The 144,179-nt window shown below is 37.6% G+C and overlaps 2 protein-coding genes across 6 annotated transcripts; both read left to right on the top strand.

The window, feature by feature from the left end:
* Positions 1-3,761: 3,761 nt before the first annotated feature.
* Positions 3,762-119,648, top strand: LOC134853083 (conserved oligomeric Golgi complex subunit 3-like). 3 transcript variants are annotated; one of them, XR_010164316.1, is made up of 13 exons: positions 3,762-3,780; positions 107,638-107,976; positions 108,338-108,485; positions 110,086-110,288; positions 111,777-111,966; positions 112,378-112,568; positions 112,909-113,055; positions 114,763-114,937; positions 115,610-115,846; positions 116,974-117,117; positions 117,442-117,620; positions 118,375-119,191; positions 119,377-119,648. XR_010164316.1 is itself a non-coding variant. In XM_063869019.1 (12 exons), exons 2-12 carry the CDS (start codon positions 107,647-107,649, stop codon positions 119,107-119,109), a joined length of 2,679 nt encoding a protein of 892 aa, XP_063725089.1. In that variant the 5' UTR covers positions 3,762-3,780; positions 107,638-107,646; the 3' UTR covers positions 119,110-119,648. The 3 variants fall into 3 exon arrangements, 2 of the variants coding, with proteins under 2 accessions (XP_063725089.1, XP_063725087.1); XM_063869019.1 differs by having other exon boundaries at positions 118,375-119,648; XM_063869017.1 differs by lacking the exons at positions 107,638-107,976; positions 108,338-108,485; positions 110,086-110,288; ... (7 more) ...; positions 118,375-119,191; positions 119,377-119,648 and adding exons at positions 94,888-95,220; positions 104,517-107,416 and having other exon boundaries at positions 3,766-3,780.
* On the top strand, positions 16,967-48,658 carry LOC134853084 (UDP-GalNAc:beta-1,3-N-acetylgalactosaminyltransferase 1-like). Of its 3 annotated transcripts, XM_063869022.1 has the most exons (6): positions 16,967-17,126; positions 17,189-17,459; positions 42,124-42,250; positions 42,476-42,638; positions 46,839-47,356; positions 48,145-48,658. In XM_063869022.1, exons 2-6 carry the CDS (start codon positions 17,434-17,436, stop codon positions 48,376-48,378), a joined length of 1,068 nt encoding a protein of 355 aa, XP_063725092.1. In that variant the 5' UTR covers positions 16,967-17,126; positions 17,189-17,433; the 3' UTR covers positions 48,379-48,658. The 3 variants fall into 3 exon arrangements, with proteins under 3 accessions (XP_063725092.1, XP_063725091.1, XP_063725090.1); XM_063869021.1 differs by lacking the exon at positions 16,967-17,126 and having other exon boundaries at positions 17,182-17,459; XM_063869020.1 differs by lacking the exons at positions 16,967-17,126; positions 17,189-17,459 and adding an exon at positions 41,154-41,401.
* Positions 119,649-144,179: the final 24,531 nt, after the last annotated feature.

The raw sequence follows: 144,179 nt of genomic DNA on the forward strand, positions 1-144,179 counted from the left end.
GTTGTATGCTATCGGCCGTTTTATCGTTTCGTTCACAAAAATCTGAAACCTCTTAGTTTTGGAAAATTGACCAAATTAGCTTCAAACAACTTCAAGTCAAACTTTTTTTCTATTTTCTAATTTTTAATACCAAAAGCGTTGTTGTACTTCACTTTTTTCTACGGTTGCCTACATCTGACTGTTTTTCCTATGTAGTTTAGAATAAGCATATTTCATGTTCACTAATCTGTTTGATGTACCCGAGGTGCGTTACACGATTGTAATCATTGAAGTTTCAATTACACTACTGGACGAAATTAAACGCAAATTTACATTTAACTCTTAAAAGTGGCTTTTCTTAAGGTCCATTTCGGTTAAATTTTTTCAGAAATTCTCCAATATTTTTTATCGACTTGCTGCAAATGATCGAAGTCACACTCTCTGAACGTTTCATTTTTTAACTTGAATCACTTACCAGCTTTTTGCAGGTCTGAAAAGGCAGTTGTCAGCATTTTTCCCAATGTTGTGAAGTTATATGAAACAACAGCGCTTGGGAAATTTATCACACTGAACCGTGAAAATTACTCGTATAAAAAGTTTCACATCGCTTGATCAGTTATTACTACTCCGCTTATTCAAAAAAAAGTGTTCACTCCCATAGAAACCTCAAGACAAATTGTGAAAACTGGCATTTTCAGACATGGAAAAAACTGCTAAGTGCTTCAAATCAAAATTTAAAACTTACGGGTGTAATTTAGATCATTTTTAGCAGGTCGATGTAACATTTTCGGTAGAATTCTGAATGAATTTTGTCCAGAATGGATCCTAAAAAAGGCATTTTGGAGAGTATAAACCGAAATTTGCGTTTAATTTTGTCCACAGGTGTATTAGGGAAACGTAAAACGTTAATATAACTTCGAAAATTACTACACTTTTGGCACACTTGATCTGGATGGAATGAATATATCTGGGACCATGGATTCCGAAAAGTTAATTGGACCAATCAAAAATTTAGTGCACCAATCAATCAAATGTAGTTGAGCACCTAGACCACCCGGGTTGACCAAAAATGCTTGTCATACAACTCTCAGAAATGGAAAAATCTTTTCATACAATTTCATACAATTCCATGCGTACAGAAAATTGTATGAAAACTCTTAATGAACATTTTCCCATATATGGAAATTGTATAATAGGTGTTTTATCCATAAACCAAAAAGTTGTTTTTGTTTCTAAATTTATTTTCTGAAATTTTTTGGGTTGTGTTTGCAACCGAACACAAGTGACAAAGACGTTGGTTACTCAAAGCACCAAAAGTTGGACGGTCTTATTTTTACAATGCATAAAAAACGACCTGAATTGTCTTCCAGATGTCTTTCACAAATGATATAACAAAAGTAACAAACTTTTAATTTTTGGCAAAACTTTTCAGTAATCATTATTTTAAATTTTTGAATTTTCAAGTTATCAGACATTGATCAAGGCATACATAAACACGCCATAAAAAAGATATAGGAATTTTCAGCGTTTTTGAAAAAAAAATTAAGTGAAAAGAAAAAAAGCCAATATTATTGTACCCAGAACTACGTTATGCACACAAAAAATTAAATTTTGCATGCAAAAACAATTTTTTTCGAAAAATGTCTTTTTGCGTACAAAATTCGATTTGCGGTTAAAAAAAAACAAAAAGTTTTTTGGGGCAAATTTTCAAAACTACTTGGGTCTCTATCAAAAAATGCCAGTCTTACCATTTCCAAAAATGGAAATTGTATGGAAAGCAATTTTTTCAAAAAACAAATTTTAAATCAGCTTTTTTTGTCATCAGCCTGTTCAATTGTTCTCAAAAAGCCGCAACAATGGTTTAATTTTTTTTCTACTGTTTTTCGAAAATGTATGAAAATTGTATGACAAGAATTTTCTCCATACACTTAATGTATGGATTTGTATGATAATGTTTTTTGTTGTATGGAATTGTATGATAAGCATTTTCGGTGTATGGGGGTCAACCCGGGCAATTAATTGTGAAGCTAAATTTAGTGAAGCTAAAATTCAATCCTATCCACGAACACAAACTATTATGTTTCTCAGTTAAGTTACCGTAAATTACTAAAACTGTCTGTCAAACAGAACAAAAAATCATGCGGTGATGCTGACAGCTAACTCCTCCTCCCAGAAAAATGCGTCATATTAGTTGCTGCTATTCTGCAAATATGAGTCGTGATGTTTTGGTCGCGCCACCTCCGCTTCGGTCGCGATAGTCGCGACGGATCATCATGGTAGCAAGAGTCTGAAAAGGCCAGGTTGGGCATGCCTAATTTTGGTCTGGAAATTCTGGACATGCCAAAATTTTATCGCTAAAGTTTGGACATGAGTCTGGAATTTCGACTTGTTTGTCAATTCATCCGAGGAAACCGTGTTTCACCGATTCAAATAATCCTCGGAATGTAAATACATGGAAAAGTACAATTTTAAAGAAAGTGCACAGCCAGAGAGAGTTGGATGTCAAGCCAGCCAGGTTGAGAAAAGTAACTTCGGCACAGATTAAACCCGAGTTAAATGTTTCATTCGACCAGAATGACCTGATATTCATATTACCAACGAATTTTAACTGGAGCAGTTTTGGTCTGTTGATTTTCACGATTGACGGTCTTATTTGCCAAAATAGGCCAACGCCGAGGGGTCAAGTGGGACAGAGAGGGTTATTTCCAAGTTTTTGATTTAGGCGTGCATGACAAGTATTAATTTTAATTTTCGCGACAAATGAAAAAACGAAAATCAGATGGAAGGTTTCCGCTAATCAGAATGATACATGTGATAGGTATAGCAGACGAGAAAAAATACAGTCGTCAATATTCGAAGAAGAGCGCTCCGAGTTGTAATGATTGTTCAGCTACAGTCGTTACAGAGCAGGTCCCACGAATCAGAAAGGCACAAGGGAGAAATTGCTACCCTTCCTGGTTTAGAAGAAGACATCTCTTCATCCGGATTAAGAACCCGGAGGTAATCTATCGCAATTAAAAACTTAATTTAAAATAATTTTTAGCTTCCTGGAATGTCCTGAACTGAAGTAAATTAACACCGAGCTCATTTTCAGCTTATGAGAAGCTAAACGTTGAGGTCTCAAACTTAGGTCTCAAAATGAGACCGTCCCCACATTTAGGTCTCAAAACACCCAAAATTCGCGAACGCCGTTAAAAAAAGTGTCAGAACAGTCCGTACAGTTACTTTTTATTAGACAGTGGAACTTTGATCCATTTCAGATTGTTCAACCTAAAAATCTCCTTATCTCAACATAACAATTATAAAACACACTCAAGAAAACTAAATTGGGTACTGACATACCAGCACACTCGAGAATTGGAGTAACTAAGTTTACTAGCGACTCTAGCATAAATGTAATAACTTGAGAAGTTAGCTATTAATAAATTCCAACAAAGGAAATGAGTTTTCACTTGAGAACTAAAGTTTTGGGCTGGACCATTGGGAGACCTCGGTTGTCCACCTTTCCACCGAAGGTTCACTCTGGTCCACTTCGAATCAATATACTCTTCTTTCGTAATCGTATGGTCTCCTATTTCAGGATAGGACAGCTCTACTCTCGTGCTGCTTTTTTCGACCACTTTCCCGCGATTGTAATTCGGTTGTTCTGATCTTGCATTTCTGAAATTTGTAGTTGTCGCGAGAAAATTGAGCATGACAGGCTCGATTCGAATTTTTGAAAAATTACATTTCACCCCAAAATTACGTTGTTCATATTGCTTGAGGTCAAACTTCCTAATTGTTGTGATAAACTTATTAAATAGTTTCAAATTTGATATGGCACGCAACAAGCGTCTTGCAAGTGCAAGTAATTCAATGTGCGGGTCCTGCAGCAGAAAAATCAAGGACAAAGAGGAACAAGCAATCCAATGCGACAAATGCGACAATTGGCTACACCAAAAATGTACTGATGTCCCGCTGGAGGCCCTCAACCTATTCGATGTTGTGAAAGGAATCAAATGGTTTTGTGACCATTGTCTTAACCCCGTAAAACAACTGATGGCCAGAAACGAGTCCATGGATGAGGCCGTTGGAATCATTAAGGCAACCATATCAGAACTGAAGGAGGATCTCAATAAAGCTAAGTATAATTCTACGTCACTAATAACTTCCAACCCAACGCCAGCACCCAACGAAAATAATTTAGAAATTAGAGTAAATGGAATAAAGGAATATACACGGAAGAAAGACGCAAATGGCAAAGATATAATTGCAACTCAAGACGAAATTTTGTCTCATCATTCATATGAAATTGAAAAAGTGCTTAACCACCTAGGGGAAGAAACAAACTGTATCGCCGACTTAAAACGTCTGGGAAAATTTGACAAAGACAAAAAACGCCCTCGTACTATTTTACTGCGACTGAACAATACCTGGACTGCGAGAAAACTTCTAGCGAAAGCAAAGCAGCTGAAAACCTTCGAGGGAGCATCAAAAGTGTTTATATCTAAAAGTTTGAATAAAGAGGAACAAGAAATAGAAAATAAATTATTGATGAAAAGAAGAGAATTGATTAACGACGGAACAACCACAAAAGATATGTTCGCATAATAGGACTGAAATTACATGTCAATGGACACGAAACCAAAATTGATTGACTATCAAGTACTACGGAAGATTAAGATGTATTATGTTTCAATATCAGAAGTATATACCTTCTTCAGCGTAGAGTGGAGCTTTCATCATTTCTTGCCTCGCAGAACTACAACATTATTCTAATATCAGAAACTTGGCTTACCGATGAACAGGAAGATAGCGAAATTTTTCTGCCGTCTTATCAACTATTTAGATCTGATAGAAAAGCTCCTAAAGGTCAGACAAAGCACGGAGGCGTTATGATTGGAATTATGCACTCATTTCATTGTCAAAAAATATCACTACCTGAAGAAAGCCAAGGTGCTGCTGTAGGGTGCATAGTAAATTTTCAGAACAGAAAAATATTAATTGTTAGCTTCTACAATCCACGGCAAACCAGCCACTATCACCTTAACGATGAAATGATCAAATTAATTTTTAAAGAAATTGAAACATTGATGTCACAGGTTGATGCAACAATAATCTACGGCAATTTCAACTTGGATATCGACTGGAACATCAGAAGTAGCGAAAATTGCGAATCTCAGAGTTTCCTTGATGTAGTTGATCACCTTGAACTAGAACAACATATAGATTTCCCAACAGCTGCTACGGGTACTTTAGATCTCTTATTCTCAAAAGGTGAACTGAATCTCGTCTCAACGAAAGTCAAACCCTTATCCATTTCAAGCATGTCAAACCATTTTCCAATTACAGCAAAGTTTGAAATTCGAAAAGTAAACAATGTTTTCCGATCATACCACAATGAGTCGAAAATGTTCAGCTACTGTAAAGCCGATTTTAAAGCCTTAAATGCGGATATAATAGACAACCCTTTTCAAAGCTTCTGTTGGTCTGGTATAAATGGTTGAACATCAAAATCGAACGCCATGTCCCTACTCGAACAAGGCATCGAGCCAGACTCGCGCCATGGATTACCCAATCCACATCCAATATCATCATGAAATTGAACACCACTAAGAAAAAGTACCCAGCTCTGCACAACCGTGTTTTATCTCTACAAAAAGAATGCGATTTTGCCGTTGAACAAGACCAAATTAACTTTGAATCAGAGCTATCTGATTCTAGATCAACTGATAAGCTTTTCAAATTTTACCGTACATTTAAGTCGTCCAGAATACCATCAAAACTTATTTATGGTAGCAAAGAAGCTCAATCAAATGCCGAAAAAGTGGAACTTTTTGCCGATTTCTTTGACGATAATTTCTCAAAACCCTCCGATCCTCCAAGTCTTGGTGAGCCTCAAAACTTATCAACCACGAAATTAGATGATTTTGATATCTCGGAGCAACGCATACAAAACATCTGCAGAACTCTGGACTGTACAAAAGCAAGTGGCCCAGATAAAGTACCCGCAATTCTTTATAAGAACTGCTCAAAAAACATCGCTAAATCGCTAAATGTTCTTTTCTATAAGATCAAACAAACCTGCATTTTCCCCAGCTATTGGAAATGCGCGATCGTTAACCCGACTCATAAGAAATCGTGTAAATATATGGTGGAAAACTACAGACCGGTTTCGTTACTTGCAATCGTATCTAAAATTCTTGAGCGATGTATGTTCCTCGACATCTACGAATTTTTCGAGCCGCTCATCTCCAATCAGCAATACGGTTTCCGCAAAGGACGATCATGTTTAGTTCAAATGATTGTTTATCTGAACAAGGTCTATAAAGCAATCAATGATGGAAAATCTGTAGAAGTTGTGTACACAGATTACGAAAAGGCATTTGACAGAGTAGACCATCAATTATGGCTGCGCAAAATTCAAGATATCGGTATAAGTGGGAAATTGCTCAAACTACTCCGCTCGTATCTTACCAAACGTACCCACAAAATAAGGGTAGAAAATCAATTATCCACAGAAAGATTATTAAACAGTGGTGTCCCACAAGGGTCAATATTAGCAAGCATCTTATTTCTTATCTACATAAATGACATACCATCGCAATGTAAATTCTCTACACCTCTCATATGCGCCGATGATGTCAAATTCATTAACATCAATCAACAGAGCAACATTTTTCAAACTGATCTAGACAGAGTATTCAAATGGAGTTCATCTCACAAACAAACGCTGCATGTTGGTAAATGCTCTTACATGAGCTTTACAGGTGAATGCAACCAAATGACTTTCAATAATATTGCAATACCGGAAGTTGAAGTACAGAAAGATCTTGGGTTATTAGTCTCGCGGATTATGAAATGGAATGAAACTATAAGCAATAATATATCCAAAGCCCTTAAGACCTTTTATATGCTGAAACGAAACACTCCAAAGGGACTACCAATGCGAGTGAAACTTAATATATTTAAATCGATGATTTTACAAGTGCTGTTATATGGGTCAAGTTGCTGGGCAGCAAGCATTAAAATGCTCAGATTGATCGAAAAAGTGCAAGAGAAAGCACTGACATGGGTAAATGGCCGGAACGACTACGTAACAAATCTGATGCAATGCAACATTTTACCGCTGACCTTGTATATGCAATTATTGGATCTACTATTTATGTCCAAGATGTTGAATGGTTACTATAAAATTGATGCCACAGAGTATTTTTTTTTAAAGGAATTCGACAGAGCCACCCGGTTATCAGAGAAACCTTTTTTCGAACTGCCGAAAATAAAGAAATCTATCTACCAACAGGAGTTTTGGCTCAGAACCTGCAAACTTGTGAACATCTTACCAAATTCAATCGACTACTCCAACCATCAGGGACTCAAACCACGACTACTGAAGCACTTCTGGAATTACTTCATGACAAACTATAGATACAACGATATTTCGACATGGAAACTTGCATGACGCTGAAACTTAAGGGTGGAAACACCCAAGCTCTAATAGGTGAATCCATAATAATAATAATAATAATAATAATAATAATATATGACCGACTGGCACAACTGTAACCTCGGTTACTATGATACTTTTGACCTTCTGATTACTTGCATGGTCACCCCTTAGCTTGTGCCGTACCGTACCTTAGCGATTTTTTTTATATGGCTTATATTTTGTATCGCAAGTGGAGCCAAGCTCAAGCGAAAAAAGTTCAAGCGAAATTGATGTTGAATTTTATTCAGATTTTTGTTAGTGCTGTCTGAAAACTGGTATTTTAAACTGAAATAATGGAAATTGTTTTATCTAAAAATGAGGGAGTAGCCGGAAAAGCGGAAGGAAAAGAAGAACACGTTGAACAATTTAAAGTCAATAGTGATGTGAACGGCGAAGAAAGTTTTTTTGAACACCAAGAGCCAGAATCTGAGTTCGGGTTTACAGAGTTTATTAAAACAAAAAAAGACACACAAAAGTATAACCTTAGCGACATTCCGACAAATGTATTGACCGAGATTTGTCAATTATTAGTGAAAAGATCGGAAGACCTTGTTCACCTGGCTCTAAAAGATGTACTATCTCTTCGAGCAGTTAGTAGAAGTTTATACGAATCAGTGAACAGTAGCCATATTTTTCTCAGGCTTCATTTTGCTACTTTTCCCAGTTGGAAGCGGTTTCCGAAATTCCATAAGCTCAGAAATTTTCTGCGCATAATCCGAGACGATACAAACTGGAAATTTGACGAGGTCAACTTGGATTTGCGAACTTACGACAAGAGTGAAAAAAGTGCCAAGCTGCTTGCATCTTTTTTCAAGGAGTTTTCGATTATAATACAGCCAACTATTCGACGTTTCAAGCTGAATCTGTTTGAAAAGTATATGCCTTCTGTTATCACTTTACTAAGTGCTTTGAATCTATGCATTTTGAATGATCATACAGACTATTATTTAGATACTAAATTGATAGAATCGGGAGATTTTATCAAAACATTTTTGAAACCGGAATGAGTAACAAGGCTAGACTTGCAGAACTGTCCAAATGGGAGAAGCTTAGTTGAGGTAATGGAGACTTTCATAAGTATAACTGAGCTTAGAGCTAAAAACCTCGACTTAATGAGGCTCGTTATAAGAAAGGATTTCACTCGTGAAGATATGCTTGCAGTTCGTAGTGGAGAAATAGCATCTCAAGATGAAAGGGTCGATTACACGAACTTGAAACCATTTTTGAGCGTCACTAAACTGTATTTGGCTGATTTGCAAGATGAGTTTTACCGCCATATCGATGCCAACAAAATTGCTAAAGTTATTAAAGCTTTATTTCCCAATTTGGTGCACCTTGGGATTAAGAAACTTCAAGGCAACGATTTTGGTGGACGAGAGGATTTTGAAGTCACCTCGATTCCAAACTGGCTTTCAACTTCTTGCGAAGTCGTGAGTACTGACCATTCGAATATGGGATTGTTCGCTCCTTGTACGCATTTGAAGTACATGGAAATAACTTCCAATTCGCCTGTAGACGAGCTACTACCGTTCTCGCTTCTGCTGAAATTTGAGTTTTCACTACACGTGCTTAGTATGCAAGCAAGTCAATCGAGAGATCCCCTAGTTGCAGCGTGTATCGCTCTGCAAAAATTGATTCAGCTTCTTCAATACCAATCCGAATTGCAAGTAGTAAGAATCAACAGTGGTGTGTCAATGCAGTCTGACAAGCAACTGGAAAGAGAATTCGTCGAAAAGTCAGAGCGAATTTTGAGGAGTGTCCAACCCTTCCTAAAGTCGCACATGGTTAAAGTTGCGATAATAGAAGATTTGGTTGTGATCTTGAAACCGTCGTTGGATATGGAAACGAGGGATTTAATTCGTCAATTGGACGAGAAACATGATTTCGGAATAATGACTCTTTCAGAAAATCGAAGTTCCGAGTTGAAATTAAAACCAGCCGATTATACCCTGCAGTAGAAAAGTAGTAGAGTATTGATGCTGTCAAGAAGTCAGATTTAGTTGATATCATTCAAAACGAGATTAGCGAACTCAGTTAAAACACACTTTGTTTTTGTTCCGGTTTATTTGATTTCTGTTAAATTATCAAAAATGAGTGTTAAGTCATCCGTTTTCGGCAAATGATTATACGTTTTATCTTTATTATTGCTTATTTCTTTCATTAACAATTTTGCAATTGAATTTTATCTGATCGTTTTTATTTTTGAGAGAAATCGTGAGCTGAGAGAATTCAATGAATACCACAAAAATTTGAATTTGGAGTTTCTTCGGAGTTTGTTTCTTTCACTTGTGAGAGGAAGTTTACTTTTAATCGCGAATTAGACTTTTTCCTCGTAAACAACTCTTCTTACAAGTCTGTAAGAAATATATGCAGATACTTTTCGTGCAGGCTGTCAAGCTAAGTTTCTTGAAGATTCAAATAAAAGTATTGAGTTCTGTTTTGGTAATAATTAAGAGTAATGAACGTAGTGTTATATAGATTCTTATAAAGACTCTTATATATGTCTTGCTGATTTTTTTTGTTTTTTTTCTTCAGGAAAAGTCTTAAAAGTATCTAATGACTACAGATGTGCATTCATATATATTGATGCATTTATGAATGCACTTAGGTATATATGCACATTTTGAGTTCAATTAAAATTCGTCGCTGAAAGTGACGTAAATAGCACTAGCCTAATACGAAGGTGGAAATGGCGCGAAAAACGTGGTTGATTTCTAGTTTCGAAAGTAGAATTTAGTTTTCAGATTTCCATCGGAATAAAAAATTTACCTATAGATCCAGTTTTCTCTAGTTGGGTTCATGTTATCAAAAAAGCGCCAATGATTATTTGTTCTACAAATTCAAAGAGCTTAAAGGGCATCTATTTTTTTTCTTTGAAATTGGAAAGTTGAGATTTTTTCAAGAAAGTCAGTGTTTTTTATTTATTTGCGTTCATTACTCTTTTCCAATCTTCGATTGAATATGTTAAATTTTTTAAAGTTAATTTAATCATAAATGTCGAAGCTTCCGCAAATTCGTGGTTTTCGTCTTAGTTTAGGCCGGCTTATTTTCTGTTTTTTGTTTTAAATGCCATGAGGCTTATCTGGTATGGTTTTGATTTTGATTTAAAATGATTTTACCTTAATTACCCTTTTGATTAGCAAGGGAAGTGAAACAAACCGGGTAGTAGACTTTTCAAAGATTGGACGAAATGATAAACCTATCAACTCTTCAAACAAACCATTGATTTACTAGCTTGCAATAGTGGTTTGGGTCACGTAAAGAGTTCTAGCAATGTAAACTTTTCGATGCAATAGTTTTTGGCATTGGAGGTTGGTCGGCCTTAATTTTGTCGGCTTTCCCTAATGTTTTTTTCTCTAAAATCGTTGATATAATATGAGAAAAATTGAACCCCTGCAAGAAACTTTTGAATTACACTTTTCAAACCTTTTTTTTAAATTATTTGGTTGTGCAATCGGCTGTATTCATTACGTTTTTTCTTTTGCAGGTAATTTAGTTGTGAGTTTTTTGTTTAATTTTTGTGTATCAAAATTTTCGTCAACAGCTGATAATTTTTTTTTGTTTTTATTGCTTTCTAGCTTGAGTTATTTGGGCAGGTAGCCGTTTGATTTGATGTGCTAGGATTATGCAAACATGAAGTGCTATTAATCCTTTCTGAAAGGGATTAATAGCACTTTGTTTTGAAATGACTTCTTGAGTTTTTTTGTTTTGAAATGACTTCTTGAGTTGATTGGTGCTACTTTTCCCAAAATAATGGTTGTAATGTAATTCAACAATTTTGCATGACTATAAACAGTCGTAAATCATAATTTACTTTTTTTTCAATTTTTGCATCGCAAGCGGTGCGAAGCTCTGCTTTATCTGTGTAGAAATCTGAGAATGCTTTTTAAAGCGTTCTTATACTTCACAATAAAATCTTTTTTATAGTTAAATCTCATTTTTAGTTACGAAGTTCTCCTAACAACTCTCCAAATTGGAAAATAAAACAATGACAACAATTTTTGCTACAAATGTGACTCATTTCAATTTCTAGAAATTAAGCCATAATATGCCTGTCTGATTGTTACCTAATTTCGCAAATCTAAGCATTGTGTTTCTTGATGGTTGATAATTTGATAAAGTTTTATTGGCTAATTTAGCTTTCATTTCCCTTGAGTTAACTGGCGTTGCGTGAATTAATTGGAGCAGAGTTTTTCCAGGTGAACAACTTGCCCAACAGGATCAATTAATCATTCTTCGGCACGCTTGGCCTAGAGGTAACTTGGGTTCCGTTTGAAAAAAAATCGTCGGCCAAATTATCTTATTGCTTTTTTTTGGCTTAGTTGCCACAGCGTGAACTTTTCCAGTAATTTGGACAATCTTCTTGGACATTTTTATATTTTTTACTACTTCTTAGTTCATTTAGGTTGTACTTAATTTTTTCTATTATATGTATTGAAAAAATACTTTTTTTCGGATATGTGCTTTTTGTACTAATTTCTATAGGATGCTTTAACGTGTTTTTTTTTCAATGCATTATGCACAACCTGATACGCTTTACAATCAATTGCTTGGGTCTCTGTAATTTTTGTTTGGAACAGCTACTGTTTGATGAAAACAAGTTTTATGAAAATCGTTTTTTTTTTCAAATGATTCAGTTTGTCAAGAAAACCTTTCCTGTCGATTTTAGAAAAAAATTGTCTTAAATGGAATGATTATCGAGTCTTCTGTCTGCTTGCATAATCGCCTTATCTTTTTCTACCTTACCCCTTTTCCTACAGCCTTCAAAAAATTGTGTTGGAAGAATTTTTGACCCAGTTTTGGAAATTTTTTATTTTCTGGAAAACAACCCTCACAAATCTAAGATCCTTGGCCCAGTCGAAAGCGAGGGTTGTGAGAATCTCCCCTGAATAAGCGCCCGGCGGCAAAAATTTTTTTACTCGAACTTCCGATACTTTGACTGCTTTTTGAAACTGTCTTGTCTCAAAAACAACTCTCCCAAATCAGAGATTTTAGGTTCAATCGAAAGGGCGGGACTCCCAAGTGGATAGAACTTGTTGGGAGAAGCTCCTTTGCGTAAACGGCTTTGCCCAATTTTTTTACACAAAAAGTTAGGCTCCTCGGAAAAATCAAATGTTTGATTTTTTGTAGCCTTTTATTGACATTTTGTCTTGTCTCAAAAACTACTCTCAAAAATCCGAGATTTTAGGTTCATTCGATCGAATGAGCGGATTGTGGGAAAATATACCTACATTTTTTTTCGCAAAAGTTTATGGCTCTCGGAAAAAAATTTCTTTATCGTTTGACCTTTCTCAAAATGTCTTCCCAAACCTCAGATGTTGGGTTCAATAGAAAAAACGGGATAAGTGAAGGCCCCCTGCATAAACACGCGAAAACCCTCTAACATTTTTCATAAGCTTTTTTGCAACTTTTTTCTTCGAAAACTAACCTGCCAATTCTCAGAATAAGTGGCTTCGCAGTCACGGATTCGATCAAAAGAACAGATTACCGGAAAAGTCTACTACGCTGTCCAATTTCATTTTGAGTTAATTTTTAAGAACGGACAATAGGTTTATTCCTTACAACAGCAGTTAATCTCTAATTTTAGTAGAAACATTTAAGGTTATGCATTTTTGAAAATTTCGAAAATAAAGATTTTCATATCGCATCAATGAAACATTCTAAAAATATCAAACGGACCTTACGCTCGGCTACTATCTTCTAGTAGCCTACTGTAAGGGATTCTAGTGATGGGACGTGGCTGAGTGGGGCAAGGCACTCGTCTATCAACACGAGTATCGAGCGTTCGAATCCCACTTCGGTCACGGTTGGAGGGGGCGCAGTGTCATCCGCCTCTTCAAAGTGAGACCGGCTACCGCGAAATGGATGACATCCCACCTCCCTTTACGGATGTCTTTCTGATAATATCTCCTTGTTTAAATTATGTTTTTCTTTGTAGTTGCTGTTGCGCAGCACTCATGCATTCTCTGAGTGTTTTCAGTTTGTGGTTGTTCTGTTTTTACGGTTCTTAGAACATTCGAAATCTAATAATACAAAAGTTTTTTTTTGTTCTTGGATACAGAGATCGTGTTACGCTTCAGTTCTGATGGCTGAGAAAAACTCCCGAAATATTAAAGGTACTGTCCCTGTTTGAAACGTGTGAACGGTAGTTAAAGGGAAAATCTATTGAGTATAATCCAGTGCTGATTACGCTTTCCCAACCAATAGAGCAAAACTAGTTTTTTCTGGTGGTGTTTTTTTTTCAAAGTGGCTGGTCGGCATAGTTCAAATAGTGATGAACTTTAGAATTTTACCAGAATAAATACGGAGCAATTTGTTTTTGTGAAAATAAAACCCAAATATTTAACCCGTAGTTCTTTCATTTGTCTAGCATGAAATATATAGTCAATTGTTGAGCAAAATACAGCAAAATCAGCCTTGTATGTAGCTCAACAAAGTTATACGAAGAATATAATTTCCAACAATTGCGCAAAAGTTTTTTCGTTTTATTTAAAACGGTGATTTATTTAGTAATTATGTAATTTTTAGTCTGTTCGTTATCATGTTTGTGATTTAAAACTTTTTTTAAAGCTTGAAGCATATACACTTCTTAGAAATTGTTTGGCTACATGAGCAGCTGATTTTGATGACATTTGCAATAAGCAAGGATTACTAATTTTACAGCCTGGTACTATTTTTTTTTGCGGTAAATAGCTTTGTTCATGAGATGACTGAAATTGATGGTCATCTCCTTCTGTACTTTCTTAAACTAACAGACAAATTTTGAGCAAGTCTGGTTTGTATTTGAACGTTTTACTCAAAATAAGTTTTTTGTGCGTTGGCTGTGAATTTACCAACTCCGATTTCGCTACATCATTTTTTTTTGATTTTTTCTCATCTATCGGCTAAAAAGTTTCCGCCTTATAATATATCGTCTAAGCGCTCTATTTTTGATGAGCAAGGAGCGTTTTGGTCTTAATGTTTTGATCTTAATGTTTTGAGGGTACTTGAAAACTTTTTTCAATACAACTTTTTTTGGCTCAAGCGTGTCTGCTCCAGAATTGTCGGCTCCTTTGCTACCGGCATGTGCATGACAATTCAACATTCGATTGTTTTACTTAGCATGTTTCGTTTGAAAAGAATTTTGTTCAAGACGGAGTCAAAGCAAGGATGTTGAATTTTTTCGATCATTTTTTCGATATTTTTCCCAATTTGTCTCGGTTAGTTGGTACTGCTGTTTGTGTTGCATCGAAAGTGTTGCAAATCTTGGCTTCGTCTCAGTGTTTAATTTTTATCGACAATTGACCCGATAGTTCGGCTGAATTCTTAAGTGACTAAAAAGAGCCAAATTGGTCCATTTCGGGGGTGAATATTCATGTCTGAATTTCGCAAAAGAAAACCCATAGCAACCTTGTTCCCATCATTTTTTGTCTATTGTCAACCCTCTTTGAAAAAACTTGTTCTTTGTTTCAATTTTGTTATTTTTATTTAGATAATTTAAATCAGCATCCCCTATTCATGAAAGGCTCTTAACGGTATACAAATTTTATCTAGACAATATAAACCAGCTATTTTTTTTAACCAAATATTGGAAATAAAAATGTTAACAAATCTAATACATTTTACTGCTCAACCAAAAGATATTCTACATGCAAATGATCTGCAATTGGCTATACTTAGAAGTTAACAAGTAGTAATTTGATTTATTTTGTTAAGAAAACTCTTTAAAAATACATAATGTTGAGAGAAATTAGATTCCAAATGAAGTAATAGATATCTAATGCTTCATTTAAACATTTCCTGAAGAATTTTTGGACCAAAATTTACTTAGTAAATTAAGTTTTTTCTCGTCAGAAACAAAAAAGATTTTGTTTGATACGGTTTTTTCCAGTTCGGCTCAGTCTACCAAATGTTTCTTCAACTTATTTGTCCATTTATACATTATCTTCTGAGCCCTGTTTATCTTCACGATTGCATCAAATATCGCTGTGTTGGTACATGTTTTGGAAGCTCTTTTTACGTTCAACGATCTATTTGAAGCACCCTAGGTGCGAGTCATGGGCTAGTCTACCTAAATTGTCGCGCATAAAGCGACCACCATGGCATAGTTCCTTCTCTCTGTTGACAAGTTAGGGGAAAAATCGACCATGTTTATTCCGGGGAAAACAAAACAGCCTTATTTTTAATAGGAACTTTTATTACGCTTTTTTTTGACAAGCTTTGCAGAAGAACTAGTTTTACAAATTTTGTGTCATCGATAAAGTCTAAGGAAATATTTGTAGTTAAATACATTAATTGTTCATGTTTTACATTATAAATGTGTTTTTTTTTGGAAATTAAGTTTATATTAAGAGGTCTGGTAGTTATATCTTGGAAACGAAGTAAGGGCGCCTATAGCATTTTCCGGGAGTGATTTTAATCAAATTCTCATATTGAGTATTAGTTTAAATGGCAAGCTCAACATTCTTTTTCATTTCACCTATTTGACTGTCAAATTAAAGTATGTGAAGTTCTATCAATTAAACAACTTTGTCGTTAACATAGGAAAATTACTGGCCCACTTTTCATCTCAGAACAAATGTTTACATTCATTGTTCAACTTCATTGTTTAAACCTCCGAAAACACCATTATTCATTACAAGAGTTGACGTCCAATTCCATTGAATCCAAGCTTCACTTTTGCAAGATTAGTCGAGCGATGGTCGAAATGTCAATTTTGAACAAAGCTTATAACCTAAAGAGCTTTTTTGATCAATTTTGCTTGAAACGCAGTTTTATTTTTGTTTTACTGTAAATTCATTTTGCAATTTTGTTTGGTGTTATCAATTTTTTGAGAACTTAATTGACTGTTGTTTTAAGCTCATTATCAGGGAGCTAGAAAAAAGTAAATACTTTTTTCCTTTTTTTCTACTTTATTCGCTCGTAATTGAATAATAAAAACAGCAAAAACATAATTTTGCGTTAAATTTCCCAAAAAACAGCAAAATTTAAAAAAAGAGCCATATACTGGAGTTTGTGATGAAAAAATTCAACCAAATTCATTCAAGCGCGTACAAAATCCTGAAAAATGGAAACAAAAATAGAAAATACAAATAAAAAACGTGCAAAAGTCTTGTTTTATGCATTTATAAGTCAAAGTTGAGCGTTTTTGTACTTACTTCTTTTAAAACTTTTTTCGGCTCCCTGCTCTTTATAGTCGATCACAATTTTTGTTACCGTTTCTGCACATCTTGATTGGAAATAGTTTATCAACAAAAATTAATCCCGAGTAAATTGAAACGTGAGTGGTAGTTGCAGGAAATGGTTGCTGTTTTTTTGAAAAATGCTACGTAAAATGCATTTTTTGTAGATTTTGATCCAATTTGTGGCCCGAAAAAAAGCAAATTGATTGAGAACAACCAATATATCTGTTTCTTTAGTACACTATCTGTTGTATTTCATTTCATTTTCTTATTTGGTCGTATTTAAATAATTTCTAATTTATGGCATGCTTGGTTGCTTTCGTTAAGCACCTGCTAAGGATTGAATTATTCAACCGATTCAAAAACCATCAAACAACACTGAAATATTCGTACTGATCAACTATTAGGACTATTTATAACTAACTAACAAACAGTCTTTTTCATTTTTATAACAATGCCTGAAAGGGAAGACTGAAGTTTTGCCAAAGGCTGTATTAAATTTCCGTTGATAGATCAAAGTAAGTTATTTTTACAACGGGGTGAAAGTCTAGTCTTCGATTAAAGTCTGAAACCACTGAAGTTATAAAGTAATACCCTAAACTTTATCTAAACTATAACGAATTGAAAAACAGCCAACCACTTAGAGCCCCTGAATGTCGCAATATTTCATTTACCTTCATGTGAATCTTTTATGAATTGAAAAAAATAACAACTGCCTTTTGAACCCCTGAATGTCGCAATATTTCATTTACCCTATTCTTTACAACACAATTCTTTTACGAATAGAAAAACTGCAACTGCCTTTTGAAACGCTAAAACCGCAACATGAGGATTTCGAACACAAAAGTAGGGTAAGTTTTTCTAGTTAATGCAATTCTAAGTTTCACTTAAAACTACTTTTACACAAGAGAGAGAGAGAGAGAGAGAGAGAGAGAGAGAGAGAGAAAAGGACCACGATACGAGAACCGCTGTTGTGTCAAAGCTTAGTAACTGCGTGAATTCTTGGGTAGTGTTCTGCGCTGGGTATAATTTTCCCCGTCCGTCAACGAGCATCAATTTTGGTTGGTCTCGAACCACAAACCATTCGAATTAGAGGCGGATACTTGAATCATTCCGCATTGCTCTTCAAAAGTTAATAAATGCACTCGTTGAATTTTGTTTAAATTAGTCCAAAAGTGTTGGAAGATATCGTGGAAAACAAAATAAAAATCAAACGCGACATTTTGATAACAATTTAAAACAATAAAAGATCCACCAAATTTTTGGTGATTCTGCAAAAGTTATTGATACTACAAATTTTACAAATAGTTGGTGATAAAAAATTGAACAAACTAAATTTTTTCGCAGTTGAAGTTACCGAAAGGGCACTGATTTGGAAAAAAAATGCATCTGATGATCATGAAATTTACTACAAAAACAAACATTCAAATCAATAACGTTCCATGAAATTTTTTTAGTAATAACATTTTTTTTAAAGTTTAACCCTGCCTTAAGTGAAAACTACTTTTATTTCTTAGCAGAAATATTGAAGAAATTTATCTCCCTGGTAAACGTTAAAATGTCATAACTGTTTCAAATTTTGAGAATGCGTGGGGAATTTGAATGCGTTAACAAAAGAAAACATTTTTGGTGTCTATCAATCATTAAATAGTTTGAAAGAATCAAAAAAAAAAATTTATTGCTGATAACAATTAATAACAATGAAAAAATTTGGCTCCAAAAACAGCATGATGTTGACGCTACCTAAAATTAGGTTGAAAATGAAAATTAAAGCTTAGACAAGAAAGTTTTGTTACATGCTATTGGGTTTTACTTTTCAAAATTGTTTGATAGGTTGTTTTCTTTTTTTGCAATTTTTTTTCTAATGATTAAGGGAGACCAGTCTTTGATATTTGGAGCCATATTTACGCTTGCGATTAGCAAGTGTCAAACAACCGGAATATTGACAACTAGTTTTTGGGTTCACAGCTAGTTTAACAGAATCACTTGAATCATTTTAACTTTGGTTCATGTGAAATCAATTATCGGATGTTAAAGGTTCGATTTATTTTCAGCTTTTTGAAAGCTTTTTTGCACAACTTCTATTGATGCTGGCATTTTTTTCAATAATTTTTTGTCCTATTTTTCAAATTTTTTCTCCTGTTTTTGACAAAGAAAAAACTGTTTTTTGAAGGTTTTTTTTCAAATTTTTATTTGTTGGTTCAATTGCCGATAATCATACTCATACATTTTTGTATCGCTTCGCCTCTGTATAAAATTTAAAAAATACAGTTTGCTAAGTTGATTTACATGAAATCATGAAAAAAGTTTTCTACTTAAAGTTTTGCAAAAACTTCATTTCATGAGAAGATGAGACGTTTGACCGATTTAATTTTCCAATGCATCAATGCTAGCCTTTAAACAACCTAAATTGGCATTTTTGCAACAGTTTTTTTACAGAGCAAAAAGAATTAGCTGCGTCAAAGCATTAAAAACACTTACATGTTGAAAAAAAGCACGATAGGTTCAGGTAACCTATGGATTTTTTTTTACAAAATCTGACATAACCAAGAAAAAGAAAGGTTCAGTTCTGAAAGTAGATCTGAACTAATTTTTATAAGATCTGAAATAATCCAGAAAACCAAAGTTATAAATCTGAAATTAGATCTGAAATAACCCATTCTTAAAATAACCAAGAGTTATTTTAACAAATAACAACCCTTTTCAGAAATGATTTTTAGATCTGAAACAAACTATTTCCATTTCAAATCTGAATTAGAATGTTTGCTACGTATAGGTTACAAAATGTGTATGTTTTTCAAGTTTCTCAGAAAAGTCAGGAAAATCAGCAAAAGTTGTTTTATGTTGTGTTGAATCGCATAAAACGTTCATCCTTTCTTTCAAAGTTTGGAACGATAACTGTGTGTTCACGTAAATTTTGAAGTAGGAAATTTTAAACATTTGGTTCCTTTAAGTATCCTTGTAGTAAAAGGGCGAATTTCTTTACTAGTAAAAAAACTCGCAAATACTCAACCACTGCATGGCCTCTTTTTAAATCCGCATTTTTACTTAGGGGGGGGGGGGGCGGGGATCAACCATATGGTGAATTAGGTTGTAATTTTTTTTTGCAAAAGTGGTCTTAATAATGGGCAAGATATTTTATTGGCTGGATAATCAGTCCGATTGTCTAGCCTTTTTTCTAGTAGTCTAAAAGTTTCAGATTTTTGTTAATTGCTACCATTTCATTGAAGGAATGACAAAGAAATCTGGGAGGAGATAGTTTTTTCACGCAGAATCAGGTATATTAAGTAAACTTCCGATGAGGCGTAGCTAAATATCATATTGAAAATCTTTCAGTCTTGATGTAGTTTCCGAAAAAATATTTCTCACAGGAGATACTGCGAGCGTAATGTTATACGGTTTGTCCGTTTTTCTTAGCGAAAATTTCCCAATTTGTTACGAGTTTAGATTTATTGGAATAATCGTACCTGAACTAAGTTTTTTTACCGCTATGAAGGTACTAATGGTTTGAGCTCAAAAAAATATATAGCTGCTATAGTTTTTTATTGGGTATTAGATGTTTCAGAATTGCTGCTTTGAAATGCTCGCGCTTTTTTAACGTATCTGATTCTCAAAGTGTAAGGACAATTTAGCTGAGCGCGGCAAATCAAGGCAAATTTCGTCTCAATAGAGTATTGATTTCAAAGTAGTCATTTCAAAAAAGTTGTTTTTATTTAAAAATATCATTCTGTCTTTTCTTGATTTTATTTGCTGTTTGTTAGAGGTGTTTTTGCAGGTTTTTTGCTTGTGTTTGCGAAGTGTATTTGAACCATTGTGTAAAAAACTCGTCTCAGTTTCGGGAAAAAAATCATCTGATTATTTCCGTTTTTCAGACTAACTTACCTCGTGGCAAAGAAAGAGAAATATGATTTTACTACAAAACAATACTTTTTGAACCCTCGCCGTTTATCAAGCAAAGACTGCCGTCGTTAGAACATTCTGTGGTACCGCTTCCACAAATTTCAAAATTATTTTGGCCATGGTTTCTTTTTTTTTGCAAAACTAAGGGTTTTGTGAACAACTGCGCCATTTCTCCAAAAAAAAGTGTTTGGTTGAAATTAGTGTATCTATACCCGGATCTACTTAACAAGTAAGAAGACCAACTGAAAACTGTTAAACATAGTCTGTGGATAGCAAGCATACAGATCTAAGAGCAGAATAGATTCCGAAATTCGAGACTTGAGCTGCATCTTCTATGAATGTTTGTGTGTTGGTGTGCTTGATAGAAACCTTATGTAGCAGTCACTGGTCAATTTTCTTCTTATCTTGCAAGGTGTCAAAATGGCCTCAGATTTAAATGTTATGTTGCATGTTTGCATGTGTTTGATAAGAATTTGTCTATTGACGCATGGTATGGTCTTCATGACTTAAACCTATGAACTTAAATCTATACCTATAGATCTTCCCTGTGGATTATTCACGTTCATTTCATTGATCTACCTCAATACTTATATGATATTATGATATTGCAGAAAAATTATTTCGGAAGATTTTTCAAGATTGTCAACTGTATAGATTAGGTCTATTAGTACTACTAAAGAATCTCCACCCCTGTAAATAAAAACAGTTAAATCACACTAGAGCGTTATTTATAAATTCGATTTTTGCTGCATTTTGATTGGTCGAAAATCCGCTGCAAGTAACCTTCTTAACAATCGCCCCTTTCTTGAGGGGGGGGGGGAAGATTGTTTAGTAGATCCCCATACCCTACTTGAGAAAAATAATTTATTGTCCAAGTTATCCATGTTGGCGTTTGAAGATCCTTGAAGCTCTCAAACTTAACTCCTGCGTTCTTGAGTTATAACCGATGTGGTTAACTCATAGAGTAATTTCGGATAGGGTACACCGTCTGCTCGTCACGCTATCTTATTTTCGGCCGGATAGATTCGTGCAACTTCTTAGTCTAATACCGATCCTTATCTTACTCTTATACTTATCTAGTCTCAGGTTGTTTAACTAGTCTCTGCTAGGCTCAATAGATCTAGGGTATACTGGTTTATTGCGGCTGCTGAAGTCTTCTTGGAGAGTCAACTAATTTCTAAGTTAAATTCAAATCTCTCTGGTGCTGAAATTACAAGTAATTTCAGCACTTACAAATAAGTGGATTGTTAGTCAGATGGATCATGATTGGTTAATATTAAATACTTTACATTGGTAAAATATCTAATTTATCCAATCATAAAATATAGTTTAGATCAGGTTCCACCCATCCGGGTTTTACAGAGTTTTTTAGAATAGTTTTTCTGCAATTTGAAGGATGGATGATGGACGTTGGTATTTGGCGAACATCATATTTCTTTTCCGGTTTCCCTTGTTAGAGAAGTTCCAGGACGCTGGAATTAGGGACATCAAACGTTGTGTCTTCTTGTGACAACGACTGTGTTTCCGCAACAAACTCAAATCTGATTTCAGAATGGTTGGCTATGTCAGGTTTTTCTGTTTCATGTAGAGAACTTCTTGTGTTTGACCTTGTCTGGGAATGGCGTGGAGATTGTGCATGGAGGGGATGCCTGGTTACTCGGATCTGTACGTATACTTGAACATCGAGGTGGTCATTGGTCTAGTTCAATGAAGTCCTTTTCTGCGAAGTCAAGTCGTACTCTAAATCCTTTGAGTTGTGATTGTGAGCGGCTTATCGATTGTGGTTGGCCATTCTTTTTCGAGTGTAGTGGGGTCGTTTTGTCTTTGGATGTTCGTCCTTGGCGTTGTATGCTGATCTATATATTGCATAATATAATTTACATTTTATAAAACTTTTATTAGTTTAATGTTTTTTAATAATGATTTTGGTTAGTTGTTTTCACAAAAGCTTTTTGTTTTAGTTCGGTTATTTTGAAGAGTTACTCACCCTTGAGTAGCTCTTATTAAAAATAGGAGTGTGGTCACAAAGCGTGGATGTAGCACGGTGGGTTAGGCCGGCTATAGAGCATGCCAAGGACGTCCTCTTCTGGTGGGTTAGGCCAGGAGTGGGAGTATAATTGCATGCGGTGTTTGTGAGAGGTCCTGTTATGTGATAACGTTTTATGTTGGGTTTGTTGTGGTTTTTCTTATGTTTTGTTGGTTGTGTCCTTTTTTCAAAAATCAAATTGTTTTTGGATGGGTTTGTCTTTCGACTTTTTTGTGTTTTATTATTTCTTTCTTAGACTTTATAATAGTCTTCAAAAGAATAAAATATCCAGTTTTAAACTGGGTTAATCCAGTTTGGGTACCGTTGGTTTCCTTTTCTTAGTCATGCTGTTATTCTATGATTTGTGGTGTTTAGTAAGCTGCGTTGGTTAGTGTTGTTTAGTATATAATTCCTTTCCAACCGGGTTAAAGGAAAGTTTGAAACGTGTTATCTTGTGTTAGAGTTGTTGAGTTGTTGAGTGTGAAAGCTTGAAACTGAAATTCATTATTTTAAACAATTCTTCGTGGGCGAGCTGTGCGAGTGTGGATAGAATTTTTGTGCGAATGAATGGAAATATCAAAAGGTTAGTACTGCATTTTCGTTTTATCAATTTATTACATAGAAATTCAAATTTACTGCTAGTTGTTGGGGAAAATTAAGTTACAAATTTTCATCATTATTAGATTTACTGCTTGTGGGGAAAAAATTTATAAATTAAATTACTGCATTGGTATTATTTTTATTTAATTGTTTGGTGCAAAAAATTAATAGAGTTTTAAACAGTTTGAAGAAGTTTTCTATTTTTTATTTTTCGTTTGTGAATTTTTCAGATGATCGTTGGATGAAGGCTAAAATTCTAAAGAAGACATGGATAAAGAATGGTTAGTTTCTAATTTTAATTTAATTAGTTAATTATATGTATAATTCATACTTACCTGTTAGTCGTCGGGGAAGAAACCGTGGGGAAAGATGTCGTAGATGAGGTCGGAGGTTGTTAGTAATTTTGCTAAGATGCGGATGATATTTTTAGTTTGAAGCGGTGGCCAAAGCAATTGAAGTGCTTTAATGGTTGTTAGTTCTTCTGTGCCAACTGCGAACTCATAAGGTGTGTTTTGGATGAGATTATATAATTTGTGATTGAATTTAGTGTTGTGGATGAATTCTAATATGGGGATTTCTATAGGTTGAACAAATTCGTCTGGGATAAGGAAGGGTCGGGATTCTTCTGCGTTAAAGGTCTTCGTGATGGGACAAAAAATATACATTTGTGTTATGGGGTCGTAATTTCGAAGAATACCATGAAGGTTAGTATCTTTAATGCAATATGTGAAGTTAAGAAAGAATGGTGAGGTGTATTTGGAATTGATGAATTGAAAACGGTGGTGTGGTTGTCTGGAGGGAGTGTGTAGGTCGAAGTGATTTTGTATAAAACGATAATATGTATATGTGTGAGTTTGTTTAGTGCGTAACATAATATCGTGTGAGCAGTGCAAATCTCGTTCATGTGGTGCAAGGAAATGAAAGGTTAGTGAAAATAATTGAAAGCGTTCTTTAAAACTTTCGTAGGCTTGTGTGTCTGTTAGTGCTTCTGAAATGATGTGATCAAATTTGCGATCAAAGATGTTGAGTGTAAATACATATGGTGTTTTAATGAAAAATTTTTCTGTGATTTGTGGGTTAGCGAAGCGATCATCGTCTAAAAATTGATCTTGGTTAGTTCGGATGATGTTATGATCATAATATTCTAGCGTATATTCGTTAGCTCGGGGTGCAGTGTATGTTTTTAGTGACTTTTTATATCCGATGTAAGTAAATTGTCTAGGTGTTAGTGGTGTAGTGAGTCGATATAGCATGTCTTTATTTCGTTCTATATCGATGTGAGTGTTAGATAAAGGTAGGCAAAGGGGATTAGTAAAATGATAATATGAGGTCCAAGGAAGGGTAGGCATTAAAACGTGTTCGTCTACAACACTACGTGTATCGTTAGTGTCGTGAGGGGTGTTTAAGGTATATTGTGGAAATGAGGGTAAGGTGATAGCTAAAAATTCTTTCGTGTTAGTGTGATTTGGATGATTTATATATTCACGGGCTGTTCCTGGTTTTGCTGGGAAAGGATGGTTTGGGAACTTTCTTTTAAAAGTGCGATAAGCTCAATTAGTGCTGAGTGAAGATTCAGTAGATGTGGATGATGGTGCTAATGATTCGGTATAAACTGAAGAGGGTGTAGGGGTAGGTGGGTTGGATGAATCTATTGTGGATGAAATTTGGTTTATAGTGGGGGTGTCAAGGTGGTAGGGTTGTTGTTGTAGGGTAATAAAATTATCTAGTTCTGGGGAGATTTGGGGGGTATCTGAAGAATTGGATGATTGGTCTGAATGAAGTGAAGAGTAGGTTGGAGTGACTTGGGAAGCATAAGAGGGTGTAGAATTGGTTGGGACAGGGGTATTTGGTAGTATTGGTTGAAAAGGGGGTTGGGAAAGAATTGAGGGGTTGGTGTGAAAATGATTGGATGGAAATGGTTCAGAGTCGGCAAATTCATCGGGGGTTTCAATATTCGGGTTATTGAGTTGTGAAGTGGTGTATAAAACTGAGATTTGTGAATTAGTATCTGAATTCATGCCTGATGTTACATTAATGGTTGGAAAATCGGGTGGCGGGAAAGCAAAAAGTGGAATTATTGTAATTGGAGTGGTGAGGTTGGTTGGGTGGGAATTTGAGCGGTGTAGGGATCCAAGTTGTCGGCTCATCGTGGGCTAAAAAAATTATTATTTTGAGACTGAAAAGCGGTGGTATGGGGTTGTTCTATAATTTGTTCATAAGTATTTTCATCTTGTGAATGGTGTGTCCTTATATGTTGGATGGGACTTTGTGATATGGTTGGTCTGAAGTTTGGATTATGTGTTATTGCTAAATTTCGAAAATTTCGTGGGACTAGTGATAATGGATGGTTATGTGGTAGGGGTGGTAACTGTGGTGCTGTAGGCGTTGTGTCTACATTGTTATGTTCTTCGTCGTATGTGTTCTGTCTTGTTGCTATTTTTGTGTTGTATTCTTTTATTTGTGCGTCTAAAAGAATTTTGTTTATTGATGTAGAAAAAATTCCGAAAAATCCTGCAAATAGTATGCGTGCTACACTTGCTTGTCTGTTTACTTGTGTGTGTATAGCACATGTGTTGTAGATTCCTTGTAAGAGTGAAAAAAGAAATCCTATAAAGTTAAACATTGCGTATAAAATAGTTAATTTTTCTAAGATGTAATAGGGCCATCCTAGAAAATCAAGAATTTCATTTTTGAGTGTAACAAAGCTAAAAATATTAATAGGTGATATATCTTGGGGACGGTATTTTTCACCGTTTAGATATATATAATCTTTAATGTCTTTAAAATATCCGCTATAGTCTTGCGTATAGATGTCTGCAAATCCTGCGTTTTCGGCAAGTTTGCGTAAGTTTTGGTCAATTGATTGTCTTTGTATAGTGTCCATTTGTGTTAATAATTCTTGGAATTGTTGTGTTCTAATGTGTTGTTGTATATCGGATTTTGAATATATTCCTATTGATTGTAAGTCGATATTTGGGTTTCGAGCGATAGCTCTAATGCTTTCAGGTGAAAATTTTTTGAGTGATTGCATTAATGTGGGATATGGGGTAAGAAGGTAATATTTATCTTCATCAGGGTTTAGTTGTACTACATTGTGGCTATTTTCTGATCCACATGGGACTGCGGTATCCCAGAAATAGGTTCGTCTTGAAAGTGTGTCAACGAAGTGTACTTTATTCTTATAAAAGATAGGGATTCTTTTATAGCATCGTTTATCTTCAAAAACATATAGTGGTGATACTTTTTTGGTACAGGTATAAAACCATAAAATGTTTCCTTCATAGTCTAAAAAATTTGATCTATTTCCTGATAATAAATATCCTGCGTAGGGTATTTTTAATACTGCTAGTGCAAGTGATTGTAATATTTGTGTTCTTTCTAATTCGCATAATTGGTGAAGTGTTTCTAATTCAGAGAGTGACATTTCTTGAAAAATTCGGCTAATTGTGTAGTCTAATTTCATATCTAAGTGAATATCATAGTGGATATTACCGAAATATGTACTATTCATTAGTGATAGTTCTTGTAAACGTGTGCTTTGATCGTCTTGGGGCTTTAGATGTCCACCAGGTTGACCTGTATTTTTTGAAAATTAACTGGTATATATGATGTTCCTTCATTTGGAGGATGACTTGTGGCGTATGGGTCGACTTTTACTTTTCCAGTGGTCATGTCGAATCCTTTTTCGTATTCAACTAGTATTTCGGAGTATTGTGTTTTGTGAAGTGGGTTTTTATATTTACATGCAAGTTCTGTTTCTTGATATACTTGAAAACGTGTTAATTTATTTTCTATATTGTGAATGTTTCTAAAATAAGAACTTATTTTTCGTAATGGATTTACTTGTTCATATGGTATTGATTGTATAAAATATTTTTCGTGAAATTTTATCATACGAGCGTGTATTTTTGCTACTTGAAATGTTGTACATGTGTCTTCGGGGAACCAAACAATTGTTGCTTGTGTTCTTGTTGTAGGGTCGCAATAACCTTGATCGTTTTTACAAGGTAATCTAATTCCTTGATAGATCATTGTGTTGTCTGATAAATTGCGTGTGAGTTGTATTTTTTCGAGTTGTATTTTCCAATCGAAAAACATTATTTCTTGATATCCTTTATTTTTTGTGTCTGCTTTGCAGTTTGATGGGTTATTTATACCAATATGTGGTATCCAGTGTTTATCGTGTATGTCATAAGTTAATCTTCCGTGTGCGCCGTTGTATGGATATTTTTCATCTAATTTTATATGTCCTTGATATCTTTCAAGTTCTGCTTGATGTACAGAGTCTGAAAAAACTTGGAAATATACTAACTTTCTATCTGTGTTTTTATTTTTTGTGATATTTAGTCGGAGTAACTCGTTTTTACAATCTTCGGGATTGAGATGTAAAAGTCGTTCTATATTACTCTGGTAGAATGATTCGTGGTCGAGTCGGTTTTTATTTCCATTTGAGACTTGTGAACAATGTACTTTCTTTTCAGAAAATGTTGCTGTGAATTTATATCCTATAACTGTTGTTGCTCGGGCTTTTGAATAAAGTGTCGCTATTACATTTGTTGTTTCTATGGCTTGTGGTTCTGTTTCGCATTGTGATACTTGATTTATTGCATATTTGTGTAGTGTTTTTTGTTCGTTTTCTTCACAATCGTAATGTGTTACTAATAAATCTTGGGGTCCTGTGCGGGGGGAAGGGTTTATGTTTTGATTGGAGATTACTAGAAAAAGGAGTTGGAGAAAAATCAATATTTTTAGAATATACATGTGTATGATAATCCTGAGTATGGGTTATAAAATGTGATGTAACCAATTGTCTTTTTGGTATATCTGTCGTATTTGTATATTACTTCAGTTGTTATAAATGGTGGTGGTAGGGATTGAGCTGTTATATTTGGTGGATTTAATGGATAGGGATGTTGAGTAATGTTGTTTAATTTAACCGTGATTTCAAATTTTAATTGTAGACTATTCTGTTGGAGTATTTGGATGTTATGAGCACGAATGTCTTCGTGAATGTCTTGTCTATATTGTAGTCTATTTAGTGCCCAGTTGTGGAGTCGGTTACTTTCTGGGTGTTGTCCAAATAATGGTGGAGGTGCTGTGAATGTATTCCAGTCTAATCTTAAAGGAATATTTGTTGATGATTGTTCTCGATAACTAGCGTCGAGGTTATTTGGGAAATTTAAGTTAAAAGGTGGTGGTGAAATCTGGCTTATTGCTGGTGTTGATGGTAGTGATAATGTTTCTAATAGTGATTAGGATGTTGTTGTATCCGTAGAAACATCTTTTGGATCATTGATTAAATTTGGTTCACCTTGTGTGAATGAATGTGTTGTCCAATATGGTAGTCGTGATGTTTGGTTTGTAGGGTTAAAGGGATTTTCACGTATTTGTTCAGATGTTGGTGTTGAACCTAAGTAATCTGAGGGTAGGCTTGAGGTGCTACGTTGTGAAAGAAGCGTAGGGGTTTCTGGTAATATACCAATGGGGTTTTCTGGAGTACCTTGTGATGGGGATTGGGGTATATCAAAATGAACTCGGGGAGTTTGAAAATTTCTGTTTCGTCGAGGATGTATAATTTGTCTATTTATTTCTACTGTATTTTGGTTTTGACTAGGATTTCGTATTCTACTTAATTCTTGTGGTAATGTTGGGTATAAGTTATATGTTGGTTCACTTAGAGGTGCTTGTCGTTGAACTGGTTCTAGTGGTTCTGATAAGCGAGCGTGTCGTTCTTCAAAGGTATATGGGTTATCTTGAAAGGAAATTCGTGTAGATGTTTGAGGGTTTTGGGTAGTTGAAGGTGTTGTTGGGTTATCTTGGGATGATGTCGGTGAAGACTGACTTGGGGACTGTTGGTTAGCAATTTTTGATAGTTTTTTGGTTTATTCTTTTAGTGAAAAAGTTTATGTTTATTATAGTATTCTTCTAAAAAAAATTAGGAGGATTGTTGCCAGAGCGAATGTGATGATTGCTTTCTTTATACATTTGCATATGGTCAAAATGAGGGATGATAGAAATGTTATGAAAATTACAAATAGTAAAAAAATATCAGTTCTACTGAAAATGGTTCGTATCATTTAGACAAGTTTTATGAATCGTACCTGTGGATATAATCAAAGGCTTTTGAAAGTTGGAGGAATAATTCAAATATGGAATAGAAAATTTAAAAAATATTGCAAAAAATGATTAAGATTATTACAAAAGATTCAAAGATATCAAAAAGAAATATTATAAAAGTTTTAAGTATCGTAAAAAATTGTATGAGAGTTGTTAGAATTATATTGACTGATTGGGAGAAGAGCATTTAAGAAATGACTTCTTGATCGAATATTTTTTGTTGTTTGGGGCAATTTTTAAGTGTGGTCGGATTATTTATTGGTTGAGTTTTGTGAAAAATTGTTGGGGGCAATTTTTATGGTGATCGGGAGGTCTTCTTTGTCTTTATTTTCATTTGTCAAATGATCTGGGGTATTTTTGAGATTTTTATACTTTAGGCTAATTAAAATGGTCGTTCTTTTACTTTAGGCTAATTTAACATATTTGTTTGGGGGGTATTTGAGGTCTGAGTTGGGGAAATATTGTTGATCTTTGGTTTATTAGATAAGGGAGGGTTATGATATTATGGTGATATTTATTTTAGTTGTAAAGTTGGAATGGTTTGCTTATTTTTGACCTGGAGGTCGCAAAGTTATAGTTATAGATATGCCTGGAGTTTAATTTCGTTCGTCTAGTTGATCTGTGTTAGAGTTAGAGAAGGTGACGGATTGGATGAATCCTATTGGCTAATTATGAACTAGAATCGCTGCGTGTTTGTCAGCATGTTATTTTGAAAAATGAAAGTTCAAAATATTTCAGAGGTGCAAAAATTATTAAATATCAATTTAAAGCTGTTTTTGAAATTCGACTTTCTTTAATATTTTAGATTGTGGAATGAATGTTTTATAGTTTTTACGTGGTTGATTTCTAAGTCGTGATGACTCTCTATATTCTGATTTGTCGATTTGTTCTTGAGGTATTATTTTTTCTGTCATTTTTCTATTTTTTCTTCCTTTTTGTGGTGTATTTTGATCTAGCTTTTTTGTATTGTTTTTTGTTGTAGTTGATTTTTTATTTTGGTTTTCGAGGTGAAAATCTTTTTGTTCCTTTGTTGTATTTTCCGTATGTGGGTTATTTTGAATAACTTTTAAACCTGTAAAAGAATATAATTGAGTTAGTTCGCGTAGTGCGTATTCTTTTGGGTAATAAGGTAATAGGTTGTTTCGATGTTGAACAATTTCTTTTTGTTCTGAGTCGGTGATTTTATATGTGACATCAGTGGGTTTGGCAATTATTTGGTATGGTCCTTTACGAAGGGGTTGTAATTTTTTAGAAATTCCTTTTTGAGTATTAAAATTGGGTAATAAAACAAATGTTCCAATTTTTAAATCGGAGGCTGGTGTAAAGCGTGAATTTATTTGTTCATTAATGTTTTGCCTTTGTAACAACTATTTTGTTACTCTTTGGTAAATTTCATTGTGTTTTTTATCTCTGTTTAAAATCCATTCGGTGTGTGTACCGGAGGCTAATTTATGAATTTGTGGGTGATGAAAATGATCTTCATCGTGTGTGTGTAAAGGTAGGTTATAACAAATTGAGTCTTTAGTCGGTTGACAATAACTTTGTGCGTTTTTATGAGAGTTTGCTGTAAACATAATTGGTTTGCGTGGCTTTTGATTAAAAACCATTTCATATGGTGACATTCCTAGAGTTGTCGTGATTTGTGAATTATATGCTAAGGGAAATAGTTTTACATCTGCTGACCATTCGGTGTATCTTGTATCATTTCCATTGATGATACATCTAAGATATTCTTGTAGTGAACGGTTCATACCTTCGACTAAGCCGTTTGTCCAAGGTGCGTGAGATGTACGTGGTTTGTGTTTGATGTTATATAGATGACATAGTGTGATGATTTCATTATTTATGAATTCTGTACCGTTGTCTGTAACTAAAATTTCTGGTAGTCCGAATTTAGCTATCCAGTGTTCATAAAGCGTTGTGTAAGCGTAATAAGCGTTACAATGTGGTACTGGGTTAAGTGCTACATAATGTGTAAATGCGTCAACAATTACCATAATGTAGGAGTTTCCTTCGGATGAGGGTGAAATTGGTCCTTTTGTATCAAATGAAATACCGTGGTTAAAGTACAAACTTTGTCCTTTGAAATCTTGTTTTTGAGCTATTTGTTTTTGATTTGGATAAGGTTTATTTAGCTGACATACTATACAATCATTGCATAGTACTTTTATCTAAATTGGTGCATTTGGAAAATAAAAGTTTTGTATGAAATTTGAATATGTTTTCTCTGATCCAGAGTGTCCTTTAATGTTTTGTGTATGTGAAATATTAAAAGCTATAAGAATCATACTTAAAGGGAGACAGGGAACTGTTGATTCATTTAATTGGTATTCTAGAAGGTCTGTGTTTTCATTAATTGTTGTATTATTAAATTTTCGAAAATATCGGAGGAGTGTTTTATTTCCTAAAATTGTGGTATCTGCTTTTACGGGTTTAGTTTTATATTTGTGCCATGATTTTAGTTGTCTAAATACTGGGTCAAGATTTTGATATTGTTTCAAAGTATTAATTGTAATTTTATCTGTTGGGGGGAGAAAAAAGTTTGCAATTTCTAATTTAGATAAAGGAATTGTATCAAGTGGGTCATGGAGGTCAAATACTTGATTTATTGTGTATTTTGAATAGTTTGTTTGTGGTCCTGATAAATTTATTTTATCAGTTAGGTTTTCTTTTTCAATTAATGAAAAAAGGTCTTTTTTATGCGGTTGTTGTTTTACTCTTTTTTGTTGGGTGTTATTTTTTATCCATTGTGAGTATGGAATTGGTTTGAAAGTTGATGTTCCAAGTAGATCAACTTCGTAGTGGTTATTTTGGCAATCTAAATAGAGTGGAAAGTGTTGTAGATTATTTATCTGTGATTGTTCAACGTCAGTTTTTACTGCATATTTGCATTCTAGTCGGGGTGATGTTTCGTTTTCTGCAAGGTAGAATTTTATATTTTTGGGTATTTCTACTGTAGTTTTACGTGTAAGTAATTCAGGTGGTGTATTTCGACTTAATGTGTCTGGTAATGCAAGATTTTTTCCTGCTGTCCAAACTATATGTAAGTTTGGGAATTTCATTAGAATTAATTGAAATCTATAAACTCGGTGATTTGGATTGGATTTTTGTGTAAAGAGAAAAATGATTGGTTTGTGATCTGTAAATAGAACTGTTGGATGTTTTGATCCAAGTATCAGAAATTCATATTCTGTTAGTGTATATATTATGGCTGTACATTCTCTCATTAGAGTTGAGAGTCGTAGCTCTGCTTGAGTGAATAGTCGAGAATTTGCTGATATAAGATTCATTTTGTTTGTACCATTGTGTGATTGTAATAATGCTGCGCCGATGCCAAAATTCGAAGCATCGCACATTGCATAGAATGGTTGATTTGGATCTGGAATTGTATTCGAAATTTGTTCAGTTAGGAGTTTTTTAATTTCTTCAAATCGTGCTTGATGTTCTGTGTTCCATTCAAAATTATTTTGTTGTCTAAGTATATTATAGAATGGTCTTAGGTATAATTGCATTTTATAGACATATTTGCTTTAAAAGTTTAACATTCCAAGGAATTCTTGGATTTTCTTTTTGTTTGTTGGTGGTTGGAGTTTCTGAATAGCATCAATGCGTGATTTCAATGGAGTGATTGTTTTTCTTTCTATATTATGTCCTAAGAATTTAACTCGTGTTAAAAAGAAGTGTGATTTATCGGGGGCGGCCTTCAGATTTTCGTTCTGAAGTATTTGGTGATAATGTTCTAAAACATTGAACATTTCTTCTTTAGTCTGTGATTGCATAAAAACATCGTCTAAATAAGTGATTGCGTTTTTCTTGAGTATTAGTGGTCTAAAAATTTTGCTCATAAAAGCTGAAAATGCTGCTGGTCCTATGGATATTCCATAGAATAGGCGGTTGAATTCATACTGTTGGTTTCCAATAACAAATTGTGTTAAACGTCGCGATTGTTCGTCTAATGGCATTTGATTATATGCACTGTTCATGTCTGCGGTTGTAAAGTATTTTCCGTTTATTTTTGTTAAAATAACTTGTATTGGTTCAATAGGCCAATTGCACTTTGATTCATCTATGAGTGAGTTAAGGTATCTAGCGTCGAGAACGATTTTTAATGATTCTCCTTTGGCTAGAATGATAACAGGGTTGATAAATGTGTTACCTTTTGGTTGTTCTTCTTTATTTACTGGTGATATAATGTTGTATTGTTCTAAAATGTCGAGTAATCTGTTCACTTTATCGTGTAAGTGAATTGGTACTTTACTTGCTCTTTGTTTTTTGAAAACTGCGTCTGGTTTTAATGGGAGATGTAGTGATGAGCTGATTTTGCCAACATCAAATTTGGATGTTGCATAGACTGATGAATATTTGATTAGCTGTTTGGCTAATTTATCAAATTCGTCTTGTGTTATTTGTGAATGTTGGAAGTTAAACATTGTTAAAAATTTCTGTTGATTCTCTGTGTAGTTACTTATGTTGATTGTAGGTTTGAAATATGGGGTTTTTGTGAAATAATCCGTATTTCTTTTTTCGTTACTTATTATATTATTTATGGATAATTCTTCATTAAGAATTGTGGATTGACAAATATCTAATAATTGGAGTATATTATTTACGCGATATTCTTTTTCGTGTATTGGTGATATCGTAGCGTTGGTTTCACAATAGCCTAAAAGTCCTAAAGGTAATGTTACTTGATAGAGTGTATTGTTGTATACATGTAGAGATATAATATCTGAATTCGAGTTTTTCAAATATTTTATGGATGAGATTGTGATTTTAAAAAACTTATGGATAGGTTTGAATTCAAAGTCTGACCTATAGAGTTGTTGTTTATTTTGTTTTTTATCATATTGGTGAACTTGTTTTATTGAAAAATTATATATGTTTCCTGATAGTGGTTTCAGGTGTTTTCTTTGTTGGTTATATATTGGATAAAATTTTGAAAAGAATGGTGGTTGTTTGTTTAATCTTTGGAAAAATGTTAGGGATGTGTCTTTTGTTTTTGTGTATTTATCTTTGATTAGTATTTTACTGTTTAATATGTTGATTGTTGGTATATATTTAGAGATAAATGGTATTCCTACGATATTGTGTTTAATATCAGTGATATGAAATATTTGTTTAAATGGTTTATTTAAAATTTTATTCTGCTCCATTGTTCTTGTGGGGAGAAGAAATAATTGAATTTTTCCATAGTTTACCAATGTTGATCCTTGTGCTGTTGCTAGTTTACTGGAGGTTTCAAGAGGTGTTAATTTTGGGTGTAATGTTTTTATCTCATTCCATGTGGGAATGTTTATTATGTTTGATTCTGCTCCTGAATCAATTAAAAAATCAATTTCAAGATCTGGTGGTTGAAATTCTTTGTTTCTTGGACTTTCTAAAAGAAATGGTATTGTCCAAATTTTTTCTTTAGGTTGTTCTTTTTGTATACTTTGATAGATGTGATTTGTATTCAAGCATTTTGTTTTGTCGTTTTCATTGGATTGGTTTGTAGTTTTGATTTCGTTAGTTTCTTGTGCCGTTTGTGTGGAATGGATGGGTTCAATATAATAATTGTGAAGGAGTTCTGATTGATTTTCATATATGTGTGATGAAAATGGTTGTTCATATATAATAGGTTCATAGTCATTTTCGACTGCTATCATATTTATGGAGGTAGTGTTTTCTGTATCACTTTCTGAATCTGATGATTCACAGTTTATTTGATTCAGTTGTAGTTCGTTATTTCCTGTGTCATCAATACCTGGGGGGTCTGATGTTGTTTCTGGATTTGATTGTACTTGATTTATATTTCTTTGATGTTTAGGTGTACTACTTCTATGGCGATTATTAGAATTATTATAATGGTTATTAATCCTGTGTGGTGATTGGGAATAATTTCTATAACGATTATTATAACTTGAATGTCGATTTTGTGAATTGTTTCGTGATCTGTTTTGATAATTATTGTTTGGTCTGTTATAGTTTGATCTATTATATGAGTTATTCCTAGATCGATTGTTCGGGTAATTCTGGTTTCGGTTGTTTGAATAACTTCTATTTCGATTATTGGAGTAGTTTCTATTTCTATTGTATGATGAGTTTCGTGATTGATTGTTTGGATAGTAATTATTCCTTGATTGGGAATTAGATCTAGAAACAAATTGTGTTGTGTTCGAATTTGATCTGGAGTAGTTATTTCGACTATTTGGTCTATTGTAATGATTTTGTGACGAATTTTGTGTATTTCTTCGTTCTGGTGATCTTCCTCTATAACTTGAGTTATATGGTGATTGATTTCTCGTGTAGTTGGTATTGTTCGGAAGTGGTTTTCCTGAACTGTTGTTGCTGTATACATTTTTGTTCGGTAGATTTTGATCTTTCTTCATGTATTGGTAGAATGATTTATTCGGTTCTTTATATTTTTGAGGTTTGTTTTGATTATCTTGTTGTTTTTGTCTACATTCAGAAATACTATGTCCATATCGTCGGCAATAGTTACACCATTTTTTGAAAGATGGTTTGCCTTTAAAGTTTGGGTGTTTTTCATAAATATTGAGCATTTCAGTGATTTTTTCAACGAGGTCTGTATCTGATTCCTGTATATTGTTGATACTTGTGGTATTTGTTTCGATTCGGTTAACATATTGTAATTTCTGATTTTCTGTTTCTTCGAGTTTCATTGTGATTTCCGCTTGTTCTAGTTTGTCTACTAGTTTTCGAAAATCTAAATCGGGTTCTCGAATTGAGGAGGGATGGGATGCTCTCTTTTTTATTGCTATTTTCCTTAATTGCGGTGTTAAGGTCATCATTAAGATTTCTGTCATTTTTGTGTTTTTATAGTCGTGTGTATTTAAGGAATATGCTTTTCGAACTAGTGTTTCGATACGTACTGCTAATTGCTTGATGGTTTCATTTGGTAATCTGCGAATTTCATTACATAAAACTCTTTGTTGTTGTTTGTTTCTTTCGGAGTCAAACATTTTTGAAAATTCTTGTGTAAATCTCTTCCAATTTGATTTTATTTCTATAGGCAATACTGAAAACCATTTTTGGGCTGCGCCGTCTAGGGTTGTCTGTATCAACGCTGTGCGTCGATGTATCCAGTTTTGATGTAGTGGCGTATTAATTGGTTCAGGTCCTATATTTAAAATCAAATTTGCTGTTACTGCATTTAAATAATCTTCTACAGAATATTCAGGGCTGTTCCTGTAAATACCATTAAAGGTTTGTTTGATGTTATTGATGATCCACCCATAAGGTATCGATTCATTGTCATTTGTAATGATTCTGCTGCATTTGGCATTTGAGAAAAATTTGAAAGTTGATTTCTTGTTATTTCGTGTTGTTGAAGATAATATGGAAGTGGTATTTCATTTTGCATTTGTGTTGGTTGATATGAGTGTGTAATCATTGGGTTTTGTGGCTGAATTGGTTGAAAAGATTGTGTATTAATTGGGTTTTGCATTTGTATTGGTTGTTGATTTTGTGTATCTATCTGGTGTGGAGAAAAATTTCTATGATGTGTATATGGTTTCTGCATTCCTTGTCCGCGATATTCTTGGGTATATGGTGCAAATATATCTGGTTGTAAATGATCATCATCAGAGGATAGGTAATCCGTTTGATGAGGTGCTTGTTATTTATTTTTATTCTGTTGAAAGAATGGGTAATTTTCACTATGATCCTGTGGAGGATGTGGATTAGCTTGAAAATTTACTGAATTGGTTGTTGCCATTGGATTATTCCAATATCGAGATCTGATTTGATTATTATTATTATTTCGTGGAGGATAGTTTGTTTTTGATGAATGTGTATAATTATAATTATGTTCCGCAAAATTGTTTCTTGTGAATGTTCTGCGTGTTTTTGACGGTATTGTCATGGGTCTATATGTTTGGTAATCCATTTGTGAATATTTTGGAGCAACCGAAGGTTTAACGGTTGATTGTAAGGTTACTTGTGCTAGCGAAGTGTTTGTATTTCTTGGTGTTGTTAAATTTGGACGTATTGGTGAAATACTTTGTTGTGTAGTTGTTGTGTGTACGATTTCTTCATTTATGAAGTGTGATGGTGTCTGGATATCTTGTTGAGTGAGATTCCTAGTTCCATTGAGGTTTTCATTGTGTATGACTGTGGAGTTTAAACTATTATTTTGCATATCAGGTAAAAATGTATTATAGTTTAATGGTGTTGCATCAATGGTTAATGGTATTACTCTTACATAATCTCTTACATAAGATATTGTACTTATTGCTTGACTTGCAATTGATTGTGGGATATTTATAAATGCATAATGAGACCATTCGGGGTCCCAAACGTAGTCTGACTGTTCTGTGATGGCGGTATCATCGTTTGAATTTTGAGGTCTAAAATTTTTTCGTGCTTGTGAAATTAAATCAATATTATGTGTGAAATAATCTATTATAAACCATGCCAAAATTTTTTGTAAGTCATGTTTTGTATGTTGTGAAACTTCATCTTTAGTGAAATTTTCTTTAATTATATTTAGAAAACTAGAGAGTAGTGTGATTTCATGTCGTACCCTTATATGTTTAGATGTTTCTGTCGGTGAGACATTTGGGATTGGGATTTCGTTTTCTAATATCGAAATATAACTATATATTATTGCAAAAACTTCATTGGTGAATATGGAGTTTGCTCTTTGTGAGTTATGATATTGTATGCTTTTTATATATTCTGAGAATACTTTTGAAAATTCTAAATCAAGATCGTCTGTTTGAATTACATATTTGCGGTGATTCGGGTTTGGTGAGGTTAATTCTATGGTGTAGATTCCGTAGTGTTGTGTCAAATTACATATATCTTTCAGATAGTGATCAATAATTTGTCTTTTGATTTTTACATCTGGGAACTCTGTTTTACATGGGCTGATTCTGGGTTCAAACAAATTTAGTAGTAAATTCTTGCAAAGTATATGCTGTCCTCTATCATTGGTTGCATCTACAATGAAGGGGAAGATATCATCATCATCTGGACTTTCTTCACCTGGGGTGTGCGTTGAGCTCATTTTTTCGTTTGATGACTGTTAATATGTAATTATCGATGTGTCTAATTGGTTGATTCCAATTGTATAAGTGTACTGGTTTGTGTTTATATTGCTTTTTTATTCTTCTTTTTCCTCTTTTTGATGAATTTGAAGTTGTTTCTGAGTCGGAAAAATATAATTGATCGTGAATTGGGCAATTTTTGTCTATTGATTCTTTTAATTTATAAAGTTCGTCTAAACTGCTGGTTTCTGATTCTGAAAATGCGTTTCGGTTTTTGGAAAATCTTTTTCGTGTTATTTGTCTTTGTTTGGTTATTATTTTTCTTTTTAGTGTTTGTCGTTTTGTTCTAATATATCCAACTGTTTGTGTATGAGGTGTGATTACAAGGTCGTATTTTTTGTTATCTATTTCACAATTGTGTAAAACGATTGTTTGTTTATTTCCTAGGTTTTTAAATGACATAAGGTTTAGGATGACGGATGCAAAAGGTTGTTAAATGATTTCTATTTTCTTAGACTGTTAGTCCTTACGGTTTTTTGGTTAGCTTAACCTGGGTCTATTTGTTCAGGGTTGGAGAGAAAAGTATATCGATTCCGAAGAATGATTTTTTACTTTCTCGTGGCTAGTATAAGCTAAGGTGTTAACTTACTTAATCTTACTTAAGGGTAGTGATTGTGTTCAAGGGTTGGAGAATAGTAAATCGATCCACAAGGTTCAGGTATAATTAGAACGCGAGTAGTTCGTTAGATACTATTTTAAACTTACTAAGTCTAAGATTTATCCTGGGTCTGATAAGAGGAGGGTTCAAGTGAAGGATGAATAACCGAAGTTCTTCACTGTTTATCCTAATTTGAATGGTTAGTTTTGTTGAAAAATTTCTATTAGTCCTGGGTTTTTAGAAAGGGTTGGATAGTGAATCGACGTTTGAGGTCGTTAGACACTAGCTAATGGGTGGGGGAGAACAAAATTGTTCTTTTTGATCCAAGGATAGGCCTTGATGATCAAGTTTTAAATTTAATTAAATAGAAAATGATTTAAGATCCAAGGATAAGCCTTGATGATCTGGTTTTAAAATTAAGTGAATTTAAGTTTAAAATGATTTAAATTTGTGTAAAGAAAAGATTTAGTGTTTTTATGATATTAGTGAGCTTATGAATGCTGTTATGTTTAGGTGATGAAGCTGGAACAACAGGATGATTTATGATTACTAACCGTTTATTGTCATGCTACTAATTTTTATTTTGATTTTTCAATAAATATTTTCCAAACATGTTTTATATAATACTGCAGAATTTTAGAAAAACGATCTGAGATCTTTTTATCAATCGTTATTGTATATTAATATTTTGTTTAGCGCCTGAAATGATCATGAAGATTGACTTCAAGATTTAAGTTTGCAAATGAAAATCTAAATTCATTGCTAATAAGATTCTAAATATAAAAGTTTGTGTTGGCTTTTGCCGTACTATCATATAACTATTTGGTAAGTTTCTACTTTGTCGTATGTCGTCTCTGGTTCGAGGTCTTCTTCCAATTCCGGGTAGTTCTCTTATCGTTCGGAATATTGGCTTTGATCTATTGAGTCGTAGAGACATTTCGATTAAATTATCTTCGTGTAAAATTTTGTAAATGTTTTGTCTAATTTCTAATCTATTATTGGTTAATTCTAAGCTACTAAGGTCTTGTTCGAGACTTATGGTCGCACCAGATGAGTTATAATCGATGTGGTTAACTCATAGAGTAATTTCGGATAGGGTACACCGTCTGCTCGTCACGCTATCTTATTTTCGGCCGGATAGATTCGTGCAACTTCTTAGTCTAATACCGATCCAATCTTACTCTTATACTTATCTAGTCTCAGGTTGTTTAACTAGTCTCTTCTAGGCTCAATAGATCTAGGGTATACTGGTTTATTGCGGCTGCTGAAGTCTTCTTGGAGAGTCAACTAATTTCTAAGTTAAATTCAAATCTCTCTGGTGCTGAAATTACAAGTAATTTCAGCACTTACAAATAAGTGGATTGTTAGTCAGATGGATCATGATTGGTTAATATTAAATACTTTACATTGGTAAAATATCTAATTTATCCAATCATAAAATATAGTTTAGATCAGGTTCCACCCTTTATTCTTAAAACAAAACAATTTATTTTATAAGGCGACCAAATTTATTTATTTCAAATCATATCATCAAACAGTGGCTTGCATTGTTGAAACTCAACTGCATATCGCATCAGGGTCGTGGACTCCGAATTCTTATCTTACTAATTTTCAAATCCATCCATAATACTAAAGCTACAATTATTTTGAGTTTTTCAGGAGATTAAATAACTGCTTATCCTATCAATCAACCAAAGACTATAACAACTGCAACTTTTTTGATTTCATTATCCTTTTGAGTCATAATCCTCTATTGTTGTACCATAGAAAGAAGTACTATTACAAAACAGCCCAAACTGCACAATAACTCATTTCTTTAGCTTTAGTCATCTGATATCACCAGTAAAAAAAACAACAAAAAATTTGTGACATCGCATTTTGTCACCGTCTCCGCCTCGCAATCGAAAGGTTATTGGTTCGAGGCCCATCATAGTCAGTGCACGTTTTTGAGGGCGTGGCAACCTTACCCGGCCCTGAAATATAAACTTAAAAATGTATGTAGTTCGTAATATAAAGGACAACAGCTACTAAATTTTTTCAATACCAAAGTACAATTAGAACCAGGAGGTTAACATCAAACTTCGAATGCCTTGTGGTCGTTTCTTCTTTAAGGAATTTGTTTCAAATAAAATTGTTTCGTTTGTTGTAACTGTTTTTTACCGTCTTTCGTACAAACTTGTTTTCTTTATTTATTAAGATTGTTTTGTAACGTTATTTTGTTTAATGCTCAATATAAAACTCTTACCAAAAAGTAGAAGTGATTTGAGTTTTTAAATGAACGCAAAACATCAGCGAGAAGCCACATTTTGAATAATTTATTAAAGTACAAAAATTACCAATTCAACTGGTATCTTGGTTAGACTATTTGTTTCGTATTTACGTACAGAATTATTCATACGATTTACTTTCGAAGATAGGAGAGCATCTAAACACTGAATCCTCGATGATTACTTTCAAGTTTTGTTTTGGATCACGGCAAAGAAATATTCGAAAACTTACTGGGTACGTATTTTTTTTTACTATACCTTATAGAAAAAGGTAATGACAAACTTGGCAGTTTGCAGTTTACAGTACTTCCTTCACGTTTTTGGACAGTTTGTATTAATAAATATTTTTAGCGCCAAGTGAATTTTCAACATCTCGTTTTTGGACAGTTTGTATTAAAGAATATTTTAGCACCAAAAAAACTTGGCCGGCATGGGGTCGAATCCCTGAGGGGAAGGGAGCGTCCACCCCCCTTTAATTCGCCCCTGGCTCCGAGTGAAGTTTTAGAGGATATATGCGATATGCGGTAAGACTTTAAGGACTTACATAACAATCTCCTTAAAGTCTCCCTATAACAACAAAATACAGTAAATTAGCTCTAGAGCTTTCTATTGAGAATTATAATTTGGCTGCACTCTGGATGAACCAAAATTCGACAATTTTATTCTACTTAGGAAGGGTAGGGGGGGGGGGGGGGAGATCTGACTTTAAGCATGTTGCGTTAAGCAAGTACGCATTCGCATTCTGAGACATTGTGCGCATACTGAAAGGGTCTTTATTCGGAAAAAAATCGAGATTGATTTCAAAAAATAGACAAGCCAAGAACCTTTGGGGTCTATTGAGATTGTTTTGAGTTATATTTGAGATACATTGTACATTGAGAAATAACTTTGAGTCTAATTTGGAAAAGAGTTTCTGATTAATTTCAAAATAACAGAAGTGAATTATTTTTGTTTCAGCATTTCGCTCCTGACATGTCTTCTTGTGATACTCTATTACAATAATCGTATAGATCACTTCATATCTGGTAGCAGGAACCGTGTAACGAATGAAGATAAGCTAAAATCAACGGAACTTATTTTCAAGGTAAGGCTAGAATGTGTGTGGCCATGTGAAGTTGTTTCCCAAAGGTGGTGGAGCACAATGCAAAAGTAGCTCACCCGTTAAACCATTAAAGATATCCATCTTGTTTTTTTCCGGGTCTGTTTGCTGTGTAAAAACTTTGCCAATTTTGGGTTACCCGCGGGTTTTTGATGAGATTTTAATAATCATCAAAATCCCTCCGTGAGTTACATCCGGGAGGTGTTTCAGAAGGTGCTAATAGCTGTTCCGAGTGTGCTCTCACGAGTAGAAGAGAGACGAGCCGTTCGTGAGTCGTGGGGAGATTTCTCTTCATGGCCTAACTGTGAAGTGAACCTCAAACTGGTGTTCTACGTCGGAAACCCGAAGGATGAGGGGGAGAGAAATATTCTAAGTTAGTTGATTTCTTTTTTCAAAATTTTTTCACAATTGGTAGGGAAGAAATTTTAAAAAAATAAACAAATGTTTTGTAAGTAGCTCAAAAAATTTCAACCACAATTTTCAAAAAACGAAGCAAAAATTTTTCCCCCTATTTGTGTTATTTGTTGTCTTGAAAAGATCTGACCAAAAGCTGAGAACTTTGAAAATTTCAACAGTAATAGTAAACAAGACTGCTCGTATCAGGGCGAAGCCCTGAATGTTTCGACTGCCTTTTAAGGTTTACGGAGCAGCAGTAATAACATAAAAAAATTAAATGAAATAAAATAAAATGAAAATTTTTTATGAAAATCATCCCCCCACACGCCATATAAAGTACAAAAGATAGATTTCATTCCTTGTAGCAAATCAATAATGGCAAATAAGCTTCGTTCGACCAATTTGGAACGATTTATAGGACGGATTAAATCTCCGCTTACGCGTTACTAGCGTGAATTATATCGCGGGTTAATTGTCCCAAATTGGTCAAAATGACAATCTTTAAACCCTCATAACTTTACGAAAAATGATCACAGGTGAAATATCTTTTCAAATTTAAGCTCAGGACAACAATACTTTTTGAATGATATAAAAAAGTTCCGTCGAAAGTGGCTAGTTAAAAAGTCGAAATTTGTCTGAAGAAACACAAACCCACCCCGAGCACAAATATTCCGTTTCTTTCGTATCGAAAGTCGGAACAATGAGGCTTATTCGATCACAGTTTTCATCAAAAATGAACAAGAAAAAACATTTTAAAAACTTCTATAAATTTAATTGAAAAGTTTGCAGTTTTTTAAGATTTTTTTTTAAGAATGACAAAATATTAAAATATTTTCAAAAATACAAAAATTATTTTCTGGAGTAACGCGCAGACCTCGTCATTGAAAAAAAATGTTTGGAATTTCGTCAATATTCGAATCACTACTGCGAAGTCTTTCAAATGACGTATCTCTCAATCTATTCCGATGATGATTTGGTGCCTGATTAGGAAAGAACACGCCTTGCAGTTTTTAATTAAGCCCTTAAATTTAGTTTTACTCCAATAAAATTAGATTTTGAAGCGTTTAGTGCCATTTTTGGTATAAAAAATTCAATCAATCAAGAGAAGAGTTGCAAAAAATTGATGAAATGGTCAAATTTTTTGAAGAAAACTGCTGTCCATTATGCTCCTTTCGCTATGACTTTTATTATGACAAAATCTCAGCTTACACTTGATTTTTCTTGCGCACAAAAAATGACACTCAAATTTTTTCAAAAACAAACATTGTACGTAGTTCTTGCAAGAGATCTAACTTGATAAATGAACGAACTGAAAAACCAAAAAACTAACGTGATGAAACTTAGCAAATTGAAAGAACTGTTGTATTTTGAAATAGAAAAAGAACAGATGCTGTTCTAAGACACACAAAAATTCTATATATCGGTACTCACTGTCAACTTTTTTCTTTATCTAAATTTTCAGTTGAAAATACAAAAAAAGTATACCACATGAAGTTTGGCTTAAAAAAACTACCATAATATAGAATGCATTTTCGCAAAAAAAAAAACGAAACAAACCTGCTCTCTACCATCTCTGTCTCACCCACTCACATTGGCTATAAAATATTCCAAAAAATATTAAAAAACTGGAACTTTTTTGAAAAAATTTCGACAGCTTTTTTGAAAACATTTTTTTTTAAATTTGATTCGTGTTTGAAGGCATCTTTGTCTATGTAACTGCATTTTGAGCTGAGGTATTTTGAATCGAGTGTTAAAAATGCACTCCAGGCCATAGTTTGATCCCACTTTTTCAGAGAGTTTGAAGCAAAAAAAATGATGTTTTTTCAAAAAAAAAAATAGTTTAAAAAATGCAAATTAACGAATATAAGAAAAATGTAGCCTTTTTTTCATAATCTTACAATTACGCGGATTGTTGTCTTTGACTATCAGTCTTTTTTTCTCATGCCTAGGTTAAATTTTTCAGCTGTTCTCTTTTGTTTCATAACACATAACATGCATATGAACTTTCTATCGCATAATGGTTCTCAGTCTGTTTTTCTTAACCGTATTCAACGAAAGTTTTTGATGCCACTTTTAAAAATAACCCGGGTTGAAGCCTCAGAGAAAATCATTATTTTTTCAAAAACGTATTAGTAAAAAATCAGTTCTGCATCAGATTCTGGCAGCTGGCAATTTATCGCTGATCAGAGATAAAAAGAGAAAAACCGCATTACTGTAACAGTACTGAATCAGTACTGTTACAGTAGTGTTTTTATTCTGCTATTTTTTTGATCAGAATAAGTTCACATGTTTTTTTCTGAAAATTCTGTGCTCGGAACAAAATCAGAGATTTTGTTCTGTTAATTTTATGATCAGAATTGGAATCAGAAAAAAATCACAGCAGCACTTTTTTGTATAAAAACTCAAAAAAATCTCAAAAAATACCAAGTTTCACGCTTAGGCACAAACGTGACCTAAATGAAAATGTTTCATTGGGCTGATTTCAAAATTTTTTTTGGCCTTCTTATTGAAGATTAATCCAAGATTTACAAAAAAAGTAGAAAAACTCTCTTTTTCCAAACTCAATTGTAAAACAATTTGAATTTAGGCCAATTATGATTCTGAAAAAGTCGAACGAAACTAAAAAATGAAAGTGCACAAATAAATTAGAAGCAACCAATGAAATTGCGCGTAACTATGTATCATCAGAATAAAAATCAGAGAGAAAATTTTTCTAAAATTTCCTGATAATTATCATTCTTAACGCAATTTTATGCTAACAGATTTAATAATTTAACTCACCAAATTAAACTCCTATGAATCAGAAAAGTTTAACTAGCAATCATAAATTTTTGGTCTAAGAATAGATCACAATTTTCAAATTTTCACGATTAAAGACTTCAAAAATAAAATTTTCTCTAGTGAATAAACTTTAAAAAATTCAACGATTGCCATTTCCATGGACATTTGTAATAGTCAAACAAAACATTATAGGAATCATATAAACAGTTGAGCTGGAAAAAAAATGTCGAACAGCCTCAGATTGAATTTTTTGGGCCAAGAGTTTCTTTTTTCTGATATCAGTTTCAAAGCAATTTCAGCAATCAAATGTAACATATTGTGAATAGATTTGTTAGTTATCTAAATTAGACGAACGAAATATCATAAGCTCAATTAGACGAATTGACACATGTTTTCCAGCCAAAAACATGTCGACAACCTGCAACCAGGATACCAATCATAGATCAAAACAAAGAACAAGATAACGTTTTTTTTCTGCGTATTGTTACCAAAAATTGCCGTGTTTCCAGGCATTTTAGGTGCTCAAGCCTTTCAAATGCCAACGCAACCACAATTCGATTTTTTCTCAAACAAGAGCTGCGTTTTTAGGTTTTTTTTGGCTGATTGTTAGCTGTGGCGGGATGCACCAATTAAAAAAAGATCATATTTTTACCAAAAATTCCTGTGTTCCCAGGCAAATTCATCTGTTCAAGCTTTTTAACTTCTAAAGCTAACCACTTTCTATTTTTTGCAGAAAAAAACTGCGTTTAGGCCGTTTCTAGCACAATCGTTATAAATCAGGGTATTTTAATGAATTTTTCCTTTTTGTAACGACACGTAACATACATTTGAAATTGAATCGAAACTTCGTAAAAAGTTTCCATTTGTTTAAAAAAAAAAACAGAATAAAACTGTAATCTAACAATAATGTTACAGTTCTTGAACAGTACTGGCCATTTTTTTTCCTGTTCAATCTCTTGGTCAGGTGAAAAACAGAGTAAAGTTCCGATTTTACACAGGACTAAATTTTGTTTAAAAAATGTTGTTTTACTTGAACAGTACTAATAACCTCTGCGACTTCAACCCGGAAAAGCTTAAAACTACCCGAAGGCTTTGCCAGCGACAATTTTTTGTTAAAATACATGTGTTCGAAAGAAGTTCAGAAAAATTTCGTAGAAAAAAAAGATTGAGCTATAAAACGGGAATTGTCTGAAGAATAAAAACGGAATTTATCTGAAGAAAAAAAAGAACAGTTAAGTTTGGAAGCAAGAAGGGCATTTTTTGTTGAATAATAAGTTAGGGCTGGTTAATGGGTTAACCCATTCATCAAAATTAACTTCGCTCCTTGTTTTAATAACTTTTTTAACATTTCCAAGTGACTGCTTTTTAATCTGCATCACAATTTACCAACTTTCAGGGAACGAGCTGAGAGAATTCGGAGACCTGGAACTGCTCAATTTCACTGAAGGGTATTACGGCCTAACCGAGAAAACAAAGCTGATCATACAATCAGTAGCACACAAAGCTCAATTAGACGAAATATCATTCGACTACTTAATCAAAACAGACGACGATACCTTTGTTAATATTCCACTTATTTGTGCTAACTTCGCTAATTTCGGCCAAGCTAATGTTTACGGCGGAAATTGCCATATGAACAGTGTGCCTTACAGAAAAACGTCGAAAACTTACAATCCGAAATTTATTGTTACTTCTGAAGAATATTCTAGAAACTCTTACCCGCCGCATTGCGAGGGCGCTTTTTATTACATGTCGAAAGATTTGGTATCCAAGTTAAGCTCAGTAGGGTTCAAAAATGGGCAGTATTTGAAATTTGAAGATGTTTATGTGGGATTGGCTTTCGAAGCTGCGGGAGTTACTTTTCGTGAACTTGAAAAACGCAACTACAATTATTATTTTCTCTTTTCATTTCAAGTAAGTACATTAAGTTCTTCAATGAATCACTTCTGCTAAATTGTGATTTTTTTTCGTTCATGTAATAAACTGAAATTAAAAGCCCTTTAGTGAATTTTTTTCCAATTGTCATTATTAGCGTATAAAAGAAAGAATTAACAAACTTGCATGTTTTTGGGTCTCTAAAAGCCTAGAAACGATTCCAAATATAACAAGACTGCTCGTATCAGGGCGAAGCCCTGAATGTTCCGACTGCCTTTTAAGGTTTATGGAGCAGCAGTAATAACATAAAAAATTTAAACCTTTTTAATGAAAATCATCCGCCCACACGCCATATAAAGTACAAAAAGATAGATTTTGTCCCTTGTAATAAATCAATCATGGCAAATAAGCTTCGTTCAACCAATTTGGAACGATTTATAAGACGGATTAAATCTCCGCTTACGCGTTAATAGCACGAATTATATCGCGCGTTAATTGTCCCAAATTGGTCAAAATGACCAAAATGGCAATCTTTAAACCCTCATAACTTTACGAAAAATGATCACAGGTGAAATATCTTTTCAAATTTAAGCTCAGGACAACAATGGCTTTCGAATGATATAAAAAATTCTGTCATAAATGGCTCGTTAAAAAGTCAAAATTTGTCTGAAGAAAAAAAAACCCACCCCGAGCACAAATATTTTTTTTCAATTGAAAAGTCTTTTTCATCTTCGTTGTTTCCAAAACGTTGAAAATTGAAAACAAAATCAAAACTTGGCAAATTTTTATTTCTTGCACATTTAAAAACAAATATCTTTTTATTTCAGAAAACGTCTGGATTTGAAATTGGGTATTCGACTTCATTTCTCAAGTTCATTTGGGCTTTTCATCCAGTTATCACGTTGAACAGACTGAAAGAAATGCACCAAACGACCATTTCAGTTCACACAAGACTTCGAAAAGAAGGCGTGAACATTTTGAGTGAAGATGAAGATTTCAGCTCGAAAGTTCAACGGTGGTTGTTACGTAAACCAGAACCGATTAGATATCAACCGAAATAGCTCAGCAACATACAATCTAGCTTACTGCTTCAAATATGTGTCGAATTCTTTATTGTTTAATTTCATAATAATCACTGCTTTCCATTTACTTAAATGAATTTCTATTTCTGCAAAGCTATCAAAAACCTGCATTTAAACTGGCTGTCTGCTTTTTCGTCTTGAAATCCATATCATTGCTGCAAATATCTATCCAAGTTATTAACTTGTTTGTGCTTTAAAAAATTGTTTGATCTATAAATTTTATACTTCGCCAACTGTAAACCTCCAATTATTGCCAAATATTGCCGGTTTTGGTGAATTACCAATAACAATTTAGTTTCAATTAAAAGTAATATAATTTTGATTTTTTCATAGTCCTTTATCTAAAAATGAGAAGAAATGTCAATTTCTGTATATTCACATCTCTTACTCTCAATTTTGCAACAGGGGTTTAACTTAAAAATTTTGAATCAATCAAGCAAACCCCCGGCCAATCCATTCTCCTCTTTCCAGGGAAAGATAGCTCAAAACAGAAACGTGAGGCATGTTTATAACCACGTAAAATTAGCTTCTTTTTTCTGACGCCATTCGTCAGAGTCTCTAACGCTTGAATCACGAAATCAAACTCAAAAATTGGTTTCAGAGTGAACAAAACGACCAAAGTATTTGCATGTTAGGGCGATTTCAATTGAAAAAACTCAATTGAAAAAATTCAATTCAAATTAAACAAAAACCATTCAACTACATTTTTAAGTTGGTGGAATTTAATCACAAAATTTCCTGCTGCCATTTGCTAACAGCTTTTTCCGGACCAAATTCAGCTTTCGAGAGATGGAACGTATCACCAACAAACAATAAATAATAATGATAAATTAATTTCCTAGTATATGCAAACAAATACAGTTGCGAGAACGTCAATAGCGTTTAGGCTGTCAGGTGACCCCTCAAGAGGAAAGATATTAATGCTAATCAAAATATCATGAATTTTATGATTATTTAATCACCCAGAAATGTCTTTCTAAATCCAGAAAAAGCAGTCAAAACATTTTGTTTGATTACCGAGTTGATTGGAGAAAGCAAAAAAAAAGAAAAGAAAAGAAACAACACTTCCCAGAATAATTCTAAAAAGACATTTTCTATGATTTGAGGTTCTCGAAACTGATGAAACAGTTTTTTTCTTGAGTCCTTTCTTCCTATTAGTCCCTAAAAAGCAGGGTTCAACCATATCCACGTGTACCAAATTGTTAGTACAGTCAATTGTGTGTTCTTCTACCAAAACATTTGCCAATGTTATTATTAGTTCATATATGTCAAGTTCTCTACGAGTAAATATTTTGTAAATCTTCACTATTCGTAGAGTTTCCGTTTTTTTTGCGCTATGTCAACATTTTTTAATTCAGTTAATTTGCCAGACTAAATAACAGCATTCTATATTGTAACGCTGGTTGGATGTAGAGTGCTGTTAATTGAATGATGAACGGTGTCAATTGCAGTGGACAAATCCTTGAAGATACAAGCCACACCATATTTTGCTGATAAACTTTTCGATATTGTCTCAATAACGTTCAAGAGTGCATCCATTGTTGATTTTTCATCAATATCATTAAAATGGTTTGGCGTCAAAACTTTTTGCTTTTATACTAATTTTGTCATTCTCTCGCATATTGATTTTTCAGGCACTTCACTGATTACCGGAAGAAGAGAGTCTGGTCTGTAGTTTTCACATTTTTCTTTATCATTTCCTAAAAACCGGTACTACTCGGGCAACTTTCAAAGCTCAAGGAAATTACTGCTGCTCAAAGCAATGATTGAACAGCCTGGTAAAATAACTAGATAATACAGGTTTTTTTGTTTTCACTAGACCATTTTTTAGATTTCACAGTCCGCTTGTTTTTTTTGTTTTTCAAATTTTTTCAAACACAAAAAAAAAACAATTTGATCACTTTTTTTCTGAAAGACCATTGACTTAGTCATTTTCTGTAGATTTCTAAAATCATTGGTAAAACTTTTACAAGCTATTTTTTGAATTTACAAAGTGTTTTTTCGATTTGTCAGGAACGAACTCTGCTCTCTGCTTAGTGTCAACAACTTCAAAAGTTTTATGGCTAAATGGAACAAACAATTTTAACTGTCATTTGATTGTTCTGTTTTGTTTTCGTTGTAAGTGATTTCAATTATCTCGATTAAAAATTTTGCGTTTTCTCTAAAGTTTTTAGAAAAAAGCCCAAGCTCCTTGAGTTTTTTCACTCAAGAGTTCATTCTGAAAATACTTTTTTTCTTGCTGAATTATTTTTTTTACCAGGTTGTTCACCCTATTTTTGTGATTAGGGCGGAAAATGCTTTGTTTTTCTGGTAAAATTTCATTCAATGCTGATAGTAGATTTTTATAAGTTTAGAAGTTAGGTCATAAATGAAGTTTGAGAAAAGTTATTTTTCAGTTATTTGTAAGTCTTTGTAAATCAAAAAGTAAAAGTCCAGTTGTTTTTTTTTCGATTGAAGTGAGTTTGTTCTGTTTCTTTAAGCCTCATCAATTTCAATTAAACACTATGATGATCTGATTTTGCAGTAACTATTGTTTTAGCTGAGCTAGAAGTATTAGGAAAAAAATATCGATCATCATGTGATTTCGCTGTTTTATTAGGATGTTTGTTTCTTATTTTGGTTGAAAGGCTTGAGTTAATAGTTTGCTTAGAAGCTTTTTTGTACTTTTGTTTTCTTCAATCATAGTTATCCTTATATCTCCACGAGTTATTTGTTGGTGTTTAGTGTGGTTTTTTCACTCTTTTTGCATGTGTTCTTCTAGAACGTCTAACGTTTCATCTATTCCAAATCTTGGCGATTTGTATAACACCAAAAAAAATCATTTTTTCTCCCTCGCTTAACAATTTGACCAAAAAATTGTCAGTGATATTTGTCGTCCACTTCATGATTTGATATTCGTGTTGTTTTTTGATAAGTTTTCTTTCGCCCCACCGTTTTTGCTCTTTTGTATGCAAATTTTTTTTGACATACATTAAAAACCAGGCTTTTTCATTTGTATTTTTTTTGCACCATGTCTCTGTTAATGCTATTGCTGTTGGTTTGCTTCTCAATGCTGAATGAAAAATTTTTATGTGAGTAACGTTTTTATTTAGTTATCTAATATGTTGTAGAAACACGAGGCGCGACATGCTCTTTTTTGTTTTTTAAAATATTCAACTCATTTTGTTTCCACTGCAATTTCTGTTTTTTTTTTATTTGAAATGAGTAAAAAAAACCATGTGTTCGATTTAGTACCCTTCGATCCCAGTTTTCATTACAATTTTTTTGTTCGTGTGTGTTTAGTATAAAATTTGAGCCGAACTTGTAATTGAACTGCAGAAGTCGGAGTAGAACTTATTTAGGTTCTGAGCAAACCATGAGTTTATACGCACACAATTTTACAATACTTATATACTGATGTAGCACCAAAGCTGAAGTCACAGTTATAGCTTCAATTTCATTCTCGTTTGCAGGATAGTAATAGCCGAGGTCGCAGTGTTCCATCACAAAAAAAATTCACGTTATGACATGCAGTTCCTCAGAAGTCGCAGCAGTCAAATTTCGAGATCAAAAAAAGAGAAAAAACTCACAATAAAAAAAAACGTTATCGCTTTCATTCTTGAGTTTTGAGTTTTTTTTTCTGTTTTTAATGAAGTTTTATTGAGAAAACAAACATCCTATGAGACACAAAATTATGATTTCTGTATCAATTGCTGGGAAAGAGCTATAAAAACAACCAGGTTTCATCTTTGCTCTGAAAATTCAAAGTCTAAATCAGTACTCAAGCAGGTTAACAAACAGAATCTCTGCTAAACTCAACCTTACTGATTGAAATATAATTTCAGTTTATCTCCTTAGAAGAAGAAACTGATAGCCAACGAAAAAAAAAGATTTCGAGTTCATTTTAAGAACTATTTTACTTTAATTATTTCTTTTTTTTGTTATCCTCCGCTTTCTCCACAAAAGGCTTTTCTGCTCTGAAGTTAGAAACGCATACAAACTCACTGTTCGCTCCTCATTATCTAAAACTCGTCTTGTGTTTCCTTTAAAATTTGGTTTTAACAGCGGCCCCTATTTTTCAACTCGTTGTTGTTGCTCTCGAATGATCGGTTTTTTGAGAATTTCTAAGTCCTATTCAGTTTAAATCTTTGTATGATATTACGTGCCCGAGCTCGATTGATGTAAAAGAGACTTAAGCAAATTTTACTTTCTGTCAGCTGTTTGACATAAACATCGAACGGATCTTTTACCCAAATTGTTTTTTTGGTTGATCAGATTTTTTTAATTATCTTGGTTCAGTTTTTCCTTTTTTTATGCCTCGTGCTCAATGTTGAAATGAACAATTTTTCTAATGCTGGAATGGTGTTCTTATAATTTCTAAGCCTCCACTAGACAAAATATCATAAGCTTTCAACCTATATTTCACTGACTCGCTTTTTGAAAAATTCATCCAAAAACCAGAGTGTACTGTTGAGCAAATTTATCTTATCGTGGGCATCAAAAAGAGGGTTATAACCTAATCAGGAGTATTGTTTTTGTTTTCTTGGTGCGATGTTTATCTCATCGCAAAATTTTTTTTTTTCAGTTTTCTTTTTTTTTTTCGTAAGTTTCCTTTTTGTTTCATTTATCAAGGTAATCACTACCAGTCAGTTGCCTCATCTCAGATACTGTCCACCATTCGACGTAGCTTTGCAAGGTTGTCGTCCATCGTAAGAGTTTGAAACCAGTCACGTCTTTCCCAAAAAAACAGTTTTTCCTATTTTGAAAAAATAAGGGTTGATTTTTTTAATATTTGTTATTTTGTTTGATCGCAGTTGAGACAACACAAGTTGAACCTGATTTCGTTTAACTTTGCATTTTTATTTTCGAATAATCAGAGTTTCCCAGATATAAATTTCAGTAATTTGAGCAAATTTGTTTCAAGGTTTGGACATAAAAGCTCCAAAATACAATTAATGTGTTCACATACATATGTAGTATCACTTTTTAGAAGGTCGTTGTTGTTCATTTTGTGCCTGAATTAGAGTTGTTTCGCTTTTTACCGGACAATTAGGGTTACTTTCGATAGTTTTTTCCAATAGCTGGGTGGGTGATTGAAAATATGGGCTTCAAAATACAATTCGAACTCACCAAAAACCATACTGTAATTGTTAGAAGGTTTCTGGTGTCCATTTTGTGCCTAATTTTGAGTTATTTTGCTTTTTCCCCTTGTTATTTTTTTCGATAAGGTTGCCAATTTTTCGAACAAAACTGGGTCACTAAGTGGATACACGGGCTCCCAGTAACAAGTTTTGGATTGACCAAGATTTTTGTGGAAGAAGGTTTGTGGTGTATATATTGAGCCTGAATTTGAATTGTTTTGCTTTTTCTGGGATAAAAAAGGTTATATTTGAAAATTTTTCAAAATTTCCAATAAAGTTAGGTTATGATCTGATATATGAGCTCCGAAAAATCTTTTATAGTTCGCCAAGATAATTACTATAACTTTCAAGAAAAATTCTTGTATGTATTTTGTGACTAAATTTGAAATATTTCGCTTTCTTCCCTTATATAGGGTTTTTTTTCTATGTTTTTTCCAATATTTCGTCCAAATTCGAGTCGGAGTTGGAAATGTACCCTCGTAATTGAAAATTTTGACTCATCAGGATCAATCCAAGTTGATATTGATTTCCAGTTTGCATTTGAGGTTTTTTCCTTTTTTCTGGTAAATCCGAAAAAATTTCCGGATAAATTGCTAAATTTTTTGGATTAACTCGAACTTATTTGATTGGAGTATTAAAAAGTTACTCTCAAATATTTATTATTTAGGCTCACCGTTGCATTTACTACAACTCTTAAAATTGGTATTATATCAGTTTACAGCTTGAATTTGAGTTATTCTGATTTTCACCGAGTAATTAAAGTTATTTTTTGTGTTATGTTGATAAACTGTCGATTAGAAATTGTCGATAAAAATTTGATGGGAAAAAATTTAGTTTTTAAACTTTAAAGAAAGCGCGTTGAATAAACCGACAATTCTCTGTGTGTGATTGGAGTTCTGTGATGCTGCTGCTGTTGTTGTTATGGCTGGCATGGGATAGACTTTCATGAGTTACAACTTAAATTCACCACTCGGATAGAATAATGCGCACACCTGAAAACTTAGAAAAAAATGCTTTCCCAGAAAAAAACAAAAGAGCAAAATGAACAAAAAGCATTACTCGACCTGAAATGAATATGACAACCTATTATTTTTAATGAACATTACGGTAACGTTATTCCAAGTAATTTCGACCATCTCATCTTGCTGGTTGACCCACGATGGTTGACCTTCCGTTTGCTGGTTGACCCACGATGGTTGACCTTCCGTTTGCTGGTTGACCCACAAAAATTTGCTGATTATAATACATTACGGGAATTTTTGAAAAAAAAGGGCCCCACACTTGCTCAAATAAAAAAAATGTATGAAAAACTTTCTTACCAATAAAACAAATTTTCCGAACTTTTTCAAATTTTTTTTCTTTATAGAACTATCAAATCCTGCTGAGTAGGAGCCTTTTTGATTGTCGAAAAATATAATTAATTTAGCAGAAGAAAATGCTGGTTATACAATTTTTCATTTCTGAAAACTGTATGACAAGCATTTTTTCATTTACAAAATCCAAGACAACACAGAAGTATTTTATTTCTCGTTTTAATTGCGCAATTAGGTTTATGATTAATTGCAGAGTCTTATAAGAAATATAAAGTTTGAAAACCACAATTAAAATTTTTTGGCGCTGTCAGAAAAAAAAACAATGATTATAAAATGGATTATTTTGATATAAATAATACTAGGATTATAATCCATTTTTTTATGGATTATTATCGATTATTTTGGAATTTTATAGATACTGACTATAAAATGAAATATAATCGATTATTATACATGGAACTCCACTGTGGGAAGTCTGCAGCAAATTCGTTTAGACTATACTCTCACACAGCTTATCTCTGTCGATGAATTATACTGATTGTCTTCAATAGACCAAAAATTGCACTGAATAATTTTAGTTATCAGGTAAATACTAGCCCCGTGCGGATACTAGGTCTAAATCTTTAAGCCCCGTTAGACATAATTACACTTTAAGTCATGGCGCAGCCAGCCTATCAATAGAACTCATCCAACATTTCGAAATTTTGTAACAAACATTTGGCAGAACCACCGTTGAAATGTCCCAAATGGGCCCTAGGATTACATTTGGCCCTTTTCGCTAGAAACATTGGTATTAAGGGTCCTCTGATACACTGACCGATATCCCCGTACGCACCACCGACACCAGTCCACCCGCACCGGAGTTCCGTGGATAATAATTGATTAAAATGAAAAAAATATTGTCCAAAATGTCATATTCCATTAATGTCGCTAGTTTGGACCACGTAATCGATTATGTGGTCATTAAAATCGCTTATTTTCGAGAAAAAAAACCGTTACAATCCAATTTAATCCATTATATACCATTTTTTTCTCCAATATAATGAATTACTTTGTTAAGAAAATCCATTATAATCCTTTTTATTACGCTGAGTAGACTGTTCTATATTTAAGTATGGAAGAAAAAGCAAGTTTGAAGATGTAAACTTACAAACGTTTTCTCAAACACATGCATATATAAAAACAACATGCTGTAAAGGGCAATTTATGACATAGAATCAGCATTTTGAGTCTTAAATAAACACGTAAAATTTGCAATTGAAGAACATTCAAACCATGTTTATCTTCATTTCATCTTCATGTTCTACCACTGAAGACTACTCCCAATGAGTACTTCTCCAAAACCAGTGACCTCAGCGGGCATCGGGTAGGGAACCAGTGACCTCAGAGGGCATCGGGTAGGAGAACCAGTGACCTCAGCGAGCATCAGGTAGGAGAACCAGTGACCTCAGCGTGTATCGGTTAGGAGAACCTGTGACCTCAGTGGGCATCGGGTAGGAAAAATAAGGACATCAGCGGACATCGTGTAGAAGAACCAGTGAACTCAGTGGGCATTGGGTAGGAGAACTAGTGACATCAACAGGCAAGGGGTAAAAGAACCAGTCACTTCAACGGGCATCGGGTAGGAGAACCAATGACCTCAGTGGGCATCGGGTCAAAGAACCAGTGACCTCAGCGGGCATCGGGTTGGAGAATTACTGAACTCAGGGGGCAACGGGTCGGAGAACGACTTAAATCAGCGGGCATCGTGTAAGAGAGCCAGTGAGGGCTGTTCGGGTCCAATCTGCGAATCATAAAAACAATCACACAAAAAGGAAAAACAGACACAGAGGGGCACACATGCAGACACGCATAGGGGCAAACAAACAGACACACATAGGGGCACAAACACACACAAACTTAGGGGTCCACATACACGCGTATAGGGGCACACATGCACACAAACTTAGGGCCCACATACACACACATAGGGGCCCACATAAATACGCACATAGGGGCACAATCGTCCCGTCACAAAAAGCGAAGCGAAGATTGATCTTGGTCGCGGACTTCTACCTGGAGAAATATACGCCCTAAATCCGCGGAGACGGCGTACTTGTGCTGTCGGAAGCTCAGTAGTACGAATATCAGGTTTTGGATTGAGTCTGGACCCACCAACAGGGGTTGATTTAAGGACGTGCCATGAAACTTAGCACCCCCGTTAAGAACTCGGCGCGCCTTAACCGGCTTTTTGGATTTGTAACTGGGTGGTGCGGAAGATACCACTCGCGAACGGTTCGCGAACGTGGATCATGCGGCTCGACAATAACGACATGACCTTTCTTGATGTCCTCCCTTATTGTATCTGCGTATATTTCGCTCAGCTCTGGGTAATTTCTTAACCATCGCTCCCTAGTTTCAAAATGAGCTAGCAAAGAATAATAAATATTAGGTAGGCTGGCATTGTGTCATCCCAAAGTATAGGTACAATTTATCTTTCATTATCATGGAATGTTTCCGAATTTAGAAAGGATAAAGCGGGTTTACCCGCGGCGGAACGGGCATCGACTTGTATGAATGCTTCATAAGATTCCAATTCATACCAAGACTTACTGGTCAGTTAAAGAAGAATGTTCAACAACACACTTAAAACACGAAGAAGGTTACCCGGCGGACGGTGGTAACGGATCACTACTGACCCAACCTATCGGTAGCCGGACGGAACATCGTGAGTTAGAGTCTTCTCCTCAGAGGAACTTAACCGGACGAACGGCGTGGTGGTAATCCTGTCCTAGGATAACTTCTACGTCTTCATAGTTGTACTGTAAGGGCTTCATTGGAGCTAATTGGGGATTTTTATTCTGCAACTCAGCTATATTGATACATTCTGCATCAATGTGAATGTTGTATTTCTCATTAGCATCCAAAATGAAAAATAAATCGGCGTTATTTGGTTCAGACGAGACATTGATTTTGACTCGCTTAGTTTCGATGACGTTAACGGCATTAAAACCACTGATGGATAAACGGACTGGCTCACCAACTTAATTTAAGCGTCTGGCGAGAGATGCTAAAACCCACGAGTGTCGACATGCCCCTCCGCAAAGAACCATTGTCTGGAGACTGGTGCTATCTGAAGATACACCAACTGTAGCAATTAGCAACAGTCCTTTCGCTAATTCTTTGTGATTTTCCCAACCCACAGCGGCATGAGTGGAAACATGTTTAACATCTTTCGGCTTAGGCTCATGAGGTTTACTCGGTGATTTTTCCTTTGGTGGAAAAATTCTTTCAGCGCCTTGAAGGAGGACATTGTGAGTGCTCAAACAGTCCTGTTTTGGACACTTCTTTGCCTGCGTGCAAAAAAGGAAGATATCGTTCCCATTGAGGCATGCGGAGCAAAATTTTTGATCAGCTACAAAATTTGTTCGCTGAGTGACCTTCTTTTCCTTGAACGCAGCGCAAGACCGAAGGGCATGCTTTCTTTACACAACAGGGACTGCGGATAAGTAGGCTAGCTTTTGTAATCGCTAGCGCTCTTAACGTTTGATGCAAACACTTTCGTTGTTAAGGGTTTGACTATACCTTCCGTCATAGCTCTAGAAACAGGAGCGCGCAATCTTTCGTGGCCCTCTGCATTCTCTTTCAATCATTTTTTGAAACCTAAGAGCCTGGGACGCTGCCAATTATGTCTAACGGTATGCATTGACCGAGATCCTTTCAAGTTTGGTGGAAGCTTGCCAACAGCTTGTTTTATAAGTTCATATAAGTTATCATAAGCACTTATAAGTTCATCATAAAATGACAACGATTGAATTACTGCAACCAGTCCTGAAACAGTGGAGGAGATACTGATGAAAATTGCTAAATTATGCATTTTGAGGGGAAAAGAATTGGCTAACTTATCCAAATGAGCCCCAACAATAATATGAGGTTGGCCAAACTTTCTCTGCAATGTAGCAATTGGATCATTGTATATAACTCCACTATAACTGATTTCGGCGATAGTCGCTTTGGCTTTTCCGGTTATGAGCGTCTTTAAGTAAGTTAATTTCTTGTCATCACAGAGAAGGGCGGAATCCATGGTTGAGATAGATTGTCCAGGCAAATTCGTGCCAGTTCAGAGCGTTACCATCAAACTGACTGAATTTCAACTCTGGGAGAAAAGTTTTGCGGCTACTTTACAACAATTCAGCTAGTTCACGAGTCAAAATCGTTTGCTCTACCGGATATTCATATGAAGAACCAACAAATGGATTAGAAAACTTTTGGTAAGCAGGGTTGGTATTTTGGTGATCAGCTTGAGGGGTATAATATGCGGTACCACCACTGGTATACGAGTTAATCCCGCTTGAAGTACCAACAACCGTAATAATCGAGTAACCAAAGAAAACACATTCGCACAGGCATTCTAATGAGGTGTCATCAAAGGTGTTTCGGGGTCAAACCACATGCTGAAATGCCCAAATGGGCCGCAAAAAGCGCATGCTTTTCGTAGCGCCTACAAGTGGATAAAAAAGCTGCTGACTCTGCATCCGGTATTTATGAGAATGCGCTGTTGACAAATGATGAGTTATCGGATGAATCCAAGAGAACTGCGGCACAGAAGGCGCGACATTTCGCGGAATTGTGTGCATTAGTGGAAAAATATTCATCAGACCGTGCGTATTTGTGTTACCAACACTTAATCCCGAGTTCGAAAGGAAACCAGCTAGAGGAATAGTGGGAGGTGGTTGATAATTAACACCGAGACGATGTGCTAGACAAAGATGAACTTTAACAGATGCGTCATTAACATTAGAAAATAAATTTGATCTCGGTCCATTTTGCCGTCAGACTACTTGATTACTGATATGCAAACCAAGATCACTCGTTTCTCCATGCCCAGCAGTGAAACCATGACCCGAGTTACCATGAAACTCAGGAATTGACGTTATGCCCGTTATGGAAAATCTTGGTTTTTCAGTATTAACAGTGTTTTCCGGTTGGGTGGTCGAGAAAGCAGATTAATGATTTTTGATATAATCAACCCAGGAACCAGTACGATTCTCCTCCCGTTTTCCTTAAGTTGAAAACTGACTTTTGTTAAACTCGTCCTATCTAATTTTTCACTCACGGCAAGTATGTCATCTTCCATTGCAATCCTTCAGCTCGACTTTTTTAGCTTTCTCCTCTGATCCTCAACTAATGCCTCTAACTCTAATTCTTTTTTATGCTGTTTTAATTTCACAGCAACGCTAGCCTGCATGGCAAGTTCTTCTTGCCGCAATTTATTCAATGCGAGAATGCGTTTTTTTTTTCACTAGAGTTCTTAGACCCGAATGCGGCCTTACACCGACGGGAACGTGAGCTACCTCGGGTTCTTTATGAGTTCGATTTCTTAGAAGCCTCGATTTCTTGGAAACGACATTCCACTTTTTGTTCCCAGTGCCTCCAGTTTGAAGCGAAGATTTAGACCTAGTGTCACCAGCTACTTCATTTTTTTGGGTCTCATTCACTTTTGTCTCACTACTAGTCTCATTCACTTCTGCTTTTTCTGAACCCAATTTATAAGTTTCGGCCTCCTGTAAAATCTGAATGTTAGTCTCTGTTAATTTGAGCAGCTAAAGATCTTGTTTGGGTATATATTTGTCAGGGTCTTCGGCTTTTTTAGCCAATTGAATAATTTCCCTATTTATTAACTTTCTATTCCAATAATGTTTTTACTGTTTATGATAACTGTGTCGATTTTTGTTGTGCATCTTTGATTTTCAAATTTACTTAGTATGAGAGCATGACATTTGTTAAGATTATTTTCTGTGGAGTCTCTGTTTTCAAACAGTTCATTTAATCTTTGAAGGTTTTTCTTCCATGCTTTGACTGAATCTATTTGCTCGATGCTTTATATGTTACAAACAAAGCTTAAAAGAATAAGCTATTTGTATGACATAAATAATCAACTACTACGGCACTCAAAAACCTTTTGTTTACAATAATTTTTGCAAAGAAAAATCTCAGGGGAAGTTTTTGAAATCACGGAAGCTCAAAAATTAACTGGCAAGCACGAAAAGGGCTCGGTTTACGAGCGAAACGATGTCTCGGAGACAAAAAACGCGACAAATTGCAAGTTGGCTAAAATGAGGACAATGAACATTCAAGCCATTTATGAAAAGACCTTACAAGATTCTTGCTAATTAAAACAAGCGCTGAAGACCATGAAACGTTGCAATCCTTATTATATATGAGAGTAATATCACAGAAAAATTAAAGTTCAGTGGTAATAAATTGACTACATAAAACCTCTGCTTTGAGCATGTCTTGTTTGGCTTTAGGGTTCTTATGGGGTAAATTTTTCCGCTGCTTACGGGTTTCGAAGGCGCTGAGGCTAGCTCTGTATCGCCTTAAAAAGAGAAGAGTCTTTTACCTAAGCCGAAGGGGCTGATGAGGCTCCTTGTAGTTCTCAATGAGCACCTGGTCCTTAGCTTTACGCTAAGAAATGAAGTGTTTCATCACGTTGAACACAAGAAGACCTGTTCCAACTAATTGCTTCTCTATATCCTCAATACCGCTTTGTTGGCAGTAAACGATTTTACAAATGTTTTGCTTGTACTGTAATAACAAATTTGTACATTCATTAGTATTTATCTTATGGTTATTGTTACTAATATGCTCATTTATAGAACTGTTATTGTCATCGTACCAATTGAGAAGGTCGATTTGTGACTAAACAAAGTGATGCAGATAGAACTGAATAAACTTCTGCGAGTCCTCAGCGTTGAAGTTCAAATTTGAGCCAGGTTTCGTGGAGCACGTCTCTTTCACGCGCTTTTGTGACGGCGCGGGAGGTAAGCGAGGGGCGTGATCTAACGAACTAGCTCCTAGGATGAACACATACGCACACCAAATCAGGTGTCTTACCAATAGGTATGGAAATTAAGTAGGTCGGTTAAATTCCAACAACATACACGGAATGAACCTGGGGCTGAAAAATGCACCTTAACCCCCCTCAATTTCATTTTACTAGACCACTTAACATAACAACGAAACCCTTTAAGCAATAGACTTACGAGCGGAACAGGGTGTATTTTTAAATTAACCAAGAGGGGCGAGGAGTCAGGCAAACCGCTTGAGTTCCAACAACGCACATTAAACAAACCTGACTCTGGAAAAAAAATCAATTTAGTCTTCCTGATATTACCTTACCAGACCACTTAACTTGTGTTTGATATCAATTTCAGCAAAGTTTTGCTGAGTTCTGGGGTTACTTCTGGAATTTTTGACAATAACTGAAAATTTTTTACAAGTTTTTTTTGGATACTTCGGTCAGCGGGTTTGAGTCATACACCTTTTCAGTATTTAGTCTAGTACCCGTTGTCTCTGATCCAATCACAAAGATATTCAATCCTTTGTGGTTTGAAAAACTTTTGGTATCGAGAAAATATCTTGTACACTTTGTCTATATACCATTTGCACGAATCTCAGTTTAGGAACCTTTTTCTTTGCCGAACCTAATTTTGCCAACATTCTACACCTTTTGAACTGTTGACATGTCTTGAAATTGGAAAATGAGACAAATCGAAAAATTGAATTTCTGATGGCGTATCAGCCCCAAGAGCGAGCAAGATGTGGTAACGTTGATTGCAGATGGGAGTATGTCCGCAAGAAGGGTGTGTATTGTGAAACATGCCAACAGTGGTTCCATTACAGCTGCGCAGGGACTAACGAAAGCATAGTGGAACAAATACCCGAGGACATGCCTTTCAAATGCCGTCAGTGCGTTAAACGACCTGAAAACCCCGAAACCACGAAGGTCCTCGAAGCACTCGACAAGACTATTCGTGACCGAGTAAATGTCCTAAGGAGAGTCCCGAAAGCCAGTAGACGGAATCTAGCAGAACTTTTCAGTAACATCCTCGAGAAAATTTGTGCAGACCCAGACGATGTAGCAAACTGGAACAACATGATGAATTTAGCGCCTACATGCCTGCGTGTACCCACCAGAACTGGAGCCAAACATCAGAAATCACTTGCCACACAAGTGAGAAAGAACATATTAGCCTTCCCAAACACCACCGCAGACGAAAATCGAAAGGCTGTTAAAAAGAAAGGAGGCAGTGATACTGCTCGCTTCGTGTCCCAAAAGATTGACGATGGAAACATCAAGGCAGCAATTAGAATTTTGGCATCTAATGATTCAGTTCTCCGACCCAACGACGAAACATATGGAAAATTAAAAGACAAACATCCTGAACGGAAGGTGACGGACACTGAAATCCCAGGTGAGATTGAGACCCCGCCGTGTGTTGTCTCATCAGCCACAGTTAAGAAGTGTATCAAGTCCTTTCCCTCTGGTTCCGCTCCCGGCCCAGACCGTCTTTCGCCCCAGGTCCTCAAGGATATGATTGATGACTCTGCCGGTGAAGCGGATAACAGATGTTTGAGCAACCTCACAAAATTCATTAACACTGTTGTTTTAGCAGGACGGACTCCCACCTTTATTCGGCCTTACTTTTTTGGAGCGAACCTTTCTGCTTTATCAAAGAAAGACAATGGTGTCCGGCCTATTGCAGTTGGCAATACGGTGCGCAGGCTTGCGTCTAAGTGTGCTGGTTCGGCTGTTTTCAACGAGAGGAGGAGAGATTTCGGTACAAGGCAACTTGGCTATGGCACGCCTCTAGGCGCAGAAGCAGCAGCACATGCCGTCAAGTCATACATCGGCAGCAGCGCAATTACACCTGACCATGTTCTCCTGAAAATTGATTTCGCCAATGCCTTTAATTCCGTGAGTCGTGATAAAATCCTCAACAAATTGGCCTTAGAGAGACCCTCTATTTTTAAGTACACCGAGTCTGCGTATGGGCAACCATCCAAATTATTCTACGGCAACTTCACCATCAGTTCCGATGAAGGTGCACAACAAGGAGACCCGGAAGGACCACCAGTTTTCTCTGACACGATCAATGATATGGTGGGAAATGTGGATACCGAACTCAACATCTGGTTCCTGGATGACGGAAACATCGCAGGCAATTGGCAGCGTGTCCTGTGGAATTTTAGCAGGATCATCGAGGAATCGAAGAAGCTTGGTTTAGAGATACACTCGAAAAAATGCGAAATAACCTTTCTTGGACAGCCATCCATAACTCGTCAACAAGAAATCCTTGACCGTTTCCGGACTATCAGTCCCTTTACCGAAGTTACGAACATCGAAGACCTCGTTATCCTTGGAGCCCCGATTGGACAATTAGCTATAGAGGACTGTATACGACAGAAAACAGAGTCCCTGGAGAGAATGCGTTCTAGACTCGGAGAATTGGAAGCCCACCATGCCCTTTTTATGATAAAGAACTCGTTTGCGCTACCCAAACTCCTATATTTCCTTCGTACAGCCCCTTGTTTTCTATACGAGCAGCTCCTTCAAAATTACGACAACACCCTCCAGAAATCAGTGGAAGAAATCTGCAACATCACTCTAGATCATATATCTGCCTCTCAGTTACATTGGCCATCCACTCTGGGAGGCTTGGGTATTAGTTCGGCATTTATCACTGCACCATCTGCGTATTTAGCTTCAGCGGAGAGTTGCCGGACTATTATTGCCTCTATCCTACCAGACGGATTGGTGAATGTTCCAGCCACGATCGGACAGGCTTTTGAGAAGTGGCAACAACAGAGTAACTGTGTCTAACGGCCCGTCCATCCAGACGTTCAAAGCAATTGGACAGGTCCCGCCTTTAAACACATGCTAGCTACCACTCTCATTTTGGTAGAAAACAACAACCGAAAGAGACTAATGGCCTTTCAAGGCAAGGAAGCAGCAGCATGGATTAACGCGCTTCCATCGCAAGCTCTAGGGCTGAAGTTAACAGACAGTCAATTGAGAATTGCCGTCGCCACTCGTTTAGGCAGTCCAGTCTGTGCCACACACCGTTGTGTTTGTGGCTCGACTGTAGACAATTCAGGCCTTCATGGTCTCTCATGCCGGAAAAGTGCTGGCCGGCACGCCAGACACACAATGGTCAACAACATTATCAAACGAACATTGGCCCTAGCGGGTTACCCTTCCGTTCTGGAACCCCCTGGAATGTGTCGGTCTGACGGCAAGAGACCAGACGGTGCTACTTTAGTTCCGTGGGAGAGAGGACAAACGCTTGTCTGGGATGCAACTATTGTTGATGCCCTTGCACCCTCTAGGGGAGATCCCTCTGGGACAGCTGAGTCTGCAGAAACCTTAAAGAACGCGAAGTATGAAGAACTCACAAGGCGAGGACATATTTTCCAAGCTGTTGCTTTCACAACACAAGGACAGTGCAGTAAGAACACGTCCTCGTTTATCAAAAACCGCGGAAGGCTCATTAAATCCCTTACAAACGACGACCGAGCCTCAGGATTCCTTAGACAGCGGCTTTCAATGGCTATACAATCAGCCAATGCCGCCTGCGTTTTGGGCACGATTAGAGTCTATGACAAACTTGATGAGATATTCTATTTATAATTTTAGACGATAGCGTTAACGCTTTATTTTGTTTTTATATTTGATTAATTCAAGTCTTCTCAATTTCTCAAGTTTAGGTTAATTGATCCAAAAATTTTGAGTTTCGAGAAAAGTATTAATTTGGTTGAAGCAAATTTATAGCAACAAGTGTTTGTCTTCCAAAAGTTTTTGTCTTCCAAGTTCCTGTTTGATTTTTTAAGCAGGTATTATGAAAACGTTTTTTTTTTTCCAGATGAGATCTGGTTTTTTTTTTTTTTTTTTTTATTATTTTTTTTTTGAGACGCTTTTTCGAAAAATTCGCTTTCCCAAAAAACTACCCGTCAGATTCTCATAAAAGTGGTACCAATGGATTCAGTAGCGTTTCACCTACCTGCCTGCTTGAAATTTAGGGCAATTTTTACCCTACCCCACCCCCTACGGTCTTAGAAAAGCTTCACAACTCGGTACTTTTTTCACTGTTTGCCCATTTTTTCGGAAATTTTCGATTTCCTCAAAAACTACCAGTCCAGATTTGGGATTAAGGGTTTAATCGATAGACCACGTTGTAGGAAACTCGCATGCACAAGCGGCTGGTCCCTAATTTGCTTAGGGGAAGAGCTATAGACTTAGGAAAAGTCACTTTTTGATTTTTTTTACTATTTTTTCGGAAATTATCGATTTCCTCAAAAACTACCCATCCAGATTTGGAATTAAGGGTTTAATCGATAGACCAGGTTGTAGGAAACTCCCCCGCACAAGCCGCTGGTCCTTAACTTGCCTAGGGGAAGAGCTATAGACTTAGGAAAAGTCACTTTTTTGACTTTTTTGGCCTTTTTTCAAATCTTTCCGTTTTCCTCAAAAACTACCCGTCCAGATTTGGGATTAAGGGTTTAATCGATAGACCAGGTTGTAGGAACCCCCCATGCGCAAGCGGCTGGTCCCTAATTTGCTTGGGGGAAGAGCTATAGACTTAGGAAAAGTCACTTTTTTGATTTTTTTGCCTATTTTTTCGGAAATTATCGATTTCCTCAAAAACTACCCATCCAGATTTGGAATTAAGGGTTTAATCGATAGACCAGGTTGTAGGAAACTCCCCCGCACAAGCCGCTGGTCCTTAACTTGCCTAGGGGAAGAGCTATAGACTTAGGAAAAGTCACTTTTTTGACTTTTTTGGCCTTTTTTCAAATCTTTCCGTTTTCCTCAAAAACTACCCGTCCAGATTTGGGATTAAGGGTTTAATCGATAGACCAGGTTGTTGGAACCCCCCATGCGCAAGCGGCTGGTCCCTAATTTGCTTGGGGGAAGAGCTATAGACTTAGGAAAAGTCACTTTTTTGATTTTTTTGCCTATTTTTTCGGAAATTATCGATTTCCTCAAAAACTACCCATCCAGATTTGGAACTAAGGGTTTAATCGATAGGACCAGGTTGTAGGAAACTATCCCGCACAAGCGGCTGGTCCTTAACTTGCCTAGGGGAAGAGCTATAGACTTAGGAAAAGTCACTTTTTTGACTTTTTTGGCCTTTTTTCAAATCTTTCCGATTTCCTCAAAAACTACCCGTCCAGATTTGGGATTAAGGGTTTAATCGATAGACCAGGTTGTAGGAACCCCCCCCTACACAAACGGCTCGTCCCTAATTTGTCTAGGGGAAGAGCTATACACTTAGGAATAGTCAATTTTTCGGTTTTTAGGTCATTTTTTCAAACTTTTTCGATTTCTTCAAAAACTACCCATCCAGATTTGGGATTAAGGGTTTAATCGATAGACCAGGTTGTAGGAAACTCCCCTGCTAGGAAGGGCGCTATCGACTTGAGAAACCTGAAATTTTAAAACAATTTTAAAATAATCAATATTAAAATAATCAAACAGGTCTCTCCAGCTTTCAGCTGGGCCCCTAGTTTTGAAGATTGAGCAATCAACGGGGAAAAATCTAAAAATTTTGAGTGGCAAGAAAAACACAGCTCCACGTCGACCAAAAATTCATAATCAGGATACCTTAAAAGGCCTCTTTGTCAGCTTTCGACTAGCAGCACCCTTTTCCGACAACTTTCGGCCAACTGAACACTCGGTTAACTGGTCCTCGACCAATAGTTTCGAAGATGTTTGGCCAACCCCCCTCTCTGACGACTTCCCATACTGTGACGACTTTCGCTACACACTATATGACAAATTTCGTCAAACACATCGTGACGTGTCCGGGTAATACTCGAAAGGAAGGATACACTCGTATCTCTCGTGTTGCTGTTGTCGGTTCCTTTGTGATTCTGATGTCGGTCCCTTATGTTCCTGATGTCGTTCCTTTGTTTTCGGAACAGTCCGTTCAAAAACTGAACACAAGAAGTGAGGGGGGGGAGCTGTTTGGTTCCTCGTCCCTTGTGTACGGAACAGTCCGTTTAAAGACTGAATGTAACATTCGTCTACTGCAGTCACACATGAGGCTTAAGAAAAATAGGCCCTATAACCACTGGCTCAAGGGTCAGGGACACCATCTCTTGTGTTTTTCTACCTCAAGAACGGTCGGAGCCAGTTCGGTTCGTTTGTGACATGAGACTACGACCCGTTACAGCTTAAAGGCTACTACTAAAATATCCCCCCACTCTAGAATTAGAAACGTCCCCATACTTAGGTCTCTAGATACTCAAAATACATGAACGCCGTTAAAAACCGGGTTGGAACAATCCGTTAAGTTACTTTTTATTAGACAGTGGAACTTTGATCCATTTCAGATGGATCAACCTAAAACTCGCCTTACCTCAACATAACAATTATAAAACACACTCTAGGAATTTAAATTAAGTACTCACATCGTAGCACGCTCAAGAAAGGAAAGTACTTCAGTCGGTAATTAACTCAAGAATTAACTAAGATAACTAGATGAGTTCAATGTTTATCAGTTTTAATGGCAGAGATAAGTTTGAACTCTAGAATGTTGTTTCTCGTGAACCATTGGGACACTCAAGCTGTCCACCTTTCCACCGAAGGTTCACTCTAGTCCAGTTCAAATAATAATCCAATCGAGTAATGACAATCCAGTTCTCGGGAATACGCTTGTCTCTGTTTCAGATGGGACAGCTCTACTCTTGTTCTATTGTGACAGAAATTGCGAATAGCAATTTCCCACCGTTTTATTTAGCAACTTTCCCGCGATTGTTACTCGATTGTTCTGACTTCTCTTGATCTGATTTTCAGTTATCGCGAGAAAATCGTACATGACAGGTTCCATTCGAAATTTTGAAAAACTAAATTTCACTCCAAAATCAAGTGTTTTTTTTTCTTCTCTCAAGGTCAAACTTCCGAACATGACCGACTGGCACATACTCCCCGGACTCGAGATCGATGTCCTCATCGCGTGCTGTCTTCTGCCAGTGAGTCCCAGAAAACCGAGTGTTACTCAAGATACAGTGCCAGTGGTCATTTACAGAAGTTTGCAGCAGACTTAAGCTTATCTACACCCCAAAATTCACAGCCATGTAAAATTTTCACACTATCGCTAAACAGCAATCAAAATCTGCACACACCTGCACCCTTGAATTCTTGCTTTTTAAGCCAATCATTTAAAATTTCTTTTGTCCCATTTAATCAGGAAATTGTCATGCAGTATTTCCATTTATATAGTAAATATATTATATTAATAACAATATTTGTTTGGTTAAAATTTCTTTTTCGTGAATCCAAGTTTCACCCGGATCCACGCTCAAGCTCCCCTTTCCCTCTCAAGACTCAAGATCCATTCGAGCCACCTGCTCATCTCGCACTCTTCGCCTTGGAGGTACTGCACCCTGAAGTACTAGATACGGCAAACTGTCTCAACAGTTCCTCTTCATCATCGGAGCTAATCACAATCTCCTCCCAAGCCTTCAGCTGCTCGTAGGATCGCATCCATTCTCTTTGCTCTTGCAACCTCTTTGCTTGGTTGGGTAGTGCCTTCACCCTAGATTCCCGGTTCAAACAAAAGGAGTTGTGCAGGCTCAAGCTCACGTTCTTCGCCAGGTCCTCCTCTAGTATCGATTCCCTCGCCTTGGTATTGTCTCTAGACATCTTACCCACTCTCTTCCATCCTGTCGTGATTGCATTACGATGGGTTAACAGGGGTCTCTTGAAAGCTTCCGGCCCAATCTCGGCCTGGAACTGTCGATACTCCTTTTGATGTTTTCTCATGTGATCTTTCGTTGTCATGTACAACCAGGACGTCAGCGTCGCCCGAAACCATGGGAAGTACCTCAAACGGCTCCAGACATGTCTGACTTCCGTTGGTATGGCGAATACCTTGCACGCAGTCTCAAACAACTCGAGTCTCCTACTGTAGTCTATCGCGTATATTGACTCTGCCGTTGGCGTCCCCGCTTCCCGATACTTCGTTATATTCTCTTCTATCCATCTCAGAGCCAAGATCGTACTCACTACCAAGATCGTCACCTTCTGTCGGTGATCCGGTAGTCCGATCGACCGGATTTCTTCCATATCCCACACCAGGCAAAGGTTCTTGTGATCTGGATACCACACCGTTTGCGCTAAACAGTGGCATGGGCATTCTCCATGGGTGATTTCAATGCTCCTGAGGTTACGCTCCCCCGAGGCTTCCAAGAGAGGCTCAAGCTCCATCATTTTCTCATGCATCGTGTCGTTATCTTCCAGGTTTGGAGCACTTCCCACAGGTTTTCCGATCACGTTTTGTCTCTCGTGATCGCTTGTGTTCTCTCTCTCCAACTTCAAAAGTTCTTCTCCCCAGATTTCACTCAAGTCATCTCTCAATACTTTTGGTACTGTCCCCCTGATTTTTCTCAACAACTTGTGCGAGTGATGCGATATCCGAGCCAACCTCACGCACTTGGGCACTGAGAAGGCCTTGTCCACCAGTACTCTCTGGCTGGATGCTTCCACCATCACCATGTGCAGTGGGTAGTGACTTCCGCACAAGTTGGCCATCATTGACCCTATCAGCGATTTCGCGTTCAATGGCAAGCCATAAGCTTCGCTCATGGGAAATCCCATTTCCGCCTCGAGACCAACCTTCCAGCTCCGGATGTGTTTTTGAGTCACCTGCAACACCCCGGGCCGTGATTCTACGCTCAACGCCGTCACTAAATGATGTTCAGATTCTAGTCTTTCCAGTGACTGCAGACTACACATTCTCGAGAAGAATCCGAGAGCTGTCGCTATATTCACCGTGGTTCTCGCGTAACACTCCGCTACTATTTGCACTTCACTTTTCTCCCTTTCTGTTATGTCTTCGAACCAAGTGACCAGGTCTTCTTTTTGAAATGACAGTATTCTAACGCATGACCGTCCATCGCAGGTGTGCTCTCCGTTTCCACACGTCGAATCCAGACAGCTACCCGGCTCCAATTTCTTTGCTGACCCGGGATTACTAGTCTTTTCGCCTGGCTCTTGCATCTGAGGTGAAATTAGCTTATGCAGCACACTCAACTTTGCCAGATCTTCATCTTCCGTTGGTGCTAACCTCACTCGCTCGGTGGTTTCCTCGATCAGACTCGCGTGGGGATGTGGACACCAGGAGGGTCTTAATAGTTTCCATACCACTCCCAAGTTCGTGGTTAACAAGCCATTTCCATCGCCCATGTTCACTTCAACTCTCTTGTCTGAACGTGGTATGCTCACCACCTCTGGTGTTTTCTCAAGAATCAGGCCCAGGCTCGGCCCCTCTTTTTCCACCGCGTCTATTTCCATTATTCTTTCTGTCCAAAACTTCAGTAGCTCCGCTACCTCATGGTTCCTGTGGGCGCCTCCAGCTTCCGAGTCTAAGAAGGGGTTGTAGGCCATTCCCATCACTCCAGACACATATTGGTATTCCCCCTTCTCGCTGATTCTCGAGTACTGCTTTGACGAGGCCAGGTTACGGTGAACATCATGCTCTTCTTCGAACTTCTTATTATAAAACCTCCGTACCTCGTCTAGCTTCCTATGGTTCTCTAGGGATAGTCTGGAACCCTCTTCCTTTTCTATTCCTGTGCTCTGATACACGTTCAAGATGACCGTTGAGACTCTTTTTTCCATGGTTTTGCTTGCGCTTGCTCTCTGTTGGCATGCCAGGATGGTGCTATCAGACATCATCGACATTATCCATCTCAAGAAACACGTGGCATCCTTTCTTCTGGCCAGGCTCAAGCCTGAGTTGTCCCTGGCTACGTGTTGCATCAGTGCCTGATACATCTCTAGCTTCTTGCTTCCCAACTTCAGCCTGTCATACGAGGTCAGTGTTTCCAACTCTATCCCCACCAGACTCCAGGTGAACATTAATTGTCCTGCAGTTCTGACGAAGGGATTCGCCATTAATGGTGGTGCTGATGAGGGTGTCCTCATTGCTTCTTCAAAATGATCCTTCAACAAACTCTGCCAGGACCTCTTCAGATGATTTGCCATTTCTATTCTATTAACCTCGGCCTTTTGCTGGGTGGCCCAATTACGTCGCTTGCGAGCTACTCCACTGTCCAACTTCTTCCAGCAGTCCTCCATTTCTTTCAATGTTTCAAGGGCCACCCACCACGTTCGGGAGGTGTTCCTCGTCTTGTTCCTTTCCAATGGATCACTTGTCACTCGCTTGCCCGTGGCCTGGTGTGCCTTCGAGATCCATTCTTTGCCGACATCTACTTCCCATGTCTGTCCGTTCGTTGAACCTCTCTTCACGTTTATCTTCTGAGGCTTGAAGTCTTCCTCCGATGTCGAACTGGTGGAAACCTCTATTTCCCTCTCTACTTCAAGTGGTCTTCTGAGCTCCGAGCTGCTCTTGTATGCCGCCGTCTTGCATCTAGCCAAAACCATGGGCGCCGTCTCTCTCAAGTTTCCTTCCGAAACAGCATCCACTGAAGGACTACCCAATCCTTCCACTTCTCTCTTCCTCTTGCGAGTCTTCACATCTCTACTTGAGGGTGTTGTGGCTACCATCACTGATTCGACCTCTCCATCCACTCCTTCCAACTCTTGCCTCCCCCCTGCTCGAGCCTTAAGGATATTAGTACTTTTAATCATATTACTAGTCCCAACCTTATCAACCATTTTATCTACAGTTTTTTGTCTCCGAGTAGAGCTGTCCTCACATTTTTCTTCTCTAGTCTTCGATCGTGAATTCCTCAGCTCTACCAGCTTGCTCAGTAGCTCTTTTCTCGCCTTCTCATCCAGGCCCGTTCCTATCAGAAGCGGTTCTCCAAATCTTACGACTGTGTCCCACAGTTCCTCCTTGAATTTGTCCAGCGTCGTCTCGCTGCCCACTTCTTGATTGAATTCTTCCAAGAACTCCTGCCAAGCATCGTCCTTCAGTGATCCCAGGAATATGTCCCTGTTCCCTTCGAAAGTGTTCTTTTCCCTTTCCTCCGAGCTCAAGAGTATCATCCCCATATTGAAGGTCTCACTTGCCAATGGCAATTCCAGATCCTTCCGGGGAGACGGAATCAGGGGTGGTGTGGCAGTATCTGCCCAATTCTCCTCGCTCAAGTCTTTCAACAGCTCTTGAGTGGTGAGCTCCTCCCCTGATGGCCCTGGTTCAGGCGTATTCCCCACTTCCATGTCTTCACCGGCTTCACTGAGAGTTTCATCCATACTCTCCTCTTCTGACTCATGTCTCCTTCTCTCGAGAATTTTCTTAAATCGGTCCTCGACGGGTCCGCTCCTCTTGTCTCCAGGTGTGTCCACGGACAGTGGTGATGGTGTCGTGGGATCCAGCTTTTTGTATTCCGTCAGTGCTACATGCAGTTGACCTGCTGCATCTAGTTCTGTTCCTTCCTGTCTTATTTCCACCTGTTCCAAGCCATAGGGCGCCTTATATTTTCTCGTGGCAAATTTCATGTCGTCCACCAGTGCGACGTGCCCCTCCATCACGATCATCCTGCCATCATCCCATATGGGTAACATGTTCTCAAGTCCCTCCTTCTCTAGAGTTCTCAAGACCTTCCGCACCTCATACCCTGGGGCTGCGAACCTCTACTCTTTTTCGCTTGCGTCGTCCACGAATTTACCTTCATCTCGCTGGTATGGAAGTAGACCGCCGCCGTGTAGCCAATGAACAGGGGGTCCCAGCCATCAGTGAAATCCTTCTGCATTTCCTCCGTCGTCATCCTCGCCATTATGGAGGGAACTACCAAGGGACTATTCATTCCCAAGGTCATCCTCCTGACTATTGGGAACTCAGGCATGGTGGCTGGGAGGATTTCTTTCTCCATTATGGTCTCCAGCTCCCTCTTCACCAGTGCGAAGCACTCCTTCCAGGCAGGGATTCTCAAGATCTCTCGTCCGTTCGCCGTCAATGGGTTCAAGTTCCAGAATTTGGGATACATTTCGATGGGACCCTCTCGCTTGCCTCCCATTCTACATTGCATTTGCCCCCTGAAGTTGTACACTATTAGCTCGGCATCTTTCACCTTTCCAAAGAGTACCGTGTTGCTCATTCGCCCTCTGAGCACTTCCTGTTGACACCAATTTAACGCCGTTCCATCCAGTATACTGATAAGGCTCAAGTGCGTTACAGAGTGACGATACGTTGTCACCAGGGGGTCTGGGAACGCGTACGTCACTGCTGGACCATAAATGCAGGTCACCACCTCCTCTAGGCCCCGGATTATCCCCATTGGGTCCGACCTCATTGCCAGGCATAGGTCCGTCAGCAGAGGCATCCCTCTGTTCGTCTTCTTCCATTCTTCTCTCGAAGTTGGATTCTCATCTTCACCCGTCATGTGCCGATTTTGCATCATGAGGTATTGTACTAGCAACGTCTTCAACCCTGCGGCACACTTGTAGGAGCTGGTTTCAATGCTCGTGTGGACTCTCCCCATAGACAGAGGCTCTCCATATTCCATTAATCGATGAAACGACACCAATTCCCCATGGGTCAAGAGCACTAGTGCCAGGTACCCATCAACTCGAAGTGTCTCCACTCCCCGACTGAACATGTATGCTTGGCCCATGTTGACCAAGTATCTGGGGTAGACCAAATACAGGGCCAAGAGCAGGCTGATGGGCATGCCCAGTATCTCCTGCACGAAGGCTCCAAAGATAGTCGCCGTGGTACCGAATATTCCTGCCAAGAATTCCTTCTCCCAGCAAGGACTCAAAAACTTGAGAATCTCGTAATCCCTCCGAGTCTTCAATTCGCCTTTGGCGTGCTCTCTCCAGAACCCTCCAATCGTCACTTCATTGGCGGCCGAGACAAAACTAGCCACCGTCATGTCTCTTACTTCGGCCAGCTCCAGTTGCTTCTCTAGAAAACTCCAGACTTGTTTCACGAGGAGTGGTGCTTCCTCCCTTGTCTTATTCGTGGCGTTCTCCAGCCTTGGTGTCAAAAATGGCCACCAGCCATTCTCTTGAGTCAAACGATATTTCAACGATCCTAATTGCTTTTCCGTCTCGGCCACATTTCTTCTCTCGTTACTGGGACCTCTAGACTTGCTGGTGGAGTTTGTGATCTTCACATCCATACTCCGAAACCACAGGCTGGCCGTTAATCTGCTTATCGCCGGGTGATCGTCCCCGATGACTGGGCCGAACTTGAGTTGCCTGGCAAAGTTCGATATCTCTAGCAAGAGCACCTCGTCTAATACGATCAGGATGTCGCTAGTCCATAAAAGCCCCTCAGTGCATGAGATATGTCAGCCCATGCCGCCGCCAATTCTGACTTGCGAAGCCTCAGGTTCGATGGCTCCAACTCCCGATTGGGGGCTGCCATTAGAATCCGCCATTCACTCCCTTCTGCTATCAGGATCAAGACCGCGTACACGAACTGTAGGGCGGGTGGCATATTCGCGTATCCAGGGGATGTGGTAAACACCACCTTCGTCTTGGACCCGAATCTCGAGACAACATTCTCTTGCACTTCATTCATCGCCGCAAACAACGCTTGAATGGCTTCCCATATCTTCCTCGATGTCGGAATTTCATCGCCCTTTAGTTGCTCAAGAAGTCCCATCGCGTGCAGGTGATCATTCATCGCCCTTTAGTTGCTCAAGAAGTCCCATCGCGTGCAGGATTCTCATCTTCACCCGTCATGTGCCGATTTTGCATCATGAGGTATTGTACTAGCAACGTCTTCAACCCTGCGGCACACTTGTAGGAGCTGGTTTCAATGCTCGTGTGGACTCTCCCCATAGACAGAGGCTCTCCATATTCCATTAATCGATGAAACGACACCAATTCCCCATGGGTCAAGAGCACTAGTGCCAGGTACCCATCAACTCGAAGTGTCTCCACTCCCCGACTGAACATGTATGCTGGGCCCATGTTGAACAAGTATCTGGGGTAGACCAAATACAGGGCCAAGAGCAGGCTGATGGGCATGCTCAGTATCTCCTGCACGAAGGCTCCAAAGATAGTCGCCGTGGTACCGAATATTCCTGCCAAGAATTCCTTCTCCCAGCAAGGACTCAAAAACTTGAGAATCTCGTAATCCCTCCGAGTCTTCAATTCGCCTTTGGCGTGCTCTCTCCAGAACCCTCCAATCGTCACTTCATTGGCGGCCGAGACAAATCTAGCCACCGTCATGTCTCTTACTTCGGCCAGCTCCAGTTGCTTCTCTAGAAAACTCCAGACTTTTTTCACGAGGAGTGGTGCTTCCTCCCTTGTCTTATTCGTGGCGTTCTCCAGCCTTGGTGTCAAAAATGACCACCAGCCATTCTCTTGAGTCAAACGATATTTCAACGATCCTAATTGCTTTTCCGTCTCGGCCACATTTCTTCTCTCGTTACTGGGACCTCTAGACTTGCTGGTGGAGTTTGTGATCTTCACATCCATACTCCGAAACCACAGGCTGGCCGTTAATCTGCTTATCGCCGGGTGATCGTCCCCGATGACTGGGCTGAACTTGAGTTGCCTGGCAAAGTTCGATATCTCTAGCAAGAGCACCTCGTCTAATACGATCAGGATGTCGGCTAGTCCATAAAAGCCCCTCAGTGCATGAGATATGTCAGCCCATGCCGCCGCCAATTCTGACTTGCGAAGTCTCAGGTTCGATGGCTCCAACTCCCGATTGGGGGCTGCCATTAGAATCCGCCATTCACTCCCTTCTGCTATCAGGATCAAGACCGCGTACACGAACTGTAGGGCGGGTGGCATATTCGCGTATCCAGGGGATGTGGTAAACACCACCTTCGTCTTGGACCCTAATCTCGAGACAACATTCTCTTGCACTTCATTCATCGCCGCAAACAACGCTTGAATGGCTTCCCATATCTTCCTCGATGTCGGAATTTCATCGCCCTTTAGTTGCTCAAGAAGTCCCATTGCGTGCAGGTGATCATTCATCCCTGCAAACAACAGCAGCTCAGGTTCACAGGGCATCTCCGACTTTATTGCCACTACCAGAGTTAACATCTGATTTAATTCAGCTCCTGGCAAAGAGTATATCAAAGTCTCCGGCCAGAACAACTTGGGAGACGTTCCTTCGAAGTCTGATCCCGCCACAATGACTACTCTCGCAGCAGCTGGGTCTGCTCTATCATACACTGCCAGGGTTTTGGCCAGCTGGGTACTCCCACAGGGCTTCCCGTACCTGGGATCTTCCGCCAATTTCGAGCCTTCGTAAGCGGCATCTGGCAATCCCGTTCCTCCCGGATTGAGTAGCTTGTCTACCACCTTCAACTGTGCCGGGGTTGCCAACCTGATCCTGGCGATGCTAGTTCGGTGCTTGGGAGGTTCTGCTATAAGTCCCGGACTCCCCAGCAGCTTGAGAGGTCTGTAGTTAATGGGTCCCATGATCGTTTTTGTGGGAATTCCCGTCAGGTCTGTGGTCTCCATCAACTTCGCTCTCGAGAAGTGCGCCTCATGAGCTTTCAACCAGTCCACGCAATGATGCCTATTCAAATCCTCGTGTGATACTCGTTCGATCCCCAGGGTTTCCGCCAATTCTTGCCTGCATTCCAAACTCTCTAGATCCAGTTCTTTCACTTTCTCAGGATATCTCAAGCGAGCGGTCTCCATAGACTTATTTTCCCGTTTGCTCTCTGCCACTACCACTGAGGATATCGCCGAGCTTGGAGGTGTTGATGACGTCACCTCCTCAGACTCCATTGGCGTGGCACTCTGCAATCTGGTCAGGCTGCTCCTTGAACTGTCTCTAGTGTCAACTCTCGGTCCCAAGCGACCAGACAAGGCCCTTGAGGCAAGGAATGGTGGGTTGGGAGGTGGTCCTAAAGTGAATTGGGCTGTCTCTAGCAGATCCGCCTCCAGCGCATTTATGTGTTCTTGGAAGACGTCGTTTAGCCACTCTGCTCCCCTCGGTCTATCAAAATGGATTCCATCACTGGAGGTGTCTTCAGGGAATCCCTCTTTCTCCATGCGCTCTGCCACGTCCAACAGTCTGACAGGGAGCACACTCTTCCGGTGGATGTCTCTTATCCCCTTGTTTAGGTTCCGCACCTTCTCGTTCATCTCCAAGGCGTGTTGATCAAACATCATGTTGTAGGGGACAGTACATATCGTCAACAGGATGGGGTCCATCTGAATCCTCAGTTCCTCAAGAAGGCAGCTCACCTTATCGTGCAGCCTTGTTATTTTCCTCGCCTCACCCCTTGATACATCGTTGGTCCCGATCATCAGGGTCACCGTGTATACTTTGGTCATCCCCAGCATGTCAAGCGTTGCTAACATCTGTGGCGTGGCAGCTCCAGCGAAACTCAAGATTCCCGTCTGCCAGTGCGATCGGATCCGGGTCAACACCCGCACCAGGCTGTCCCCTACGATTAGATGAACCGCACCTTCTGGTACCCGGGGTGGCGCCAAGTACTGCACCCAGGCCGCATCATGAAAGCAGTCTCTCCTAGCTTTCTGCTCCGTACTCCAGTCCAGCCGATTGTGCCTGTGGTACCTCCCCTCTGTATTCTTCTTATAACTCAAGATCACGACACTCCTAACCGGCTGTTCCCTCCACGTCGGGGGAAGCTCCGGTCTTGCCGAACTCTCACGACTCTTTTGTCGCAATCTCTCGCCCAGTTCTCTCAGACGCGATGAGCCGCCGCTCACCTGACTGTCACTCGAGGTCGAGGTTGGGGTATATCCCGGCAGCTCCACATCCATCAGTGGGCGTATGGGTTGCGTCTCTAGGCTACGCAAGGAAGACGTTGCGTCATTCGGTATCCAAACTTCCAACCCTTCACTCATGTGTTCACGGGCCTCGCGGTCAAGGTTGAACCGTGCTCTTGCTCTGGGGGCCTCATCCACCTCCATACGTGACTCTGGCCTCGAGCTGGTGACCACTCGCTCCTTCGGCCTGGCTCCCTTCTGTGCATCAAGCTCGCGTTGTCGTTGTTCTATTCTGTCTAATTCCGACCTCAGTTGATCACGATTTGCGGCGTTCTCCCGCACCCTTAACTCCTGTTGATGTTCAGCTTTTTGTATCTCAAGCAACCTCAGAGCCTGGTCTCGCTCGTTGACCGCCTGGTCCCTTTCCAGCTGAACCTTCTCCCGATCCAGATTTGCCTGATCCCGATCGAGGTTCGCCTTATTCCTTTCCTTCTGCGTCTTCTCGAGCTCTTTCTTTAGAACACCTAGATCCGGATATGCCTCGGTCGTCTGTTGCATTCGTGACATCGATGGCACCCTACTCGAGCTCTGGCTTGTGGACCTTACTGTTGGCCTAGTCGGTAGTGGGAATTCCCCTGCGCCATATTCGGTATTGTTATTCAGGCCAGGATTCCTTGCCAAGTCAAAACCCCTTACTCCTCCATCCACATTCCAAGACAACCATCTGGTCTGTTCTTGGTTCGATATTCCCTCGGTGGTGTAGCCGATCATCAAGACAGCCTCCGTTGCAGACTCCCTGCACTCACCCTGGTCCTCCAACTGGAGGATGGCATTCAGCATCACCGCCATTCTCTCGTCTATTTGGGTGTAGTCCAAGTCCCTCAGGCGTCTGTACAGCTCATCAAGAGTGGGCTTCTTCAGGGCCGCGGGCACGGATTTCCATAATCTGTCTGCCATTCTTCGTGACTTCGGGATGTATACAGGTATGTGTTAACCAGCTCAAGAATTACCTTACCGACTCAAGTATTACCCAACTCAAGAATTCTCTCGAAATGTTCCCTTGCAAATACTTGCTGCAAGTGCCGATTATCGCGAGTTCAATCAAGGTTTCTCTCTCTGTTTCTCGCTGGAGTATAGTTGGATTTTCAACTTTGTTTTTCAAACTTGATCTGAAAACAGAAAGCATATTGAAACTTGACATGTCATGTTCCTAACCTAGAGACCCCCCTTTTACCAGTATGGTTAAAATCTTATCATTTTAGTATCACTTAAAACAATTCAATTGGAATTCCCTTAAAAGCATGCAGATTCATTTTATGTTTTAGCACCGTTAACTCGTTTTAAAATTTAATTGTCATGCCAATCATATCTTTAAGATCCCTTTACCTGCGCCGCACCCCAGTACCTAACTCAAGACTCCTCCCTCACACCCGACTCGATACCCCCATGTACCCGACTCAGGCGATACTCAAGTAGTACTTCTTATGAAGATACACCATTATCTCAGTTTCTGCAAAGACCACATGTAGGATAGCGTACAATTCCCTCGGGCTCAGTTTGCCCCTGTTCGGGTCATACACCGGCATTGAGACTTCTGTTATCCCTCTTTCAATCATGAAGTCTCGTAATCTTGTTAGTGCCAATATCACGTGTTCGGGATCGATTGTGTTCCTGTCATTGACCCTCGTTACTAGGAAGCACAGATATTTGCCCGGGACTTGTGCCACTGACGGTGGAAGCGCTGCCATCCCTCCCAGTCCTGGTCTCTGTCTGAACAGAAACTCTACATTCTGGTACTCTCTTTTGAAGTCAGCTTCCAATCTTGATTTGAAACTCATGTCCGCCGTGATGCAGATCGCGCTGGTCCTGTTTGACAGGATGAAGTCGCTATCTGTTATCATGATGTTCTCCGAGTATTCATTGGGTATTTCGAATTTCGTTTTGAAATTCCGACCTATAGTAGGCTCTGGCTCTTCTTCCTCCAGTTCCAATTCGCTCGTTTCTCTCACTTCCTTGAGCTTCTTTATCATCAAATTTTCGGTGTGGGTAAGTCCTACCCCCACTCCCCGGACAAAAATATTTATCGACGTCCCCGTCGATGTTGTCGGGTCTGAATTGTCCTGAGGAATGTCCAGTGGCCTGTCTGTTGCCGTCCATCCGAAAAGAGGGTCCTCTGTCTTCATGTAATTTGCTGCTGATACATCGACTTGCTGAATGCTTTGTCCTTCGCGGCTCTCGTCTTTGACATCACGCATCCACTCTAGAATCCTCAAGTTCGTGTTCTCCCTCCTCTCTATCTCACTCTGTTCGAGATCCGTTTCTACTTCTGGCGTCGAGTAATCATCCTGCGGATAATGACCACCATCGTCAATGACCTGCCATTCCTCTCCAGCTTCCAGTTCGCCTGCCTTCAGTAATTCCTCGCCCAATTTGTCTGGCTGTATCTTATCGATCAAGAAGTCATCCCCGTACCTGTTGTACCTCATGCCTGTGCGTTTGCGATTGCCAGTCCTGGTTTCCGGTGGTGTTGTTCGATCCGGTTCCATCCATTTCGGCACCTCGTCTTGCTCCGGGTCGTTCCAGTCTTCTTCTACAAATGATCCTGCGTCAGACTCCACTCCTATCTTTTCATTGTCGTCCAAACTCAAGTTCTCATTACCATCATTTTTCTCTCTAGTGCCTTTCTAATTCACTTCACACGCTGGCTCCACCACCAGATACTCAAGACCCTCCATGTCCTTCGGTATGCACCAATCCTCTGGAGACGGGACGTGAGGCTTCAGATTTTCATAATGTGCCGCTCGCCCAGTACTCAAGCGATAGAACCGTCCTTGTTGATGAACCTCCGTTATCATGAATGGTCCCCTCCACTTCTTGAGTAGTTTCTTTGTTCCCTTGGGCGGTATGACATTTTGGAAGACCCACACGTATTGGCCCACTTCATATGGCTTTTCTCGTAATATTTTTTTGTCGTATTTCCTGCGTTGCCTCATTTGCGCTTGCGCCGTGTTCCTCCTGCATAGCTCGTTCAATTCCTGTTGTCTTTTGATCGCTTCTTTCACGTATGCCTGAGGCGACGTCCTTTTCCCTTCGTATTCCGGGTAAAAGAATGTCAGAGGCATTGCTCTCTCCCTGCCCGTCAACATCATGAAAGGACTGATGCCCGTAGTTGAGTGCTGTGTACTGTTGTAGGCTCCTACTACCTGTGGCAGGTATTTGTCCCAGTCCGTCATGTATCTTGAGCAGTACACCCTTAACATGTTGACCAGTGTCCTGTTTTGTCTCTCTACCAACCCATTGGTCTGTGGATGATAGGTTGTCGAGTGTGCTTGAGCAATGTGCGATCTCTTCATCAATTCTTTTGTCAAGTCCCCTACAAAAGCTTTGCCGTTGTCCGACTGGAAAGTCATTGGACAACCATACCGCGATATCCAATGCGTTATCAGATGATCACATGTCTCCTCGGCCGAGGCTGTTTGGCACGGGACCGCTTCCGCCAACTTTGTGAAGTGATCTATTATAACCAGTATCTGGTTATATCCCGACTCCGTCATGCAGATTTTTTGATGGTCTATCTGCACCACTTCATTGAACTCTGAGCTCTCAACGGACTTGAGGGGAAACTTCATCTTCCTTGGGTCTTTTACCTGGAGACATGCCAGGCAGGCATTCACCCATCTCTCGCAAGCTTTTCTCATTCCTGGCCAATCAAACCTGTGAAGTATCCTTTGTTGTACTTTGTCTATCCCCTGGTGGCCCATCTGGTCGTGCGATCTGAAAAGCACCTCCGTTTGATACAACTGTGGCAGTATGATGAGGTTGTGTTTGTGTAATATCTTCTCCTCATCTTTCCTCTTGCATGCTACCACCCCATCAGCTGTGTGGTAGAGTAAGTCTTTTTTCTCTTTGTAGAACTGGCTCAAGATCTTGTAGCTGTCTTCCTCGAGTTCCCCCTTCTCCTTGACCCCCGACTGGATCCATTTGGATAGGTTACTTGTCATTTTGTCATTCTTTTGGGCTCTTATTAGGTCTGACAGCCTATATCTTGCCTTGACATGCTCCTTTAGCGCCATGATCTGTCCATTCATCTCACCAGGTTTGTGGATGTCATCACTCAGCTTCACGCATATCATCCTTTTCACGATTTTCATATCATCTTCTGGCACCAGATTTGTTCTGACGTTTGAGTTGCATGATAGTTCTCTGTATGGCTTCCTTGAAACCGCAATTCTTTCTAGTTCCTCACCACCTCGTATCTCCTGTATCTCCAGATTGTACGTTCCTGATGATGGATCCGTCTGTAACTCCCTGTCGTGGTGCCTTGTCTTCTCTTCCGCCAGTATCATGCACAGACTGTCCTGGTTTTCGCTGCTCTCATCCGAGTCTTCATCCCATCCTTCACGCTCCCCGGACAATTTTCCTTCTCCGGTTCCTTCTTCCGTGAACCTGGAACACTCCCCGGACTCTTGACCTGGTCCCAGGTGTTCAGTATCTTCCTTGAACGTCACTTTCTTTTTCCTAACCCTGGTCTGCTCCAGAATGTCTTCGGGGATTTTGTCAACTAGTGACCGCACGACATCTTTGCTGTCAGTGACGCTTCCTCTTGATGAGTCAGTATCGTTCACTGTCTCTCTTCTCCGAAGTATAGTGAATTCCGGTTTCTCTGTACCCTTCTCCTGGATCACGGGCTTATCATCTGATAGTTTCTCGAGCAACCTCATTAAGTCATCATCTATCTGTGCAGTTCCTGCTTCCACCTGGTTAAGATCATAGCCTTTTGCCTTGAGCGTCTCCTTCACGATCTTCGACTTGAGTATAATCTCAATCGGAATCCTCTTGCTCTTCCTCAAGATGGTCTTCTCTGGAGGCTCTTTAGGCAATTCAGGATGATCTTCTATCGGTTTGCCTGACTTGTCCAGCCATCTCGTGAGTGGAAGACTGTCGTACGTTTCCTTGTCCATGAATGAGAAGCCATCTTTGATTTCAGGTCTGTCTGCTTCTCTTTGTTCTTGTCTCTCATAGAACTCCGTCTTCTTACTCAAGCTGTCGGCATTCTGATGTTTATCTCGCGTTCTATGCTCAATTATCATGTTGTATCCGTCCAGGCGAACTATCCACCTCCCAATGTAACTTTGGTCCATTGAGTACGTTTTCAGCCAGCTCAGTGCTCTGTTGTCGACTCGCAACTTGAATGGTTCACTGACCAAGTATGCCCTGTATTTCTCGACAAAGGTAACCACCGCGAACATCTCAGCTTTCGGTGCTCCGTACTTCATTTCCGTGTCACTCAGGACTTTGCTCCCGTACGCTATTGGTCTCAAGACTGTCTTCCCATTCCATTCTTGTTCTTGGTGGAGAATCCCAGAAATCGCGACTACCGACGCATCCGTGTCCAGCACGTACATCCCTTTCTCAGTCGGCATACCCAGTACTGGTGCCTCACATAGCTCTTTCTTTATCCTCTGGAATGACTCTTCTGCTGCGTTGTTCCACGTGAACTTCTTGCCCTTGTGTCTCATTAATTGTTGCATCGGGTATACCTTGTCTGCATAGCCTTTGATGAACTCTCTATAATAGTTAGCGAAACCCAGGAAGCTCATCAACTGGTGCTCTGTCTTCGGTGATTTCCAGGTCAGGACTGCTTCCACGGCGTCCGTATCAGGTCTGATGCCGTGCTTGTCTACCATCCTGCCCAAGTATTTTATTGAGTCCTTGAGTATCTCGCACTTTGATGGTTTACACTTTAGACCCGACCTCTTCATGCATGTAAACACTTCGTCTAGTCTCTCAATGTGGTCTTCCAGTGTTGGCGTCGCTATTACCACGTCATCCACGTAGCACATTACCAGGTTGCCATACTTCTTCGTTACGCCTATCAGCGCGTGTGCCATCAACCGCTGAAACGTGGCTGTGGCATTGCAAAGTCCAAACGGCATCCGTTTCCATTGAAACAGACCCAACTCGCAGGCAAACCCTGTCTTGTCCCTGTCCTGCTTCCTTAGTGGTACTTGCCAAAAGGCTGAGCTTAAATCAAGAGTCGTAAAAAATTTTGCATCACTTAACTTCGAGAGGCTCTCATCAATCCTAGGTATGGGATAGGCATCCTTCACCGTGACGGAGTTCAGGTATCGAAAGTCACAACAAAACCTCAACTGGTCGCCTTTCTTTTTGGCCATCACTACTCCACACGCCCACGGTGACTTGGATGGTTCTATCATGTCATACTCTAGTAACGTCTCGATCTCTTTTCTACACGCGTCCGATTTGTGTGGGGTCATGCGCCTCGCCCCCTCCCTGTGTGGTACCGCGTTTTCCTCAAGTTCTATTTCATGCTCAACGAAATTACAACACCCGATATCCGCCTTATGCCTCGAAAAAACTTCCTCGTTCCGCTCTAGTACGTCCTTGATGGCTTCGAGCTGTTCATCTTTCAGTTTGCCCCTCAAATGTTCAATCTCCGGCAGAACCGGTTTTTCATTTTGCATTTCATCTAGTGTGGGTCGCTCTGGAAAGTTCGAACAGCTCGAAAGACCATCATCCGTTTCTGACTTAAGTGATTTAATAAGACCTGAAGAATCTTTTATTTTCTGCAATCGTCTCAAGATACAAATTTTGTCCCTGTGATTGGGACAATCAACAACTTCATTTTGTTTCGAGTTCTCAATTGTTTCATATCGAGTTTTAACCGGTAAAGCATATCCCAGTTTCCTCCCTCTCTGTATCGTGATCAGTATATCAAGGGTATTCAACAAGACACTGACGCAGAGGCCGCTCTTCGTTATCGAAAATGATCTTCCTAAAACAGCAGCACTTTGACTATTAGGATTCGGAACTATGCACACTTGCTTGTTGTCACTTAGTTCATTGTAATTTTTCATCCTCAAACTTACGATTGCCGCTTCATTAGCTTTTAGCCTCACCCTCCTACTCAAGAATACCGGTGCTTTGTTTTCATTTACCATTATTAAATTTACCGGTTTGATTGCGTACCTCCTATCCGGGTTCCGTATCCTGAACATTGCGTTATTTAAATCAATCGTTACGTCGAAATTCCTGATGAAGTCTCTGCCCAAAATGAATTGGTCAGATTCATCTAGGTTTTCTACCACGATAAAGCTCATCCACAGGTTACGTTCCCCCAAATTGAGGGCTATTATTGGCGTCCTTCCCAGCACCCGTAGGGCCCCTTTGTTTGCAGCTGACAGCCGTATTCTCGAGTCTATCAAGTCACCTTTGTCAAAGCCCATCTTCTCCCAAGTTTCGATTGGTATAACGCTCAAGACTGCTCCCGTGTCAAGCAACCCACGCAACTGAGTCTTTTTGCCACTTATATCCAGCACGTGCCCTGTCACATCTGCCTCCGTCCCGATGTGCATTGCATCTTCCTCAAGCATGGCGCAGTGTCCAATCGATCTCACTTTCAATTCTTCTTTCCCTACGTAGATTTGTCCAATTAGGTCTTCGTCACATGTTATCATCGTCTTGGTATAGATGTTAATCCCATCTATATTTAGCATCACCTCGTGTGGACTGTAAGCTTCAGTATATCTGCTATCAACACGTACCGACTTGCTGCCCCCTCTCACGAGTAGTGCTCTCAGTGCTCTAGAAGTCGTTTGTGGGCTTATACCACTCAAATAGTCTGCATACACGTCAATGTGCATTATCGTCTGGTCGCTCGGCTCGCCCAAGTTTCTGGTTACCTCGTGGCCGCCCACTCTGATTATCGACATTATCCTTGCCCCGATTCTCGATATGCCAAAAGGTTTACCTGTCACCAGTTTCACAGTATTGCAATTCCCTGTCTTCGTTGAGCCTGGTACAGCCTCTGGTATTTGTTTCGATCCGGTTAATGCTTCGTTAAAATTCTGTCTTTCTATCTCCAGCTTTAGTCGTTGCTCTATTTCTTTCGCAGCCAGATCCTGTTTCACTTTGGCAATTGCTTCCGTCGCCGCTTTCTCATAATTTATCTCTAGAGAGTTCCCTGCCGCGGATTCTATGGCATCATTAACATGTGATACAGCTTTCACTGTCTTCGTCGGCAATTCCGTGCTTGGTGCTCCTAAGTTCCTCGATTCAAATTCGTTTTGCCTGTTCCGCTGATTCTGCACCGCCGCTAATGCCAACTTATGTTTAGGGTGACTCTGGTCCTTGACCGCTTCCCAGAACAAGGGACAATCCATTCGGAAGTGCCCCTCCTGGTTACAGAAGAAGCATCTTGCGCCTATCTTGATGATTAAGCCACTATAGTACTCGTGTTCCTCCATCTGGCTCATGTCCTCCTCATCTGGTGCATATCCTAGACTCTTCATGCCTTGTTTGTATGTTGTGCAGTCAGCCACGTGGTGATCCGCCGACCCGCAGTTCGCGCATGATCTGCGCTTGTCCATGTCATCTCTAGGTTTGTACCATGACGACCTCTGCGGTTGACTTCCCCCTTGCGTGTTCCTGTTTTCTGAATACGAGTATTTCTTGGGTTTCATCAGCATGTATTCCCTTGATTTCTGTCTCATTTCTTCTGGGGTTGGTGCGCTGTCTTTCGACAATGTGTAGTGTGTTGCTAACATTGTCCTTAAGTCGTCACTTCTTACCCCATCAATGAACTTCGAGGCAATGCTAAAGTTTCTTCTGTTTGTCGACTCCTCTGGGTCACTCCTTCTTCTCAAGCTCTCGAGATCATCTAGGAACCGATCTATTGACTCGTCGTCCCTCTGCCTTCTCTTTTCAAATCGCATCATCGCTTGGTGACCCTTCATGCCTGACCCGAATCGATTCAGCAATATCTCGAAGATCTTGTCCGCGGTATCGCGTTCTTCTTCTTTCTTCGCAACCACGCATTTTAATGCTGTGCCTTCTAAATTGCTGAGTATGGCTGTGCATGCTTGTCTTTCATCGTTCAAGTTGTCTTGCTCTAGATGTAATCTCATCACTTCCACCCACGTGTCAATGCATCCATCTGAGTCGTCTTTGAATTCTTTTGGCTTCTTGAATGTTTTTCTTGATTTCCCATCTCTCCTATCGCTCGAGTTAGTGTTCCTCGTGGCGAAGGCCTCTAGAGTCCTGTTCATCATCTCCCAAGTGTTTGCCCATGTCATAGCATCCGGACCTGCGTTGCTGTTAGCTGTTGAGTCCCCCGGACCAGTCGTTGTACTTGACATTCCATTCTTCATGATTGTTTTAGCAGCTGTTGGTGCTATGCTCACCGTATCCCGGGTTAAGGGCAACGGTGTCGATTGCCGTTTGTTCCTTTGTGGTTCCACAAAGTCAACTCTGGTGCCTTGCGCGCGATCCGCTGCCGGTCTTTCTTGTGAGGTAGAATTACTCAAGATTGCATCCAATTTCGCCTGTATTGCACACGAACTCTCGGCCTGATTTTTGCTCATTGTGTCCATTCTCTTTTCCAGGCTACCTAATTGGCTGTTGACATCATCATATCGGTTTTTTAACTGTTGCAAATCTTTTTTGATGTTCTTATCTCGTTCTTCATTGGTGGTTTCTACATTATCTGACATTTCCTTGAGTCTCTCTTCTGTTGCCTTGGCCAGGTTAAAATAACTATCCAGATACTCGTTTTTGTTGTATCTTAATTCTTTTCTTATCACTTCTCTGTCCTCTTCGCTGTGCTTCAGCTTTTTGTCGATCTGATTCAGTTTCGCCATCAAGTCACCTAGCTCAAGAGTAGCCTCTTCATGGTCAGCCGTCGGTCTTTCTTCGGCCGTCGCTTCTGCTCTAGTTTGTTCCTCTCTCGGATTGGCTTCTGTCGTCTTCGTGCTTACTGTTCCAAATGTTCGTGCTCTTTCAGCTTTTGGTTCTTCAGTCACGTTCTCTTTCGTTTTTATTCCGACCATCATCGCCAACCTTTCTGTAAAAGATGTCTTTTTTACTTGAGAGTCTTCTTTCACCGTTTCTTCGGTGTTGCCTATTGCATCTTCCACGTTGTCTATTGGTGAGAATTCTATGGGTTTCGAGTTTGGTTCTTCTGCATTGGGCATTGGAGTTGACTCCGTCGCTATTTTCCTTGTTTCATCAACACTTTGATCAGGTGTCTCTAGATCAATCTCGATGGTGGGTTCTACTCGTTCCCCTTCCATGCCCTCTCTTGCTCTCTCCGCTGTACTCCTTGTGCTGACCATGTTAACTGAAAAGTTCTTCTTTATTATCTTTGGGCCCAATGATGTTGTTTTGCGTAGCGACGAATTATACTTTGCTTCGGTAGGTCTTTTTTCAGCTACCGGTACCCTGCTCCGCCTCATTATTTCTATTTACAATTGCTCCTATTTACAATTTTACTATATACACAATCCTATTCTAAGAATAAAATCTTTCGAGAAAAAAAAAATTTCTTTAAAAAAAAAATATATATACAACGTGGTGAAAACCTTGTTTCAGTTCTCTTTATTAACTTTTCGAGAAACTTTCCTTATTTGTGGTCTCAACCGTACCTGGTTCCAATTAGTCTTGTTCTACCTTAATTCTGTCTTAAAACACTTCTTGTAATTTTACTTCAATTTTTATACTGTCCCAAGACTTCCAATTGCTGTCCCTACTCTTCTTTGTACCGTCCCAGGCTTCTTTCTCCTGTCCCAAGACTGTTCGGTACCGTCCCAGTACTTTCCGGCCGTGTCCCAAGACCCTGTCCCAAGACCCTTGTCCCAAGACCTTGTCCCAAGACCTTGTCCCAAGACCCTGTCCCAAGACCTTGTCCCAAGACCCCGTCCCAAGACCTTGTCCCAAGACCCTGTCCCAAGACCCTGTCCCAAGAACCTTGTCCCAAGACCCTGTCCCAAGACCCTTGTCCCAAGACCTTGTCCCAAGACCCTGTCCCAAGACCTTGTCCCAAGACCCTGTCCCAAGACCTTGTCCCAAGACCCTGTCCCAAGACCCTGTCCCAAGACCCTTGTCCCAAGACCTTGTCCCAAGACCCTGTCCCAAGACCTTGTCCCAAGACCCTGTCCCAAGACCTTGTCCCAAGACCCTGTCCCAAGACCCTGTCCCAAGACCCTGTCCCAAGACCCTTGTCCCAAGACCTTGTCCCAAGACCCTGTCCCAAGACCCTTGTCCCAAGACCCTGTCCCAAGACCACTGTCCCAAGACTGTACTGTCCCAAGACTGTCCCCAGACTGCTCTGTCCTAAGACTTCTTCGGCACTGTCCCAAGACTGTTGACAAGTGTCTGGGTGGTGGGACTTCTTCCCTCTTCGTTATGGGGACTTCTTGATTCGCCGTACCTTGTACCACCACTCAAGCTCTAGTAAAATTCTCCCAAAATCCTCTCTTAAAAACCAAATGCTGACCCCCTTTTTCTTATTTCTCTTTTTGGCTACCTCTATTTCAATGTTCCAAGTAACTTGAGACCAAAACCTGTGCGCAGGTATCTTGTGATCACCTGTTCGTACAAAATTTTAACACAAATCCTCACCAAAATGCAACAAAAATCTAAGCAAGAAAAAGTAATAAAAACAGAAAGATGAGCCCACCTAAAATTCAAAGGTGACAAATGTCTACCTTCTATCGAAAAAAATGTCTTGTACCTAATTGCCACGCGTTTCCTTCCCCCCTGCTAGCGATCTTATGGGGTATTACAAAAACTGTCTATGTCCCTTCCTCCCTACCAATCCGACCAGGGTACCTTCCTTAACTCGAGTTCAAATTTCGATATCCACCTAATATTACCAACGCGTGTTTATTTCTAATGTAACTAAGTCAACGATGTCGACTAATTAGTTACTCTAATTTCCCCCTTTTTACAATTTACAACCGCCAACCTCTAACTTAACCAGCCCCCCTTCTAACCTCCCCCCTTTTTAGCCCCCCTTCTTAAGCCTAAAATTACCTTAAGCGCCGGGTGCTAAACCTCTCAAGAGAAAACCGTAGACCTGTCTCCAGGCCTGCTCAAGTAAAAACGTTCCTCAAAACCGGGGGATGTCGCTTATCCTATTTTACACTTATCTCCTATAATGTAATGTGGATTTTAACGATACCCGTTCTGCCCAACTTGAGAACTCGAGAATTGCCAAATCCTTCTTGGCTGCTTTCCCACTCGACTGGTCACCTGTTCCAGTCCAGTCTCCTATTGGTTCAGCTCAAGTGTCCCTGAACCACTTTCCCACTCGGCTGGTCACCTCTTCCAGTCAAGTCTCCTATTGGTTCAGCTCAAGTGTCCCTGAACCACTTTCCCACTCGGCTGGTCACCTCTTCCAGTGAAGTCTCCTATTGGTCCAGCTAAGTTCCAAGCTATCTGAAAACCCTTGACAACGCCCCACACTCGGGCACTTTATTCAGTTTACTGGTTTAAATTGCTAGGTTGATCGAAACGATCGAACTTGTAAAACAGTATGGGTATACTATTTAATTAATATAAAGGTTTGATCCAACTAATCTGGTGTCAAAGTCACTGTCTTTTTTCGTTTTATGGTTTTTGTTCCTTTTTCTATTCTTTTTTGGTTTTTGTGTTGCTTTTTGTCTTTTTGCTCGTGTTTTTGTCCCCCTAGTTGCCCCCCTTTACTCGGTTAGCTAAGCCTCGTTCGGAGAGCGTACCAGGAAGTTTTCTTGAGTTTTCTTAAAAAGCTATCACGGTACAACCGGAAGGTTTGCACGTTCCTGTCGAACCGTACCGCCGGTACTCTAGAATGGGCATTCAGCCCGAAGCTGTCTCAAGTGGGTTCGACTCCGTAGTCTTGATGTCGTAAACACCCAGGAGCGCCATAAAAACACTATGTAACATTCGTCTACTGCAGTCACACATGAGGCTTAAGAAAAATAGGCCCTATAACCACTGGCTCAAGGGTCAGGGACACCATCTCTTGTGTTTTTCTACCTCAAGAACGGTCGGAGCCAGTTCGGTTCGTTTGTGACATGAGACTACGACCCGTTACAGCTTAAAGGCTACTACTAAAATATCCCCCACTCTAGAATTAGAAACGTCCCCATACTTAGGTCTCTAGATACCCAAAATACATGAACGCCGTTAAAAACCGGGTTGGAACAATCCGTTAAGTTACTTTTTATTAGACAGTGGAACTTTGATCCATTTCAGATGGATCAACCTAAAACTCGCCTTACCTCAACATAACAATTATAAAACACACTCTAGGAATTTAAATTAAGTACTCACATCGTAGCACGCTCAAGAAAGGAAAGTACTTCAGTCGGTAATTAACTCAAGAATTAACTAAGATAACTAGATGAGTTCAATGTTTATCAGTTTTAATGGCAGAGATAAGTTTGAACTCTAGAATGTTGTTTCTCGTGAACCATTGGGACACTCAAGCTGTCCACCTTTCCACCGAAGGTTCACTCTAGTCCAGTTCAAATAATAATCCAATCGAGTAATGACAATCCAGTTCTCGGGAATACGCTTGTCTCTGTTTCAGATGGGACAGCTCTACTCTTGTTCTATTGTGACAGAAATTGCGAATAGCAATTTCCCACCGTTTTATTTAGCAACTTTCCCGCGATTGTTACTCGATTGTTCTGACTTCTCTTGATCTGATTTTCAGTTATCGCGAGAAAATCGTGCATGACAGGTTCCATTCGAAATTTTGAAAAACTAAATTTCACTCCAAAATCAAGTGTTTTTTTTTCTTCTCTCAAGGTCAAACTTCCGAACATGACCGACTGGCACAGAACAAAAGAAGTGAGGGGGAAGCTGTTTGGTCCATCTTCCTTTGTTGAATAGGATGCACTCACTCCGGCAGAATGGTTAGCGTTTGAGGGGATTCGAACCCGGTCGACCGGTAGTTACAACGTTTTCATATACGTTAAGCTATATTTACGTATATTTACGTTCGCAATTTGATAATATGCATTTTACTTTTGCTCTGCAACAACAATATCAAACTTGCCTGAAAAAAAGAGTTACTGAGAACTTGGTGTCGACAACAATCTGCATGCTAAACTTGTTAAAGAGGCTGAAAACCCTCAATAGTTCTAAGTGAACCGGCCCTGATAAGATTCATCCAATAGTGCTACTCGAAAGCGCATATCTTATTGCGTAACCGAGTCATACGATCATCGCGAAATCTCTAGAATCTGGCGTGCTGCAAGAGGACTGCAAAAAGGCCTGTATCACAACTTTATTTACAAAGATAACATGAGCCAAGCAGAAAACTCTACCGACCGGTGAGCCTAACAAGGATTCTTTATAATTTCTCGGATAGTCGGATTCGAGACACTATAGTCTATAATTTGCAGAAAACAGAAAAATGGAGGGAAGTTGTATCGACTGCATCTACATAATTTTCAGGAAGGCTTTCGATATGGTTCACTACCGAAAATTGTTAGCAAAGATTTGGAACTACGGTGTTCGAGGCAAACTGCATAAATGGGTTTAAGCATTCCTGTCAGGAAGGACCCAATGTGTCGTTGTAAACAATGGGAGTTACAACCAGCCCATATGACCAGTGGAATTCCTCAAGGCAGTGTGTTAGGGTTAATTTTGTTCGTCATATTTATAAATGACCTGCCAGACTTGATAACAAGCACACTTTGGATGTTTGCTGTTGACAAAAAGTATACCTCATAATGGATTCTCAAGATGATCAAAAACGTTTTCAAGATGATAAAGAATCAATGGTGGCCAGGAGCGAAAACTGGCAAATTCCATTTCCCCCAGACAAAACCAGAGTAATGCATATGGGCAAACCCTTATCAAGCAGGCCGAAAACAGATTGGGATCGGACATATCACCCCCACAATCGTAGTGGCTAAATCCGAAAAGGATCTGGGAGTGATCTTTGATTGCGATCTCAAGTTCAATAGTCACATTGCTGAGAAAATGAAGAAAGCCAATCGTATCCTGGGACTCATTCGTAGGATATTTGAATATCTGGATGCAAGCATGTTGCGATTGCTGTTCAGCTTTGTTATAAGATCTTATTTGGATTCTGTTTCTTCAATCACGAACCCTCGACATATAAAGCTATCAACAAGGATAGAAAATTTTCAGTGGCGCGCAACGCACTTGGTGGAAAAGAGTAGGAATGAGACATTTTATTAAGGACTACATGAACTAGACCTTCCTTCATTTGCGTTTACGAGACTGCGAATAAACATGATCGAGGTGTTCAAAAATCTGCATCCAACATCAAGATAGGACAATCGGGTCTCCAACTCGTTGCTGAGCAAATGTCAGTACGAAGCAACACGCGGACATCTAGCAATGCTCACGAACCAGCATTTCTATCTGAATCGTCGCAGTTTTGCTCTCAACGAATAGTTCAAGCATGGAATGAGGTTCCAACCAAAATTTTGATAGCAGACATTGTCAACGCCTTCAAGGCATGCATAGATTCTACCTGTACGCAGCATCCGTCAAACTTTAATAGTGTAACATTCGTTCATACATTACACAGTGACAGATCGTAGATAAAGTACCTATTGACGACTGGCTGACGACGTCATTTACCTTAATTCTATTCGTTTTTAACCGTCTAGACCTAGCCAGTTATTTTTCTGGTCTGTTAGGGGCTAAGTAAAAAGTTACAATTTTTAGGCAGTCAGCCAACTGACTTTTGATCAGCTTTCGTTTACATGCGAAAATAACCACATAGCTGGGTCTCGGATCCTCAGACTACGTGATTACTATTAAAAACACGGCATGAAAACTATATATTACTATGTTTTTACTGAAAGTTTTATAGTAAATCCATTGAAGATGGATTGACTCTTTCCTCTTTTCTAACTACTCATGCTCTGAAATACTAAACAATATTGGAGTTAATTAAATCGTTCAGGGCATTACAGTAGCTGAAATACGTATCCAAAGTCTCTAACAGTTTTTGGGCACCGGGCCGCCAATTCCGTGTTCCCCAGGTATAACATCGTGGCACGGGAGGGTACGGATCCGCTCCGGATGTCCCACTGGCCCTTCCTTCTATCTAATCTCGTTCAGTTAAGTGTCTTATCTTGTGGTGTTTTTACGATAAAAGGCTTCTTTTTACTCTTGTTTTCCCTCGACTGTTTTTCGTCTCGTAAACCCGGCTGTCTCTTTCTCTTATACTTTTCGGACAAAATGGCTGTTTTTTACATTTCTCAGAAAAATTCTAGCTCCAATCGAAATTTTGTAAATTTTTTTTCTAGAATATTCCGAGCGGGTTCGACTGTGCCAATCCGGGGGAATGGCACATAGTGACTTCAGATCATAGTTTCATGATAGTATTGGGCTCCCAGTACCTCGGAAGTTCGGTTTCTGTTGGTGCAGGAAATTATGCCCAAATATAATTGAAAACTACCACACGCATTGAAAGCTATCACATGTGCGAGGTTTGAAATATCTATCGTACATACAAAACGCCATAGGAAACATCAAACGGAAGTATCAACATGTAAAATTTCAGCAGCATTCTGCAAACCCGTTTAACATCGCTACCATGGACTAGTTTGAACGCCACAGGATCTTCTTTTACAGTTTCGGTACCTGTATCTCATTATTCATCTCCTTGTGATTCGGATGTTTCTCAGATATGGATTTAATTCTTGCTTTGAAGAGGGTAGCTTGGACTATTTGTTCTGGTTATAAAAAAAATATTGGAAGAAGTTCAAAGTAATTGTTCTTCGAAATGGAATTTTAGAGCGAGTTTGAACTCGAATTTGCGTTTAGTTTTGTCCTTTAGTGTCGAATAAATAACCAATAATGAACGAAAGAAGCCACTGTAAAGTCTTTCAGAAGAATGTCGCGGAGCTATGATGAAAGATGCCAATTGTACCTTGAATCTACACGAGAAAACAAGTTTCTCAATGGACTTCTCGGTCCTGATTTAAACATAAAACGACAGAAACTGCAGAGTGAAACGTTAGCATTGCTTTCTTCTCATGCTGATGACATTGGGCTGCAAATGCGGATATTGAATCTGTTTTGGTCGAAAGTTTGTTACTCCACTATCACAAACATCAGGAAATGTCGGCGTCAGTTAAAGCATGGAAGTGCTCAAGAAGTAGAATGCAGGAACTTGCTATTTTCGATGTTCTCTTTCTTCCAGAGTTTGTCAGAAGCCCTAGTAAGTAATTTAATACGGTATAATCAAATTATTCAGATAAAATGCTTGGAATGACGCTTTTTCTTTTTGAATAACCAAGGTCATTTTTCGATACTAGTTTACAGTTTTGGTTCCTCAAAAGTAAGCATCTTAATTTCTCTATGTTGATAACACTGCTGGCATAGTTTTTCTGTAGTTAATTATACGCAGAAGAAGAAACAACACTTTAATTACTGTATAAAACTCTTAACATCAATACTATGCATCAAAATCGTACTGCTCCCGTGCGTTAGATTGTTTCTCTGTTGAAAAATTTAAAACCCTCTGACTCAAAAGTCTATCGGAGGTGTCCAGCAAAGACGTATTTTAAGCGTGTTTACGTTTTAGTGCTTTCAAAAATTGTTCAAGAATGGAGTTTCGGCTGGGTGTCATTTAGGTAGTTTGCTAGTCTCAGACATTGGAACTTGTGGCAGCAAAAATAAAATGCAACTGAATTTGAGCAAAACCAATGTCCTTTGCATGAAGCAAACGACAGAGGCCGGCGATAAAAACAGTCAGATAAAAAGTGTAAATGATCAAAAGGATCTGTGAGTCCTGTAACGTGTCTTGCAACGTACCATGGAGCGAAAACTGCAGCAGGCGAACTCTCAAGGGTTAGAGATCTCTGTACGTCTTGATGAGAAACACGTCTAAAAAGCAACCATGGAAACTAAACTCAACGCTTGCATAGGATATGGTGTCCCTGTACTAACATATGCCGCGCAGGTATGGTACCCCTCACAAATCGATATTAAAAAGATCGAAAAAGTTCAGAAAAAAGCGACTTCATGGATATGCAGCAGCTGCACTGACTACAAAGAGAGACTATTTAGTACGAAAATCCTGCCGCTATCCATGTGCATGGAACTGCATGATGTCTTGTACTATATTTCTGTGCTGCAAGGAAACTACGCATCGATAATATACATGCAATATCTAATCGTGGACGTTTAGTACGATTACAAACATTTCTACATGTCCCGATCCCGCTTAAGAAAATGCGACGAAAATTTGTGGATCCGATCGCCCAAACTACTTAACATCGTACAGAGGATTGTAAAAACAGATAGGGTAATCGACAAAATTGCAATCACTAAGCTGTATCAAACTTTTTTACGAGAAAAATTCAACGAGGTTAACTCATGCACATAGCGAGTGCTATGACTTTGTGGAATCTTCAATACCCTGAAAAACTCATTTTTGTGCCAGATGAAAACTGAGGGGTGAAAACCCTTGGACAGTTGTCCTAAGGTCTATACTACTACTACTAGCACTAGAGCTAGCCATCAAGTTAAACCATCCAGTACGCTAGTGCCATGAGGATCTAGTAACTAACGATGACAAACCATGTTGAATGCATAAGGCAAATTAATAGGGGCAAGTCCTGTAGTCGCCGTTGATGACAAAAACTCATCGATGTAAGTTTCGAGGGTTGACAAAGACAAGCCACTAGAGTGGAGAGGACGAAACTCATGCTAAGGTGCAGATTTTGAGAGGCTTTTTGTAAGAATAAAGTGGATTAAAAATAACTATCACAGTGCCTAAATAGTGACACGGGATGGTGCGAGTCCGTTGATTTAACGCCTTTTTTTGGTTTCGGCAACTGGACGTCCTTGATGCGTCTCTTTTTTGGGATTTTTGTTTGACATTGAATACCATTCAAAATTATGAATTAGAAATTTCTGGCTCTTGGCACCAGATCTTTGTTAACCGCACTGAAGTTATCGGAGCTCAAAGCTATTGATAGTTTAGCTGCTCTAACGGCGGCCTCTGCTTCCCGCGAGAGGATTTCCAGTTGATCCTTACAAGTTTGCTACAGTATTTTCTCCTGTACTTTGTTGTGTTTATCGGTCTTTAGTTGCGTATATTGAATATAAAACTTGTCTATGTTTTCTTATCTCTGCGTAAATACTTCCACCGAAACAGAATGAAAAAGATCGGGCCGCAGAGAAGTGTTCCTTTCAAGAAACGACCCGCTTAACAAGCGAAACGAGGCATGGAGGCTAAATGTCCGGAAGGTATCTTTTCCTGTCTTCTCTTTTTTTTCAATCGTTGTATTCATCACGTCGGCGGAGCCCTGCTGTGATGTGATATCGGGCCGCTTTTTACTTCCCAAAGTTTTGATGGTGTGTCAACGTTTAAGATGAATTGGAAAGTTTGCTCCCTATTTTTTCAGTTTTTTTTTTTGCGATAAAGAACGTTTATTATGCTTGCGATTAGCAAGCGTTATCAAACTGGAATATAGTTTTTTTTTCTAGATAACAACTAGTTTAACAAAATCAGGTGGCTCAGCTCGGCTGTTAGCCACAGCCAAAGTCAATTGATAGCAACAGAAAAGAATGCCTGCCAAAATATTTTTTCTGAGCATGTCTGCCTTTAAAATGGCAATTCCATTCGAAATTTTATTGTCGGTTGTTAATCAACTCTTGTTTTTGTTCTCTTTTTTTTCAATTTTTTTTTCACTTTAAGTTTTTTTTCGGCTTAAATGGCTTCAGCGGATGCATATCTGTTTGGTTACCTGTTAATTCGCTGTATGAATCAACAAATTTTGTAAATTGCCTTTGTGCGTATGGAAGGGTAGGTGGGGGACTTAGGATTTTTTTGGCTCAAAACGTTTTATAGCTCAATTTTGATGTTTTATCGGCTCAATAGTCGTCTTCCCAAATTTTGTTTTTTCAGTATCCGCTTAATGAACTTTTTTCATTCATAATGCTTATTTAACACTGGCAGTTGTATTTTTCCTCAATTTTACCTGCATTCCAGACTTTCAATTTTTCAAGTTAATTTTTTTGAATATTTTTTTTCGATGCAGCTTGCGTCGCTTTTTTTTAGGCTAGCTGCCGTGCCATTTTTCGTTGTATCGTTAGTATTGCGAAGCTTGGCTTCGCCTCTGTTTTAAAATTAGTAGATTGTCTGATCCTAATTGAATGAGGTTGCCAAGTTAGCGAACGGTAAGCTGGTCTGATTATTGTCATTTGTCATTTTAAGATGTGAAGTCTGGCAGCATTTTCAGCTCCTAAAAGACATTTTCTACTGTCTTCGAGTATAATTTGGGCTTTAATAGGGATTGAGTTTTTCTCAATGAGGCAGGTTTCTTGAAAAACTGCTATTAGCTTTTCGTACTCGCACACTGGTTGTACTAGTTCGGGTTTCTTTGAACATTTTTTTGCTAATAGGGGTTGATTACAGGTGGCTTTCTTACAGGTAGGAGTATGGAGAGATAGGTTATGATTTCGTTTGTGAGTTTGATTTGTAATAATTTCGGTTATTCGAAGGTTGTTTCTCTGGGAACAAGTGGCAGAGTGAAATTTGGCTGGCGTTTTGTGTGTATGGTTTACTGCGAGGGCCACGATATGTTTGTTTGCGCAAATGGGAGATTGTTCTTTAAGGCTTGCGATCCACTCCAATTTAGGCGGTCTCATCCGAATGTACAACACCAGGTATTTGCTAGAGTGCGTGCATTTTTGAGTTACACTAATGGTTCGTTTAGGAGTCAGCGTTTCGACTGTTTCCGGCACGTAAATGGAGAATAAGAATTAATAGACGGAACAGCCCAGTCAAAGTTCGGCGCTCAGAAATTAATCACCGGTTTTGGTATGCTTTCTGTGCTCCCAAAATTTGGAAGACTGTGATGTTATTTGCGGAAATTTGCTGATCGCCATTTTGCTAACCGTTTCGCGAAGGGAAACTATGGAATAGGGTTGGTTTTCTCCGCGGAAGTTTAGGTACCTTCCGGTAAACTCGAAAGACTAGGTGCGGTGTCATATTGAAGCTCTAATATTTGTTGTGATTCTGTAAATTTGTATTGTTTTCAGTTTGATGTGTTTGGCGGGGTTTTAATACAGTTTATCTTGTTACCTGTTTTACGACATCTTCATGGTAGCAGGGTCTCAAGATGTCCGCTAGAGAGAATACAGAGAACACAGAAGCAGATTCAGTTGCAGTAGGAGGAAGCATCAACTTCAAAACCCCGCCAATATGGAGATCGAATATGAGTTTTGAAGAGTGGAAAGCAGATATCGATGTATGGAACGTGGTCACTGACCTAGATTTGTCAAAAAGAGGACCTGCAGTACGTTTAACACTGACTGGAGCAAAGAAAATTACAGCGTCAAACGTCACAATTGACGACTTAAAATCAAATGATGGGCTCACAATTTTGCTAGAATCTCTAAAACAGGCGTTCGGGAAAGAATCAGCCGACGAACTATTCGCGGACTATGAAAAATTTGAGCGTATAACTCGAGGAAACAGACCTATCATTGAGTATATTACCGAGTTTGACCAAGCGCATTCCAGGCTGAGCAAACACACTTTGAAAGTTCCGGACGGTATTTTAGCATGTAAGCTTTTAGCATGTGCATCGCTTGACGACATGCATAAAAAGCTAGTTTTATCTGCCACGCCTGAGATGACGCTTTTAGCCATGAAGAAAAGTCTGAAAAGGATTTTTTCTTCACATATCAGCACGGAGCGTGAACTGAATGGCAATGCGCCAACTGTGAAAGAAGAGCCGACATATCTAGTAGACGAAACCTCTGCGCTGTGGCCAGGTTCTGGTGGACGAGGCAGAGGTGGAAAACCGTTTTTCAGAGGCCGTTATCCTCAACGAGGACAGAATTTCAGGGGACGAGGCCAACGGGCGTCTGGTACGAATCCTATGAATCGAGAAGGAAGAATTTCCACATGCGCAATTTGCGGATCAAGATATCACTGGGTGCGTTATTGTCCAAACAACGAGAACAAAGAAAATCAGACGTTGCTGACGAACGAGAGTAAAGAAAATTCCGAGGTTTTCCTCAATTTTGTGATGCTAGAAGGGAAAATAGTACACGAAGCTTTTGGCAAAGCAATTTTGGACTCAGGATGCACATCGACAGTGGCAGGAGAAGTATGGCTTGAGAATTACATTTCCAAGCTTTGTGACAGTCAGAAATCGTTGATAACCACGAAAAACGTCCGACGTTCTGTTGTTTTTGGAGGAGAAAAGTCAAAAGTTTTGTATTGTTTCCTTGCCTGTTGTTATCGGAGACATTTCGTGTTTTCTTGACGTCTCCGTCATACCCGGCAATTTACCTCTTTTACTGAGCGAAAAGTCCATGTCGAAAGCAAAATTCATCATTGATTTTGCAAGAAACAAAGTTTTGCTTCCAACGGGTTATGAAATTGCTGTTACGAGAGCTTCGAGTGGACATATGCTGCTAGACATATTGAAACACGAGAAAAATGACTATGTATTCTTCTCTGAGAGTAAATCGCTGAGTGAAGCTGAAATATCAAAGTTACACCGTCAATTCGGTCACTGTTCCGCCGACAAATTATCGTCGCTGGTGCGAAACGCAGGAAACAAAGTATCTGCTTCCATCGAAACAATCGGGAAAATTATAGAGAAATGCGAAATTTGCCGTCAATTTGGAAGGTCGAGTCCGAAACCGGTAACTTGCCTCCCTTTGTCTGTCAGCTGGAATGAGACAATTGCAATGGATTTACACGAAATGGTAGAACTTGGGAAAGGGGTCTGGTATTTACATATTATTGACCTTTTTACCAGGTTCTCTGTAGCTATTTTCATCAAAAATAAACGAGCAGAGACAATTGTGGAGCAGTTTGCTATCAACTGGGGATTGGCTTTCGGATTTCCGAAAAATGTACTATTCGACAATGGAGGAGAGTTCGAGAATGAGATCATGAAATCTATGGGCGAAAATTACGATTTCACCATCAAAACTACAGCAGCTAGATCGCCCTGGTCGAACGGCGTTGTTGAGAGGCATAATGCCGTCATAACAGAAATGTTCCTAAAAATGCGTGCTGATGACCAAGTTAACGCAACTGATGATATGGTGTTGAAATATGCAGTTTTTGCAAAGAATTCTCTGTACAACAAAGATGGGTTTTCTCCTTATCAACTCCTTTTTGGGTCTAATGCAAGATTGCCAAATGTGTTTGGGCACAAGGAACCAGCACTGGAGAATACGACAACAAGTGAAGTAATTTCGCAGCATATTCGACTTCTGAACACATCTCGGAGAGCGTTTCTAGAGTCTGAATCAAGTAATCGCGTGAAGAAAGCTCTTAAATCGAAGATATATGCTGATAAGGATGTCAATTTTGAGTATGGTCAGTCCGTTTACTATAAAATGGACAATGAGAACCGCTGGAGAGGTCCCGGAACTGTAACTGGAATAGATAGATCAGTAATCTTTGTTCGTCATGGCGGATCTTTGAGACGAGTTCATAAATCGAAGCTACGAAGCGCCACTTCTCTGGAAAATTGGACAAGTCAAGAAAGCGGAATGCAACTTTTGCCAAAAACTGACGAAATCCCAGCTTATCAGGGCCAAATTTGCGTTAATCCCGTTGATCAGCGTCAAAGTTGTCAATCCCGTTGTCAAAGTCCGGTTTGACAGACGATGAACAAAGTTTAGAGAGGTTAGAGAACATCAATTTTGATGATTCCGATGATAACCAGGTGATACAGAAGGATTTGAAGTCCAAAACAGACGATTCTGACGTCGCCACTACCAGTTTTAGACCCCACAAGGTGAAAATCGGAGAGAAAGTGAGGTTTATTTCAAATGAACCAGGTTTTGACGGTGAAAATATCGTTGCCACGGTGACTTCTCGCGGAGGGAAAGCGCGCGGGAAAAACAAAGACTGGTGGAATGTAACCTATGACCAACCAGAGTGCATCAGAGGCAAAACTGACTGTGTAGATGTGACTAAACTGCAAGATTTTGACGTTATGACTAGTGAATCTGTGATCCCGATAGGTCCAGTAACTGAGGAGAATGCTGCTGAAGTGTTCATGGCTGTGAGCGACGAGTTTCACGAGCAGAAGAAAGAAGAATTCAAAAGTTGGGCTTCTAACAACGTTTTTGAGAAAGTCGAAGACGCAGGGCAGCTATACCTAAACACGCGATGGGTTTTGACTGACAAAGATGGCCGAAAGAAAGCCAGGTTGGTTGTTAAAGGCTTTGAGGACCCCGAGTATTACAATGTGATAAAGGACTCACCCACGTAATCGAAGGACGCGTTCAGAATTTTACTCGCTATATCCAGCTGCAAGGGTTGGATTTCTCATTCGATTGACATAAAAACGGCGTTTTTACAAGGCGAAGATCTAAAGCGGGAAGTGCATCTAAAACCGCCTGTTGAAGCAGATGAACCACCCACTGTTTTGTGGAGGCTCAAAAAATGCGTTTACGGGCTCGTAGACGCTGCTAGACACTGGTACGAGAGAGTTAAAAGTGTCATTTTGAGTACAGGCTGTCAAGTTTCCGCTTTCGACCCGTCATTGTTCATTTACAAAGAAAACGGAGTTTTGCTGGGTTTAATAGCGACGCACGTGGATGATTTCTGGTGGTCAGGCACCCAGAATTTCGAAAATGCCGTTATCAGAAAGATTTCGTCGGATTTCGATGTGAGAAAGTCCGAAAAAGCTCCCTTCAAGTACCTAGGATTCGACGTTTCAGACGTCACATACGGTATCAAGATCGACCAGCAACAATATGCCTTGGAGATTGAACCCGTTGATGTTCCACATAAAGACGAATTTATGAGCAAACGACGTAAGAGACCATTACGGGCTCTTTTGGGGAAATTACAATGGTTAGCCATGCAGACTAGACCAGATTTGTGTTTCGATGTGAATAGAATTCTGTCCACTTCAAGTGAATGGTCACCGAACGATTTTGTAGCTGGAAATAAGCTTTTACGGCGAGTTCAAGCTACCTCAGACAAGTGTAACCTGACTTTTCTAGCTCTTGGGAATCTAGAACAGTGCAAAATTCTGGTTTATAGTGATGCTAGCTTCAATAACATAAATGGCACCGGAACTCAGGCTGGGTATCTCGTATTTTTGCAAGGGTCCAACGGCACAAGGGCACTTTTATCCTGGAAATCGCACAAACTAAGAAGGGTAGTACGTAGCACCCTTTGCGCAGAAACTATTGCTGCCATGAATGCTGCAGAAGCTGGTTTTCTTTGTTGTAAATTGGTGGAAGAGTTATTGTCTATTTCAGTACCTGTGTATTGCTTTACCGATAACCGTTCTCTTGTGGAGTCCGTATATTCGACCAAAATTCCCCAAGACAAGCGACTTCAGATAGAAATAACGTCTTTTCGTTCAATGATAGAAACGGGAGAAATCAGCAAACTCGAGTGGATTTCGACGAATATTCAGGTCGCTGATTGCCTTACGAAATCGTCTGGTTACGCTTCTGAAATGCTGATGAAGTTCATCCACAACAAGGCTATTTATTAGTGTTTATGTGAAACTTTCAATGTATGTGCTTGAACATGTCATTTTGACTGCATAATGTATTCATTTCTATGTGCTTTTGCGTGTTCTGTGCTATTTTCGTTAGTTGACCGTTTACGTGCTATATTCACTCCATAATGTATTCATTTCAACGTGCACTGCTCTGATTGGATCAACAGTGTTTCGCAATTTACAATGATTGCGTTTACAGCTTAATTGCTGTTTTAGCTACCGCTTTGTGCTTGTGTGTAATTACTCTGTTATTTAATTAATCGACACTATCGCCACTGAACTGCAGTAAAATTTCCTTTTCATTTAGTAACCCTCTGAATAAGGGGGATCTGTGATTCTGTAAATTTGTATTGTTTTCAGTTTGATGTGTTTGGCGGGGTTTTAATACAGTTCATCTTGTTACCTGTTTTACGACATCTTCAGTTGTGATTTGGCCCTGGAATAGGTTTCATTTTGGGTGAATTTTCTTTAAACATGTTTCGTTGTTTTTTATTTGACGAAGTTTTAAGATTTTTTTTTCAGTTTTTCGCGCAGCAACCAGCTATTCTTGCTAAGCGTGGATTGCCTGCCATCGAAGTAGGGCTGGAATTTTGCTCTTCAGCTCAAAAACAAAATTGATGGGAAAACGGATTTGCAAAGTGGGTTCAAATGATAATATTAACAGCAATAGCTGTTAGTATTAAATTTTGAATCCACTTTTTAACTCCGTTTTTTAATCAGTTTCGTTTTTGAAGTTAAATAGCAAAACTCATGGCTCCATTTAGATCGCAGGCAGTACACAAATATGATTTAAGCTTATATTTTTTCGTTGTGGGAAAAGTTAGATAATGTCTGTCTTTAAGGCTTTCAAACCATAAAAGATACGTTTTCATTGACGCTTCTATTTTCATCTTGACTGTTTTACTCATTCTGCGTTGAAAAAAGTAGTACGTAGCTGCAATTTAACTTTGTCAATACTTATGTTTAATTTTTTTTTGGGCTAGACTATTTTTCTCGGTTTTAGTCATCGGAGAACCCCTATCTCTGCATAGATTGGACGAAACCGAAAGAGGATATCGATGAAGAGGAGCCCATGAAAGAGACTAAAAACTGCGAAATACTGGAAAAAATACTAGTACTTCAAGGAGACGTGGCTCGATATCTTCTGGAAATAGACGATTCGGTTACTTACGAATCCTTTGCCAAAAGGTGCTACATGCAAGCTATGGCTGTGAATCCTAAATCTTCGCAATCTTTGTGCCAATTGGGAACTTTGATGTCCTCAAAAAACTTCAGAATCGATTCAATCTATTGGTACTTCAGAGCTCTACACGTTCATAGTGAGTGTTCAAAAGCCAAAATAAACTTGGATAGAATTTTGGCGAAAAATGTGAGGTTGTATAAAGAATCCTCAGCTATTAGTGTAGCGACAGCAATGCAGCCGCGAGATTATCTTGAGCTCCACTGTAAAAAGTTTTGCTCCTCGTTGATTTACGTTTTGGGATTAATCGCGTTCAAGAAAGAGGCGGAAATGCCGACTGATGTTGAAGTTTGTAGATGCTTTGAAAATACTTTGAGCGAGTTTTCTGAAATTAGTAAATTTATGTGGAGCGCTTTTCAATATACCCCCTACTTTCTAAACGACACAATTATTTTCAACTCTGTAATAATTTGTATTGTTACCGTAGGTTACCTAAAAAAGTTGAAATCTGGAAAGCTTGAAATTGTTCTCGGGTTTGTGCTTTGTTACTTTTCCAAGATAGTTCAACTTATGATTCTGCGGTTAGATTATTTCTTTAGTTCAGTGACGGCAAAAGCCGGAATTGCAAGTAAAAGTAACGATAAAAGTGGAGATAAAAACGCCTTGTTAGGTATGGTTAAATTAAGTTCAACTCTAAATGAAGGCGGGTCGAAAAAGTTCAAAAAACGAACACGACGAAGAAGGAGAGTTGCAAGAATGTCACCTGATGTTTTAAGTGAAGACGAAGATGAACTTAATACGCGACTGTCTAATTCAGACTCGAAAGAAGGAGAGAACGATTCAATGACGTCATCGAATGACGAGGCTTCTGATTGGTCGGGAGAAAATGATTCAGAATCGAGTGTTGGAAATAACGGCGATACTTCACAAACTGAAGTTCGAAATAAAGAATCAGAAGTTGAACTTAAAATGGAAAATGATTCGAAACCGGTTGAAATCTCAGATAAAAATCAAGTTCCAGCGGAATCGCCAGTATCGGAAACCGAGAAAAAATTGCCAAGTCTTCAAAATTTTGAAACAGCGAAGTCGTTGACTAGTATTAACGAAATTAAAATTCCTGTTGAGTCTTTAGTTCGGAATTTTCATCTTAGCGATTCAATAAAACAGCAGCTTGCTAAAGCTTTCGAAGATACAGAGTTTTTGGCTCCTTTGAAGGTCATAATTGATTGGCTGAAAGAAGATAATAACATCAAAAAACAACTACCAAAATTCTCATTGGTTCATTTTATAGTGGCTCTATCTAATAGAATTGATATCAAAAATCTCTTTGCACAAAATGATCTCCATATGTTCGAAGGGAAATATAAAACAACCCCATTGGTTGAAGATTATGCTCTGAGAAATGTCAATTTTCTCCCTAAAAGGTACAAAAATTTAAACTGGAACCATTCTGCAATATCAGAAAATGAAGAAACGTTTATGAGAGTAGCACTTATTTACGACTTCGTGGAACGAATAAGCAAAGATGATGATTTCGCAATTACTAAGGAACTTGCAACAGCTGAATTTGCATCAAGTCATGAAATAAGACATGATGAATATTCTCGATTTATTCTAAGCCTGGGCATTGATCTAAATGTGAAAGAACAATTGAGTCCAAGTTTGAGAGGAGAAGATTCAGAAAAAGAGAAAAGAAAGCTAAAAATGATGGAAAGTATGGGTCAACTTCGACTAAAATCCGAGGTTGAACGACTTAAAAAAGAAGTTGAACAAATTTCATCTAATTTACCATTCGTAATACCTGAAGCATATTGTTTCACAAATCGCTTAGACGCTATTCGAAAACTAGCTGAGTCGAAAAAAGTGATAATAATTGTCTCGAAAACTGCTTTAAATTGCTTAGACTCAATGAAAAAAGATCATCCAAGCGCAAGAGAAGCAATTAAGTTTCTAGAAAATGCACTTTCAGTTAGCAACACATGCGTTCGAGCGCAGAAAGACTACGAATATTCGCTCGTAGACTTGAGCTCGGTTAATTTCAACTGGAAAAGAAACAGAAAATTGGTGAGTCTTTGTGATATGCTATCGTGTGCGAACTATTTTGTGCAAGCTCCAACGTCAAGTGAAATCACAGAAGTAAAGCAAGCTACGATACTGTTTGAAAATCAACCGGATCCTTCAAATATGGGCATAATTCTGAGTAGTTTAGGCGCGGAAAGTCCGATTGGTTATGATATACTTGATCACTTTTGCAGAAAATTCTTTAATAAATGAATTGAAACTAACTGTTTGACTCCAATTTGATTTTAAAAAAATTGTGCTTTACAACGAGATTTTGAAAACTGTTGGACAAAAATTATATCGAATTTAGTTGAAACGTAGCCTTGATTTTTTTCTCTGCAAAACATGATGGCTTAATTAGGACGTAGGTAAGGTCTCTGTTAGAGATGTAACCAGAAATGTTTTTGCCGGAATTCCGCAACCGGAACTTTCAACTGCCGGAGTCAGGATTCCGGAACCGGATCCCTGAGTTCGTATATGGTGCTGATGAGTAACTGCACAATGCATATTTTTACTTTGGCTAGCTGTGCTTCACTGTGCTTTGTGCGCCAACGTCCTTTCCGTTAAACTTAACAGAGTAACTCTGTGGTGATCCGAAAGCATAGTTTTGCTCCATGATAACATGCTTCTTTTGAATCCATAATTCAAGTGTTTGAAAGTTTGTTCTTTTGTCGGAGATAGTAAAACCGTTCGGAAAATTCCGGAATTTTCCGTTTTTTTACCGAATTTCAGAATTAAGTCCGGCTGATACAACCTTTGCTAGCACAGAAAAATGACAAAAATTATCAAGGGCATCCATAGTGGTTTGATGTTACTGAGATCTGGCCAGTTGGTATGATGGTGCTTTCATTTATCGATAGAATCATCATTTGAAAAATATTTCAGTTCTGAAATGTCGGTCAAGTTACACCCGGGCGTCGACACTTGGGACTCGAGATTGACTCCATTACTCGACGATGAACAGAAACAACTCATAGCAGCCCTTGCTGCTTCGTCATATGAGAGACCCTACCCCTCTCACTTGCGGAATTCTGCCGACGACAAGCACCTCGAAATTGATGGTACCAATGAGTCGAATAAGGGGTCCAGATGCGATGACGGCTCGAATTCCGAGGAGCTGCAAGGGTTGTTTGATCTCAAGGAACCGGTGGAGTCGTTGCCGACGTTGGAGAAGTGGTTCAAAGGAGTTCAAGAGTCAATTTTAGACGAAAAGGAGATTCAGGTACTTGTGTGGTGCTTTGGAGTAACGAAGATTTGGTTAGGCATCAAAAAAACAGTAGTCGGATTAATTGAGAAGTTCAAAACGGCAGTCGAGAAAGGAACCATTATATACAGCAAAGGATCTAGGATTTCCTTGATTGGTTCGAAAATTTTGTCTGCTTCTAGATCGACAAAATTGATTTTCCGAGCTCCTAACACAGTATAATGACTCTTTAACTGCGTTACAAAATAAATTTGGGATTTTTTTGGCCTAGTAAATATTGCACCAAATAAATATTTTAACAAAAAAAGAAGATTACCAATTGTACATTTTGAAGTTCTTTTGCTTTTCATTTCTTTCATGTTGGGTTCATTGTTTTTAGCTTTCTGAAATCAAAGAAGACTGTTTCTCCAATCTTAAAATAATCGACTGTCTCTTGTCTGAAGTGAATCAGAGTCAAGATGACATGCAACAGTTGACGAGTATCTACAGTCAAGTGTCACACCAAACAAACGCTCTTCACACATCATGTGAGTGGCTGAAAAAATTTTCTTTTAAATTAGAACAGCCAATTTTGAACAGATGTCATGCATTACGCATACATCAAATGAATGGCCAAATTTTGTATAAGCTGTTCAAATTACAGCCCTGCCACTTATGCTAATATATCGCCAAAATTTAGCGCATATATATAGCGCATAAGAGCGTAGTGATTTGTCATTTTTAGGTGGCGTGGTTCTTCTGTTTTTTTTTGTTTCGGCCATTTAAAATGTGGACGAAATCTGTCGTCGGGTGTTTGTAGTTTTTTTAGCTGTGAAAAACTTAGTTTTATTCAAAGAAAAACAATTTTAGAAGCTTCATTTAGCGCTTCCTTGGTAGTAATTTTTTTTTGAAATCAAAAATGATTCTGCAAAAAAAAGAGAAAGTATTGGAAATATTTTTTTTTGAATTATTAATTTTTGTCATTTTCAAGAGTCGAAAAAAGTGAGGATTCTTATGTAGGTCGTGATGATTTTTTGCAGGAAATTAAAAAAATTTGATCATTCTCAAATGTGACTTTTCGCGGTTGACTTCTGATTTCTTTTTAAGCTCAGTTTAGTTCATTTGTTAAAAGGAAGGTAAACTCCATTATCAAACAGCAAACGTGTAAAGGTCACTAAAACGTGATTGACTTCTCATTTCAAGCGAAATAAAAAAAATTACCAAATGATCTCAAAGGGGTCAATTACAAATTGTTCTTGAAATTTAAATAGCTTAAAGACCATGTATTTTTTTTGGAATTCGCAAGTTGAAGTTTATTCTAAAAACAGGTCATTTTTTCTGTTTCCATGCGTTCATTGATTTTTTTCACGCTCAATGTTTTTGCGTGGTTTGAATTTTAAAGTTCAGTTCAAAGTTACGCTCAAATTACCAAAATTTTTCAACTGTCTAATGGCTTTGTTTTAATCATTCCTTTTTCGAATACAACTTGTCGATCATCCCTAATTAATAAACATTTTACGCGTTAGTATAGTTCTCGCATCACGGCGACCCACAAATAGCGCACCAATTTGAAAAAAGAAAGATTTTTTAGTAGTTTTTCCACGAATGTGGTGGGAAATTTCGGTGATACTTGCTCGGCAACTGGTTATTCCTTGAATTTTTTTGTATTTAAAAAAATGTTAATCACGCTCAATTTTTTGCAGGCTGATTTTCTGAAAGTTTAATTACGCTCCAATTACATAAGTCAGAGGCTAAAAAATATGAACATGAATTTAAAATTTCAAAAATTCTCAGCGGAATAAAAAAGTTACTGGGGTAATTTTTTGAAGAAGTTGGCATTCATGAAAGATTCTTGAGCTTCAACGGAGATAACGTGATAAAGTTTTTCCCCAAAATTCGAAGTTGAGAAAGTGTTCAAAAATAGTCATTAATGTATCATTAATAGTAATGTTTGGTGACACTGTTCAAAATGTGTGTTGGAAATCTTTTCAATGAATGATCAATGTTAGCCGAGTTTGCATGTTTTTACTTAAAAATGGATTCAGTGATTTCAAAGAATGATCTGAAAAGGAGCTCTGACTTCGAAAACAGAATTTGTTCACAGTTCTAATTGCTGTTAAATGAAAATTATCAATTTCTACAATTTAGGCGAGAAACTGCTGGAAGATGAATCTCAACTAATGAGTGGAGTATCGATGATTTCCGAGAAGCTGAACTCCTTCAATGAGTATGACAAGATTATGCAGAAATTGAACTCTCCCATATTTTCCCCGAAGTCGGGAGGGTTCAACAACTTGTTGCAGAGAATCGAAGAGTGTATAGATTATCTGAGCACAAATCCACAGTACAAGGTTAGAGAAAAATTTTCAAAGTTCTGAGTGGTTAGTGTTTGAAACTCTTTATCTCTAGGTCGCTGGTTTGAATCTCAGACCTTGCCAATTTTTTTTTCCTAATTCGTTCGAGGCTTATTTGTAATTTTTCTTATCGCACTTTAAAGAGCTGCTTTTTGACGTGTTCTCACTAGTGTTTGCGAAGCGCAGCTTCGCCTCTGTGTAAATGTCATGACGTTTTGCTGATGATTACACTGGTCTGCTATCATTTTCACTCAAGTTTTGTTTTTTTTTCTCAGAAAATTGTTATTTTGTTTAATTATGAATTAGAAATCAAGTTTAAGATTTCCTGAAAATCCATCTGAAATCATCTGTATCCTGTTTCATCTGAAGAAACTGATGCTGCTTTTGTTCTTCTTCTTGTTGCTGATCTTGATCTTCTTGTCCAAATTGTTGTTGTTGTTGATTTGGTTTTCTTATTTGTTGCTGTTGATCTTGTTCGTCTTGTTGATAGCCCTTTTCTCCTCGTTTGCAGAAGATTGAAATGCAGAAATGCTTTCTCTTCTGGAGTCCGACTGCCGACGTGTCATTGTTGTCGTAATAGACACTGGATCGACTCGAGACTGCTATCGAAAAAACCAAGATAGCTGCCAAAACTATGAGAACCTTAGACATGATTTATTCGCAATAAAAATCGCTTTGGAAAGAGTTGATTTTAAGGAAGGTTTATTGCGTTTGCCGATTGGTGGAAGATCAGTTGGAATGAAACATGTGTTTTTTCGACGCTCTTATAGTTGAAAGCTTGCGAATGTATACATCAAAATAAACAGTGACCCGAAAATATACTATTGTTAAAATATTGAAAGAATTGAAGTACTCAGTAAAATAGGCCTTTTCTTTACAAATCACACAGCAAACTTGCCCCTTTTCAGAAAGTTTTCTTTTGCTGTTATTGATTGATGATTGGGTTTCATTTTTCGCCGATAAACAAGTTAACGATTTTTCCTGATAAATCAATAAAAGCAAGAAGATCGGCTTAAGATAGTTAACTAGCAACCTCATTTATGAAACCTCTCCGATTCTTGAATCCATTAAGTGACCAAAATATCTCGTGTTTGAAAATGATCCATGGGTTTGAGATATGATTTAGTACATACTAGTTTTCACACAAAATCTTGCAAAATCTAAAAATCTCTGGAAAGAATTTTGCTAGTAAATGCTGATTTTTTCCATGAAGAAGAAATTTAAGAAAACTAATTATTATAATTGTTAATATAATTTTCTAGAGAAATATAATTTTTAAAAGCAAGTTAATTATCAATGTAGAGAGCTGATTTACGTGTTTGTTGGCATTTTGGTAGTCAATGCAGATTCTTTTTCATGAAGAAATTTCTTAAGTGTAATTATAATAATTTTTAATATGATTGTCTGGAGCAATATAATTTTTCTGGTATCATTAAAAGCAATTTTAGTTATCAATTTTTAACCTGGTTTGCGTGTTAATTGCAGGAGAGTTCGAACTACCTGATGCTGTACAAGAATTCCCATAGCAAAGCACTAGTGATGATGAAGAACTACTTCCAGTCTACATTAAACACAGCCGCCCAGCTGCAATCTCTCAACCCCCCACCTGCATCTAATAGTAGAGGAGCTCAGAGTGGTGTGGGCGGGGAGGGAGCTGGTCACTCTATGATATCAGGTAAAATGAATTCAGGAGTTTGCCAAAAAGTATCTTGAAAAAAATTAAAAACGAAAAGTTCATCTTAAATTAACGTACTCGTAAAAACTCGAGGGTAATGAGATAAACTCACGTAATTATTCTTGAGTTTTACTAAAAAATTTTTTACGTGCCTGAAAAAAACAAGAATTTTGGCTTTTAGAATTAACGTGGTTGTACAAAGGTTTCCAGGAGCAGCAGATTAAGTTGAATGAATGTTTTTGAGTCGGCGAGTTGATCGAGAAACAAAATGAGAAACGTGTATTGATTCTGAAAAAAAAAACGAATAGTAGTTATTGAATACTCAGCAAGCGGTGAAAAAAAATTAACGAGAACACATCTTCATCTGATTATTTAACTATACAGGATAGAATGGCTTAATCTGTTTCTTAGGGGACGGCCCAGATGTGTCTCCCTCATCCCTCCCCACCCAGTTGACTGTGGGCGTGGGTGTGGGTGGGGGACTGGGTGGAAACAACAGTTTCTCCCTCCTCTATGGCAAGTTCAGGGCCATATCTTCGTCCATGAAAGTGTTGGTTGAACAACTGGAAGAGAGGCAGAACAAGTACATAGAGTGTCAACAGGTAAAGGTCAACAATTAATTGATTTCAGAAAAGAAGTGTATGTAAAGCACTTCTGAGCTCCAAAACAGAAGGACAAAGACACCCGATGATGATGATGATGTAAAAAGTGGTCGTTTGTTCACAAAGTTTAGTTCAGGATGTGGTTTATTTTCTGAAAACGATTTTTTTGCGGTGGTATTTCGAAAAGAGTTAGTTTTTTATGAACACAATTTTTTTTAAATGATTTCATGTAGATATTTTAAACAGTTCTTGATTTGTTCAAAATGAGTTTTGAATGTTTTTGTTAAGATTTATTATTTGTTTTGTATGATCATTTAGTCTTCTCGTTGTTTTTGTTCAGATTCTGGAGGACTGTGAGAGTATCTACTTCTCAGCCAGACACTCCCTGGTGGGGGCCAGTGTTGTCCAGGGGGTGGGGGATCTGCTGACCAGACACAAGAGCGACCACTGCGGACTCTTCAGAAATGGAACGTTCATGATTCTACAGGTACGGTGTTCTCTGGCTACTTAAGACGGGTCATCACAGTAAACGGGTCTCCTTCGCAGAATTATAATCTCCAGAAGAGTAAAATGACTGTTTAGTAGGGGGTTTGTTACTAGGCTGGTGGGCTATAATGGGAAATAACCCTTCAGACGATTTTTGAGCTAATCAGTAGATAAAATCAATTAGCTATAGTTTGCGTTATTAAGTCAACGGTAGGGTAGGTCTGACCGCTAAAGATATAAATAGTTCTTGTACGCGTGAACCTCGCTACATGACTGCCATAAAATTTTGAAACGGAACTTAAATTGAACTTGACGAAAATGTGCGAATGAATTAACCGTCGTTTTTTTCGTATTGTTTACATTAGCAAACTTTAGTGCGCGTAGTGTATTAGTACGACTATTCTTTTTTCTAACTTTTGGTGGCATGTTTACGGCTGTTTGGTAGGATGTGCTTATTCTGGCAAAATTCTCAAGAGTCGAGAAAAACCGGCTTGAAATTTTGATTTTTGTCTGTTTCCGAGCGAGTAAAGCGAGCGAACCGGCTTATCTTGTTTCTCAGCCAAATGTTTTTATAACAAATAATCCTGCGGCTTTAAAAAAATTTCTAAAAATTATTTCCGTGTTGAGAAAAACCAGTTTGAAATTTCGATTCGTCTATGTTCGAGGGAAAAGTGCAAGCGAGCAAGCTTATTTTAGAAGGATGAATCACGAAACTTTAGTTTAGCTCCAGTAAAACAATTTTTTGCCATCTTCGGAAGTTTTAATTATTTCGAAGAAAAATTCAGCAAAAAAATTGAAAAAGAAAGAAAAAATTCAGCAAAAAAATTGAAAAAGAAAGAAAAAATTCAGAAAACATTTAAGTTTTTTGGTTTTTTCTTTTAGTTTTTGACTGATTTGCCCTTCGAATATGCCTAGTAATTAAGTTTTCGTCTGACGACGCACAAAAATAAGCACTAATTTGAGAAAAAAATATGGAAAAGCTTTTTTTATTTATTTTATTTAAGACATTGTCTGCTACTTGTTTTATATGCTTTTCTTTTAAGGATTTTTCATTGAGAAATTATTTTTGGTTATCGTTTTTTGATTTGAAAAATTATGGCATAGTAATAATGTAGCCCAGCAATCACATGGTTGTACTTCTAAATGGCATGTGCGCTGTTTTTTGCTCGGTGAGCTTGTTTAAGATAGCAAAATCTTAGTTAACCTTAAAAAATTAACCTTTGGGCTAGTCTTCTGGCTGGTGAACTTGAAAAAAGAAAAGTTAGACCATTGCTTCAATAGTTTTCCCTTGTGAGGTGATCAACATATACCAGAATTAGTTTCTGGTCTTTACCGTTATAGTCCCCCAGCCTAGTAACAAGACATTTATATCTACACACTTACCTTGTTTTGATGTTAAGGGGGAGGAGTATAGTTTGTTGGGAGCTATAATGTGATTGACACAAAATTTCGACTCTTTTCCACTCCCCCCACTTTTGATTTCCAATAATCGTAATGGAATGAACAAATGATGAACATGGCATGGTGAGCAAACATACTAAAAATTGTGAAAAGATTTGTTCTTCATACCTTATATTGTAAATTAATGCGTTTTGCCATATCTAACGTAGAATAACAGTAAAAACAATACTTAAAGGTAGCGGAAGGGGGGTGCAAAAGAGCCAAAATGTCTGACCTTCAAGCGTTTTCTCAAGCGATACAACTTCAGGTGTGTGTCGACGAGTGGGATCTGTTCCACCACTTCTTCTCCAACTCCGAATCAGAGAGACTCTCTAACTTCTTGATGTCTCTCTGCAACCACCTCTACGACGCCCTCAGACCACTCATTGTACACATAGCACACTTGGAGACACTGTCTGAGTTGTGCTCCATTCTCAAGTCAGGTTTGTGTTTTTTTTTTTAGTGAGAGCGGTCGTGGTCGAGACCCGCGGCGTGTAACAGGAAGGTCTTGGGTTCGAATCACACTTCGGTGACGGTTGAAGGGGTCCCAGTTTCATCCGCCTCCCGAGGGCTAAATGGATGAATTTTACATCCCCTATCGGATATTAGGAGCAACGTTTTAAGACGAGGAAGTAGATGCCGGGGGCAATTGAAAAATTATTATTTTTTCGAAAATCAAAAGATTTTTTATCGGCATGATTGAGTTGCTCGAAATAAGTTAACAAGGACTGATACGATGATAGCCACTTTGTAATGAAGATGTTTTCTGATTAAATCGGGAGACGTTTTCCTAATGATTTTAATGGATGGTAAAATATCTTTTGTGTGACTGCAATGGAATGATACTTATTACCAGACAAGGATATAGAGTTCTCTCGATGGGTTAAGGGACGGATTTTCAAAAACTGGTTTTAGGTTGAACAAACTGAGTTTTCAAGCTCTCTCAACACCCTGTTTTAATTTTTTAAAGCTTTTTTGGTAGGTTTTCACTGATAAATTGCTTAATCGGCGCGCTTTATCACAAATTTAATTTATTGATGAAGCTGGTTTTTTGAGAGATCAAGTAGGAAAAAATGTCCACGATTTTGATCTCTTTCTTTTTTCTACTGCTTCAGAAATGCTGGGTGACAAGGTGTTATCTCTCAAAACAAGAATCTCAGTGTTCGAACAGACATGCAAACAGATGTTAGAAGATATCCAAGAGCGACTAGTGTACAGAACCCAGATGTATATCAAGAGCGACATTGTTGGGTATGCTCCGGTCGCGGGTGATCTGGCATATCCGGAGAAGTTGATTATGATGAGAGAGATTGCACAGTCACTCTCGAAAGAACAGGCAGAACAGAAAGCAGGTGAGAATCGAGATCATTACGAGTAGAAAATTATGTGATTCTGCTCTTTTCCAGCTTCCCCCCTTTCAAATTCAATTTTGAAAAGCTTATTAAACATTGTCATAATGCAATGAATTTGGCGTGGTGAGCAAATTGAAAAACTGGGAACAGATTTGTTCCTCATACTTTACAGCGTAACATCATGCATTTAGCCGTAATAACACGTAAAACAAACATAAAACTCGGTATTTTTAAAGGGGGGAACTGGAAAAGAGCCAGTGATTCATCACGATCACAGAAATGTTTAGAGTGATTCGAAAAATCATGCCTATATTCGCAAAAGCGTCAAGAGCGATTCTGGAAATCATTCTTAGTATCACAGAGACGTCTCTCAGGCTAATGACTCAACGATTGTAAATGCAATTTATTAAATAGCATTTACAATCATTGAGACACTAGCCTGAGAGGTTGTCATTAGACCTTCTGGTCCGTTTTCAGACGTCTCTGTGATTCTAAGAATGATTTGCAGAATCACTAACGTTTTAAGTGAGCTTGATGAATAATTCAAATTTTTGAAAAAACATGTCAAAAATGCCGTTTTTAGGCTTTTTGGATAAGTTTTGACCGCGTGGTTTCTCTGCTATAATGCATTTATTGTTTATGTGCTTTTAAATGATTTACGAAATTGATGGCGTGAGTTTTAGATGTTGCTGAATGCACTGAAGACTTAAATTGGTTGTGTGGATTTTTTGTTGGAAATTGGTGTCGCTCAGTTTTCAGTCTTGAGGGTTTATCGTTTTAAGTTCCAAGGGATCCTCAAATTACATCTCAAATCAGAAACACTGATTTCTACTTCACTTAAAACTTCCTTATATTTAAATTTCTTAAAGATAATCTTGGTCGGAAAATTAGCTATTTTTCATAACTCGTTTGATATTATTACAACCAGGAAAAAAGAGTAAGTGAGCAATTTTGTAGTTGTAAAGAGTACTTTGAATATCTGAATATGGTGATGGCTGAATGAATAGTTAACCTAGTGCCAATTGTAATGAATAACCTTGTGAAAAAAATTTAAAAATACAACAAAATTGCAGGTGTGGGGGAAAGGGTTGGAGGTCCAAATAGTTAATCAATGTCACTGATTTCAGAAGTGTCAAGTGACGGCGGAGAGACATCATCCTCGGCTGCCGAAGAGTCAGTGGATGAAGCATCCTCTTCTCAGAAACTCACTTCAACTCCGAATGAACAGCTGAACCAGAGCCTTGCTTCTGATCCATTAACTAACTTACCGGGTAAAATCTTTCAAAATGATCTATCTGCATTTTTGAAGAGAAAGATAAATAGTAATCATCTGAGAAACTGTCTATGGAAATGAATCGTAATTATTTTTTGCTAGCTATCGGATAAAGGAATCGGATAAAAGAATATTTTCAATTGGCTATCTGATAAAAGAATCGGTATTCACCGAATTTCGGTTTTCCCATAGTTACAGAAACTTGTAGTTCAGAAGGGGCAGCTGATGAAACCATATGTTACAGAAAAGGCAGATAATAAAAAGCACAAATTGAAAATGAAGTAAAAACCAAAAATGAAAATGAGAATAAATTGTTTTTCAGGAGTGAGAAAAGACAGTTCAAGTAGCCGAAGTGCGAGTGGGTCGACATCCATCGCTACCAATGACATATCCCCGGCAGACATGCATGGCATGTGGTACCCGACTCTGAGGAGGACTCTGGTCTGTCTGTCTAAACTCTACAGGTGTCTCGACATTGACATTTTCAGAGGACTAGCTCAGGTTAGCAGTTAAGAAGACGAAAAATTTGTTTCTTCCATAATAATAGTTGACAGCTAAATTTTGAAAATTAAATTAAACATATGCGTAAATTTTACAAGGAGCTGCGCATTTTGTTGCTTACTGGGGTGTTTGTGCAGTAGTTGTTGTTGCTTGAAGAAATGGAGCGCAAAAAAGAAAATCGAATCCCCAATAAATTACATGCTGTGTATTTAATAGCGTTGTTCGTCTTTTAACCAAAATTGTGGTACGTTTTTCTCGTGCGAGCAATGATACTCAATGATATTCTTCATTTTTAATAGTTCAGTTGAGTTCAGGAACGTCAGGGTAGCTTGGAGTGTTTTAAATAGTAAGCGAGATCAAGGTTGGGGTCATTTGCAGCTCCTTCGGATCCTTGTAGCAAAAAAATCGGAATTATTTCACAAACTCATGGTTATGTTCTGGATGTTGGTCTGTTTTTAATGGGTAAAGTGTTGTTATGATTGACAAGAAGTATTTTTTGAGAGCGTCAGTTTATTTTTGTTTTTACTGTCATATTTATCTAATTTTAGGTTAACTCCTTGTTATCTCGAATTTGTTATTAGTGCTTTTTAAGAGTAATCTTGCTAGGCATTATAAACAAGAAATTTTGCTTTGAGCGCAAAAATTAGTGTTTTCTGAAAAAAAGTAAAACTAATGATGCTTTTAAAAGTATGTTGCATTTGAGTATTAAGTTAGGCTCTGTTCAGCTCGATTAAATATTTTGCAATTTTTCCAGGAAACTCTGGGCTGCTGTGTGCAATCTCTCCTGTTCGCCTCGAATCAAATCAAGGCCAAGAAATCAGAAACAGACGCCCAATTATTCTTCATCAAACACCTGTTAATTCTACGTGAACAAATACAGCCTTTCCACTCGGAATTCTTTGTGACAGAAACGGTTTTGGATTTCTCTAAAACAAGACTGGCAGCTTTGGGGTTATTGAGCAAAAGAGAACGCCTGTTTAGCTTAAGTCGTAGTAATGCTTTGCTTCAATTTCTAATCGATGGAAGTCCTCAAGTGACAGAGTTAACTGTTGATTCGAAAAAAGATGTCGATATACAATTGAAAAAACACTGCGAAATATTTGTGGAAAACTGCTCAAAAGCCTTGTGTGAACCACTAATGCAATTCGTGGAAAAGGCGAAAGTTATTATCGAACTTAAAAAAGGAGGCCAATCTTCAAATTCGAAAGTAGCGTTACGACAACAGCCTTTCGCCAATGCGAAAAAATTACAAGATGTTGTTGGGTCGACTAACAAGCTGATTAAAAATCAGTTGCCGAAATTGAAAGACAAAATGAGCTTGTATTTGGCAAATAGAGACACGGAAGCTATTTTGTTCAGGCCGATTATGTCGAAAGTGGTGAAAGTGTTCACAGATGTGAGACAGTTGTTGCAATCTTATTACACAGAAGAAGACGCTCAGATCATTGCATTGCCGACTGCGGAAGAATTAAAACTGATTCTAACTTGAAATAAACTTGATTTTGTGGTTGAACTTATTATTGAAGCACTTGGTTTGTGATAGTTGCTGACGTAATTATCTGCTTTTTGAGGTAAAAGGTTAATTCTCAATTCCTATTTGTATGCGTTTTTTCAACAAGCAGATGGCATTTGTCATAAATGCTTGCCAGATTTTTTTAATCGGGTTTTAAAGCTTAATCAAAGTTTTAATTAAATCAAAGTTTTAATTAATGACAACTTAATATGGTTAGCTGTAAAAAAGCGGCTTTATTTTTAGGTCTTTTAGTGGGGTTTGGGATGGTGCTTGGTAATTAAGACTACTGGACATAAAGACGACATGACCTGAAGACGACAAAGAAAATAAATTGAACTGTTCGGATTTCTCAGAAGAAATGTGTGTACCTTCGTCCGAAAGTCTCATTAGAAAAGGCTGGCGGTTTATTTGCCGCACTCATTTATTTTTGGGACTCATATATCAAATTTTGTAAATGCGAATATAATGTCTAATTGTACATACTTGATCTAAATTTATCTTGGAAAAAAAATCTTGATGAAAATAAATCTAAATTTATCTTGAAAACCACTGATAAAACTCAATAGCGGAATTGAGGTTGAGAGCTTGCAATGGGTCTGTGAATTTGTTTCATAAACCTTCTTAAAAGTAGGAAAATTTGCTTGAAAAACATAAGACTGATTGAAAATTTGGATGTTTAAGGAGAGCTTTGATGTCATAAATTCAGTATTCTTATCGAGATATTTTAGTTCTGCTGATTTTTCTCGGTGGAAATTATATCAATGTTTTCAACTGGCAAAACATTGATTTTTTTTTGATATTTTTTTTCAACTTTGAGAAGGAGTTTTTAGAGTTGATGATGAACGTAGTTCAGACTCTTATATAGGTCGTGAGGATTTTTTTCAGGAAAAGTCTTGAAATTTTGTTTTTGCTGTTTGACTTCTTATGTTTGTTTATTCAGGTCATTTCCTTTCTTAAAAGGAAGGCACACTCCACAATCGAACAGCAAAATTTTAAAGGTCACGAAAAACGTGATCGAATTCTAATTTCGAAAGTGGAATTAAATTTTCAGATTACTCAGCCAAATAAAAATTTACTCATTGATCCAGTGTTCTCAATTTGGTTTAATTTTTCTGAAAAAATTTCATTACACTTGTGATAAGCAAGAATATTGCAACCGGGTACTAGATTTTTTTCCCGTAAATAACTTTGTTCACAGTACCCATTCATCTCCTGAATGGACTTATTCATCTCTGACATGCCTTATTTCTTGAAATTGAAAATAAAGTTCGTCTTCTAGGCAGTTGAGTTAATAGTTGCAGTACGTTTGGGGAGTAATAATTTTTTCAAATATATTTGAAAAAACGTTGATTTTTTTCGGATTCGTGGTTTTCGGCCTAGTTTCTGTCGCTTCAATTTCCGTTTTCTTTTTCAAATCTCATTTATTTTATCTGGTACTAATTTTTATCAACCTAATTTGTAAAGCATTGATTTTATTTTGATCGTATTTTTTCCTGATATAATTCTGTAATTTCATTTTACCACGTCTAATTTTGATTAACTTTTTTGAATTTTTTTTCGACTTAATGGTTTCGGCTGATGTTACATCGGCTTAGTCAACTTATCTTTTGTTGTAATTCCTGTTCGCCAAAATCAGGTTTTATGAAAGAGCATGGTATTGGGTTCATATTTTTAGTTTTTTGAGACGCTTTTCAAATTTTTTTCATATTTCAACAAAATTTCAGCTCAGTAGAAAACTACTATCGAAATTCAAAAAAGAGGCTTATCAATGAAAAGAGAGCCTAATACCCTAGGTGCCTGCATGATCCCCTTGTCTCATTGCTTTGTACCTTACCCTACTGCATACAGACTTCGAAAAGGTATGTGGGGGAAATATTTTCCCGATTTTTTTGATTTTTTCGTTTTCTCGGTTACTGCACTCCCAAATCTAAGATTTTAGGTTCAATGCCTAGAACGCGTTATGGGAATCTAAACTGCACAAGCGATCACTCAAATCTTTCAAAAGTTATGGCGCTCGGAAAAGTCAGTAATTGTTTTTTGTACTCTCTTTTCAAGCCATTTTGACTTAATTTTCGAAAAATGAACTCTCAAATCTTAATGCGTTCAATTGAAACAACAGATTTTGTGATTCTCTACAGCTTAAGCGGATACGTCCAATATTTTACTAAAAAAGGTATGAATCGCGGAACAGTCCAGTTTTTGTTTTTCGGACCGTTTTTTGAAAACTTGACTTTTCTTGAAAGCTATCAATTCAATCGAGAAACCCAGTTCTCGTAATATTCCATGTTTAAGCGGCCACGAATTTCTCATTGCATAAAAAAGTGATAGGTATCGCAAGTCAAGTTCTTGTATTTTCGACCGTTGTTAGAAACTTTTTGAATTTCATAGAAACTATCCAATCAATTGAGATGAAGGGTTCAATCGAAAAGACCGGTTGCGAGAATTTTTCCTACAGAAGCGTCACCTCCGCGTCCTTTAGTAAAGAAGCAACTAAGGTTTCGGGCAAAGTCAGATTTTTGAAATTACCCATTTCATCCCGAATAAGTACAACAAATTCCAAAAATATCAAACAGCTCCACTTTTGACTGGGCCTGGAAAGGTGGTGGCCTGGAAATTTGAAAGTTGGCTATGTTTTGGTTGTTTTTTGTCTTGAAAAAGCCATGTCTGTTGAGTGAATGATAGACGCGGACAAGCGTTATTTCATTTAATCCATTTAATCTTGAGAAATGAGCAGCAAGAAAAGAATGTCAGGATTCAGACTAGGATTACAGTTTAAGTTTTCAACCTGTTTTTATTGGCACCATTGTTTGTTTTTAACAGAGATGGCATCAATTCAAGATTTCACCTCGAAACAGAAACAAGAAATTGAGTAAACTTTCCGCTACCTGAATTTTAAAAAATTAATAGAAAAATGACTTTTAAGCAAACTGATACGTGTTTCGCAAGTCGCATAACTAATTTTCAGTTCTTTTTACAAACAAAAACCGAACTATTCTTTTGTTGAATCAAAACAACGTGACTTTGCAACCAAAATGTTGTTGGCTTCAATATGTAAATGGACAGATTCAAAAGCGATCAATTTTAGATAGGATACATACATAACATTGAAGTATTTGATCAAATTTCGTAAATTTCAGTAACTGCGGGAAAAGTTAACTTTCTTTTTGTCCAGTTCATTTTTTCAAGGCATATCGCATTTTGTTTGATTTATAACAAGTTAAATGTACTCTCAATTTGATGTTATCTCATTTTTAATGCTATATTTCAATTCGTTACCCCACGCCTCAAGAATATTCCTTGCAAAGTAACTATATTTGCCTGGCTCAGAAGTTTTTTGAAATTCTAAAAATGAATTTTTTAAAATTACTGACAGTAGAAAATAAGTGATCCCATGACTCAGTAATCCAATCAAGCCTTATCAAATCGAATTATAAACTTTTTTGGGTTGTAAACCTTTTAAACAATTACCTGAACCAATCGATTTTTTGTCTTATAACAAACTCAAGATTTTTAATTTCTCCGGGAATTTTGATCCAGAAGTTATATTTACGTTTGGGATGTCAAAGGTTCAAATCTGGCGAGGAATTATTTTTCGAACGGGAAAAATTTTGTTTCAAAAACTTTTTGTTCTATTCGTCTTTTGTTGGCTAATTTACCACAGCACAAATTTTTAGTGGTGTAAAAAGTTTTTATTGAAACTATTTTAGAGATATTCGTAGGAACCGTAAATTTACTAGATCTATTTAGTAATTTACTGTTCTTTTTCGCTTAGAATTTTATTTGGCCTCAAATTTTTTGGCTTTTGTTTATCGGCTTAGTGACGTAAAATTGCTCTGTTGTAGAGAAAAGTAGATATGTTTCTCGATGAAGGAGGGTGGATAAAAGTTTATAATTTCAGAATTTTGTGCCAAAAATTTGCTTACCTATCAGCGGGTTTGTTTTTATTTTTTTGCGGGTTAGTTACCTCTCGATAAATGATTGAATAATTATTCACCGCCGGCGATTGCGTTTGTGAAAGTATTTTTCTCAAATTGAACAGTTTGCAGACAAAAATTTCTTATTTTACTTTTGTGTTTTATTTTTTTTTTCAATTTTTTTTCGATTAAATGGATGCACGAAAAATTTCTGTCTGCTTTTTTTTGCAATGCTACGATGTTGTGATCCGTCATTATTACTCTTCAGAACAGGATTTTTTTATTCGTTCATTTTTGTTTTGTAGTTAAATAAAATTTTGATTACAAAAAAACGGCCCGCTCTTTCAAAGAAAAAATTTTTTGCGGTGAAATAATATTTCCAAAAAAAGGATACATAAGTTATAATATGACCTGAAAGAACAAAACTTGTAATCTCAAGCTTAATGTCTCGTTTCTGTTTGGGGAATAAGACGAATTGATGCCAAATCTGTTAGTTTAGCATGATGGCACCAACGCCAAAAACAAAAAACTAACATTGTTTTCCAGAAACTTAACAAAAAACTGCCATGTTAGACTTCAGACGCCGATAGAAAAGTTTTCCAACCCGCACCGAAGTTTCTCGCAGAAAAATATGATATAATGAGCAAATCTTGCCAAAAATGTTGCCACTAATCCACAATATATAAGCAATTAGGCAACTTTTTCTATTATAATAGCTCAGAAATGGATTAGATTCACAGTGATTATACCGGTTTAAAATCCTATCAAAATATTATTGTTCTTAAGATTATAAAACATAGAATCTCAAGAAAACCTTTTTGTGCCACAGAATCGCTCTAAAATATATCATTGTCTCCATAGAATCTCCATCAAATCTGCAAAACAATATGATTCACTGAAAGCATGATTTTTATTGAAATTGAAAATCTAGGCGCAGCTACTTTTGCATTTTCTGTCAATTTCTAAAGAATCAATGGAAAATCTCAAGCCCACCTCCGCTCAACCCCACCCTCGTTTGCACCCACACCTCCCCCCCCCCCTATAAATGTGAGGAGTGGGTAACCTCTCGTGCAGGGGTGTTGTCAACTTGAAGGGTAGGGGTGTAAACGTGGAAAGGGATGGGTAACCGTGAGAGGGAGGTATGTATAGAAAGGTGAGAAGTTTTGAATAATTGTTTCTGAATAATACTTGAGAAAGTCGTCGCTCAAATATTTTTTTTTGGTGGACAGGTGAGAAAACATGGAAGAAGTTTGTTGCTGCTGTGCAAGTTTTTATTGAAACTATTTTAGAGATATTCGTAGGAACCGTAAATTTACTAGATCTATTTCGTAATTTACTGTTCTTTTTCGCTTAGAATTTTATTTGGCCTCAAATTTTTTGGCTTTTGTTTATCGGCTTAGTGACGTAAAATTGCTCTGTTGTAGAGAAAAGTAGATCTGTTTCTCGATGAAGGAGGGTGGATAAAAGTTTATAATTTCAGAATTTTGTGCCAAAAATTTGCTTACCTATCAGCGGGTTTGTTTTTATTTTTTTGCGGGTTAGTTACCTCTCGATAAATGATTGAATAATTATTCACCGCCGGCGATTGCGTTTGTGAAAGTATTTTTCTCAAATTGAACAGTTTGCAGACAAAAATTTCTTATTTTACTTTTGTGTTTTATTTTTTTTTTCAATTTTTTTTCGATTAAATGGATGCACGAAAAATTTATGTCTGCTTTTTTTGCAATGCTACGATGTTGTGATCCGTCATTATTACTCTTCAGAACAGGATTTTTTTATTCGTTCATTTTTGTTTTGTAGTTAAATAAAATTTTGATTACAAAAAAACGGCCCGCTCTTTCAATTAAAAGAAAAAAATTTTTGCGGTGAAATAATATTTCCAAAAAAGGATACATAAGTTATAATATGACCTGAAAGAACAAAACTTGTAATCTCAAGCTTAATGTCTCGTTTTTGTTTGGGGAATAAGACGAATTGATGCCAAATCTGTTAGTTTAGCATGATGGCACCAACGCCAAAAACAAAACACTAACATTGTTTTCCAGAAACTTAACAAAAAACTGCCATGTTAGACTTCAGACGCCGATAGAAAAGTTTTCCAACCCGCACCGAAGTTTCTCGCAGAAAAATATGATATAATGAGCAAATCTTGCCAAAAATGTTGCCACTAATCCACAATATATAAGCAATTAGGCAACTTTTTCTATTATAATAGCTCAGAAATGGATTAGATTCACAGTGATTATACCGGTTTAAAATCCTATCAAAATATTATTGTTCTTAAGATTATAAAACATAGAATCTCAAGAAAACCTTTTTGTGCCACAGAATCGCTCTAAAATATATCATTGTCTCCATAGAATCTCCATCAAATCTGCAAAACAACATGATTCACTGAAAGCATGATTTTTATTGAAATTGAAAATCTAGGCGCAGCTACTTTTGCATTTTCTGTCAAATTCTAAAGAATCAATGGAAAATCTCTAGCCCACCTCCGCTCAACCCCACCCTCGTTTGCACCCACACCTCCCCCCCCCCCTATAAATGTGAGGAGTGGGTAACCTCTCGTGCAGGGGGTGTTGTCAACTTGAAGGGTAGGGGTGTAAACGTGGAAAGGGATGGGTAACCGTGAGAGGGAGGTATGTATAGAAAGGTTAGAAGTTTTGAATAATTGTTTCTGAATAATACTTGAGAAAGTCGTCGCTCAAATATTTTTTTTTTGGTGGACAGGTGAGAAAACATGGAAGAAGTTTGTTGCTGTTGTGCAAGTTCTTGAAAAAACTGAACTGCCCTTCAATAAAATTTATATAGTCCAAGATTGATGAAACTATTAGTGGACGCAAAACACTTCCAGTAGTTTGAAAAATGTTGGAAGAAAAAAATTTGTAAACAATTGGGAGAAAAGCAAAAGAACTCATTGCGTAGAACTAGTAGAAGTTCGTCATTTTATCGAAAAAATAGGTCGATAAAAAAGCTCTCGCAAAGTGAATTTCGACAAAGCAAGTTGAGCTTAATTTAAATTAGTCATTTTTGCATGTACTTTTCTACATTTTTTCTTAGAGATGTTATGAATGTTTGTTACTCCATTGGAATTGTTATTCCATTAGTGTTTGTTAAAGTAACTTTTTTTTCAATCTTTGTTTTTCAAATTGATGAAAAATTTTGCAGTTCGATATCTAAAAATTCCACGGCAGAAGTTGGGTTTTAGCGTTGGTAGCGTCCTAATCCAATATTCCGATTTTGTTTGTAATGAATCAGTTATGGGAGATTTTGACAGCCAAATTCCCGTAAAAGCTCTATATCGTACACTTCTGGAGACGACAGTGTTCACCACTCGATGAGAGGAACGTTGGAATCGCCCAGTAGGACAATTTTTTCATTTGGTAGCAAGCAATCTATGTTTCCAGCATTAATTCCGTTTCACGAGGGACCATCTGATCAGACTGTTTGTTGAAGTGTTGTAGATAGCAATGATGAAGTATGGAAAGTTGCATCCATAAACAAGACATTAAATTATATCAATGGAACGCAGTTTGATTTCTATAAGCTAAAAAATTTCTTTTTCCGAGGCAATTTTTTTCTGTTGGGAATCGATCTGGTTTATTAACTGCTCAAGAAGTAATCTAACAGAGTCTCCATTATTCAAATCCGTTAAAGAAAGTTTTTGCAGTAAGGCCATATTGAATTGTGAAAACGAACGTATTTTAAACGAAGATTTCATGCAGCAAATGTAAAAGAACAACGCCACTGTTTTTTAGCTCAATTTTTATAGCTGGGCAACTGAAACTACGCGTCAGTGATAAAGAGAGACTGAGCCAGGTTCGGATAAAAAAATATTTTGGGCATAAATATTTGCTTTGTCTTGGAAAAAGAAATCCTTTAGTTTATAGAAATCAAACTTCGTTCAATTGATGTTAAGGCGCTAGTGGATGGTCGTTAAGATTCGTTGTGTCGTAGGTTGTTGTTAACTGGGTCAATTTTGATGTCTACCGGTTTTCCGTCTACTAGCAACTTCAGTGAATGCTTTTTCAAACGTGACGATCTAGCAACAAATTATGAGCTCTCTCGTTTTGGAATTAAAGAGCTTCTACATGCTTGTATTTCTGACTCAGCGCTGGAGACATGAAGACAAAATCCCGCAGGACTTCATTGCTGTTGTTTTAACAGTTGCTTTCCTTTTAACTGCTTTCCGTGTGGGGTGTGGGTTTGCCTCTCACGAACTTTTCTAGCCGCCAAATAGAATATTGATTATTTGCTATTTTCTCCTAGATTGTGAAAAATAGAATAACTACACTCGTGTTCGGCTTTTAGGATTTCAGAATGGACCAGAAATGCATTGTCAGAATTGTTAGAAATGCCTGGATTTTTTTGGCTCTGCAACCGCTTTCTCGTGACTGGGAGATGATTATGGAATTTGAATATGTTCAGTGAATAGATTTGCGAAGGTTGATATAGCAGAGTGTATTGGTTTGCTGGCAGTGCATTTTTTTCTTTTTCTTCAAAATTTGGCATTAGTGATTGTTTGAACTCGGAGAAACTATCTGACAGCTCAAAAAGTTTCTCAGTGGTAGACTTTCCTCGATGGTTTGACTCTTTCAGCAATGAGACGGTTTTCTAAAAAAAGAAACTATGGGTTGTCCTTCGACAGAGAGAAAGCATTCGTTAGACATCGTTGTCGGTAGCCCACACAAATTCGGCAAAGGTTGGATGAAAGTCTTTACCCGTGGCGGTTTGAAAATGAGCGCTACCATTTGCTTGCTATTGGTCCTTCATGAAAGTGATACTTCAATCCGGGGCAAAACGGACGGTTACCGGGTTGTGCAAAACTTACTATTACTTTTCTCAAGTTGTTGTGGTTCAATTCACCCGGAAGGGTAAACAGAGAAAGATCAATGTGGAGGGTGGATCTTTTTTGGAGGTCATCAAAAGTGGACCCAAAAGTACTCCAAATGTTGACTCAAAATGCCCACTCCTCATCAGTTAACATTTTTCAAGGCACAATATTGGGTTCGTTTACTAAGTTGTTCTGTAGCTGCTTCTGTATCCGCTTTCGTGCTTTCTGATTCATAACTTTTTCACATATCGGATCTATTTAAAAAATTAATTCCTACTCGTAAAACTACATCATGCAATAAAAATCCATTGAATCATCAGCCTCAATTTTAGAGAAATTCCCTCATTCAGGCTGAAAAGGCAAATGTTTCAATTGTTACAACTTCTCAGTTAAAAAAAGCCAGGCAATTTAATAATTGTTTTTCAACTTTTTTCTTTTTATGGTTTTCTTTTGCTTTGTCTTCTAGCTTTTGCTTTGTCTTCAATACAAGATACAGCTGAGCAGTCGAATTATCCAGAAACTATTGAAGACAACTTGAGACTTGAGATGCTTCTCCTAATTTACTCGTGCAAATAACAAAATTGATAGTGTTGAGAGAAAAACAACCAATTTTTTAAAGTGAAAAAACTCAAAGCAGTCGCTAAAATTGTTCAAATTGTCTAAATTTTCAGGTTTCTACAGAAGTTTTTGTATTTTTGGGCATTTTTGATCGTTATTTTGTTGTTAGTATCCATTTTGTTTTTCTTGAAACGTAAAACTCCATAAAAGATTAACAATGCTGAATAGTTGAATAACCGAGAAACTTCTACAACCAATTCTCTAAAGCAGCCCTCAACAAAATTCGTTTCGTGCGAACATTTGTTTGACATTTTGTTAATTTATTTCTTTGTCCTAAGTTATAATAAAAAAGATCAATTTCTTTGTTTGTAGATGTTAATCAGCCACCAATTGCATGATGATGAGTTATGCCTTTTTTGGTTATACTCATAGGGTAATTTCAGATAAGGTAAACCGTCTGCTCGTCACGCTATCTTATTTTCGGCCGGTTAGATTCGTGCAACTTCTTAGTCTATTACCGATCTTAATCTTACTGTTATACCTTCTCGTCTCAATAGATCCAGTGTATACTGAGTTATGCGAGTTAGTTCTCGGAGTTTATCCAGAAGGAGAACATTTGTATTCTAAGTTTTATTTAAATTGCTCTGGTGCTGAAACTACAAGTAGTTTCAGCACTTACAAATAAGTGTTAAGGTTAGAGATGGAATATGATTGGTTAGTTATAAATATTTTATTGTGATATTCCTTCATAAGTATTTTTGGTCTATAAATACTAGTTTAGAACTCGTTCCACCCATCCGGGGTTTAGAGAGTTTTTAGTGTTTATTTGTTTGATGTAGTGAAGGACGGGTGATGTAGTTTCTTTTTGAAGTTGCGAGCATTGTCTTCTTGGAGAAAGGAGAAGTGTGGCTGTTTGTATTTGACGGAGGACGTTTGTTATGTTCAGGTTTCTAGATGGGTCTCGTTGATCGTGGTAGTCTTGGGTGGTTGTGTCAAGACTTCTGATCGATGCAATGGTGTATCGACTTCGTTAAGTTTAGAGCGAGACTACGTGCAGGGTGAAGTTTGATTTTTCCGTGTGAAGTGCCAAGATTAAGATTGGTACGAGTAGTCAACATCGAGATAGCCATTGGTCTGGTTCAATGGTTTTCCTTTGCTGCGATGTTGAGTCCTTACTTTAAATCCTTTGAGGCTAGTGACTTTAGGCAGCAAATCGAATAGATTTGCTATTCCGAAGTTGAAGTGTGGTTGGGTTGTCATCTCCTTTGCTGCTCGTTCCTTGGGCTCTAAGCAATTCGTACATACTGCATTCATGGTTTACATATATAATTACGTTTTGTTAATTAAGTTTTAGCTATGATTTGTTATTAATTGTCCTCGCGAAAGCGTTTTACTTTAGTTCGGTTATTTTTTAAGAGTCGCTCACACTAGAGCAACTATTGTCAAAAATAGAGTGTGGGTCACAAAACGTGGTGTAGCTCGGTGGGTTAGGCCGGCTTTAGAGCATGCTCAGGACGTCCCTCTGGTTGGTGAGGCCAGGAGTGTGGTATAATTTTATGGTCTCTTTGTGCAGAGTCTCTTTTTGTGCTCATTCTTTTTTTCATTTTTATTACTTGTTTTTCTTTTTTTTTGTTTTGGTTGTGCCCTTTTCTCAAAAATTGATTCTTTTGGTTTGAGTTTGTCTGTCGATTTTTTGTGTACTATTTGATTGGGGTAAAACTTGAAAGTGGTTTTCAAAAGAATAATTTATCCAGTTTTAATCTGGTTTTAATTTGGTTTGGGTAACGCGGGGTTTTTTTTCTTAGCCATGCTATTAGTTTGTGGTTTTGTGTCGTTAGTAAGCTGCGTTGGTTAAATCAGTTTACTATATAATTCCTTCCAACTGGGTTAAAGGAAAGTATGTAACGTGTGAAAACTAGTTAGAGTTGTTATCAGTGAAAGTTGAAACCTAAAATTTATTATTTAAATTCTTCTTCGTGGGCGAGCTGGGCGACTGTGGAAAGAGTGTGTGATTTATGGGCGAGTGAATGATTTAAATTTATAAAAGGAGCGTCTTGTAAAAATGTTAGTACTCTTTTATTTTATTTGCAATTTTTCATGAATATACTACATTGAAATATTAATTTTACTGCTTTTTGGGGATTCATTTTTTAAATTTACTGCTTCGTAGAAGGGAATTTTTGCTTTGGAGGTTTACTGCTATTTGGAGGTAAATCTTACTGCTTTCATATATACTGCAATTTGTTAAAATTAGTTTAAAATTTCTAGAAAGTTTTCAATTTTTTATTTATTTTTATTTGTTTTAGATGATTGAGTGATGAAATCTAAAAAGAAAAGAGAAACCTTTATAAAGATTGATTAGTTGTGTTTGGAATTTCTTAGTTATAATTACCTAATTATACTTACTAAGGGTCATTGTCGGCAGAAAATCTATTTGGGAAAAGATTGTGAATAGTTTCCGATGATGTTAGGAGTTTAGCAAGCTAGCGGGTGATGTATTTAGTTTTTAGGAGAGGCCATAGTTCAAGTGCTTTGATAATATTTTGCTCTTCAATACTTGGTGAGAATTCGTGCGTGCGGTGTATTTTGTATTAGATTATAAAACTTATGGTTATAATTAGTGTTGTGAGTATATTCTAGGATTGGGATTTGGACGGGCTGTATATATTCGTCGGGGACAATTAGTGGGCGAGATTCATCAACGTTGAAAAATTTGGTTAGTGGGCAGAATATATACATTTGTCTTATGGGGTCGTAATTTCGGATAATACCTTGCATATTGGAGTCTTTTACTAGCTTAGAACTGGTTTCAAAGGGGAAAGGGGAGGAAACGTGGGAAGTCAAATGGTGGAGGGCAAAAATCGGCTACTGGAACTGTTTGTAAGAGAAAAATTGAAGAAGAATATTTTTTCTCAATTAGAGCTTATTTTAGTTTTTCTAATGCAACGTTACTTTAAAAAAAGCGGCTCTCAATCAATTTGAATATACTGCACTGTTTTTAAGAAAGTTTTATACAAACTTTGGAAATCAGTGATTGTTATCCATTCTAATCGATTATAATTTTTTTGTTTTGAAAAATGGTAACGTTATAAACCTTTTTCATTCATTTCGATTAATTGTTTTTGATTTTTTTGAGACAGACAATGAAATCCAAAACAATCGATTATGATGATGGTACGAGCATGTAATCGCCAGAAATAGATATCAAAAGAGGAAGTTTCGGTGACGGTAGTCACGTGGTTTCTAAAACGACTCGTGTTTTTTTAGTTAGGCAGTGCCACGTGTTTCTAAAACGGCGTTCTCTTGCTGGTGTTAAGATATAAACATGTTTTGGTGCAACAGATGAACCAAAGTCAACATAACTGTACCAGATGCGACACAATTGTTATCGATTTACTTACTCTTTATATGTGTAATATAAAATGGTTTCAATTGTTAAAAAGGAAACTGTTTGCAACAGTTTTATGAAAAACTAGCCATCTTGAAGCTTTTTATCCGCAAACTCAAATCTGAACTTTTCTTGAATTGTTTTTTCTTTTTTCAACTATAAAATGGAAAACCAATTAATGGCTTCAACGTAAAAGTTGCTCAAACAAATGACGCACAATCACGAATCAACCGAACCTTCAGAAGAAGAAACAAGGGAATCTGAATATAAAAGTATCAAGAGCAGTCAATTTTTGTGTCACGAAAAACGGTGCAAAGCAACTCTTGACAGTTACAGCACAAAATTCATCTGCAAAACTTGTAGCGAATTTGAAGATCCAAAAAACACAACGAAATTTTTTTGTCTCGACTGCATATCAGCGCATATCCGAAACTCAGAGGAAGTCACCGATCAGAAAGGAATTTTGGTTCCAGTTTGTGAAGAACACAAAAGAATCAAATACTTTCTCTGCGTCACATGTGATCAAAAGATGTTTTGTGTGACTTGTTGTTTGAGCCATCACAAAACACACAATTATTATGACGTCATCGAAAATGATAACAAAATAATCGAGGTTAAAGGTGAAATACACGAGATATTGGACCAATTAAGTTTGCTTTACAAACGATCAGTTCGGATTTCAAAGCAATGCAAAGATTCAGAAACCAAAATTGATACCGCAACTGTAATCTATTCAAATAAATATATCTCTGAAAAACTCCAGGAAGTGTGCCTGGAAGCTTCAAAATCTGTGGAAGCAGAAATACAAAAAATCCAAGATGTTCATCAAGAAAAGAAAACCCAGCTGTCAGAAATCGCAGAAAGTTGGAATCTAATTTTCAGCAGCATTGCAATCTCGCAAAATGAAGCTCGAGAAATTCTTTCTTCTTCGTCTCTTGGAATTGCAGAGTTACTTTCCAAAGGTAAAATAGCCGCGTTTAAACGAAAACTGGATTGCGAACAAACACAAGCAGTTTCCAATATAGAGCCGCTTCAACTTGAAAAGTATCACAATAACATAGAAACCAAGAGCATACAACTCCAAGCTGCCATATGAGTTAGGACTGGGGTGTATAACTCATAGAGTAATTTCGGATAGGGTACACCGTCTGCTCGTCACGCTATCTTAAAACCGGCCGGATAGATTCGTGCAACTTCTTAGTCTAATACCGATCCTAATCTTACTCTTATACTATCTAGTCTCAGGTTGTTTAACTAGTCTCTGCTAGGCTCAATAGATCTAGGGTATACTGGTTTATTGCGGCTGCTGAAGTGCTCGGGAGAGTCCAACTAATTTCTAAGTTAAATTCAAATCTCTCTGGTGCTGAAATTACAAGTAACTTCAGCACTTACAAATAAGTGGGTTGTTAGTTAGATGGATCATGATTGGTTAATATTAAATACTTTACATTGGTAAAACATTTAATTTATCCAATCATAAAATATAGTTTAGATCAGGTTCCACCCATCCGGGTTTTACAGAATTTTTTAGAACAGTTCTTCTGTAGTTCAAGGATGGATGATGGACGTTGGTATTTGGCGAACATCATTTTTCTTTTGTTTCCTTTTTGTTAAGGAAGTTCCAGGGATCTGGAATTGAGGACACAAGACGTTGTGTTCTTCTTGTGACAACGACTGAGTCTCTGCAACAGCATCAATTCTGGTTTCAGAATGGTTGGCTATGTCAGGTTTTTCTGTTCTTCGGAGAGAACTTCTTTTGTGTTTGATCTAGCTCGGGAATGGCGTGGAGATTGTGCGTGGAGGGGATGCCTGGTTACTCGGATCTGTACGTATACTTGAACATCGAGGTGGTCATTGGTCTAGTTCAATGAAGTCCTTTTCTGCGAAGTCAAGTCGTACTCTAAATCCTTTGAGTTGTGATTGTGAGCGGCATATCGATTGTAGTTGGTCATTCTCTCTCGAGTGTAGTGAGGTCGTCTTGTCTTTTGATGTTCGTCCTTGGTGTTGTATTCTGATCTATATATTGCATCATGTGATTTTACATTTTATAAAACTTTTATTAGTTTAATATTTTTTTATAATGATTTTAGTTAGTTGTTTTCACAAAAGCTTTTTGTTTTAGTTCGGTTATTTTGAAGAGTTACTCACCCTTGAGTAGCTCTTATTAAAAATAAAGGTGTGGTCACAAAGCGTGGATGTAGCGCGGTGGGTTAGGCCGGCTATAGAGCATGCTCAGGACGTCCTTTCCTGGTGGGTTAGGCCGGGAGTGGGAGTATGATTTCATGCGGTGTTTGTGAGGGGTCCTGTTATGTGACAACGTTTTATGTTGGGTTTGTTGTGGTTTTACTTATGTCTTGTTGGTTATGTACTTTTTCCAAAAAGCAAATTGTTTGTGGTATGGGTTTGTCTTTCGACTTTTTTGTGTTTTATTATTTCTTTCTAAGACTTTGTAATAGTCTTCAAAAGAATAAATTATCCAGTTTTAAACTGGGTTAATCCGGTTTGGGTACCGTTGGTTTCCTTTTCTAAGTCATGCTGTTATTCTATGATTTGTGGTATTTAGTAAGCTGCGTTGGTTAGTTTTGTTTAGTATATGATTCCTTTCCAACCGGGTTAAAGGAAAGTTTGAAACTTGTTATTATATGTTAGAGTTGTTGAGTGTGAAAACTTGAAACTGAAATTCATTATTTTAAACAATTCTTCGTGGGCGAGCTGTGTGAGTGTGGATAGAATTTCTGTGCGAATGAATGAAAATATCAAAAGGTTAGTACTGCAATTGCATTTTATTAATTTACTGCATAGAATTTGGAAATTTACTGCTAGTAATGGGGGAATTTTAAGATACAAATTTTCATCATATGTAGATTTACTGCTTTGGGGGAAAATTTTATAAATTAATTTACTGCATTGGTATTATATTTATTTAATTGTTGGTGCAAAAGTTAAAAGGGTCTTAAACAGTTTTGAAGAAGTTTGCTATTTTTTATTTTTCTTTTGTGAATTTTTCAGATGATCGAAGATGAAGGCTAAAAATCTAAAGAAAACATGAATAAAGAATGGTGAGTTTTTTAATATTTTAATTAGTTAGTAATATTCATTTAATTCATACTTACCTGTTAGTCGTCGGGGAAAAAACCGTGGGGAAAGATATCGTGAACTAGTTCTGAAGTTGTTAGTAGTTTAGCTAAGATGCGGATGATATTTTTAGTTTGAAGCAGTGGCCAAAGCAATTGAAGTGCCTTAATAATGGTTAGTTCTTCAGTGCCTACTGCAAACTCATAAGGTGTGTTTTGGATTAAGTTATATAATTTGTGGTTAAATTTAGTGTTGTGGATGAATTCTAAAATGGGGATTTCTGTAGGCTGTACAAACTCGTGCGGGATAAGGAAGGGTCGGGATTCTTCGGCGTTGAAGGTCTTGGTGATGGGGCAGAAAATGTACATTTGGGTTATGGGGTCATAATTACGAAGAATACCATGGAGGTTAGTGTCTTTAATACAATATGTGAAATTTAGGAAAAATGGTGAAGTGTATTTGGAATTGATGAATTGGAAACGATGGTGTGGTTGTCTAGAGGGTGTGTGGAGGTCAAAGTGATTTTGGATGAAACGATAGTAACTGTATGTATGTGTTTGTTTAGTGCGCAACATAATATCGTGTGAGCAGTGTAAATCTCTTTCGTGTGGTGCAAGGAAATGAAAGGTTAGTGAAAATATTTGGAAGCGTTCTTTAAAACTTTCGTATGCTTGTGTGTCTGTTAGTGCTTCTGAAATAATGTGATCAAACTTTCGGTCGAAGATGTTTAGTGTAAATACATATAGTGTCTTGATGAAAAATTTCTCGGTGATTTGTGGGTTAGCGAAGCGATCGTCGTCTAAGAATTGATCTTGGTTAGCTCTGATGATGTTGTGATCGTAGTATTCTAGTGTATATTCATTAGCTCTAGGTGCAGTGTGTATTTTTAGTGATTTTTTATATCCTACGTAAGTAAATTGTCTAGCGGTGAGTGGTGTAGTTAGTCGATATAGCATGTCTTTGTTTCGGTCTATATCGATGGATGTGTTGGTTAAAGGTAAGCAAAGAGGGTTAGTGAAATGATAGTATGAGGTCCAAGAGAGAGTGGGCATTAAAACGTATTCGTCTACAAAGTTGCGTGTTTCGTTAGCGTCATGAGGGGTGTTTAAGGTGTATTGTGGAAATGAGGGTAAAGTGATAGCTAAAAATTCTCTAGTGTTAGTATGCTGGGGGTGGTTGATGTATTCACGGGCTGTTCCTGGTTTTGCTGGGAAAGGATGGTTGGGGAACTTTCTTTTAAAAGTGCGGTAAGCTCTATTAGTGTTGAGTGAGGATTCAGTTGATGTGGATGATGGTGCTAATGATTCAGTATAATTTGAAGAGGGTGTAGGGGGATTGGATGAATTTGTAGTGGAGGAGATTTGGTTTATGGTCGGGGTGTTAAGGTGGTAGGGTTGTTGTTGGAGGGTAATAAAATTGTCTAGCTCTGGGGAGATTCGGGGGGTGTCTGGAGATGATTGGTCAGAATGGTATGAGGAGTAGGTTGGGGTAACTTGGGAAGCATAAGAGGGTGTAGGAGTGATGGGGTCAGGGTTATTTGACAATATGGGTTGAAAAGGAGGTTGAGAAAACTGAGAAGGGTTATGAAAATTATTGGATGGAGATGGTTCTGAGTCGGCAAATTCGTCGGGGGTTTCAATATTCGGGTTATTTAGCTGTGAAATGGAGTATAAAACTGAAATTTGTGAGTTAGTGTCGGAATTCATGCCTGATGTTACATTGCTAGATGGAAAATCGGGTGGCGGAAAAGCAAAAAGTGGTATTATTGGGATTGAAGAGGTAAGGTTGGTTGGATGGGAATTTGATCGATGGAGTGATCCAAGTTGGCGGCTCATCGTGGGCTAAAAAAATTATTATTTTGAGATTGAAAAGCGGTGGTATGTGGTTGTTCAATAATTTGTTCGTAAGTATTATCATCTTGTGATTGATGTGTCATTATATGTTGGACGGGACTTTGTGATGTGGTGAGTCTAAAGTTTGGATTATGTGTGATTGCTAAATTTCTAAAATTTCGTGGGACTAGGGATAGTGGATGGTTATTTGGTAGGGGTGGTAATTGTGGTGCCGTTGGCTGTGGGTCGACATTGTTATGTTCTTCGTCGTATGTATTTTGTCGTGTTGTTATTTTTGTGTTATATTCTTTTATTTGTGCGTCTAAAAGAATTTTGTTTATAGATGTGGAAAAAATTCCAAAAAATCCTGCAAAAAGTATGCGTGCTACGCTTGCTTGTCTGTTTACTTGTGTGTGTATAGCACATGTATTGTAGATTCCTTTTAAGAGTGAGAAAAGAAATCCAATAAAGTTAAACATTGCGTATAAAATAGTCAATTTTTCTAAGATGTAGTAGGGCCATCCTAGAAAATCTAGGATCTCATTTTTGAGTGTAACAAAGCTAAAAATGTTAATTGGTGATATATCTTGGGGACGGTATTTTTCGCCGTTTAGATATATATAATCTTTAATGTCTTTAAAATATCCGCTATAGTCTTGTGTATAGATATCGGCAAATCCTGCAGTTTCTGCAAGTTTGCGTAAATTTTGGTCTATTGATTGTCTTTGTATAGTGTCCATTTGTGTTAATAATTCTTGGAATTGTTGTGTTCTAATGTGATGTTGAATATCTGATTTTGAATAGATTCCTATTGATTGTAAGTCTATATTTGGGTTTCGAGCAATAGCGCGAATGCTTTCTGGTGAAAATTTTTTGAGTGATTGCATTAATGTGGGATATGGAGTGAGAAGATAATATTTGTTTTCATCAGGGTTTAGTTGTACTACATTGTGGCTATTTTCTGATCCACATGGGACTGCGGTATCCCAGAAATAGGTCCTTCGTGAAAGTGTATCCACGAAATGTACTTTATTCTTATAAAAGATAGGGATTCTTTTATAACATCGTTTATCTTCAAAAACGTATAGTGGTGATACTTTTTTAGTACAAGTATAAAACCATAAAATGTTCCCTTCGTAGTCTAAAAAATTTGATCTATTTCCTGATAATAAGTATCCTGCGTAGGGTATTTTTAATACTGCTAGTGCAAGTGATTGTAGTATTTGTGTTCGTTCTAATTCGCATAGTTGATGTAGTGTTTCTAATTCGGAGAGTGACATTTCTTGAAAAATGCGGCTAATTGTATAGTCTAGTTTCATATCCAAATGAATATCATAGTGGATATTACCAAAATATGTAGTATTCATTAGTGATAATTCTTGTAAGCGTGTGCTTCTGGTGTCATAAGGTTTTAGATGTCCACCAGGTTGTCCGTTGCTTTTTTGAAAATTAACTGGTATATAGGATGTTCCTTCGTTTAGAGGATGACCTGTGGCGTATGGGTCGATTTTTACTTTACCAGTGGTCATGTCGAATCCTTTTTCATATTCAACTAATATTTCAGAGTATTGTGTTCTGTGAAGTGGATTCCTGTATTTACATGCAAGTTCTGTTTCTTGATATATTTGAAAACGTGTCAATTTATTTTCTATATTGTCTATGTTTCTAAAATCGGAACTTAGTTTGCGTGATGGATGGACTTGTTCATATGGAATTGATTGTATGAAATATTTTTCGTGAAATTTTATCATACGAGCGTGTATTTTTGCTACTTGAAATGTTGTACATGTGTCTTCGGGGAACCAAACAATTGTTGCTTGTGTTCTTGTTGTAGGGTCGCAATATCCTTGATCGTTTTTACAAGGTAGTCGGATTCCTTGATAGATCATTGTATTATCAGATAAATCTCGTGTGAGTTGTATTTTTTCGAGTTGTATTTTCCAATCGAAAAACATTATTTCTTGGTATCCTTTATTTTTCGTGTCTGCTTTGCAGTTTGATGGGTTATTTATACCAATGTGTGGTATCCAATGTTTATCGTGTAGGTCATAGGTTAATCGTCCGTGTGCGCCGTTATACGGGTATTTTTCGTCTAGTTTTATATGTCCTTGGTGTCTTTCAAGTTGTGATTGATGTACAGAGTCTGAAAAAACTTGAAAATTAACTAATTTTCTTTGGGAGTTTTTATTTTGTGTGATGTTTAGTCTAAGTAATTCATTTTTACAATCGTCGGGATTGAGATGTAAAAGACGTTCTATATTACTTTGGTAGAATGATTCATGGTCAAGTCGGTTTTTGTTTCCGTTCGAGACTTGTGAACAATGTACTTTCTTTTCGGAAAATGTTGCTGTGAATTTATAACCTGTAACTGTTGTAGCTCGGGCTTTTGAATAGAGTGTTGCTATTATATCTGTGGTTTCTATAGCTTGTGGTTCTGTTTCACATTGTGATACCTGATTGATTGCATATTTATGTAGTGTTTTTTGTTCATTTTCTTCGCAATCGTAATGTGTTACTAATAAATCTTGTGGTCCTGTACGAGGGGAAGGGTTTATGTTTTGATTTGAGGTTATTAGAAAAAGGGTTTGGAGAAAAATTAATAATTTTAGAATATACATGTGTATGATAATCCTGAGTATGGATTATAAAATGTAATGTAACCAATTGTGTTTTTGGTGTATCTGTCGTATTTGTATATTACTTCAGTAGTTATAAACGGTGGTGGTAGTGATTGAGCTGTTATGTTAGGTGGATTTAATGGGTAGGGATGTTGGGTAATATTATTTAACTTAACTGTGATTTCAAACTTTAATTGTAAACTGTTTTGTTGGAGTATTTGAATATTGTGATCACGGATATCGTTGTGAATATCTTGACGATATTGTAATCTATTAAGTGCCCAGTTATGAAGGCGGTTACTTTCTTGATGTTGTCCAAATAATGGTGGAGGTGCTGTGAATGTATTCCAATCTAATCTTAAAGGAATATTTATAGATGATTGTTCTCGATATCTGGCGTCGAGATTATTTGGAAAATTTAAGTTAAAGGGTAGTGGTGAAAATTGACTTATTGATGGTGTTGATGGTAGTGATAATGTTTCTGGTAGTGATGAGGATGTTATTGTATCCGTAGAAATATCTATGGGGTCATTGACTAAATTTGGTTCACCTTGTGTGAATGAATTTGTAGTCCAATATGGTAGTCGTGATGTTAGGTTTGGGGGGTTAAAGGGATTTTCACGTATCTGTTCAGATGTTGGTGTTGAACCTAAGTAGTCTGAAGGTAGACTGGAAGTGCTTCGTTGTGAAAAAAGTGTAGGAGTTTCTGGTGTGATACCAGTGGTGTTTTCTGGAGTGGTTTGTGTTGGGGATTGAGGTATATCAAAATGAACTCGGGGAGTTTGAAAATTTCTATTTCGTCGAGGATGTATAATTTGTCTATTTATTTCTGCTGTGTTTTGGTTTTGACTAAGGTTTCGTATTCTATTTAGTTCTTGTGGTAGTGTTGGGTAAAGATTATATGTTGGTTCACTTAGGGATGCTTGTCGTTGAACTGGTTCTAGTGGTTCAGATAAACGAGCGTGCCGTTCTTCAAAAGTGTATGGATTGTCTTGAAAAGAAATTCGTGTAGATGTTTGAGGGTTTTGAGTAGTTGAAGGTGGTGTTGGATTATCTTGGGATGATGTCGGTGAAGACTGATTCTGTGACTGTTGGGTAGCAATTTTTGATGGATTTTTAAATTGTTACTTTAGTGGGAAGGTTTATGTTTATTATAATATTCTTCTAAAAAAAGAATTAGAAAAATTGTTGCTAGGGCAAATGTGATGATTGCTTTCTTTATACATTTACATATTGTCAAAATGAGGGATAATAGAAATGTTATGAAAATTACAAACAATAAAAAAATATCAGTTCTACTGAAAATTGTTCGTATCATTTAGACAAGTTGTTAAAATCGTACCTGTGGATATATTCAAGGGTTTTGGAAAGTTGGAGGAATAGTTCAATTATTGTGTAGAAAATTAAAAAAATGTTACAAAAAATTATTATGATTATTAGAAAAGATTCAATGATATCAAAAAGAAATATTATAAAGGCTTGAAGTATTGAAAAAAAATGTTTAAAATTGATAAATATTTGAGCGACTGTTTGAGAGAAAAGCATTTAAGAAATGATCTCTTGGTCGAATATTTTTTTTGCTGTTTGAGGCGATTTTCTAGTGTGGTCGAATTATTTATTAGTTTTTTGACAAGTGGGTTGAGTTTCGTAAAAAATTGTTGGGGGCAATTTTCATGGTGACTGGGAGGTCGTCTTTTTCTTTATTTTTGTTTGTCAAATGATCCGGGGTATGGTGAGATTTTTATACTTTAGGCTAATTAAAATCTTCATTTTGTGACTTTAGGCTAAGTTATCAAATTTGTTTTGGGGGTATTCGTGGTCTGAGTTGGGGAAATATTGTTGATCTTTGGGTTATTAGATAAGGGAGGGGTACGGTATTATGGTGATATTTATTTTAGCTGTCAAGTTGGAGTGGTTTGCTTATTTTTGACCTGGAGGTTGTAAAGTTATAGTTAGAGATGTGCCTGGAGTTCTAGATTATTCGTCTAATTGATCTTAGTTTGAGTTAGAGAAAGTGGCGGATTGGATGAATCCTATTGGTCTATTTTGAACTAGAATTATTGCGTACTTTGTGAGCATGTTATTTTGAAAAATGGAAATGAAAAATGTTACGGAGGTTTCAAGATTGTGAAGTATAAAATGTTAAAATTACTTTTTAAATTCTACTTTCTTTAATATTTTAGATTGGGGGATGAACATTTTGTAGTTTTTACGTGGTTGATTTCGGAGTCTTGTTGTCTTTCTATGTTCTGATTTGTCTATTTCTTCTTGGGGTATTATTTGTTCTGTCATTTTTCTATTTTTTCTTTGTTTTGGAGATTCTTTATGATTTTGTGTATTGTTTTTGGTGGCGGTTGGTTTTGTGTTTTGAGTTTCGGTGGGGTTATCATTTTGTTCTGTGTTTTTTAGATGTGGTTCATTTTGAATGATTTTTAATCCTGTGAAAGAATATAATTGAGTTAATTCGCGGAGTGCGTATTCTTTTGGGTAATAAGGTAATAGGTTGTTTCGATGTTGAACGATTTCTTTTTTGTTTGAGTCGATAATTTTATATGTGACATCTGTGGGTTTTGCAATTATTTGATAGGGTCCTTTTCGGAGGGGTTGTAATTTTTTAGAAATTCCTTTGTGAGTATTAAAATTAGGTATTAAAACAAATGTTCCAATTTTTAAATCAGAAGCTGGTGTAAAACGTGAATTGATTTGGTCATTTATGTTTTGTCTTTGTAATAACTTTTTCGTTATTTTTTGGTAAATTTCATTGTGTTTCTTATCTCTATTTAAAATCCATTCGGTGTGTGTACCGGAGGCTAATTTAAGAATTTGTGGGTGATGAAAATGATCTTCATCGTGTGTATGTAAAGGTAGGTTATAACAAATTGAGTCTTTATTTGGTTGACAATAACCTTGTGCGTTTTTATGTGAATTTGCTGTAAACATTATTGGTTTGCGTGGCTTTTGGTTAAAAACCATTTCGTATGGTGACATACCTAAAGTTGTCGTAATTTGTGAATTATATGCTAAGGGAAATAATTTTACATCTGCTGACCATTCGGTATATTTTGTATCATTTCCGTTGATGATACATCTAAGATATTCTTGTAATGAACGGTTCATACCTTCGACTAAGCCGTTTGTCCAAGGTGCATGAGATGTACGTGGTTTGTGTTTAATGTTGTATAAATGACATAGTGTTATTATTTCATTATTTATGAATTCTGTACCATTGTCTGTAACTAAAATTTCTGGTAGTCCAAATTTTGCTATCCAGTGTTCATAGAGTGTTGTGTATGCGTAATAAGCGTTACAATGTGGTACTGGATTAAGTGCTACATAATGTGTAAATGCGTCAACAATTACCATAATGTAGGAGTTTCCTTCTGATGAGGGTGAAATTGGTCCTTTAGTATCAAATGAGATACGGTGATTAAAGTATAAACTTTGTCCTTTAAAATCTTGTTTTTGTGCTACTTGTTTTTGATTTGGGTAAGGTTTATTTAGCTGACATACTATACAATCATTGCATAGTACTTTTATCCAAATTGGTGCATTTGGGAAGTAAAAATTTTGTATAAAATTTGAATATGTTTTTTCTGATCCAGAGTGTCCTTTAATATTTTGTGTATGTGAAATATTAAAAGCTATAAGAATCATACTTATAGGGAGACAGGGAACTGTGGATTCGTTTAAATTGTATTCTAAAAGGTCTGTAGTTTCATTGATTGTTGTGTTGTTAAATTTGCGAAAGTATCGGAGGAGTGTTTTGTTTCCTAGAATGGTTGAATCTGCTTTGATAGGTTTAGTTTTATATTTGTGCCATGATTTTAGTTGTCGAATTATCGGGTCAAGGTTTTGATATTGTTTCAGTGTTGAAATTGTAATCGTATCTGTTGGGGGGAGAAAAATGTTTTCAACTTCGAATTTAGATAAGGGTATTGTATCAAGTGGGTCGTGAAGGTCAAAAACTTGATTTATTGTGTATTTTGAATCATTTGTTTGTGGTCCTGATAAATTTATTTTATCAGTTAAATCTTCTTTTTCAATTAGTGGAAAATGGTCTTTTTTAGGTAGGTGTTGTTTTGTTCGTTTTTGTTGGGTGTTATTTTTTATCCATTGAGAATATGGAATTGGTTTAAAAGTTGATGTTCCAAGTAGGTCAACTTCATAATGATTATTTTGACAATCTAAATAAAGTGGGAAATGTTGTAAATTATTTATTTGTGATTGTTCAATATCAGTTTTAACTGCATATTTGCATTCTAATCGAGGTGATGTTTCGTTTTCTGCAAGGTAGAATTTTATGTTTTTGGGTATTTCAACTGTTGTTTTTCGTGTAAGTAATTCAGGTGGTGTATTTCGACTTAAGGTGTCTGGTAATGCAAGATTTTTTCCTGCAGTCCAAACTATATGTAAGTTTGGAAATTTCATTAGAATTAGTTGAAATCTGTAAACTCGGTGGTTTGGATTAGACTTTTGTGTAAAAAGAAAAATGATTGGTTTATGGTCTGTGAATAGAACTGTTGGATGTTTTGATCCAAGTATCAGAAATTCATATTCTGTCAGTGTATATATTATGGCTGTACATTCTCTCATTAGAGTTGAGAGTCGTAGCTCTGCTTGAGTGAATAATCGAGAATTTGCTGATATTAGGTTCATTTTATTTGTACCATTATGTGATTGTAATAATGCTGCGCCGATGCCAAAGTTCGAAGCATCGCACATTGCATAAAATGGTTGATCAGGGTCTGGAATTGTGTTTGAAATTTGTTCAGTTAAAAGTTTCTTTATTTCTTCGAATCGTGTTTGATGTTCTGTATTCCATTCAAA

This window comes from Symsagittifera roscoffensis, chromosome 8 (assembly GCF_963678635.1).
Source record: "Symsagittifera roscoffensis chromosome 8, txSymRosc1.1, whole genome shotgun sequence".
In the NCBI taxonomy this organism is placed as follows: domain Eukaryota; kingdom Metazoa; phylum Xenacoelomorpha; order Acoela; family Convolutidae; genus Symsagittifera; species Symsagittifera roscoffensis.

Coding starts and splice junctions, on each gene's coding strand:
- LOC134853084 (XM_063869020.1), top strand. CDS start 41,343: ATGATTACTTTCAAGTTTTGTTTTGGATCACGGCAAAGAAATATTCGA. Junction 41,402..42,123: donor AATATTCGAAAACTTACTGG/GTACGTATTTTT, acceptor TTTTTGTTTCAG/CATTTCGCTCCTGACATGTC. Junction 47,357..48,144: donor ATTTTCTCTTTTCATTTCAA/GTAAGTACATTA, acceptor TTTTTATTTCAG/AAAACGTCTGGATTTGAAAT.
- LOC134853083 (XM_063869017.1), top strand. CDS start 94,894: ATGTCGCGGAGCTATGATGAAAGATGCCAATTGTACCTTGAATCTACA. Junction 95,221..104,516: donor AGAGTTTGTCAGAAGCCCTA/GTAAGTAATTTA, acceptor TCTCGGTTTTAG/TCATCGGAGAACCCCTATCT.